The 138,889-nt window shown below is 35.5% G+C and overlaps 1 protein-coding gene and 1 long non-coding RNA gene across 4 annotated transcripts; both read right to left on the bottom strand.

Moving 5' to 3' along the window:
- Nucleotides 1-19,744: 19,744 nt before the first annotated feature.
- SCN7A (sodium voltage-gated channel alpha subunit 7) lies at nucleotides 19,745-77,875 on the bottom strand. Of its 3 annotated transcripts, none has more exons than XM_067741669.1 (20): nucleotides 77,786-77,875; nucleotides 77,288-77,416; nucleotides 75,809-75,900; nucleotides 72,543-72,749; nucleotides 70,271-70,340; nucleotides 67,692-67,833; nucleotides 63,927-64,133; nucleotides 57,987-58,083; nucleotides 56,726-56,964; nucleotides 55,498-55,671; nucleotides 53,372-53,728; nucleotides 49,607-50,044; nucleotides 47,012-47,117; nucleotides 45,316-45,470; nucleotides 42,815-42,988; nucleotides 39,451-39,558; nucleotides 29,565-29,843; nucleotides 28,753-28,806; nucleotides 25,638-25,908; nucleotides 19,745-22,968 (listed from the first exon to the last, which is right to left on the bottom strand). In XM_067741669.1, the coding sequence occupies exons 1-20, from the start codon at nucleotides 77,824-77,826 to the stop codon at nucleotides 21,914-21,916; spliced, it is 4,395 nt and encodes a 1,464-aa protein (XP_067597770.1). In that variant the 5' UTR covers nucleotides 77,827-77,875; the 3' UTR covers nucleotides 19,745-21,913. The 3 variants fall into 3 exon arrangements, with proteins under 3 accessions (XP_067597770.1, XP_067597772.1, XP_067597771.1); XM_067741671.1 differs by having other exon boundaries at nucleotides 49,862-50,044; XM_067741670.1 differs by lacking the exon at nucleotides 39,451-39,558.
- Nucleotides 77,876-84,171: 6,296 nt separating this feature from the next.
- On the bottom strand, nucleotides 84,172-107,207 carry LOC137226571 (uncharacterized). The gene is made up of 2 exons (XR_010944407.1): nucleotides 106,896-107,207; nucleotides 84,172-84,954 (listed from the first exon to the last, which is right to left on the bottom strand). It is a non-coding gene; the product is annotated as an uncharacterized lncRNA (long non-coding RNA).
- Between the last annotated feature and the right edge of the window lie 31,682 nt (nucleotides 107,208-138,889).

Raw genomic sequence — 138,889 nt, 5'->3', positions numbered from 1 at the left:
GGGAAAAATCGAAGGATTAAGACGTTGAGGCAGGGTAGACTTCCGGATCCCGGCCTTATAAAATGGACAGATCACTTAGCTGTATAAATATGAATGATGGGCATTTGCAGCTATAGTGTAATTTGCTTCCACTCCTATTATGGAAATGATACTTAGTGGTAAACACACAGGATACCAAGTCCCAGGGTTTACCTTTCTGGGCCGCTTACTGAGCTTCTGAGATTTGCCCTGGGGCTTTGGACCTTAACATTCTTGATTTGTAAGATGTGCTGTTGAAGGAAGGAAACTGTCAGTTTCTGAGGCTTTCCACTGAAGAGTGAACTGGGTCACTGGGACCTAATTCTCAATGCCATGTCATGGCCAAGTCACTTTCTCTTCCTTCATTGTTTGCAGACATAAGAAGAAGAATTAACTGTACTAGGAGACACAGCCTTTTTTATTACATGCAGTAAAGCCACTGTCTTTTCTTACCACCTTGAAGTGGAGTCTCCCTTCAACTAAATTGTCTGATGCACAGTCACTGAGATGTAAGATGAGCTCAATCAACCCTTTCCCTTACAGCTCTCTCCATTTCATTAGGGAATAATCCATATGACATTCAGAATAATTAGAACCCACAGAATTTCAAATCCATGTTATTTTTTCCTTAAGAAGATAAATTAGAACATTAAGGCTCTAGCTGATTAAGACAAAGAAAAACTGATCAGTGCCTCTGAAATTATAAAATTTATTAATATGATTAACAGAGATTTGATCAAATTCCAAAATACTCAAAGCTTTAAAGAAACAATCAAGAACAAATCAAAGTACCATATTATAAAATACAGTATAGAGTGAGTTTACTGGATTTGTTATTCCTAGAGATGGTGAAAAATGAAGACAAAAATAGAGTCAAGAGGAATTGGAAAATGATGGCGCCATATGGAATGATAGGAAATTAGAGTCACTTCTGGTGGTTAATATCATGTAGGACCACCCAGAAAACTTCACTTGGGATAGTGATGAGATACTAGGCTGGGTGATCCATTGGTTCGATGAAGTGTAGCAGGTTTTCTTAATGACCAAAATTTTTTCCCACCTGTGTGGTAGGAAAGGGATTTGGTATCCCTCTCCCCTTGCCACTAAGAAAATAATAAATAATATATACCATGCTTTGCCACTCTAAAAATCTGTTCAATATACCTAGGTTCTTATTAGGGGTCTTCAAAAATAAAACCTCCTTGGTTTGTCTGAGGGGTCCCTGGTGGGATTTTACCTGTGAATTCATTGGCAAAGCATGGTGTACATTATTCATTATTTTTTCTAATTCTCTTTCATCTCCCAACTATTTATTTACCATCCATCTATTTACTTTATGTACCACTTTCAGTCTTGCAAGAATTTGTAATCTGTTGCCTTTAGTCTATGCTGTCTGTGTTTTTATTGCTATTTTGGCAGTGCTGGGATTTTTTGTCTCTGTTTAAATTCAGAAAAAGACTCTCTGAGTCTCCTATTGAATATTACACTAAATACCCCTAAGAATTCACCAAACACTAAGTGATGGTGTCACATGTAGACATAAGTAGATAGCGCCATTGAGAAAGTTAAAGGGTAGGCTTGAATTATGGGAGGCAGAGAAGAACCCAGTTGAGCCAGCCAACAACCAATAAATTCTTGGACTATTCACAACTGATATTCTATAATTTGGGTAGAAAAAAGTAGGGATGTTTATACTTTGAAATTGACTAATATTATACTTCAAAACCAGAACAAGAATGAAGAATTTTGTTTTACTTGGTAGTAACATGGAAATCCACACATCTATCTTTTCCACAATTGCCACTCCAATTTTCAAAACTACAGAAGTTTCTGGAAAAGAGGTAGATAGGCAGTAATATGAGACAATAAACTAAGCAATACAGTACTGGCAGAGTTTTCTCATTAAATAGGATTAGAAATATCTATTTATCTTCTAACGTCTGCTACATGGCAATGTTCTAATTTGAGGAAAAACAATTACACTGTTGTGAAAATGGAGGAATAGAGCTATAAGTTTTTGTGTATACATAGCTAAAATGTAGGGTTCAGGACTTCCCTGGTGGCACACTGCATAAGACTCCATGCTCCCAATGCAGGGGTCCTGGGTTCGATCCCTGGTCAGGGAACTAGCTCCCACGTGTATGCCACAACTAAGAGTCTGCATGCCACTACTAAGGAGCCCATGTGCTGCAACTAAGGAGCCCTGGAGCCATAACTAAGGAGCCTGTGTGCCTCAACTAAGGAACCCACCTGCCACAACTAAGACTTGGTGCAACCAGATAAATAAGTTTTTTTTTTTAAGTAGGGTTCAGGGACTTTCCTGGTGGTGCAGTGGTTAAGAATCCGCCTGCCAATGCGGGGGACACAGGTTCGAGCCCTGGTCCTGGAAGATCCCACTTGCCGCAGAGCAACTAAGCCCGTGTGTCACAACTACTGAGCCTGCGCTCTACAGCCCGTGAGCCACAACTACTGAGCCCGTGTGCCACAACTACTGAAGCCTGAGCGCCCTACAGCCCGTGCTCCAGCAAGAGAAGCTCTTGCTCCTGCAGCAAGAGAAGCCACCGCAATGAGAAGCCTGTGCACCGCAACAAAGAGCGGCCCCTGATCCCCGCAACTAGAGAAAGCCCGCGTGCAGCAACAAAGACCCAATGCAGCCAAAAATTAATTAATTAATTAATTAATTATTTTAAAGTAGGGTTCAAAAGTAGAGTTTCAAAGTAGGATTAAAAAGAACTAGAGCTATAATTAAAACATGGTGCAATAAACAAGGAAGATTATCAGACATAAGCTGAAGTGATAAGATGGACAAATTATGCATAATGAAACAACAGAAGAAAAGCAGTTTCCTAAAAATGTATCAACATCAGAGTGTTTACTGATCTAATTTGACATGGTCTTGGCCGTTGTGCCAGTAAACTCATGTAAAGAAAAATAAATGTGTTTTGTTTTGCATGTAGTAGATGCTCAGTAAATATATTGATTGATCAATTATTCATGAAGAATTCCTCTCACAAGGTCAAACAGCCCACGGATGGGTCCTTTACTGGAGCAATGCTTTTGTTGATGATGTGCTTTCTTTGGAATTGTTCTTGATCAAAACCACTGTTATCCAAGTCCCCTTCTTGCAGAAGCCTTAAACTAGACAAGGTTACACAATATATGAAACCTTTGCTTTTAGACATTGGGGCAACATGATATGCAAAACTGTGAACCCTGAGAGAAAGGAAATAAACAAGGTGAGTTGGTGATCGTCCCAGTTTACTACATGAAATTGGTTTTCAGACTGAAGCAAAGAAAGAGGAAAACCCCAAAAGAGCTCCACAACCTCCCTGAGTTGAGAAGACAGAAACTAGAGTTTAAGAGGCTGAGGCAGCTGGAATCTGTGGGCTAGAGAACCAGAGAGAAGGGAACTGCATAGAGAGTATGCCAGGGACCTGCAGAGGAGACCCTCACCTTTTCTGGTCGATCCTGATGTGCCATTGTGTGAGAACAGACATACCTAAGGCCAGGGAAAGAACTAATGGCAAACAGCATGTCAAAAAATCCCTGGACCTCACGCAGGGCTAGAAATTGTATTCCCCCCAGCCAAAGTGGAAAGATCTCGTCACATGTGAGATATTGGTAGAATCCTTAAAAGGATATTGTCTTAGTAGTGGGGCTAAATTAACTTTAAAGTTGCTCTGGATTTACAGCAACAAAGCTTAAAAGCAAGACAAAAGAATCCAACCGGTTTCAACTTGCTTAATTGCTAACCAGAATAAAATTCAACATTTCCGAAGAACCTGAAAGCATAAAATTATCACTGATTGGCATCCATTTAAAAAAAATTACCACACTTGCAAAGAAGGAAAATACGAACTATAGCCAGGAGACAAGTCGATTAAAAGTCATTTCTGGGGAAAAAAAAAAAAAAAAAAGTCATTTCTGGGAAGAGACCCAGAAATGGCGAAGACGGTGGAATTAACAGATTAGGACATTAGATTGCATATTATGTGTGTTTTGAATGCCCAAGACAGTAGAGAAAAATCTGAGCACGATGAAGAGAGGGAAATAGAAGATATAAAAAACCCCAAAACTGAACTTCTAGATGTGAAAAATACAACATAAGAAATTGAAAATCCATGGTATTTAAAAGTAATACTCACTTGGAAGAATATTTAAGGAATACATATGCGTAAGGTCGGATCTTAACAAACGGCACCGCCGAGGAAAGCTTCAAGTGAGCTTCAAGTGAGCTTCATTACGGAGCTCTCCCGGGCGAGATTCACTGGTCCGAGAGAAAGGGGCCAGAGAGAGTCGCTCCCGGGCGAGAGTTGGGCAAGATTTTATAGGGGAAGAAGGGAAAGGGGTGTGGTGAATCTGCGAGGGCGCAGGGTATTCCTTATTTGGTGGTCTTTTCGGGTATCCTGGGGGACCGTTAGTCCCGCCCCTCGAAAGGCGGGAAGGCTGGGCTGGGTTCAAAGTCCCCAGGTCAGTTCCTGGAACTGGGTGGTCCGGAATGTCTCCAGGGCAGTTTCTGGAACTGGGTGGCCCGGAGAATTTCGGTCTGATGCAACCTGTGAATCTGAATGTGTTTCCCTGCCTCGGGCCAGTTGGCCTTACAATATGTTTACGCAAAATAGAAAAGTAATGACTCCTGTAATCCTGAATTTCATGTACGAACTGTTTTATTTAAGAGGTTGACCACTGTCTTTCCAGGCTTTTATTTGTCTGTGTAAACAAATATAATATTATTTGAAACAATAAAATAGTAATGCATAATTTTTTGCCGTTATAATAATTCAAAGTTGTGACCATATTTAACTTCGCAATAAGTATTTTAATATATTGGATTTACCTAACATATTATATTTATATTTATTAAGTTCACTCTCAAGGTTTAGAAATTTTTGTCCATTAAAGATATATAAAACAGGCCTTGAAGATAGTTCCAAAAGAAAAATTTAAAAATATTTCAGCAATTATCATTAGTGAAATCAAGATGTAACTTCCCAAGCTGCTACTTTAAAGGTGGTAACAGCTATTTAAATGTATTAACTCCGGTATCTTTACTAAATTGAAACTTCCATTATGCAACATTAAATGGAGTTTACATAAGTGGAGTTTATATAGGCATTTTTTTGGTGGTTGTTTTGATTGTTGTCAGAAGTAGACTGTTGGCAAATTCGAACGTGTAGTCTAGGATGTGGTAATAACTGAATTTTGCCAGAGTACGAGATGTTAAAGCAAAGATGGGATGGGGTATTTGAGAAAGAAGAAACAATGGAATGAATGTTCCCAGTTCATGGATCAGAAGTTCTGAGTGATTTAGAAAGACCTAAGAGAGGGGTCAGCCTGGGGAGGTCTCCAGGAGCCCAGCATTCAAAGGGTCTGAGATACATTTGCAAGGACTTGTTTGCTATTTATAGACCCCCTGTTCTAAGCACTAAGTTTGTTGTTTAAAGATTCCCACACTGCAACTTTTTATCATGTAAATACTAATTAGTTAAGGTTTATCTTTGAAATCACAGATTTTCCATTGATCAGATTATCATTGTAGTGGGGAGTTTTGACAATTAAAAAAAAGGTTTACTTCGTTGTGTTTTAAGCAATTCGGTAAATAGACTCAAAATTTCTAGCAGTGAGGAAAGATCAAAAAAAAAAAAGAAAAAGGAAACCAGATTTTCTTTAAAACCGAATGTATTTGTGTTATGATGACTAGGATATGGTAAATTTTAAATCTGAATCCTGTTTAAGCAATGTCTAAAATAGCTACCTATTCCAAAAATATTTTGGGAGTGCGTCATTATGTGAAATGTAGTGAAGATAGACTGAATGGTAAATAATACTATGTTTTTTAAAATGGTCAGTATATTTTTATAAAAAATTCAGGAAAGTAGTTAGGTTTCACACTTAAAATTATTTTTGTCCTTGCCAGTGAGATTAATAACACTTGTTTACTTTTTAATACGTAGTAGACATTGTTTTTAAAACTCTACTTGTTTAACCCATTTAATCCATACAACAACTCGTGGAAGTAAGCAGTATTATCATCCCCATTTTTGCAGGTAAGAACATTTAAATGTGAGAGGTTAATTAACTTTCCCAAGGTCATCCAGCTAATATGTGGAAGGGCCAAGGTGTCAGCCTAGGTAATCAGGCTCTGGAGTCTGTGCTTAAGCACCAAGAGATACTAATCCCACAGGGAAATGGCTATTCTATGTCTTATAAAGACAGTATACACATTAAGAAACATAAAATTATAATTAAGAAAAATTGGCCAGGATACATTATAATTATGAATTGAAAATAAAGTTGGTAATTGTAATGTAGAAGAACAATATAAACATAAAGTAAATCTCTCAGTAGTTCATTTATTTACAAATAAACATGTTAACTGGAATCAAACAAGTCAGAGAAGTTCAATTGCATTGTATTATAGTGGAGAGAATACAGAAGCCATTTCCTGACCTACCAATTGTGACTGTGTCGTTCATTGCACAAGTCCCCTAATCTCTGTGTATTTCACTTTTCTCCTCTCTAAATAGGAAGGCTTGTACTAATTATTTTTAAGATCCTTTCTTTGCTAACCTTTTAGATTTGTTTCTTTTAAATGAATATGTGTAGTTTTTCTAAGTCAAATTTAAATCGAATATTCTTTCATTGAAACATGTTACCTACTGGGGAATTGTTGTTTGTAAGCAGCATGTATTCAGTATTCATATTTTCTCTATGATGGCTACTTTTGGGAGATGTTATCAAAATGGCTAATTAGCGTCTATTGTTACAAGTTAAGAGAAATAATCAAATGAGGATTAATTGAATAAAAGCCATAGACTCAAATGTGAAGTTATCCTTACAGCACTGGATTATGACTCATTCCTTCAGAGGTACCTCAGTCAAATTCTAGCATGCTGCATACAGTGGACATTCTGTATATACTATTGATTTGCATACACAAACTGTTTCCTCCTCACGCATTCATTTTGATAAATGCTATATCTACTGCCACCTGGTGTTCAAAATATGTCAAGTGTTTTAGAAAGTCATAAAAATCTTTTACACTGTTTTCTTTTTCTTCTATTTTTGTTTTACTTTATTTTTTTAGGGAAGTTCTGGGTTTACAACAAATCTGAAAGGGAGGTACAGAGCTTTCTCATATACCCCCTGCCCCCATGCATGCCCAGCCTTCCACATTATCAACATCACTCACCTGTATGGTTTATTTTTTACCAAGGATGAACCTACATTAATGCATCATAATCGCTCAAAGTCCATAGTTTACCTTAGAGTTCACTCTTAGTGTTGTACATTCTATGGGATATTGGACAATTGTATAATTACATATGTCCGTCATTAAACTATCTTACAGAGTATTTTCACTGCCCTAAATTTTTTCTATGCTCTGCTTCTTCATCTCTTCCCTCTCCCCCTCCGCCCTTGGCAACCATTGATCTTTTTATTGTCTCCATAGTTTTGCCTTTTCCAGAATGTCATATAGTTTGAATCATACAGTATTATGTACCTTTTCAGATTGGTTCTTTCACTTAATGATATGAATTTAAATTTTCTCCATGTTTTTTCATGGCTTGATAGCTCATTTCTTTTCAGCACTGAGTAATATTCCATTGTGTGGATGTACCTTGGTTTATTTATCTATTCATCTGCTGAAAGATATCTTGGTTGCTTCCAAGTTTTGGCAATTATTAGTAAAACTGCTATAATGTCTGTGTGCAGGTTTTTGTGTGAATATAAATTTTCAGCTCTTTTGGGTAATATCAAGGAGGACAATTGCTCAATCATATGCTAAGAGTAAGTGTTGTTTTGTAAGAACCTGCCAAACTGTCTTCCAAAGTGGCTGCACCATTTTGCATTTCCGCCAGCAATGAATGAGAGTTCCTGTTGTTCCACATTCTCATTAGCATTTAGTGTGGTCAATATTACAGATTTTGGCCTTAATAGGTGTGCAGTGATATCTCATTGTTATTTTAATTTGCATTTTCCTGGTGCCATATTATGTAGAGCATCTTTTCATATTCTTATTAGACAGCTGTATATCTTCCTCAGTGAGGTAGCTGTTAAGGTCTTTGGCTCATTTTTAAATAGGGTTGTTTGTTTTCTAACTGTTGCATTTTAAAAGTTCTTTGTACATTTTGGATAACAGTCCTTTATCAGATGATATGTCTTTTGCAAATATTTTCTTCCACTCTGTACTTATCTTCTAATTCTGTTGATATTATCTTTGGCAGAGTAGAAGTTTTTACTTTTAATGAAGTCCAGCTTATCAATTCTTTTTTTTCATGGACTGTGTCTTTGATGTTGTACCCAAAAAGGCATCACCATACCCAAGGTCATCTGGGTTTTCTCCTATGTTATCTTCTAAAAGTTTTATAATTTTGCATTTTACATTTAAGTCTGTAAACAACTTTGAGTTAATTTTTGTGAAGGGTGTAAGGTCTGTGTCTAGATTCATTTTTTTGCCTGTGAATGATCAGTTATTCCAGCATTGTTTATTGAAGAGATTACCTTTTTTTTTTTAAACATCTTTATTATAGTTGCTTTACAACTATGTGTTGTTAGTGTGTTAGTGTGTGTTAGTTTCTGCTTTATAACAAAGTGAATCAGCTATACATATACATATGTTCCCACATCTCCTCCCTCCTGCATCTCCCTCCCTCCCACCCTCCCTATCCCACCCCTCCAGGTGGTCACAAAGCACCAAGCTGATCTCCCTGTGCTATGCGGCTGCCTCCCCCTAGCTAGCTATCTTACGTTTGGTAGTGTATATATGTCCATGCCACTCTCTCGCCTCGTCACAGCTTACCCTTCTCCCTCCCTATATCCTCAAGTCCATTCTCTAGTAGGTCTGTGTCTTTTTTTTTTTTTAACATCTTTATTGGGGTATAATTGCTTTACAATGGTGTGTTAGTTTCTGCTTTATAACAAAGTGAATCAGTTATACATATACATATGTTCCCATATCTCTTCCCTCTTGCGTCTCCCTCCCTCCCACCCTCCCTATCCCACCCCTCCAGGCGGTCACAAAGCACCGAGCCTAGCCGATATCCCTGTGCCATGCGGCTGCTTCCCACTAGCTATCTACCTTACGTTTGGTAGTGTATATATGTGCATGCCTCTCTCTCGCCCTGTCACAGCTCACCCTTCCCCCTCCCCATATCCTCAAGTCCGTTCTCCAGTAGGTCTGTGTCTTTATTCCTGTCTTACCCCTAGGTTCTTCATGACATTTTTTTTCTTAAATTCCATATATATGTGTTAGCATACGGTACCTGTCTCTCTCTTTCTGACTTACTTCACTCTGTATGACAGACTCCAGGTCCATCCACCTCATTACAAATAGCTCAATTTCGTTTCTTTTTATGGCTGAGTAATATTCCATTGTATATATGTGCCACATCTTCTTTATCCATTCATCCGATGATGGACACTTAGGTTGTTTCCATCTCCGGGCTATTGTAAATAGAGCTGCAATGAACATTTTGGTACATGACTCTTTTTGAATTGTGGTTTTCTCAGGGTATATGCCCAGTAGTGGGATTGCTGGGTCATATGGTAGTTCTATTTGTAGTTTTTTAAGGAACCTCCATATTGTGGGTTTGGTAATTTTTAAATTCTATTTGACATGTTTGTCTTTTAAGTGGAGTGTTTAGATCATTTACACTTTATGTAATTATTGATATGGTTGAATTTATATCAATGATATTGCTGTCTTACTATGCTTTCTATTTGTTCCATCTTTTGTTTGTCTGTATTTGTTTTTCAAGTTTTTATTTTTTTAAAAAATTATTTTAGCACTTTGAAAGTTTCCATTTGTCCCCTCTTTTGGCTTATTAACCTTCTCTTTGTTTTATATTTTTAAATGGTTATTCTATAATTTAGAATGTGCTTCTTTAACTTATCGAAGTCTAACTTCAAATAATATACCACTTCATGTATACAGTATAACACCTATTCCAAAATACTTCTATTTCTTTAATCTTGTCCTTTTTGCCATGTTGTTAGGCATTTTTATACATGTTTACAAACAAATTATAAAAAACATACATTATTATCTTGCTTTATACAGTCAACTTAAAAATATTAAAGATGAGAAAATATGTCTTCCATATTTATTCACGTTTACAATTTCTAGTGCTTTTCATTCCATTGTTTAAATCCACATTTCAATCTGATATCATTTGCTTTCCACCTGAAGAACTTCCTTTGACCTTGTAGTGCAGCAACACTGGTGATAAATTTTCTTATCTTTTGTTTGTGTTAAAAAGTATTTATCTGATTCACTTTGTTATAAAGCAGAAACGAACACACCATTGTAAAGCAATTATACTCCAATAAATAAAAAGTATTTATCTTTGTTTTGGCAAGATTACACATATATAAGATTGTTAGATATTGGCCCATAGGTTACTGAGACTCTGTAATTTTTTTTCTATCTAAATTTGCATCGTTTTTATTCCACATTTTCAAGTTCACTGATCTTTTCTACTGCAGTTTCTAATGTGCAGTTAAACCCATCTGGTTTATTTTTCATTTCAGATGATTTTTGTTCATTCCTAGGACTTCTATTAGGATAATTGTTTATAATTTTAATTTCTCTCCTTATTACTTCATGTGTTCCTTTATAACCTTGTCCATGGTTATAATATTCAGAATAGCTATTTTAATATCCTGTTCTGCTTATTTCATAATTAATATCATAACTGAATCTGTTTCTTTTTACTTCTGCTTAAGAGTCACATTTTCCTGCTTATTCCATTTTCTGAAAGTTTTGATTGGTTACTGGACATTGTGAATTTTATAGTACTGAGTGCTGCATTTTACTGTATTCCTTAAGCATGGCATGCACATAAATTCCTTTCAGATTTGTTTAGCCTTTGTGAGGCTTGTGTTAAAGTGTATTTAAGTCAGGTCTGGAGCAGCCTTTGATAAAGGGCAGTGATCCTGAAACTTAGTTGTCTCAGGACCCATTCTGTCAGATTTCATAATCTTGTGCTGACTATTGTTCAATGTCTAAAAATATTTGTTTCCTACATTTTGTCAAGTTTTCTAGTTATTTACAATGAGATGGCAATTCCCACATCAATCTTTTTTAAATATAGGCAGAAGATCCTGACTTTAATTTTAAGTAAACTTAAATAAAGCCCTCTTCCCCAGTGATTGCACCTCATATTAATGACGGCTTAGAATTTGATTTTTTCTCTCCCACATTAGCATATTTAATTTTCATGCATTAAATCAACACAGATATCTTGAAGTAACTAAGATATGGAGAACATAACCATAACAGGGTAATGATATAAACAAAACTTCCTACCACAGTCAGCAACATAGAATCTCCGGACCGCCTAGATGAGTTACTCTACTTTACAATTTCAAAGAGAAAAAGTTAATCATATACAGTTAACCTTATATAGGACTCAACTGATAACATAAGAGCCACTGACATAAAACAATATAAAGCAAAACAAAACATACAGAAATTATTTGAGTGCTGTCTTAAAAATACCTATAAATGCTTACTATAATAATAATAATTTATAGTCTAGTTAGGATAGTGTAACACATTTCCATCTTCTTGTTAAAGAAGATTTGTGTAAAAGAGTAGAGAGGCTTATATTTGTAGTGTATGACTTGGCCGTGGGGGCCATCCTCCCTCCCTCCACCAAGAGCAGCAATCAACTTCAACCAATTGTGTTGATAATTCTGGCAAATTGAGGTGAATGCACAAAGGCTGTTATGTTGTAGGTTTAACACATAGTCTCTGATTGGGAAAAAAAAAAAAAAGTGCCCACTGTTTTTTTCATCTAAAATAATAAAAAAGTAATGTGATCATATTAGAGATTAATGATGGCTGTTCCAGGAAGGTGTTTAGAGCCTCCTGGCATTTCTTGTCATTGGTGTTAAGAAAATGGACTAGAGTGGATTCATATCCTACAAGCTGTTCCATTGGTAGCACATCAACACTTCATGCTGCCTCGCAAGCACTTACCCAGTTATAAGGTGACCTCATGACAAGCTGCTTTTGCTTCTTACATACTCTGCAGTGGGTGAACTGTTCTGGATTTTCATACTTGTGGTTTTAAAATATTTTATATTTCTGTTTAGCACTACAATTCTGATTATTGCTACAATTTGCTTGGGTTTTCAGTAGAAAACAATGCAGGTCAATGAAAGCTAATGCACATGCAATCGATGTCTTGAAAGCTTTTAATCATACTTTCTTCCTGTACAGATCAATCGTTAATGAAGGTATCCAGTTACTTTCCTTGGAGTGTGTTTGGGAATAGAATTAAGTGAAGAGATCTTGATATGGCTACCTGTTTATAACTGTGCATTATTCATGAGACTTTTCCTGTGTGTATCAAATGCTGCAGCAGCAGAGATCCTCAGCAGACCTTGGCTGGTTTTTCTTGGGTTGCACTGCAGTAGAATCTTTGTGTGCACTGGAAGGATGCAGTGCTTTCTTCTGCAGAAAGCAAGGTGAGGACAGCGAAATACGTTTAATAATTTAAGGTTCAGGAGAAAAACAGACATCTTAGAGATGATTCTTAGTCACTCTTTGGGATGTAAAAGAAAATAAATCAACACATCTCCTTTAATCAAACAGATGCTACTACTGCAGAGCCTTGCTTTTCCTAAATATGGCAGTGCTTCTCCTTGATCTAAAAGCTTCGCTCAGTTGAGAGAATGAATACTTTCCTTCACCATAACTGTCAAGCATGGTTGATAGAACAATTCGAAAGAAATAATTATTCAGCAAAAAAAAAAAAAAGATAGCTCTTTCATGTACTGAAACAGTATGATGTACCCAATGATCGAAAAACACTATTTTATGAGTTTATGATAGTTTCCTTCCAATTCACTTGTTTAGGATTATTGGAGAGAATCCTAAGCAAAAAGTGAAAGTCAGTGCAGGGTTGGAAATTACTGCCCGTAATACCCATATGGCTAAAAAAGAGACAATTATAATGGGATATTATATTAGAGTTCTATGCTCTCTACTGCACTACTGTATAACAATTTTTCAGTTTTAAGCTCTAGAGAATATGATTCTGCTATAATGGTGTGATTTTTTTTTTTTTAAAGATTTGGACCTTTGCTCGGAAATTTTGGAAAGAGGTTTGGTTCATCCCTCAGTGTTCATATTTTTCTTCATAGCTTAGGTAAAGGAGACACAATGTGATCTGACTGTTCCCTACTTTAATCATAAAATATGATTATACTTTAATCATAAAGTATGATTATCTGAACCAGACCCTTCTAACATTGCTTAGCATTCATTGATTGTTGGTCTCCCTTGTTTCATAACAGATGCCCTGCCTCTTCATCCATGTTCTGGTCAGTGGAAAGAAAGTTAAAAAGGATAGAATTTAGTTACATGGACAGCCTTAATTGAAAAAAAAAAAGTTATATAGTATTTATTCCAGAAGGCCATGTTATCTAGCTAAGAATCAGGAATGCTATTACCACGTAAGGATGGGAGAACAAGTTTGGGGGAAACAAAGAGTCTTTGTAACATACTAAGAGTCTGCTTAACCATGAGACCTAGTTAGAAAATTAGCCTTTATCTAAATCTTACACTTATTAAAAGGAACTTATTGAACAGTTTTCACTGTCGTGCCTTGAATTTTCTGTAGTTTTCTCATCAGGATGAGAGTATGGTGCCCATTTGGAAAGGAGGCTGCTATCTCTGTTTCTGCTGGATGGACTGGAAGCTTGGAGAGAATTAAGACAGTATTCTTGGTGATGGATTTTCAAGTGCTCAGGCTGGGTTGTGGCAGCAAAGATGTGATTTTCTGAGCAGAACTTCAAGTAATTGGGAGTTGAAGCAAGAGAGGAAGAAGAATTGGGCTGAAACTTGTGAAAATACTGTTTTTCCTAATTGTGTTCATACTGCTAGTGTGTGATCAAAGGCCAGATCAAGTCCTATGGTGATAATCAATTTAGCAGCTGTGGTACATTTACTTCCATTAGTAATCTGAGTTGCAGCATATACCACCTTTAATTTTTTTTTTTTTTTTTTTACGGTACGCGGGCCTCTCACTGTTGTGGCCTCTCCCGTTGCGGAGCACAGGCTCCGGACGCGCAGGCTCAGCGGCCATGGCTCACGGGCCCAGCCGCTCCGCGGCATGTGGGATCTTCCCGGACCGGGGCACGAACCCGTGTCCCCTGCATCAGCAGGCGGACTCTCAGCCACTGCGCCACCAGGGAAGCCCTAATTATTTTTATATCATTTTATTAATGGTCTGTTGCCCCACCTAGATGTCAACTTCTTGAGGTCAGAAAGTCTGTATTTTACTTGGTTTTTGTACCTAAATATACTACTTGGAAACAAGAACAGACTGGTTTTTTGGCATATATGAGACAGTCTATGCTATAAGAATTTTAACACAAAAAGGATTATTCAGCAAAAAAAAGGATAGCTCTTTCATGTACTGAAACAGTATGATGTACCCAATGATAGGAAAGCACTATTTTATGAGTTTATGATAATTTCCTTCCAATTCACTTGTTTAGGATTATTGGAGAGAATCCTAAGCAAAAAGTGAAAGTCAGTGTACGGTTGGAATACACTATTTTGCATATTTTCAGATATTATTTGATATCAGTTCAGATTTTTTTTCACCCTTTTAACCTTTGCTTCTGCCCTCCCTCAATTTCCACACATTTAGGAAGAGAACTGATTTGTTCTTTCTAAACCCAGTCAATTATATGTCAAGGCAGAAAAGACAAATAGCTTCTAAGTACTCTGGACTTTGCTTTTGAAAAGCCTAGATCTTTAGGAAAACTTATAGGTTTTAGGTAATTTTCAGATAGAAACAAAACATCTTGACAAAGCACAGGGGAAAGGTGAATTTCCTTTCTTCAGACTAGAAAAAAACGTTCTCCCAGACGGAAATCAGGAGTGCTTCTTTCAAATCGGGGCCACCAGGGAGGTGAAAAGATCTAAACAATTCACTCTACAAGTCTCACCACACAGGTCACTTCCTCCCACACATTGCTTGCCCAGCTCTTCTATATCCAAGTTGCCTCTCCTACCTCCCATGTTCTCAGAGCCATATAGTTTCTCTGTTGTTCTGAGCAATCAATTCAGCTGTGGTTCCAAGCTTGTTAACACTCAGCAAAATACAAGTATCATAGGATGTACTCTTCCTTCCTTCCTTCTTTTCTTCCTCTCTCTCTCCCTCCCTCCTTTCCTTCTTTTCTTCCTTCCATTTTTCTTGCCTTTACTTTTTCAAAAAAATAAAGTTAAATTTAAAAAATTAAAAAAAAGAGAGAGAATAAGATTTAAGCTTATTTTGAGGTCAATTATTACAGGAGGTAGAATTTGAGTTCTTTCAGTTTCAAGAACTATAAAAGGCCAAAAGTTTAGGTGGTGTATGGATCAGGGATAATTTGTGGAGAGTTGAGCTCATAAAATGTATGGACAAAGTTTAAAGGGAAGTCAAGGGATTTTGCTTCTAGGCCTGAAGGTGTGGTGGGGGTTGGGGATCAGGGTGCAGGAGGCATGGTTACAAGAAGTTCCCTAGAGACTAGATGTAGCTATAACAAAGTGTCAGTTACAGAAGTTGCAGCCATAAAGAGTGAAAATTAAACCCAGTAATCTGGGAGATGCAGAGACTTTCCTTCTCTGCCCAGAGACACCTGAATGGTTGGGAGGAGCCAGCAAGGAGGATGCAGGCACAAGTAGCCTGGTCCAGAAATTCTCCTTGTCCTCATGAGCTGTTAGTAGAGGGATCTTTCCTCATTCCCTGACTCCCTCTGAGAAAAGCCAGGTTGCTTGGCCTATGGAAACCTCTTTCAGTCCAGCAGGGACCAGTGGCAGCCCAAGCCACATCAGATAAACAAGGAAAACCAAAATAACACCTCCAAGGCTCTGAAATTAAACTACTATGAGAAACATAGCCTGCAAAAATAGACCAAGACCTATATGCTAAACCTAAACAGTGTGATTAACTGCTAAAATAAAAGATTTAAGTAGGGTCCAGTATCTCCTAATACAGAAAAAATATCCAGAGTATGATTTTAAAAGAGCAGCCAACATACCAAGAACTAAGAAAAATCACAAGTTGAAGGACAAAAGACAATTTGTTGACACTAATCCTGAGATGAGTCAGATACTGGAATTATCTGAGAAATATTTTTAAAACATCCACTATAACAATGCTTCAACAATGAATTTCAAATTCTCTTGAAACAAATTAAAAACCAGAAAATCAGTGCAAAGAAATAGATTCTATAAGAAAAAAACAGTGGAATTATAGAACTGAAAAATACAATAACAGAAATAAAAAACTCAATAGATGGGTTCAACAGTAGAGTGAAGATGATGAAGGAGAAAATCAGTGAACTTAAGCAGAGAACAATACAATTCACCCAATCTGAACAACAGATAGAAAAAAGATTGTAAAAAAAAAAAAAAAAAATGAACAGAGCCTCAGGTACCTGTGAGACAATAACAAAAGAGTCATCCATCATGTCATTACTATCTCAGAAGGAAAGGAGAAAATAGCGAGGCTGAAAAATTGTTTGAAGAAGTATTGGCTGAAGATGTCATAAATTTGGTGAAAGACACAAATCTACAGTTCCAAGAAGCTGAGTAGATACCAAACAGGATAAACACAAAGAAATCCATGCCAAAGCTGCACCCAATTAAAAAAATTGAAAACTAAAAATTATTGAAAGCAGCTGTAAGGAGATGACATTTTAGCTACAGTGGAATGAATAGCAATGCAAATGACAATGGATTTCTTATATGAGGTTATGGAAGCCAGAAATGGCACAATATTCTTCAGGCAAAAAACTGTCAACCACAAATTCTATATCCTATGAATTTATCCTTCAGGAATGAAAGAGAAATAAAAACATTCTCAATTCTCAGAGGAAGAAAAGCTAGAAGAATTTGTTACTAGCAGACATAGTCTTTCTAAAAATTTAGTAATATATTCTGTTTAACCCAATATATCAAAACACTATCATTTCAACTTGCAATAAATATATATTAAATATAAAAATATTAAAGAGAAATAAACTCTCTTACTTTTAAAGATTGGCGAAGCAAAATTCTTCAAACAGAAAATAATTGATAAAAGAAGGAATGATGGATCATCAGGAAGAAAGAAATAATGCAAAGAGCAGAAATATGGACTCATACAAGGGACTGTCCTTTTCCTTATGAGTTTTAAAACCATATTTGATGACTGGAGCAAAAATTGCAGTGCCTTCTGATTCCCAAGAAAATAATATTTTCAAATAGGGAAGACAAAGAGACAAATGAGAGTGAGGTTTCCATACTTCACTAAAAGTGGTAAAATGCTTTATATTAGACTGTATAATTTGTAGATTGATATATAGATAAGTAGATATAGTAATACTCAGAACAAGCACTACCAAAAATATACAAAGAGATACACTTAAAAGCACTATGAATAAATCCAGATGGAATCCTAAAATATGTTCAAAATTGTGCAGGAAGGTAAGAAAAGAGAACCAGAGAAATGAGACTGGAGGAAACAAATAAAAAACAAATAATAAATGACAACCTTAAATGTTAACATATCAATAATTACCTTAAATGTAATTGATCTAAATATACCAGTAAAAAGTAGATTAAAAAATGTGACCCAACCATATAGTGATTATAAGAAACCCACTTCAAATTCAGTGACATATGTCTATTGGAAGTAAAACAATGAAAACAAGGAAGATTTCCCTCAACAATGGGCAGGCATCATCCAGTTCATTTAAGGTCCAAATAGAACAAAAAGGTGGAGGAAGGATGAATTCTCTCTCTCTGTTCTTGAGCTGGGACATCTATATTCTCCTGCTCTTGGACATTGGAGCTCCTGGTTCCAGGGCCTTTAGATTCAGATTTTAGGACTTACACCAGTGTCCCTCCCAAGTTCTTAGGCCTTTGGCCTTGGCCTGTGAGCTACCCCATGGCTCTCCTGGTTCTCAGGCCTTTGGATGTGGACAGAACTGTACTGCCATCTTTCCTGGTTCTCAAGCTTGCACATGGCATATCTCAGATTCTATAATTGTGTGAGCCAATTCCCATAATAATAAATCTCCTCTTATATATCTCTATGTATCCTATTAGTTCTGTTTCTCTGGAGAACCTTGACTAATACCTTTTTAAGGATAAAGACAACTTTATCTCTAAATTACTGTGCCTAGGAGATGCTCAACAGTTTTTTATGAAAGATAGTAAGAAGAAAAGAAGGGAAGAATGGTGATGAAATTTTGTATGAATGGGGACCCTGAATTTATGGGTCATTTGAAGATGTTACCTTCATGCGGTTTAGACTAGAATCCAGGAGTAGGGGTGTTGTGCCACCTGGATGGTTAATAGAGTAGATAGCTGGAGTTGAGAGAAAATCCTGTGAGCTAATTGGTAATTTTGAAGTCAGTGAAGATAAGAGGTTCACTTGCAGATGAGAAGAGTAAGTGTCTGACCCTGACAGTTTTAGGTTACCTAACATAAAGAGGAAAATCCCCACTGGTAGAGTGAAGCCTCGGTCATTCACCGGGCATGTTATTGAGTGTTAGAGTTGAGCATGTGACCTGGAATTTATTGAAAGGAGCAGTTAAAGGAGGAGAGGGTTCAAGAACCAAAGGGCAAAATAAAGCATGTCTGGGAAGGGATTCAGAGTGCCCAGAGTAATTCTGCTCCAGTTTCTATTCCATCTCTGCTGTGAAAATTTTATCCTATTGTTGATTCCTCTCTCTCTTTATTGTCTAGCTTGAAGAACTAGTAGCTGGAAACCTAGGTCTCATCTCCATGATGAACTCCTCTCCTTAAAAGTGTCTCTGTGTTGAATACAGTTACCTTTTTCTCTAACTGATAAAATCTTTCTTTTTCTTCAGGGGCTCATTTTATTAATATCACCTGTAATTTCTAATGTAGAATCCATCATTCCTTCCTGTATATATATATTACAGGTTATATGAAATAGTATAAAACTTACCATATATTATATATCCAGCTGAATAGTTATGTTTCCCCTGGCAGCCAATAAATTCTTTAGTTTCATATTTATCTTTGTATGTATCTATGTGTATATGTATGTATATCTATCCAGGCTCTGGGTTTATCTCTAGTATCTAGTATTCAATAAATATTGAATGAAAAAAACTTCTATAGTTTCATCCCTTGTGCCTTTCCTTTTTCCAGAAGTGGTCATGACTTTTAAAATTCCTTCCACGGGGGTGGGGTGTGGGCAGTGGTGGTGGGGGGCTGGATGTTGGGGAGAGAAGGAGAGAGGGAGAAAGGGAGAGAGAGAGAGGGAGAGAGAGGGGTGGGGGAGAGGGCGAGAGGAGAGGGAGGGAAAAAGATTCCTTATCTCTGCACAAAAATACAATTTATCTTAAACTTCCTTTGTCTTTACCCAGGTCATTTATTACTAGACAGGTGTCATACAGAGTGGTTTACTATTCAGGCTCTGAAACTAGCCCTGGTTTGCATTCCTGGCCATGTTAATTACAAGTTCTGTGTCATATAAAAGCCCTTATAACCCTTCTAAGCCTGAGTTTTTTCATCTATAAAATGAGAATTATCATTGCTTCATGAGTTGTGAATGCTGAGTTCATGCATGGTAAATACTTAGCACAAGGCTGGGCTTAACAGTCTGCTCAATAAATTGTAGCTATTTCCAACATTTTAAAAACCATATTAAAGTGAATTATATTTATTAAAGAAGCAGAAAGAAAAATTTTAAAGAAGCAGGTATTGATAAATATTAGCATAACAATAAATTTAATTTCAGCATTATCTTCCGTATAGCAACTTCTAAAAATATGGAGATATATCCAGTAAACTTCGGATTTTGCTAAGAGGAGTGCTTTTTACATTTTTCAGTTTGTAAGGATCTCTGGTAAGCTTACTAATATTTATTTTACAAAATTAAGTTAATCCAAACGAAGCAAAAATATTTCCAGTTTCGAACTTTGAACCTGAATGAATAAGCTTTAATGTAAGGCTCATTTTAAAAAAGTTCTTATTACACAAAGTTGCCAACCTAATTTACGAAAGAAAAAGAACCAAAGCTTACCTTGGTTAACAAGTTGTATTTACTATTTTCTTTAGTATCTAAAAAGTAAAATATGTTGTAAGATTTGTTAAAAATAATTCTTTACATAGCTTTCGGAAGGTTAGTGGCAAACACGATTTACAATTAAAAGATATCATTTTCGAACTAAAATCAGTTCATAGTCTTTATGGAATTTACAGAAGCAAGCTTAGATTCAGTTTAAATATTTGAAGCAGTTTCCACATTAAAGCATTTCCAAGAAATAGAAAATTGAGAAGCTTAAATAAAGCACCAGCTGTCACCATGTCACCAAATTAACACTGATTCCTCACTGGTCCCCATCACATGATGGAGAACAGGAGGAGAGAGGGAAGCAACATTTATAGTAAGAAACAGAACTCTGAAATTACACTTGCTTAGGGGATCCCCCAAAGGCATCTTGGTCAGGTTAATACATTTCTGAGGAGCAGAAATAGATTATAATAGTTAAGGCTCAATCAAGATCATGCATTCATAATAAAATACAATTACTGATATTTAAGTGATATTGAATGTCATACAACATATTTAAAGCTTTTCATTAAGTCATCAGTATACATATTTTCCTTCTGAATCCTTTAGGGCTTTGTAGGCACACTGAAATCAATCATCACACAAATAGAATAAATATCTGAATCTCAAACTACAGGGATGCAAGAGACTGCATTTTATGATTACATCAAAACAACAATTTGTGCCTATCTTACTAGTGAAAATTAATGCTTAGGATTTTAAAGTTTTTCAAACATAAAACATTTTACATAGTAATTATGTATGTGATGAAATAAACACAAAACAAAACAGAAAACTTGGAAAGATAAATGTGAAAGTGGAAACTAAGTTGCATACACTGATGTTATAAAACACCACAAACAGCAAACTCACACTTTGATCTCCTAGTTCAGAGTCCACACAGTTTTAGTGATCATTTTCTTTCTGAAAGTTATAAAAATCCATGAAGTGCAGTGAAAAGTACTACAAAGTGGCCACAGTTTCCCAAGGAGAAATGAGAAAAATTAGAAAATGTAGGCTATAACTGTAGCTCCCTTTATGCTGATTGTTCTAGGAACTCATTCTCTTAAAGAGAGAATGGTCCTTAGCTGGAACTAGCCAAAAAGATGAGAAACCAGGAATCCAAGAACAATGAAACAACATTAATTCACAAACCAAAAATAAATAAAACCAAAACAATCAAAAACAAAACCTAGGCTCTAATCAATCGTTTTCAAAAGTGGTTTGAATCAGCCCAAGAGTCTCTTTGATTAATCTCAGAGACACTTTCTAAGAACTGCCTTTCCTCTTCCCCTGATTGGCATCGGCCTAGGCAAGTTTATGATTTAATGGCCTGTAGCATTGTACTATTTTTTAAAATACCATCCCACTTTAAGAAAGTACTTGTTTATTTGTAATTAAGTCCCATTAGTAGTGACTTGAATCCCATCAAGTTAAAGTAGACATAAAATGTATAAGTAAGCTCCTTCGGCTACTAATTTCTGCTACTACCTCCCCCAACCCTCCAGAAGAAGCACACTGCATATAAGCCATATAGAGAAAACAAGTATTGGATTATTAAACAACAGTTTTAACCGGATTTAACTCTGCAGTAATATCAAGGGGTTGTCTTGGTCAGACTGAATATACAGGGGTGAAAGTGAATTGGACGTGGGATCTTGTGAGCACAAGCTTATCTTCCATGGGTTGTAAACAATTGATTTTTAAGTGAAATCTTTAGTTTCTCTGATCTTTGCTTTTATTTCTGATCTAAACTTTTAACATTTGGGGAATATGTAAAGAAGGTGAAAAGGTAGTGAGTGGGATTAGATCTGGCTTTAAATAGTTGACTTTCCCTCAGTTTTGTCAAAATATGAACCTTCTTTGATAGCCTGAACTTCCACATCCCCATCTATCATATGAATATCTGATGTTTTCTTGTCATTTTGCCTCAAACGGTAACTTCTATAAGCACGCTGAATGATGGTTGCTGAGACTGCCTCTTGTTTTCGTTTCAGAGTAGTTGTAATTGGCTCGTATGTGATCTTAAAAGGGTTGGCTAACATAAATCCAGATTCCACCTCTGAAAGAACTTTCTCCATGCTTACATCTTGACTCATAACTCGCTTTGTTAAAGCGAGTAGGATGTCAAGGCAATGAACTCTGTCCCCGACAGCCATGGGAAGATCCATGGCAACGATCTGGCCCTTGTTTGGTTTTGCCATGAAAAGAGGAGGATGAAGAGCAGCTGCAAAGTCTGAAAGCTTGCTAGAGTCTATATACTGGGTTCTATCAGGATCAAACCTCTTCCATACCTGAAAAAATTTCCTAAAATCATCTTCACTCAATGTCTTGGCTTTTTTCTTAGAAGCAATATTTAAAAACTCCATGACAACAACAATGTACATGTTTACAATGATCAGCCATGATATGAGGATGTAACTGACAAAATAAACAATCCCAACAAAGGGGTTACCACAGTCTCCTCTAACCTGAGTCCCAGGGTTAATTTTATCAGGATCACAGTCAGACCATTTACTGTTGAAAATTGCATTGAGCATCCCGTCCCAACCAGCAAATATTGTAACTTGGAAAAGACAGAGCATACTGCTGCCAAAGGTTTCAAAGTTGGACACATCATTAATTCCAGCTTCCTTTTTAACATAGGCAAAATTGTACATTCCAAAGATGGCGTAGACGAACATGATCAGGAAGATGAGGAGACTGATGTTCAACAATGCGGGGAGGGACAGCACCAAAGGAAGCAACAGATCATGGAACACTTTTGGTCCTTTCTCAGGACGCAGGATGTGGATGATCCGTGAGAGAAGTATCAGTTGCACAAGGGAAGGAGGTACAAGGTAATATCCCACCATCAGAGGCAGAAATAGTCCTTGGTGTAGGAAAAGATAAAGCAGGCAATACAATTATTTAGAGGAATATAAATTATTTTACATTTCTTTGGTTTTCTTCTATATGTTAAGGTAATTAATCCCGTATAACATTTAGCACATATTGAAAGTCTGGGTTAGCCAAATACTAATTGTGGCAATGCTCAGAGTGTCTAACAAAATTTGGAAGAGAATTATTTCTACCATCATTTTCAGAGTATTACAGATCAAGCACTTCTGGAGTCACAGATGGCATGAATTCATAATATAGGACAGTAGTCATATTTTTTTTCCTGATTGCAGTTAGATCAAGAAATTTAATTCAACCTAACCTTTATTGGATACCTCATAAAGGTGTCAAGAAAATATGCGGAGATGAGTGACATGACTCCTATCCTCAAAGACCCTATAACCTAGGGAGTAGAGGTAGATATTTAAACTAACTATAATGCAAGGCAGAAAGACCTAGTGGATAAACACAGTTTAAAAAATATTTTGTATTCAGTGATCACAGATTATAATTTGATTTATTGACTTCATAAATAGTATCTGGGACCTTAGGAGCTTTAAATGTGAATTGAATAAATGAGTCTTCGCCAAGAACTTTTCTTTCTGGCAATGGTGGGAGGATGATGGCACTATGAGAGGGAGATATATAACTACAGAGCAAGGTGAAATTATAATTACCATAAAAAACATAAGGGATGCTCTCTGAAAGTACTGGAGAGGGTGTGGTTCATTCTGAGTTGAGAAGGTGGAGAAGGGGAAAATCCCATGAAACTTCTAAATGAGATGGTATGTTTGCTGAATCTGGAAGGATCATGTCTCACATTTCTGTTAATTTGGTCACTGTCAATGATGGCATTCTCTCTGACGTTCTATCTTACATATACCCTCATTTCCACAGTGCTTTAGTGAACTTTCTACTCTGACTCAAATTTTCATTTCTCCTCAATCTCTCAAACGCTTCCATTATGCAGGAGGTTTCCCTACTTAATTATAAACACATTTTTACTTCTTCATCACTAAATTTTCTTCACTTTCTTTCTTATCTAAAAGCTGACTCTATCTTGAGGACACTATTTCCCTTGCAACACTCTCAAGCACAGATAACTCACTCTTTCCCATTCCACATTTCTCAGGGTAGAAAGATGGAACAAGCAAGCATCTTTCCCTCTTTCCAATGTGATTTTCAGATACTTTTCCTTCACATTAATTTTATAAACAAAAAAGAAATTTTTGAGTTTGTGGACCATGACATTCAACTCTACCATCTCCTACCATTCCTTGGTTCTATGATCTATTCATTCTCCCTCACTCATATTCATTGGAGACTTTGGTACATGGCTCACTGTCACCCTTTCCACCCCAGCACCTACCATCAACAACCCATTGAAAGGCTAGCCCTCCAGTATTTGGCTTTCTTAAATTTTAATAATCTCCATCATTTTACTGTAGACACACCCATCTATGGCCACATTCTGCACCCAGGATACCTGACCTTCTGAGATCTCAAATTCAAACATCTTTATCTCGGACTGCAATTTCCTCTCCTTCTAGATGTCTGATTCAGTAACTCTCATTTCAATCTCATGGGGCTCTTTAATTCTGTTTTCCTCTGTTTTCTTCCTATCAGCCCTTTCCTGACTTTACATACTTTTCTAGCAAGCTTCTTGTACTTGTCTATCAATATTAGCTGCACTGCCTCTACTACCAGCTGATGAATGAATTTTCTGGGAGCACAACTGAGCAGTTTATCTACATTTTTCACTACTGACTGCATAGAATAGTACTTGACAATAACATTAAATATTGTTTCTACTCTTATGGAGATAACATTATAGTATGTGTCTTATGGGAGGCAGACAATAAACAAACTTTTCTCTGCCTAAAACACTTTTATCTTAGATTCTTGGCTACCTCCTTATCCAATGGGTCTCTATTTAGATTTTTGCTTCTTCCGTGAAGTTTTCTCTGATCTCTACTTACTGATTAGGTGCTCCTTGCTCTGTTGTGCTGTTGTGGCACCCCATGCTTCTTCCCTTATCATAACCTTAATAGCACAACATTAACATGTACTGTTTAATTATCTGCATCCCTTGATAGATTATAAACTATGTATATACAGGAATTATGCCTACTTTGTTTGTAACTGAATTCTTTGCACACAGCATAACATATATTCAAAAAGAGGGTAATCAAGTATATTTGTTAAATAAAGGACTGGGATCTCCAGAGTAAGAGAAAACTTGTAACAAATTCATTAAACCCTAAAACTCTAGTGTTGTGAAAGTAGCAAACAGTTTTAGAGATTAGAGGAAAGGGAACAATAATGAGTTTGAAAGGTTATATCATGCTAAGACATAAAGGTCCTTCTAGTGTCATCTTAGAAAAATAATGTATGTGATATACTGAAGGGGTAATTAAGCATTTATCTGGTGGTCTGTGAAGTAAAGTCTATGTATTAATTCAGAAAGTATTTTTAATATCTTATATCTGTCAGGCATGTGTACATGTATGAATGTAAAAATGTAAGGTATTCCTGCTGGAAATAAAAAGGATCCCTACCTGTTTTGCTTATTAAGAGACTATATCTCAGGAGATATTTACTCTAAGAGCTTGCCTGAATTAATATTATTACAAATGAAAATTTGACTAAACAAAATCTTACCTGTCATAGAGAAAACAACCACCATAAAATCAAAAATGTTCCATCCATTGGTGAAATAGTTATAACGGAAAACGATGAGCTTTAGTACACATTCTCCAGTGTACAGTGTAACAAAAACTGAGTTAATCCAGTAGACAGCAATGTCAATTTTGGGGTTCTGTTCATCACTTTGTATCATAATGGTTATTGCTTGGAAAAATATAAGAACCATGATGATGATATTAAAAACTTGATTTGTTACCAAGTCAAAGACAAATCCTTGGAACTTGTTCTGTGTGTAAAGAAAAAAGGTGTAATATTTTTATTAATAAGATATTTATACAGACATATTGTCTTTAGATTTACAGCTTCCCTCCCAGCATAAATAGGAAAATAACTGAAGACTAAGTTTTTACCAAGCAATAACTATAGCACAGAGTAAAAGCAAACAGAAAGACCATCAAAAGCTCTTTCAAAGACTATATTTTAAAAATTTTGTCAAAAGCATTTGTTGTTAAGAATTGTAAAAACACATCTTCATTTGTAAGAGAGAATATATAAAGGAAACTTTTTCAGAACTTAAAAAAAAATCTAGGTATTTCCTTACTCCTGGGCGAGGTACTGGTTTTTGAGAGACTTCACACATCAGCTTCTTCAGTGCATGGTATTGTTTCTTCTGTTTTACTGTTATAAAGATATTTGAACCTCCCAGGTAAATAAAGGGAAGAAAAAGATATTAAAATCATATTTAATCCAAATTTCATCTTACATTAATATGCGTTTTCGAAAGCTTGGCAATTATTGATTTAATCCTTTAAAAAAGGCTTAACTGCAATGAACTAAATCATGTTTAAACATGTCTGATCTTCTGCACAAAAATTCATACAAAACACAGAGTATACACTGGAAATGATTGATAAATATCTTTTGATGAACTTTCCTGTGGGTAGTCAACCCTATTTTAACTTTTTAGTTACTGAGGCCGACCTCTTGTTAGAGACAAAGGAGAAACAGCAGAGGATATCTGGAAAGGTGACTAAGAAAAGTTGAACTAAAAAGCTAAAGGTAAAGCTGGTTTATACCTTTTAATAATCAGGAAAAAATATAATTGGTCATATATGTGTTTTTATATGTTCATACGTTACTTAATTTTCCAAATACTATTAGAAGATACTTTTCACTATTATTCAAAAAGCACCAGTGTTTACCTCTTCATTGAACCTTCTAGGGATTATTCATCTTTGTGTTTCTAGTGCTAATTTCAGTATCTTATACAGAATATGCAAAGTGAATAAGAGGTGAACATTTAATGTGTTAATCTAGGAATTAGGAATTGTTACTGCCCATGGCAGGACTTGCTCACTTAAAATTGACAGGGGTCAGTTTGAAGTCCAGAAGCAAATCCTAGGATATCATCCCATTAGGTTGAAATCCCTAGGAAGATGAAGCATCCAATCCAATGAATATTTCATTTGACCACTGATCTTTCTAATCCCATCTAATTAGTGCAGACTCAGAGTGGTTTGTTTACCAGATTCTGCATGTGGTTAAGCTTTGATGACATGGCCAAAGATGGAATTTCAAGATTAAACTCTTCTTTTCTTTGATTTACCATAAGGCATTCCTACACCTAATAGAAAGTAGGGCCCTGAGGTTAAAATAAGTGAACTTATATGACTTTTGAGATATTTGTATTAATAGAAGCCCTGAAGGGAGTCTTTGTGTGGAGATGGCACCAAACATGGGTTGTTCAATTCTGCCTCTGAATTCTCTCTTATTCGTTTCGAGCACTCCTATTTAGGTCATGTAGTTAGGATTTATGACTCTACTTCTAGCAGAAAAAGCTATTTCAACCGACAAAGATGTCTCTGCTGGTTATGACTCTGAAAGCTTTGAGTATATCAGAGAGTAAAAAAGTGTGGTTTATTTTTCTTGAACATCTTCAGATATTTGTGCAGATGCATAACAATGTTATTTTTCAGCATGTCATTATTTACAAACCCATATACAGAAACATTTGTAATTTTTAACTTTTAATCTTGTCTGTCCTTATTTAAATATAGAAAACAATGTAAAAGTGAACATTTCAGCAATATCCATCAATCTGCAGAACATCAATCATTTTTTTAAAGATTAGTACCAAATAAAAACAATATTAAGGTGGATCCAAAACTAATTATTTGAAGCAGAACATTTTTTTCCGCTCAGACATTGATGAACAAAGAATATTTATACTTATCTTTACTTTATGTTTGTTGAAATTAGCAATAATAGCACCAATCAACATACTCAGAGGAAGAAATAATCCAATGATAATGAAGTCAATAAAGTAACAACACATGTAGATGTTGTCTTCAAAATTAGGCTGCATATCTACCTAAAAGTTAAGTTAAAAAATAAGTGAAATAAGGCAGAACATAGAGGATTTTTAGGGCAGTGAAAATACTCTGTATGATATTATAACGAAGGGTATATGTTATTATACATTTGTCCAAACCCATAGAATGTACAACACTGAGTGAACCCTATGAACTATGAACATTGGGTGATTATGATGTGTCAATGTAGGTTCGTCTTTGGTAAAAAATGCAGCACTGTGGTGAGGAATGTCAATAATGGAGAGGTGTGCATGTGTGAGAGCAGGGGTATATGGGAAATCTCTGTACCTCCCTCTCAATTTTGCTGTAGATCTAAAATTTCTCTGAAAAAATTGTTTTTAAAAATAAAATAAAAAGTGAGAAAATAAGCAAAATATTTATACTGACCTTTTAAGACTTAGAAAATAATTTATGACAAAAAAAATACAACAGTGATACTTGAGGCAATATTTCCTCCTTGGTCTTTGGTGAAGAGATATCATGGCTTTTATTTGAATTTTAAAATTTATTGCATTGGTTTAATCATTGTTATGATAATCCTTCAAATGGGTCTGTTTGGCCTCAACCATTGTATATAATCCTGGAAGGAGTTCATTGTTCATGAAATATTCAATCTGAAATGTATTTAATTTCTATCTAGCATAAGCATTTGCTTTTACCATGTTAATTACTCAATTATTGCTTGTGTCCTGTCCTTGAATTGCAAAAATGACTTTGTGTGAACCTTAACAGTGGCTCTAGGATTATATTGTACTTACACCAATAGAATCAACTGCTGAATTCATAATAGTGATCCATCCATTAAATGTGGCCTGTAAAAATGGCATGTATTTAATTTTTATGGAAATCTTATGCTTTGTGGCAAATAAAAATTAAAACTCAATCTGTTATTAATACAGTAAAGCATTTGATTAGTAAGGCTGACCACACTTCAATATACTGTGTAATTGAGATCTTTACCACTTTCATTTTACATTTATACTGTCTATTAACAACTATTTAAAACTACTTAGCTTAATTGTAGTTAATAACTTAAAATATTTTAAGATAGTATTAATAAAAAGAGAGAGAGAGAGCACTGGTTAGATAGATAGATAAATGGTAAATAAATACACGCTGCCCAAGTGTCATAGTTAGTTGTAACTGCTGTATGTGTGCTTCACTATGACAGAGGTAAGACAGGAATTATTCACCACCTTATATCTGCTAGATATTGGGGGACCAAGTAGCCATTCCTCAAAGTACTACGTAGAAACAAAATAGCAGTAATCTGAGTTAGATCAAAAATTGTGAACCTATTATCTCATCAGTGGTGGAGGAAATAGCTTTGGCCAGTACCTGTCATTTCCTCCGTTAGTCCTACCTTTATTTCCACTTCCTTCTCCCAACAGAGCAAGGACTTTTGTCTTTCTAAATGAGCTTAGTATAGTATGTCCCATAACATGTATCTACTAACTAATAATTGCTAAAATAATTTAAAACCAACTTTATTAAGCACCCACATTTTGTCCTTTATGTTCACATACAATATGAATGAACATGTAATTCACAAATTCAAACATGTACTTACTACTTGAAGCAGTGAAAGGAAACTGATTCCAACATTATCAAAGTTCAGTTTTGCATTCTCCCATGGCATGGATTCATTAAACACAAGGCTTTCACATTGACTTCTATTCATGACTTCAGATATAGGAAACCTTTCTCCACTTGTTGGGTCAATGCATTCATAGAATGTGCCAGCAAATAAGTGTACTCCTATGATGCTAAAAGCCAGCCAGATCATAAGGCAGACCAGTAACACATTCCATGTGGGTAAAGTTGTTTTTACCAAAGCTCTCACTACCACCTGGCATAAAAAAAACAAACATGTAAACTTTAGGTAAGAAATGTGAAAGTGTTTTAATTAAATTGGAAATATTTATTAATGTAATGTCATATTGAAATAACAACAAAAAAGACCATCTTTAAAGATTTAATAGATCACATCTGGTATTTGAATAACCTAAAAAACAAATTTCAATTAAAAATATATATTAAAGGCCATGAGCCTGTGCTCTAGTGTCAGCCTCAGTGCACCCCAAGTTACCTCACCACCCACACATGCCCAGACTGTCCTGCTGCCTACTGCCTGAGCAATTTCAGTGCTAATTAGATGATACCAGCCTCAGATTGCTGATCTTTCTGGAAAGTTTTAACTGTGGAGGAGAAAGGAAATGTCTTAGCTTTAGAAGATAGGCCTGCCTTGAGGGAGTGGCAGACAGGTTGAGGGGGCTGGATTTCTAAGAATTAGAGAGAGGCTGGAAGAATATAATAGGTCCTGAGGGCTTCTGAACCCCAACCAGGTCAGCCCAGCACAGCTTCACCCAACACGACCCTTGGAAGGGAAGAAGCGAGGTCCTGGTTTATTAAATGTGAGGAGTAAAATGCCTGCAGTAGAACTAAAACAATCAGAGTGGTTGATGAAAGAAAGAGAGAGAGAGAAGAGAAGAGAAAGGAAGAGAAGAGAAGAAACGAAAAGAAAAGAGAAGAAAAGAAAGATTGAAATGTTCGAGTTTTAACAAGCTGCCACATGATAACCATGTGCTGGTCTTAAGATCACATTTTGAATACAGTGTGGCTGACAGGGTCGTGGTGCTCCGGCTGGGTGTCAGGCCTGAGCATTGGAAGTGGGAGAGCCAAGTTCAGGACAATGGATTACCAGAGACCTCCTGGCCCCACATAATATCAGTTGGTGAGATGTCTCCCAAAGATCTCCATCTCAATGCTAAGACCCAGCTCCACTCAACGAGCAGGAAGCTCCACTGCTGGACACCACATGCCAAACAACTAGCAAGACAGAAACACAACCCCACCAATTAGCAGAGAGGCTGCCTAAAGTCATAATAAGTTCACAGAAACCCCAAAACACAACAACAGATGTGTTTCTGCCCACCAGAAAGACAAGATCCAGCCTCATCCTCCAAAACACAGGCACCAGTTCCCTCCATCAGGAAGCCTACACAATCCACTGAACCAACCTCACCCACTTGGGGTAGACATCAAAAACAACAGGACCTACAAACCTGAACCATGTGAAAAGGAGACCCCAAACACAGTAAGTTAAGCAAAATGAGAAGACAGAGAAATACTCAGCAGATGAAGGAGCAAAGTAAAAACCCACCAGACAAAACAAATGAAGAGGAAATAGGCAGTCTACCTGAAAAAGAATTCAGAGTAAAGATAGTAAAGATGATCCAAAATCTTGGAAATAGAATAGAGAAAATACAAGAAACGTTTAACAAAGACCTAGAAGAACTAAAGAGCAAACAAACAGTGATGAACAACACAATAAATGAAATTACAAATTCTCTAGAAAGAATCAATAGCAGAATCACTGAGACAGAAGAATGGATAAGTAACCTGGAATATAAAATAGTGGAAATAACTACAGAGTAGAATAAAGAAAAAAGAATGAAAAGAATTGAGGACAGTCACAGATACTTCTGGGACAAAATTAAATGCACCAACATTTGAATTATAGGGGTCCTAGAAGAAGAAGAAAAAAAGAAAGGGACTGAGAAAATATTTGAAGAGATTATAGTTGAAAACTTCCCTAATACAGGGAAGGAAATTGTCATTCAAGTCCAGGAAGTGCAGAAAGTACCATACAGGATAAATCCAAGGAGAAACATGCCAAGACACATGTTAATCAAACTATCAAAAATTAAATACAGGGCTTCTCTGGTGGCGCAGTGGTTGAGAGTCCACCTGCTGATGCAGGGGACACAGGTTCGTGCCCCGGTCTGGGAAGATCCCACATGCCGCGGAGTGGCTAGGCCCATGAGCCATGGCCGCTGAGCCTGCGCATCTGGAGCCTGTGCTCTGTGAGAGGCCCGCATACCTCAAAAAAACAAAAAACAAAACAAAAAACAAACAAACACACCCAAAACAATTAAGAAAATGGTAATAAGAACATACATATGAATAATTACCTTAAATGTAAAAGGATTAAATGCTCCAACCAAAAGACATAGGCTGGCTGAATGGATACAAAAACAAGACTGTACATATGCTGTCTACAAGAGATCCACTTCAGACCTAGGGACACATACAGACTGAAAGTGAGGGGATGGAAAAAGATATTCCATGCAAATGGAGATCAAAAGAAAGCTGAAGTAGTAATTCTCATATCAGACAAAATAGACTTTAAAATAAAGACTATTCCAAGAGACAAAGAAGGACACTACCTAATGATCAAGGGATCAATCCAAGAAGAAGATATAACAATTGTAAATATTTATGCATCCAACATAGGAGCACCTCAATACGCAAGGCAAATGCTAACAGCCATAAAAGGGGAAATCGACAATAACACAATCATAGTAGGGGACTATAACACCCCACATTTACCAATGGACAGATCATCCAAAATGAAAATAAGGAAACACAAGCTTTAAATGAGACATTAAACAAGATGGACTTAATTGATATTTATAGGATATTCCATCCAAAAACAATAGAATACACTTTCTTCTCAAGTGCTCATGGAACATTCTCCAGGATAGATCATATCTTGGGTCACAAGTCAAGCCTTGGTAAATTTAAGAAAATTGAAATCGTGTCAAGTATCTTTTCCAACCACAATGCTATGAGACTAGATATCAATTACAGGAAAAAAATACAAACACATGGAGGCTAAAAAATAGAGTACTAAATAACCAAGAGATCAGTGAAGAAATCAAGAGGAAATCAAAAAATACCTATAAACAAATGACAATGAAAACACAACAGCCCAAAACCTATGCGATGCAGCTAAAGCAGTTCTAAGAGGGAAGTTTATAGCAATATAATCCTACCTCAAGAAACAAGAAAAATCTCAAATAAACAACTTAACCTTACAACTAAAGCAATTAGAGAAAGAAGAACAAAAAACCCTCAAAGTTAGCAGAAGGAAAGAAATCATAAAAATCAGCAGAAATAAATGAAAAAGAAATGAAGGACACAATGGCAAAGATCAATAAAACTTAAACCTGGTTCTTTGAGAAGATAAACAAAATTGATAAACCATTAGCCAGACTCACCAAGAAAAAAGGGAAAAGACTCAAATCAGCAGAATTAGAAATGAAAAAGGACAAGTAACAACAGAAATACAAATGATCATAAGAGATTACTACAAGCAACTATATGTCAATAAAATGAACAACCTGGAAGAAATGGACGAATTCTTAGAAAAGCACAACCTTCCAAGACTCAACCAGGAAGAAATAGAAAATATGAACAGACCAATCACAAGCACTGAAATTGAAACTGTGTTTAAAAATCTTCCAATAACCAAAGCCCAGGACCAGACAGTTTCACAGGCAAATTCTATCAAACATTTAGAGAAGAGCTAACAGCTATCCTTCTCAAACTTTTCCAAAATATAACAGAGGGAGGAACACTCCCAAACTCATTCTATGAGGCCACCATCACCCTGATACCAACACCAGACAAAGGAGTCACACACACAAAAAAAACCTACAGGCCAGTATCACTGATGAACATAGATGAAAAATTCCTCAACAAAACACTAGCAAACAGAATCCAACAGCACATTAAAGGGATCATACACCATGATCAAGTGGGGTTTATCCCAGGAATGCAAGGATTCTTCAATATACACAAATCAATCAATGTGACACACGACATTAACAAACTGAAGGAGAAAAACTATGATAATCTCAATGGATGCAGAAAAAATTTTCAACAAAATTCAACACCCATTTATGATGAAAATCCTCCAGAAAGTAGACATAGAGGGAACTTACCTCAACATAATAAAGGCCATTATATGACCAACCCACAGCAAACATTGTTCACAAAGGTGAAAAACTGGAAGCATTTCCTCTAAGTTCAGGAACAAGACAATGTTGCCCACTCTCACCATTATTATTCAATGTTTTGGAAGGTTTAGCCACACCAATCACAGAAGAAAAAGAAATAAAAGGAATCCAAATCGGAAAAGAAGAAGCAAAACTGTCACTGTTTGCAGATGACATGATACTATACATAGAGAATCCTAAAGATGCTACCAGAAAACTTCTAGAGCTAATCAATGAATTTGGTAAAGTAGCAGGATACCAAATTAATGCACAGAAATCTCTTTCATTCCTATACACTAATGATGAAAAATCTGAAAGAGAAATTACAGAAACACTCCCATTTACCATTGCAACAAAAAGATAAAATACCTAGGAATAAACCTACCTAAGGAGACAAAAGACCTGTATGCAGAAAACTACAGATGCCAATGAAAGAAATTAAAGATGGTACAAACAGATGGAGAGATATACTATGTTGTTGGATTGGAAGAATCAAGATTGTGAAAATGACTCCACTACCCAAAGCAATCTACAGATTCGCTGCAAACACTATCAAACTACCATTGGCATTTTTCACAGAATGAGAACAAAAAACTTCACAATTTGTATGGAAACACAAAAGACTCCGAACAGCCAAAGCAATCTTCAGAAAGAAAAATGGAGCTGGAGAAATCAGGCTCCTGGACTTCAGACTATACTACAAAGTTACTGTAATCAAGACAGTATTGTACTGGCTCAAAAACAGAAATATAGATCAATGGGACAGGGTAGAAAGCCCAGAGATAATCCCATGCACATAGGGTCACCTTATCTTTGATAAAGGAGTCAAGAATATACAATGGAGAAAAGACAGCCTCTTCAATAAGTGGTGCTGAGAAAACTGGATAGCTACATGTAAAATAATGAAATTAGAACAGTCCCTAACACCATAAACAAAAATAAACTCAAAACGGATTAAAGACCTAAATGTAAGGCTGGATACTAAAACTCTTAGAGGAAAACATAGGCAGAACACTCTATGAAATAAATCACAGCAAGATCCTTTTTGACCCACCTCCTAGAGAAACGGAAATAAAAACAAAAATAAACAAATGGGACCTAATGAAACAAAGGTTTTTGCACAGCAAAGGAAACCATAAACAAAACAAAAGTCAACCCTCAGAATGGGAGAAAATATTTGCAAGTGAAGCAACTGACAAGGGATTAATCTCCAAAATATACAAGCAGCTCATGCAGCTCAATATCAAAAAAACAAACAACCCAATCCAAAAATGGGCAGAAGATCTAAATAGACATTTCGCAAAGAAGGTACACAAATTGCCAACAAACACATGAAAGGATGCTCAACATCACTAATCATGAGAGAAATGCAAATCAAGACTACAATGAGGTATCACCTCACACCAATCAGAATGGCCACCATCAAAAATCTACAAACAATAAAGGTTGGAGAGGGTGTGGAGAAAAGGGCAACATCTTGCATTGTTGGTGGGAATGTAAATTGATACAGCCACTATGGAGAACAGTATGGAGGTTCCTTAAAAAACTAAAAATAGAACTACCATAGGACCCAGCTATCCCACTACTGGGCATATACCCTGAGAAAACCACAATTCAAAAAAGAGTCATGTACTACAATGTTCATTGCAGCACTATTTACAATAGCCAGGACATGGAAGCAACTGAAGTGTCCATCGACAGATGAATGGATAAAGAAGATGTGGCACATATATACAATGGAATATTACTCAGTCATAAAAAGAAACGAAACTGTGTTATTTGTAGGGTGCTGGATGGACCTAGAGTCTGTCATACAGAGTGATGTAAGTCAGAAAGAGAAAAACAAATACCGTACACTAACACATATATATGGAATCTAAAAAAAAAAAAAAAAAAGGTTCTGATGAACCTAGGGGCAGGACAGGAATAAAGACATAGACGTAGAGAACGGACTTGAGGACACGGGGAGGGGTAAGGGTAAGATGGGACGAAGTGAGACAGTGGCATGGACATATATACACTACCAAATGTAAAATAGATAGCTAATGGGAAGCAGCCGCAGAGCACAGGGAGGTCAGCTCGGTGCTTTGTGACTACCTAGAGGGGTGGGATAGAGAGGGTGGGAGGGAGGTTGGAGAGGGAGGAGATATGGGGGTATATTTATGCATATAGCTGATTCACTTTGTTATAAAGCAGAAACTAACACACCATTGTAAAGCAATTATACTCCAATAAAGATGTTAAAAATATATATATTAAAAATCCAGATATTCTCAAAATTTTTGTACTAAAAATATTAAAAGACAACAGGGCTGATTGGTATAAATACTAGAATACATAATTATTTCACTTATTTAACTCGTTTTTCCATTTTCTCTATTGTGCCAGAAATGGGCAAGACAACTGAACCTGTGTATATGTATGAGATTATTTAGAAAGCATATAAAATGAGAGTGAAATAAGCCTGGATCTAATCTTGGGGATTCTAACTTCAGGGAGGATTAGCCTATAAAGGAGATGGTGAAGAAGTGGAGGGAAAATAAGAGGAAGACCAAGAGATTGTAGAGATTGTAGATTCTTGAAGCCAAGGCAAGAGATTGTGTCAAGAAACACTGAATGTGCAGCTGTGCCTCTCAAAATCATAGATCTCCTCTCTGAACCACTGTCTCTAGTGACCTACTCCAGAGTGGGTCATTTGGGAAATGAATCTACCACCTAAACTTAAATATAACAATAATCTATGATCACTGTCTCCATTTCCTCAGTTCCTTCATTCTTTAAATATTATTGATACATTCAGAATTTTATTCTTATCAGTCCACTAAAGCTGTTATGGTGAATGTAAACCAGTGGCTATACCCAATAAAATATTTTCAATCTTTGCTACCTCTTTATCTTTCCTTTATCATTTATACTTTGACTCCTTTTCCCCAACCTCACTTCTTTCTCTCTCTCTTTTTTTCCCTGAGGGAACCTTCTCTTTTCTACCATTCTAACCTTCCCTTCCCTCAGCCATTACTGGATACGGAGCCTTTTGCCTATACTTTCTTTCTTATATTCCTTAGATTTCTGTCCTTGAATTAATATTTTGATTTTTAATTATGCTTTTAATTACATTTAGTTTTACTTCTAAAACTAAGTCACAGATCCTGTGTTGACATTTAGATATTTTGAAAGGCCCACTGATGCTTCTGATGAAAAAAATGCTATGTCTATTAGAAAATACACACAAATGTAAGAATAAAAGCAATAGATATGGTTGAAACAAATATTTAAATAGTAAGAGCACCTGAAGCTTATTAAATACATAAAACACTAATTTTGTAATCACTTAGCTTCCTTATATACTCAGTTAATTCAGCTACAGAACTTCCAGAGGATGAGATGAAGTTTAAGATCTGGATCTGACCTTGACCTAAACATAATTATTTACCTGACCTCGAATTGTCCATGGCTACTCTCTCATTGCCATTCTAATTAATGAATGGCATCAAATAGTATCAGCACTTGATTTTTGAGAGGCAGCTTCCCTAGCAAATCGCTTCCTACTTTTCTGTGAATCAAGGGCAGAAAACTTGCTGATTTTGATACTTTTTTTTCTCTTTGTATCTAAATTTATTAGGATAAAGAAACGCTGATATTATGCCAGAACGTTTTTTAAAATAAGGAAAAGTAGTCTAGTTACATTCATTATCTAATTTCTGTGTGTTAGTGTATATCTGTACATGTGTTTTGCTTTATTTAGGTATAATTTACAAAAATTGTGTAAATTTAAGATGTACAAGGTGATGTCCTGATATATGTATAAATTGTGAAATGATTCCTACAATCAAGCTAATTAACACATCCATCACTTCACATAATTATCTTTTCGGGTATGTGGTGAGAAACATTTAAGATCTACTCTCTTAGAAAATTTCGAGTATACAATGCAGTATTACTAACTGTAGTCACCATACTGTACACTAGATCCCCAGAACTTATTCATCTTATAAATGAAAGTTTGGACACTTTGATCAACATTTCTCCATTTCCCTTACCCACAGCCCTTATGTTTTAATAGGCCATGTGTAGTTTATAGCCCTAGAATATACTATGAAATTATCTTATCACTAAACTGAATTTATGCTAGAAATTTGGCTGTATTGTCATTCCTGAATCTTACAGATCTTTTCAATCATTTTCTCCTTTTCAGCTTATTTTCCTCCTTGTTTTGGTTTAAAAGCACTGGGGAATATCACCACCTTGTGGACTTCCATAACGTTGTTAATAAAGTGTTTCGTAAGTCATAATGTAAATTACAATTAATATTCAAAATTTTTGTTTTCTAGGTGTATGATAACTGGAATTTTTCTGTATTTGCTACATGATGAAATATTTCTTTCCCAACATTAGCACATCAAATGTATTTGGAGAATAGGTTGACCAGTCACAGATTCATATTAATTACAAAAATATTGTCAATCATGCATTTGCATATATATTAAAATACAATTAACATACTTAAAACATATACACATGTATACACAACTGTGTATCACATAATCATATTATATTGAATCATATAAAGATGGTACTATTAAAATTTTGGAAGTATGTTTTAGGTAAAACACATTTTTTAAATTACTTATATTTCTGTTTAGATATATAATAATCACTCAAAGTTTGAAATAAAAATAAATATCTATTTTTTAGCCAAGTGGAAGGAATTTAAGTATTGAGTTTCTTAATGAATGGCAGTTTAAATGTAACATACAATGTATCAACTATAAAAACAATGCAGCTTAAACATAAATAAGTTTCTTATTGTTTCCACCTACATTGGATATATGATATTCCATAGTATTAGTCAAAGAGGCAGGCTAATGTTAAATAATCCATGTAAATGACAAATGCAAGGAAATATAAATGTATGATTACGAAATAAAAGGTAAAATACTACTCTCCCATTTCTGCATATAATTGATCACTGTATAGCTATATAATTATACTAATTGTGGTGGTCATAGACTCTGCTTTTTCTTCTAGGTTGAGTCATATGGGACTTCCATTATAGGCCCAAAGATTGAACATTGGCCATTTTATATGGTGCAACCTATTAGTTTCCCTCACATTGTTCAGAAGAAGTTTTAACATGGGAGTGAGAGAGAGAAGACTGGCAAGAATTCATAATTTGTGATGTGTGACTTAAAAGTGAATTTATTTTAAAACTCAAGCTGTTATTTCATTTGGTAAATTAATAAGTGTGTATGATGTCCTTATAATTTAAAAAAGTTAGCTAACTGATCAACATTTCATTTTCTATCAGTTATATTTTTAACATGGACATCATTTCATTAATACTTCTATGTATCAGTGGGTTATTACTTTTTTCTCTCTCAACTATTAATTTTTTGCTTATCTTTATTAGTTTTTGTATCTTATGAGCAATAAAAGCCTAAAATGTTAATAAGCATAACTAATAAACCTTTCTTCTGTATTTTTAATTAGTAATATGTAAGACTTTTGTATTAATATTGTTAAAGATACAAATGTGAAGACAACATGATTGTTAATTTATGGAGAGTTATTAATCCTAAATAAAAACCTACAGATTAGAAACTTTTCTCTTACCTTCATTCTTTCAAATTGAGATAGAACTCTGAGTGCTCGAAGGAATTTAATGGAAATAAGTGGTTTTAGTTCTTCCCGAGATTTGCCTATTAAGCTAAGACAAAACACCTGGGTATATCAAAAAAGTGAATAGAATTTAATTTTAACTTTAATCAAAACAATGTGTAAAAAACTTTTATTATGGAAAAGATACAGTCAAAGCCTACTAAGAAATTTATGAAATATTTTAATATACATTTCAATATATCTTAATGATGACCTACAGAAAGATATAAGAAAATCATTCTGTGTTAAAATCACTTAAAGAAAGATAAAACTATTTTCTGGTAATAGGAATATATGCTATCGAGATAAACAAAAGTTTGTATATTTGAGATTCTTTATGGTCAAGGCTTAATATTTATATCCACTTTTTATTTTTAAATTAAATTAAGAATCAGTTACATGATTATTTGCAATATAGTAATAGTACACAATGTATTCATTAAAACAAAATTTGGAATATATTTACATATGAATCTAAATATGAAGATGGTTAAGATGATATAAAAAATAGGATTTCAGAGAAGAGGCATAAAGAAGGAAATGAATACTGTTAAGTCCAAGTACTAATTACCAAAAAATGTAGCAAGATTCTAAGGTGATTTTTTAAACTAAACATATATGTATAAATATGATTCAAATTCTAAAAAATTAACAGAGATTGAGCAAGGTGGTATAGTTATGATTAACTTTTGTTGTATCTTCATATTTTCTGTATTTTCAAGGCAATATAAATGAAAAAAATTACTCTCTTTTACCCCATGCTAAAGAGATTATCTTGAAGTGGACTTTGAAGTAAGGGTATCATTTATATAAGCATGGAGGGATGTGGACTCAAAAGAACAATACCAGGAAACAGGAAGGTGGGTTGCAGGTGTAGTATGGTTTGGTTGAAGTAGAAGGTTAATTGCAAGAATTAATTTAGAAGACAAAGGTCAGATATTGTAAGTCATTATTTAAAGACTGAGAAGCTTCAATCATTGTTTATAGAATAGGGAGACATTTGTGCATTCAAGAAAAATTATTGAGCACCTAATATGTGACATGAATTGTTCTAGGATAACAATTGTATAGGATAAGGAGAGAACCAAACTGAGAAACTATTTTGCCTTAATGGAGCTTATCTTTCAGTAAGCAAAATCAGTGAGTAAATTATATTGGGCTGGCCAAAAGGTTTGTTTGGTTTTTTTCTGTAAGATGGCTCTAGTAGCACTTAGTTGTCTTTAACTTCATTTGAAACAATTTTGTTAGATTGTATTGTGACAGCTGTCATATCTGTGTGCATTTTTTAAAAACTTATCAAAATTGGTGAATTTTTGTGTAACCATTTTAATATTGAAGATGGAAAAAAAGAAGCAACATTTTCAGCATATTATGCTTTCTTATTTCAAGAAAGGTAAAAACGCAACTGAAATGCAAAAAAAGATTTAGCAGTTTTTGAAGAAGGTGCTGTGACTGGTCAAATGTGTCAAAAGTGTTTTGCGTGCTGGAGATTTCTCGCTGGATGATGTTCCATGGTTGGGTAGACCAGATGAAGTTGATAGTGTCAAATTGAGACATTAATTGAGAACAATCAGTGTTATACCATGTGGGAGATAGCTGGCATACTCAAAATATCCAAATCAAACACTGAAAATCATTTGCACCAGCTTGGTTATGTGAATCACTTTGATGTTTGGGTTCCACATAAGTTAAGCGAAAAAAACCTTCTTGACCGTATTTCTGCATGCGATTCTCTACTTAAATGTAATGAAGACATTCTGTTTTTTAAAAAAAATTGTGACAGGCGATGAAAAGTGGCTACTGTACAATAACGTGGAATGGAGGAGATCGTGGGGCAAGTGATGAACCACCGCCAACCACACCAAAGTCCAGTCTTCATCCAAAGAAGGTGATGTTGTGTATATGGTGGGATTGGAAGGGAGTCCTCTATTATGAGCTCCTTCTGGGAAACCAAACGATTAATTCCAACAAGTACTCCTCCCAATTAGACCAACTGAAAGCAGCACTCAGCAAAAAGCATCCGGAATTAGTCAACAAAAAACGCATAATCTTCCATGAGTTTAATGCAAGACCACATGTTTCTTTGATGACCAGACAAAAACTATTATGGTTTGGCTGGGAAGTTCTGATTCATCCGCTATATTCACCAGACACTGCACCTTTGGATTTCCATTTATTTTGGTCTTTACAAAATTCTCTTAATGGAAAATATTTCAGTTCCCTGGAAGACTGTAAAAGGCACCTAGAACAGTTCTTTGCTCAAAAAGATAAAAAGTTTTGGGAAGATGGAATTATGAAGTTGCCTGAAAAATGGCAGAAAGTAGTGGAACAGAAGGGTGAATATGTTGTTCAATAAAGTTCTTGGTGAAAATGAAAAATGTGTCTTTTATTTTTACTTAAAACCGAAGGAACTTTTTGGCCAACCCCATATAATATTAATAGGAAATGAAGAAAGCAGAGAAAGCACAAAGGAGTATTGTAGTGGTTGCAGTTTTAAATATGGTAATGCAGAAAGACCTAACTTCAACACTTTCTTTTCAGCAGACATAAATGAGGCGAGCCAGCAAAAATTTCAGGTGGAAGGAAGAATAAGTGCAAAGGCACTAAGATAGAAGTAATTTTGGCATGGTTTTTGAACTTCAAGAATTCCGGTGCTGGTGGAGCAGTATATAGACCAGGATGGGGGAAAGGGAGAGTAGCAGGACATAAGACTGGATCATGTAGAGACTTGTAGGCCTTTGATTGCAAAGACTGTAGCTTTTACTATGAGTGAGGGGTGTTTATTGGAGGATTTCAAGAAAAGTTACTTGAGCTGAGTTTCATTTTACAACAGTACAACATATGTGGTTGCTATGTGGAGAGTAGAACAAAGGCGTGCAGTGGTGGAAGCAAGGATCTCAGCTTGGAATCTACTGCAGTGATACAAATGGGCAGTTCTGGTAGCTTGGATCAGTGTGGTACTGGTGAAGGTTATGATAAGTAGTCTAATTTTAAATGTATGATTTAAAGGTAGAACCCATCTAAATATTTTAGAATGCTGATATTTTCAAGATATTCTGCAATAAGACTATTCTAATTAGCAGCAGGTTTATAGGCAATGATTAGAAGAATCAGGAGTTAAGTACTGAACTGTTAAAATTTTAGAATGAAAAGAAAAGGATGGATGTGAAGCATTACATATGAAGAAATATGGGATGTTGGTGACTGAAAATGTATATAGAGAGGGAAAAGAAAGACATAAGTAAATGGAAGAGTAAGTCAGAGTAAAGAAGGAAGAGTAAATCAAATAGCCTTTCAATTTTTTCTTTAAAATACGTACAATAACAACCATGAAGTCTAGTTGGTACCAGCCATTAGTGAAATAGGCTTTAAAACCGTATGCCATCCACTTTAGAAGCATTTCCAGAATAAAGATGTAAGTGAAGATCATGTCACCATATTCTAATAAGACTTTAATAGTCTTCCTCTGATCAATATATATATCTTCAAAAGCCTGTGGGTAAAAAATTTAAGGATTAGTGTACATGTAATTTCTATAAGCTCTTTTGGCACAGAGGGGAATGAAATCCCATCTCTAGATGGTGAGCATTGTCATAGGTTGTAGTCTCAAGGGCTTGTTCACTTGGTTTGGATTTATTCACACAATCCACATCTGTTTTCTGATCCCATGCCTGTAGCAGACATTATTCATTGATTCCAGAACCTCCAAATTGTGTTCTAATTAGTGATCTGAAAAGCCTCTCTCAAATCAATTAATCAAACTTAAGAGGTGGAATCTTTAGTCACATCTGACCTGGTTCTTGTCTCTAATTCCACATAGCCATCTCATAGATATATGCTATTGAGATTAAAGGAGCAGAGATAAACAAACAAAGAAACAAAACCCCCCAAACCTGTGTTTTCAGAAATCCATGCTGCTATTACATGAAAAAGTCACAGAGTTTGTCAGATCAACCATTGGAAACACATGAATATGAAATAAAATTATAATGTTTTTCTAAAGTTTCTTGGTTTTAATAGATCAACCTCAATTTTACTGTGAAGGAAGCAAATTCTGATAATGTCATTCAAAGCAATTTCATAGTATTTTTTATCACTGTAAAAAAGGCAATAAAATATCAATAACCTCAGGCAGACTTGTTTCAAAGTGTATTTGAGGTCAAAGATTAAACAAGGATGAAAATAATCTTTGGTAAATAATGGTGTGACTCTTAAAAACCTATTAAATAAAAGTAAATATAAAATAAGAGAATTGCTGACTCAATTGAACGAATTATGGAGTAAAAGTGTTTATAAAAGCAGATTATAAATATCATCCAAAGTTATTTTAAAGGACTTTATTCATTACATGTATTTACTTACTGAATAGGTATATAATGTGAAATAATATAAAAAGATATACAGAAGTCTCTATTTCAATTAAAACATTAAAAAATAGGCAAAACCAATCTGTGGCAGTTGAAGTCCACATACTGGCTATCCACATGGAATGAAGAAGTAACTGTTAGGGTCAGAGTATGGTTCTGGAGCCCTGGTAGCATTCTATTTCTCAAGCCAGGTGATGGTTACATAGGTACATGCACTTGGTGAACATCTTTTATGCTATACACTTAAGATTTTCATGCTTTTCAGTATGTGTGCTAAATGTCAGTATAAAGTTTACTTTAAAAATATTTGCAGTACAAAGTCTGGTTCCCAACCATGACTCTGTTTTGTGCATCTCATGATTAACTATTTCTTGTGTATCATTCTTTGATCTTCTTTAATTAAACACAAGCAAATATCAATATGCATTCTATTTTTCTCCCTTTCTTACATAAAATGTAGCATGCTGTACACTTTATTCTTTCTTTTTTTTCACTTATTACCGTATCTTGGGGAATTGCAATATCAGCATGCAGACAGCTCTTGTATTTTCTAGGTAACTGCACAGTATCCCATTGGATGACTGTACCATAGCATATTTAAACAGTCACCTAATATGGTTTCTTTTTGTTTTTCAATCTTTTGCTATTACAAAAAATTCTTCAGTGCATAGCCTTGTAAATGCATTTAATATGTGTGAAGATTTTAAAATAATTTCCCTGAATTAAGATTCTTGGGTCAATGGGTAAATATATTTGCAGTTCAAAGGTTCTTAAAAGTATGTGCAGGGACTTCCCTGGTGGCACAGTGGTTAAGAATCCTCCTGCCAATGCAGGAGACACGGGTTCGGGCCCTGGTCCAGGAAGATCCCACTTTCCGCGGAGCGACTAAGCCCATGCGTCACAACTGCTGAGCCTGTGCTCTAGAGCCCTCGAGACACAACTCCTGAGCCCATGCGCCTAGAGCCCGCAACAAAGAGAAGCCACCACAATGAGAAGCCCACGCTCCGCAATGAAGGGTAACCCCTGCTCGCCGCAACTAGAGAGAAAGCCCACGTGCAGCAATGAAGACCCAACGCAGCCAAAAATTAATTAATTAATTTTACAAAAAAGTAAATGCAATATTTCTCTTTCCAATAGAACGGGTAACAAAGTACTAGCACAATATGTGCATTTTATTAAACTTTATTAAAATAAGAAAAATTGGGTATTTATTAACATTCTTTTTTCCTGCTATCATTCACATATTTTGAAATTATACTATTTATTTAATATTGAATGAGGCATATACAGACTTTCTGAGAAACTGTAATGTATGTCTTCCAAAACTAAAATCCTAGAATATGAAATTTTGTGCTGTAATAAGTATTCTGGGGAAAATGATTTGGCATGGTGACTTCATGAATGTAGACTCATGATGCATTTTTTTTCCATAAAAATATGAACTCTCACTTACCAGAGCACCTGTGCTGAGCAGAGTGACAAGGCCAATGAAACACTTAAAACAACTGTTTTCTACTATCTTGCAGCAAGTTTTCCTTATGTTCTGCCAAATTTTTCTTTTCCTGGAGTCTCTGCTGATTTGAGCAGATGAAGATCTTCGTCCATAACCTGTCAAGAATGAAACTATTAAGAACAGAAATCTAGAAAACTCATGAAAAAGTAAACATTCCAAATGTTTTGGCAAGTATTTATTTACAGAGTCTAATATAGGTGGTTTCTGACATAAATATTTGATTTTTACCTCTATTGTAGTGACCACTGCAATCACTGAGGAAAAAAAGGAAAAACTTAGCTTGTGAGTTTGGTAACAGTAGGAGGAAAGAAATTGTGAAAGGAAGAGATGACTTAGAACATCCTCTTACCCTGCTGGACAGAGTCTGAAAATAGAACTCACCCCCACTCCTACAAAACACACACATGCATACACACAAGACACACACACATCATCTTCTGATTACTACATTTTTGTATAATGCCTGAAAAGTCATTGTCTGAAGATTCACATGGCATAACAAGCATTTCCATTTAAATATACAAATATTTATGACATGGTAAGAGGTATAATATCAGTTAAGTAAATTAAATTGATCCCAGCTCTTAGGTGGCATGGGAATGGAAATTTTGATTGAGACTCTTTAAGGAGCTAAGCTTGGAGTAATTTGTGGGTAGGGTACTGGTGTATGAGGTTGAATTCTACCTTCTCGTCAAGAGAGTTAGCATAAGGAAAACGTGAGGCTTGAGAAGGGTATGATTAACAGGTAAGAGAATGAAGAATGGAGGTGGGTGGAGTTTAAAGAGACACATTTTAGAATTTTATAAAATTTTACCTAGAGTCAATTTATACATCTTTGGTCAGAAAAATATAGAAAATGTTTCCTCCCTGGTCTTGTATGATACAAGTGCTATAACTCAAGCTACCAAGAGCGGATTCTTATTTTTGAATATAGGAATTTGAACATTTAGCAATTACCATTTTGATGATTTCCAGTGATTTCAAATGTTCAGAACCTACAGTTATTTGTTAATCTTGTTAGGAAACTAATTTGAATTATAAGTCATTGAGGGTTGCATGCTACATATCTATTGAGTTGGTCAACTGACAGAAGCCCCATACATTTCTTAATATTCATGTGGTATATAAAAATACATGACCATCACGTGATTTGTTTTCCTATGAGTATTTTAAATATTGACCCCATTCCACAAGTTATAAAAACATACACACGTACACGAATTTAATCTTTTTAATAATCCCATGAAGTCTTATTATTATTCTCATTTTACATGTTAGGAAATGAGCCAGAGAGAGGGTAAATAAAAGCTAGTAAATGGTGGGCTGGCATACGAACTCAGGCTGTCTGATTTCAGAACCAACACTCTTAACTACTTCATTAGACTCCCTAGGAAGTAGGCCCTTCCTCTCTTTTCCAAATACTGACTTTTTCTTAGATATTTATTATAAGTTTCTATCAGGATTCATATGGGCATGTGTACATGTGCATGCACACAAACATGTTCATGTGTGTGTATTCCTTAGTCAAATTAACAAACTCTTTAAAATTAAAAGTATATTCAATAGTATTATTTAGGTTAAGAGAAATTTAGTCTAATTTCAATACAATTTTCAAAGGAATTAATTTTTTTCTTACCCTTTTTAAGACGCTTTGGCTTTCCACGTTCATAGACCATTTCTTCTTCTTCAGAGATAGAAATATCAACCGTACTGCATTCAGATGAGCTAGATTGCTTTACCTTCTGAAAAGTAAAATCCCACCAAGAAAGTTGTGATTAAACTTTCATCTACTCACTGTAGTTAAAGTTTATTTTATTTTCAGAAAAAAGAAAAAATTATGTACAGAAAGACTACTGTCAGGAGTAAAAGACTTCAGGCCAATTTCATAATTGATATTAAAATGCATACATATCTCTGGGAATTGAAGTTTTAAAAAAATATTTAAAAAATTAACTTAAGATAAAATGATTTTTAGATTAAAATTAACATATAGTTAATAACACTGTTCTCCTAAAAGATGTGCAGGCTATCTCAAATTTCTGAAAGGAAAGATCTAGGTAGAGTATACAAAAAAGAAAATTATAAATATTTTGTTCTACCTCTTTGTCTTTTGCACAGTAAGCATCAAGGAAATAAAATTAGAAGTTTTGTTTGCTTTAAACCATATACGGTCAATTGTAAGACATCATGATGCTCAATTAAAAAAATAAAATATACAGCAGGATATTACTCTTAAATAAGCAAATCTCTTGAAAAATTATTTCATTTCCCTTTGTATTCTCTTTATTATTGATAAAATAAGGGTATAGCAATGCACTGATTTGGGAGTAGACAATAAATAAATTAATATTATATCATGTTTGAGCATTCAATGATTGAAAATTATACATTTTATATTTAAATGCTTTATTAGAGTTTGGAAAACCCTTGCACATAAATTATTTGATGACATTTTCCCAAAACTGTGTGAGTACTTTTATTCTAAATTTATAAATAAATCAATTAAGATTCAAAATTATAAATCATTTTAGTAAAAGATTATTTAATGGCCAATATATATTGCTACATTATGAAAAAACAAGTTTCAAAATCTGATTTAAATTTTATGCTTTTATGAAATTTATATAGTTATATATTTGTAATAAAATATGAAAGCTTAAATACCAAAGAGAGTATGAATCTCTGAATTATCAGATCACATGTAATTTTATATTTCATCTTTGGCTTTTGGTATATCAACATCCTAAGCACTCTTGGGCTACATAATCTGGAAAGTGTTATAAATATATAAATGAATAAATCTTCTTTGAGTAGTTAACCAATCAACAAGACCAAATAATTATGCAGCTTAAATGACAACTTCTGAAACTTCAACATTTACAGTTATATTAATTTCCATCTTTCCTATGTATTTTCGTATCTCCAACTTTCTAATGAGATTGGCAAGAAGTTTCCCATTTCCCCATGATGTGCTATGATAAATAGTAATTTTACTGAGAAATGGATGGTAGTACATGCCTTATAGTGTTGTTATAATTTAAATAAAATCAGCTAGCACTCTATAAATATTCATAAATATTTAAGTGAAGATATAGAAGTGTGCTGGAGAAGAATACTTTTCATTTTCTAATAATGGTATTAATTAAAGGAAAATGAACCTGAGAATATGGGGTGTGACAAGGAGTGAAAATGATTCTCGGAAACAAAGATGCCTGCACTAGAAACTAGAAGGACTTTGAATAATTGAAACTTAATTCCTTTTAGAAGGCCAATTTGATAAGTTATTGCAGAGAGCGGCTGCCAAGCCAGAAGAGGTCTGGGAGATAAGATGGTGTCAGAGACTATGGGGACCTGGAAAAAGATATTCTCTGCCCTTCCCCATGCCAGTGAATGAACTAAAACGATTCTCTAGTGAGGTCCAATGCAAGTGGCTCACAGTGCAGATGTGATCTCTATAGATGTAGCTTTGAATTAAATGATAGCTCCTACTAACACATTATGCTGCTTGCAAATGAAGACAGTAAGACTGTATCCCGTAGGGTATACATTTTAAAAGCTAAGTGAACAGCAGTATCTGCCCTTCTTTGAATATGACCCTTCTCCCCCACCACCCTGTGTTTATAAAGTTGCAAAATGTTCACAATTCAAACTGGTGGCTTTTTCCTTTGTTCTTTTAGTCCAACTCAATTATATATGCTATAATACGTTGCAAAAATGAACTGACAAGAATCTTAAAATTTTAGCAAGCAAGAAAGTAACTTAGCACTCTTTTAGTCCCATCTTATATTTTAAACATGATAAAGTCCAGGAGAGTTTGGTGATTTCTCCAATAACACACATAGATTTTAAAAATGTAGTTTTCTTCAATATGCTTTTCATCACCCCATGCTGCTTGCTTATTAATGGACAGACTATTATAATTATATTATCTGATGTTTACTAAGTGCTTACTATATATGGGCATTATTCTATGCACTATTGAACTATTTTTCTCAATCTTTCTTTTCTATCTCCTCTAAGAAATAGATACAAGTTTATCCTCATTTACAGACGAGGAAATTGAAGCTTAGAAAGTTTAAGAAACTTGATCAGCAGCAGAAAATCAGGAGCAAGGAATGCTATAGCTAGGATTGAATGGGTAATCTAACTCGGGAACTTCAGCACTGCTTCACTTCCTTATCAACAATGCCATCAATCAACAATAAGAAATCATGATATTAAAACAACTTACTTCTTTGCTGCTTCCATCACCTGACTTGCTCTGAATCTCCTTATTGTTCAGATTTTCTATATCAGATTCTTCTGACGCAATCGGTACAGTTTCTGAGACACTGGGACTGGGGATAAGTGACTGACTCCCATTTTCGGTCATTGTGTTTTTCTCTGTGCCACTGTTTTTTTCCTTATCCTTGAGGAAGTCTTGGGTGTTGCTCAATTCAGAGAGAGTATGGTCAGAAATATTCTCTTTAACATATATATCACTTACATTGTCCATTGTTTCCTCTGGAACATTTTGGTTTTTGCATAATATTTTAGAAAGCACATAATTTATTCCTTTTTTAATCCTCGCCATTGCACGCTGGAGATTTTTTGCTTCATCATTCTCTTCAGTTGTTGCAGGCTTGTATGAACTAAATGAGCTGACCAATGCCAGAAACAGGTAAAGTATCTGAATGAGGAAGTAAATGAGGTTAAATGCATCTCATTTTTTTGTTTCCTTTCAAACAACAACGACAAAATAATCTTTTAAAAAAGTGGACCTGAGATTTGAAAACAGCATACACACTACAATGCTATTTAGGCTATTCAGTTTTTGCTCATCTACAGTGGGCCAGGTGCTGTGCTAGTGGTTTGTATAGCCAGAACTCATCTCAAGGTCACAATATTCTATGAAATATCATTTGTTTCTCTTTTACAGATGAAAACACAAAACTTACAGATGCTAAGTATCAAAGATCACACAGGTTGAACATAAGTCTGTCTTATTCCAAAGTTTGTTTTTCTCACTAAGCCAGGCTAACTCTCCCAAAGTGAGAAAATGATTTGCTACTCCAGGTGGCTGACTTCACTTTAGCCCTAACCCAGGAAGATGTGTAATGACATCTTCATGGGTCTGCAAACCCATGAGGAATCTCATGGGGAGAGAGCTATCCCTGGTTCTGAAGCCCACATCTAACTTTCCTTGTGACGTGCAAGCACAGGGATTGGTTAGGTTAATTGATTCTCTGTGATAATAAATTTGGTCAAATAAGAAAGAGATGAGTGATGGAAGAATCATTCCTAATATTTGCAAGTTATTTTGAATTTGAGGATAGTGTGTATTTCGACCTTTACCATCACTGAGAAATAAGATCAAGGCATGTACATTTTCCAGAGAATCAGATTTTTATTTTGTTTGTTGTTGTAGGGTATAGATTATAATTTTAGATTCTAGTGTTGGAGATTTATATTGATTATTCTCTTAGACTTAAAGTAGTAATTTGAGCATTTTGTCTATTCTGGCAGTTTTCTCTCCTCTCTTCAGATATTTGAGTTTTTGAAGATTTAATTTACTTTATGCTTTACCTATTATTTTTAAAGGGAAAGGTTCAAATGTTACACATTATGTGTAATAATATGTATATAACTTACATAACATTTTCCTGCTTGTATTTCTGATTTCTTCATATATTAAGATCTACTTTTAAAAATACTTATACTGAAAATTTATGTGTACATAAAATAAAATAGCTAAGTATATGAAGATCTGCAGCATTCATTTGTTAAAATATCTTTCAGAATTTTGGATCTATGTGAAGAGGTAAATTCTCAAGCACTCTGATAATTACTGTTTCTCATGCACATATACACCTAAAATATTATGAAGTACCCACCAAATCGTGTTCATTTCTAATGAATTACTTTTACTTCTCAATACCCAGATATTTTTTAACACTTAGGAATAGAGAAAGCTCAAATGAGACTCACTCATGGAAAAATCAAAATATTGTTGCAGTTAATAAAGTCATCAAATAAATCATCTTAATCGTAACCATAGTTTTGGTGTAGCAATAAAACAGAGGGTATAAGATGGCTCAGCACTGGAAATTTCTTGCAGGTAAGATCATCTGAACAACTAACATATATTTTCTATAACCTACAATTACAGAATCTCAATGGAAAAAAAAAAACTGAAAAGACAGTAATTGAATGCCAATATCCCCAGAATAGTTTGATTTTCTCCCACTAGTGTCCCATTTTGATATTAAGGCTTACTTACAGATAATCTGGGCAGGGGCTCCATGGCCCTTGTAGGAACTAGACTATTAGCATCTCTATCATTCTCAAAGGACAAAGGGAAAGACCAAGTATAATTTAAGGTAGTTGGTTGTTTTTTTTTCCTTTGTTTGGTTAAGTATTGTCCACAGTGAGAAAAATGAAAAGGGTGTTTAGTAAGAATTTCATGACTATAAGCTTCATATGAGTAGAAACCATGTTTTCTCTTAAATAGACAACCAGCACAATGCTAGGCACAAAGTACATGATAAAAAATATTTGTTGAAAAATTAATTAAGTATGGAATGAATGAAAGAATAGATTTTTGTGTCAGGATTTGGAGAAGGAAAAATTATGCTACAGCAACTGTATATTTAAGAGCTTACAATGTAAGATTTCTTATATCTTAGACACACACACACTTCCCCCTATATATATATATATATATATATATATATATATATATACAGTAAGAGCGTTAAAAGGCTGAAAATCAAGTTCAAAATGCTCTGGAACTGTGATCTAAAGAAAGAACTTTATAACACTGTAAAATGCTACTGCTTTGTTTAAGTGCGCTCTGAATTAAAAATAGCCTAGTCTCCTAAAAGATTAATAGGAGGACTCATGATCCCTTCCTTCATGGAGCCTACAGTTTAATAAGGAAGATAGATAAGTACATGAACAATTAAACATAATGTCAATGTGTGCATATGACAGGAGTATGCCCAGGGTAAACAGAAGCAATGAGGAAATGTGCTGATACAATGGAGTCTAACCTGTGATTTTTTTCCCCACCTTTTGGGAGATGTGCTTGACCTCTATGACTTAGGAATAAAACGTAAATATTGAATCTCTTTTTTTTCCTGTAAGAAGAATTTTGTCTTATAAGCCATTTTTTTCTTGAAGAAGTAAAAGGTAATATCACTCCAATTACTGGAAATTTAAAAGTGAAAGTACTTCCTCTTAGTTAATGCATAACAGTTTTATAGATCAGTGGTTTTCCAACTTTGCTGCACAATTTAATCAAATGAGGATTTAAAAAAAATCGTGATGACCAGGTTATGTCCACATACCAATAAAATCAGAATCTCTGGGAATGAATCCAAGACATTAGTTTATTTTTATTAGTTCCCCTGGTAATTCCAACGTGCAGTCAAATTTGACAACCAGTGCTACATTTAAGTGCTTCTTAAAATTTAATGTGCATACAGATCACTTGGGGATATTGTTAAAATATAGATTCTGATTCCACGGGTCTGGGATGGGATCTGAGAGTCTTCATTAATAACTATCTCCCATAAAACCAAAGCTACTTTGAGTAGCAGGTTATAACCAGTGCTATCCAATGGAGATATGATGCATATCACATATGCAATTTTCCAGTAGGCACACTAAAAGTGTAAACAAAAACAGGTGAAATTAATTTTACTAATATATTTTATTCAACTAAATGTATCAAAATACTATAATTAAAATACATTCGATATAAAAATTATTAATGAAATCATTTACATTCTTTTTTGGGAGGTAAGACTTCAAATTCAGTGGGTATTTTACACTTATGACACATCTCAAAGTGGACCACTCATATTTTAACTGATCAATGGCCACATGTGGCTAGAGGCCACCATATCAGATAGCACGGTTATAGACCACTGGCTTCCATAAGTCCACATTGTGAAAATGCCAGACTACAATACATCAGTTTTTCAAGGAAAATTTTAAAGCATGGATTACTTACCAATAAGTTTCCAACTAAAATCACCATCATGTAAAAAGGAATACAACTGAATTGGCCTGCTACCTTAAAGCAATCCCATAAAGTTTCTATCCACTCTCCACAGAGAATCCGGAATACATTCAGGAAGGAGTGGAGGAAATCATGCATGTGCCAGTGTGGAAGTTGACAGTCTTCATCTATGTTGCAAACGTATATTTTGTAATTTGAACCAAACAGCTTCAGGCCAAGCACAGCAGAAAAGAATATGAATGTGAACAACAGCAGGACCAAGTCTTTCAGGGCCATCACTGAGTTACCAAGAGTCAGCAGCAAAATCTTGAAAGTTGGCCAATATCTCCCCAATTTGAAAATTCGCAACTGATAGAGCAATGTAAAACCCAGAATAAGAAAAAAACAACAAAAAATCTGGTCACTATTCATTACGATGTACATTAAAATTTTTTATCAGCATTATACACATATACATATGTAGTCTTTAATGTAATATTCAGTTTTGAGCATTATTAATACTAAGCACTGAAAATTCAGTTTATGTATAATTCTTAATACATCTTACATATTCTATAGTTTATTACTGTAAATCCATGTATATTTTCTTCTATTGATCTGTCAATTCCCATTCAATATTACACTATTATAATTATTCTAGTTTTATGTTTTAATATCTGGTAAAGGAAGTATCCATTCTTTGTTTTGTTTTTCACAGTGTATTGAATATTTTCCCACATTTTGACATATAGATGATGCTGGAAAAGTCTTCAGCTTCCATTGAATTCCATTGACAGTTCTATTGTGTATTTACCTTTAAAAATAACATGGAAGACCAAACATAACATGCTAGGTTTAGTCTGAATATTTCATTTCTTTTCACCAGATTAAAAAAATTTTATTTATATGGCACTAAATCACCTTAATATTTGGGTCATCTAAAATCCATATATTATTTTTATATGTGCTATACCTTCCTCAACATTTTCTGGTATATAGTTGGCTTTCTGGACTCAGGGGTAGGACTTAACATTTATCCATGTAAAACTTAATCATCTTAGGGCTTCCCTGGTGGCGTAGTGGTTGAGAATCTGCCTGCCAATGCAGGGGACACGGGTTCGAGCCCTGGTCTGAGAAGATCCCACATGCCGCGGAGCAATTAGGCCCATGAGCCACAACTACTGAGCCTGCGCGTCTGGAGCTTGTGCTCCGCAACTAGAGAGGCCGCTATAGAGAAAGGCCCACGCACCGTGATGAAGAGTGGTCCCTGCTTGCCGCAACTAGAGAAAGCCCTCGCACAGAAACGAAGACCCAACACAGCCAAAAAATAAATAAATAAACGTAATCATCTTAGATTCAGTCCATTACTAGTCTTTCAGATATTTTGATACTACCTTTTATTACATTGTCTGTATTTCCCAGTCTTGTTTCATCCATAAATTTGATAAATACAGCTTTTATATTTTTCTCTTACTCATTAGACAAGCCTATGGATAAAGATTTAAGATAGGATTCTGAAGAATTATTTGGATAAGATCAAATCTACTTAATTGTTCTTGATATCTGCTACATTCCTTCAACTTGTTACCAAGAATGAGACAATATATTATTTATCAAATGCCCAACATTTCTATAAATATCATTCTAATAACATTATTTCTTTGCCTAGTTTTCTGATGCTTTTACTACCACCTACATTGCAGGCATATAGTGATTCTGACTTGATAATTTTCTAATAACATTTTATTGGCCTGACCGTTCTTCTTTTACAAAGTTTTCTACCCTACATTTAGAAATACTCACCTGATTCTTTAGTTACACACTGGCATTCAGCTTCTGGGACTCTTTATTATCCTGCTTCTCAAAACTGACCCAGTATTCCTGACCCTGCTTTCTAAAACTGTATCTCAAATTTGCTGTATATATGGCGTATTTCCTTTAATGCCTGAGCCAAACAACAGCATTGGAGACTACTTACTCTTTTCTGGGTTACTTTCTAAGCTTGTTACATATAAATCAGTTCATTTACTACCTCCAGTATACCAAAAGGATAGGTATTACTATTCTTCCCACTTCACGTCTGAGGAAACTGAGATGAATTTTTATAAAATAAAATTTAGGTCTTGGATTCTACTTACCACCCTGAATGATCGTAAAACAGCCAGTCCATGACAATGTGTTACATAAAGTTCTACTAAACCATGGAACACAATTAGGCTATCATAAATGTTCCAGCCTACTTGGAAATACCCATATGGATGCATGGCAATTATTTTAAAAATCATTTCTGCTGTGAAAATTCCAATAAACACCTAAATAAAACAAAACATAGAGATGAGAATATAATTCCAGTAGCTCTGTCAGAACCCTCACACGCAGAAACTGTAAATTTTCACTGCCACCTTTTTCATATTTCCTCTGTCAAGATCTGATTAGTTTCAGAGTCTGTATTACAAGTACAGGCTGATAGCTTTTGTTTGACAATCTAATGTCAAACATCGTGTAATCTTCAATTACTTTAATAAAAGTCATCCTGGAAGAAAACAAAAGAATATTTGAGAGTGAAAATCTTTTCATTTTGAATAGTTCCTTTTGGGCTAAAGAGTACATATTAAGATATTTAATTTTTAAAAGTGTAAAAGAAATTTTTCAAAAGTATATATGATCCAGAAAAAAAGCAAACCCATGGAAATTGTCCTTTGAAAACTACACTGGCAGAACTAACTAAATTACTGTTTTGGTATCAAGTAAATGTATAGTTCAAAATGGTAGCAGTTGGCTGTTTGTGTTAGTATCAAGTAACTAAACAACAATAAAAGCAAACGAAATTAAACAATATATATTTGCTTGAATGTGACTTGTTTTTAAACTCATAGAAATCTTTCTCTTTTGTATTGTATGTGGAAAGAAAAGATGGGCAAATCTCAAAAATACCTTGCCAAAAGGATAAGCTCCAGTCTAAGATTAGGTGCAGTTGTAACAGAATTCAAAATTCAGATGTCAGTGAAGGACTTGTGTCTGTTATTTCACCTCTGCCCTACCTTGATCTAGGGGCTACCATACCAAAAGAGGGGATATTTGAGAAGGGAGAGGAAATAAATAATTTCTACTTAACCTGACTGCCATGCAGCTAGCTAGAAGTATTAAATTTAAACGGACTCTAGCTATAAATCTATTCAATGATAAGAATATTCACAAAGCAGGGCTGGGGGAGGTGAGGTGAGAAAGCATGAACACAGTACTTCATCTCATACTCATATAATGCATTTGCAACATTTTGGAGTTATAAAATAAAATAGCAGGGATAATGATGACTAAAGAAAAGTTGAAATTGCAAAAGAAAATAATGTACAATGAGAGCCTTACCTGGTTTTCAATGTTGAGAATATTGTTCGTTTCTAAACTCATTGGGTAGTGTTCTAAGGCCAAAAATTGTACATTTAGAATTATGCATATGGTAAGGAAAAGATCGGTAAATGGGTCCATTATAATCATATGGACAAACTCTTTCAACTTTAACCAACAAGGAGAACAATTCCAGATCAAGAAAGTTTTAGCAAATCTATACCAACAAAATGGGCATCTCTTCCTGGATTTTCTAAGTTCTGAAATGAAAGAATAGAAAAGTTATGCATTAGCTAATTGTTTATTTAAGCTCTAACTAGTAGAAATTTTTGACTTTTGCATGCAAAGGGAGGTTTGCAACTAGACTTCTGATTTTGTATTAGCAAATAGAAATATTTTGTATTAATAAAAATCTGAGCAAAGTAAATTTCTTCTATTTTGTTCATGCTTTCAAGTTAGACAAATGAAAATGAGACAAATTACGTATTAGAATCAAAACATAGGAGTACCTCTCAAGAAAAACAAATATGGAATATAACTGAGAGTATATTTATAATTTTAGATTTACATGCTTTACAAAATAATGTCTTTCAATATTGTCTATAATAATGATTACTAGTTATATATATTTAAAAAGCAGAGACAAGTATAAAAAGGACCTTAATAGGCTAATGTTATATACACCAAACTGTATTTTTAGTTACAAGGTAATACTTCATGTTGTTTTCAGTGTTAAACAAAGAAAATACCTTGGTACTCTTTGGTTCCTTTTCCAGTGTCTAAAACACTATGCTTATGAAATTTTAAAGTATTGTTTATCCTAATAGTCTCATGTTATTCCTTAAATTTTAGTTACTATCATCTAAAATTCTGAAGAAATTGGAGGATTTCCTTAAAAGTGAGTCATATGGGGACTTCCCTGGTGGCGCAGTGGTTAAGAATCCTCCTGCCAATGCAGGACACACGGGTTTGAGCCCTGGTCTGGGAAGATCCCACATGCCACAGAGCAACTAAGCCCATGTGCCACAACTACTGAGCCTCTGTGCCACAACTACTGAAGGCTGTGCACCTAGAGCCCATGCTCCACAACAAAGAGAAGCCACCACAATGAGAAGCTCACCACAACGAAGAGTAGCCCCCGCTCGCTGCAACTAGAGAAAGCCCGCGGGCAGCAACAAAGAACCAACACAGCCAATAAATAAATAAATAAATAAATAATTTAAAAAAAAAGTGAATCATATGAATGGTACCTTCCATAGTGTCTAAATATTTTTTACTTTACCTTCTTTCTGTCTGATAGTAGCATCATCCAACATATCCAAAGACGTAATCATAGAAGTTGATGATCTTTTCTTCATTTCTATTTCTGTAGTCTTGGTCTAAAAAGAAATTTGATGAGTCTAATACTGGCTTCTCCCCTTTGTATATCTAAGACAATAACTATAAGACGGCTTATAACCTTCTTTAAAATGCTGATTCTTTCTTCCAAAAGCCTTTCTGTGTTCCATAATTTGCCACTCTTTACACTATAGATATTATTAAACTGACTTAGGATTATTTGGAAAATGAATGTGTACTACTTGCAACTCAACAAAATCATTTTATATTATGAGGTCAACTATAAAAGGAGAAAATCAGAGAATGATAGTGGTATTACCCATATTTGACAAAGAATTCAGTGTACAGTTTAGAATTATTGTGGAATATGCAGTTGGCAAACATGCTACTGGACAATAACACCTTACATTTCTCTAACACCTTACATTTTTTACTTGAGGATATGTTAACTATGACTTTGTAAACTCTCTTGATAAAATCAATTATTTGGTGTTGAGATGATGAAACATGTCTCATGTAATATCAGGTAATAGAATGAATTTTAAAGGATATTTTTGTTAGAACATATTTGATACTTCCAAAAACGAATCACTTCTTTCTGTCCCTCATGACTCTTGAGTAACGGTTTTAAGACACCCTCTGTTTTGCTGATGTGGTTACCGAGTTAAAAAGAACCCTTGCATTGGAAAGGCACTCAAAACTCCTCGGCTTCGATGCAGATGTTACAAGTTCTACACATTCATGATTATCACAAGTATGGCCCCAGATGTTTCTAGTGACCATGTATAAACTTTGTATTTGAATTTAAACAGTAAGAAACTGGCAATGGGTAGATGACATTGCACCATAGAGCCCCCAACAGTTTTTACACTTGGCACACACAAAGAATAATAATATTTGTATGCTTGTTAATTTGGTAAATAGGTGAGCCTAATAGGTGAAATAAATAGTAAATAAATTTAAATAGGTGAGGCAGCTTTTGAATAGAGATAACTGGCATGGTCCTGCTGCTGCCCTAACACTGAGGGGATTCATGGTTGAGGCTCACTGATAACCCATACCCAGAACACCCTGGCTGGCAGGTTCTGCTGTGGTCTATCTGAAGTCCCAGAGTAGATATCAAGGGAATCATCACATTCATCTCACTCAGTAGGAGTCAAGTCCTTCTAATTTAAATACTAGAGCTAGAGGAGGTAAAAACCAACTGTACTACATACTGAGTTCCATCAGGAAAATGACAGATTCTTTAGGTCTACAGATCTCTGTTGCCTCACTTTTTTTTTTTTAAACTGAAAAAGTAAGCAAAAGCTCAGGATGTGAAGCTAATTTATTTATTTAAACCAATGCTTATTCCAGAAAGTATTTTCTTTGCTGACTTACAAGGCTACATAAAATATGTGATCATTTATATAACTCCAAATTTCCATGAGTTAAAAACCGACAGAACTATAATTTTTGTTATTAAAGTCTGATAGGAATTTCCCAGGTGTTTCTTCATAAAGATGATACTTTGTCATATCGTGAACAATATCCTCCACTATATTCTTAATACCGAGGAATTACTTCTCATAGAGCTGCTTGTGGTAGTGACGGTGACAATGTTTGATGAATTTACAACAAAGAGCAATCCAGTTAAGATCATCATCTGTGATGGGGGGAGCAGTGGAGCGGGAAGAGTGATAACGTTATTGTTGAGACAGTCAATGCTCATTACTGATTTGGCTTGAACTATGGATATGTTTTAGGATACAAAATGAACAAACCACATATCAGTTTAGTAATTATCTCAATTGAACTTCTCAATAAGTGCCCATACGTTGGCCAATTCCTAAGGATACACCTAGTTTACAATGTAAATTGAAAGGATTATGACTCAAAAATTTTCTTTTTGGAAGTTTAAGAGCTAATGAGGATATATGCCTGAATTTTAGACAATCCAGCATTAAAATTAAACTGGAAGAACGGGCTAGGATTCTTCTCACTGCTGGTTTCAATTTTCTCTGGAGGGGAGATATGAAAAAGGAAGAACCCAGTCATACTCCTGGCATTTAGCAATGAACACCTGAAGTGTTCATCTGGGACCCAGACTTCCTCTCTCTACTGCAACCCCACTGGCCTTTTTAATCCTCTGACTCATCCTGTTCCGTCCCGCCAGAGAGAACGGACTCATTCTTCAGATCTCAGTTCAAGTGCCAAGTCCTCAATAAAAACCTTTTCTGACTCAGAGAAATTCTTTATTACAAGTTTTCAAAGCACTAAGTTTCTCACTTTTATAGCACTTCCCATATTTTCATTTAATTTTTTTAGTGGAGAATAATACTCACCAGGTACCCAATAGGTTGCTTCAACCATTAATGACATTATACTTTCCATTTTTCATGTATTACTCACCCTACTTTTTTCCTGAATTATTTTAAATCAAATTTCAAATATCATAAAATTTCAGAATAAGCTTTTTAAAAAGATAACCACAACACCATTATCACAGTCAGCAAAATTATTAATTCCTTAATATTATCCAAGACCCAGACCATTTTCTTTCATTTCTCAGAAACATTCTATTATAGTTGACTTATTCCAATCAAAATACAAAATGATATACATTTTTTTTGGTTTGCAGTTCTACTGATTATCATGCTTTTAAATTTATTTAGCCTGTGTAATTTGTTAAAGACACTGAATCACTTATATTGTAGAATTTTCCACATTCTTAATTTGGCAGATTATGTCTTTTTAGTTTAATTTAATGCATTCTTCTCTCTCCTATAGTCTCTGGAAAAAGATGGTTAGATCTAGAGGCATATTAGACTTAGCGTGGATTTTGGCAAGAATATATTGTGGTGTTTTATGTTTCTTATTTCATAACATCAGGAAACATAATGTCTGGTGGTCCTAAAGTTACCATTTATTTTTATAGTTTATCTCCCCATTAGACCATTAGCTTCATGATGAGAGACACTGTATTTATATTTATTAATTTTAAAATCTCCAATGCTTAATACAATGCCTAACATACAGAATATTGTCAATAATGTTTAATTATACAGGTGAACTGTAAGGATATCAGTTTAGATGGGCAAAACTTTTTTTAATATTTATATTCCTACAGTTGTATAAATGGGTTCTCTTTCTCAGTGTTGAGAAATCAATTACCAATAAATATAGATCAAACTTTGTAACTGGAACTTCTCAATAAAGATTAAATTTGAGAATTTGTGAAGACACTAATTATGTGTCTGGCACATAGTTGACACTCAATAAACATTATATACTATTATTATCATTATTATTATTATTACTTTAATTATCCCTAAAAGGGGGACATAGTCAAAGACTTAAAGAATTTTATATTGACAAGTATTCTCCATATGGACGACAGTGCCTTCTTGCAGTTGTCTTCTTGTCTTTCCTATAATTAGCCATTACCATTTTTTCAGTTGCTTAGTATATTCTAAGCAGTGCTAAGTGCTTTACAAATGTTTATTTAATTTGAATCTCACAACAACCTATGACACAGATATTATAATACACACCTTACAGATAAAGAAGCTGAAGTTTAGAAAGGTTAACAGGCTTGGCAAATATCATACATCTATTAAGTGGCTAAAATGGACTTAAATCTATATTTATCTGACTGCAAAACTCTAATTTTAGCCAATATGATCTACTGTTTTCTTATAATGTGAGAATATGAAACACATATGTAATTTCCCAGTAATTCCAACATTGGAATTAGAATCTGTCTAGGGTTAAATCAGGTTGGTCATCTAAAGGGTCCTCAGTATGTTCCATTTTAAATTCTTCACTGTCCAGTGTTTTCTTATGTATAAATAAAAAAGGAAAAGAAAGCACATCTTGTGAAAATAACTTTTATTCTCATTTTCCCAGAAAACTTTTGCATGACAAAATGTTCTAGTACTCTTCCAGGAACAGAAACCTTTTATAATTGAAAGAATTTAATTAAAACCAGAAAGGCTTTATGTGATCCAAATAGCCAAAGGAATGGAGATATTGGGAAATTAGGGAATAATCTAAGTTCTTCATAAGCAGAGCTAATAGGGCATCTCATCTGGAATAAGAGAAGTATTGTGCTCTTGAATGCATTTGTGTGTAGCCCTTGAGATTTGAAATGCCACTTCAAAACAAATTACACATTCAACATATCATTCAGACTACAATCATTCAATCTGAAGGACCTCAGACTCATTTCTAGAGACAGAAAGCTTTTGTAATTTGTTCTTCTGTGACTTCCTCATGGGTGATATGATGGCTATATTTGATAGCTTCTTTTTATACATGTTTTCTTCATACCGTCTGTAACTGATTCATTTTTCAACTGTATGCATTGAAACCTCATAGATACACATATCTATCAATAACTTGTCATTTGGTATGATCCTATATCATATCATTCAGACCCCACTTTGTAGTGGAATGACTTTTCTAGAGCTTCTTTACTGATGACAACTTAATGAAAGGGTTATATAACAGGGAAGTTAACATTTTCCTCTTTTTGGCCCAGCAGGGGCCTTTGGTATTAATGAACTTCTTAGCCAGTCATACTACACATGCCGGAGTGAATCTTTTGCCCTTTACTTTTCCTCAGCTCTTTTTATCTTTTTATGTGAGAGGATCCTGGATATAGCCCCTTTCTATCTTTTGTTTGCTCCGTCAATCTGTCCTTTTTACATCTACTAGAAAATATAGTTCGAGTATTTTTCCCGTGTAGACAATCTTTATTAGCAAGTGTTAAGAGTGCAAAAATAAATATTCCAGAAGGATGGAAAAGAAGGCAGGGCATGGCCCCCCTCCCGCAAGTGAGGGTCCTGTAACTAGGCCAGTGGGGTGGGAGCACTGGACTTGCTTGTGATCACTTTGGGCCAAGCACCCTCCAAAGAACAAGCTTCTTGGCAGGGGGACTGCTCACAACACAGAGGAAGGGAGCAACACCTCAGAAGAGGCATGGGTTCCGTCCCCCTTAGGCTGCTTTGGCTTCTGCCCACTGCACACCTTGACAGCTTCTGGGTAGGGATATTAGGAGACTGAGCTAAACCTATCCCTCTCTAAACCTAAGAGGAGGTGTGAGCTAGCTAGGTCCTGTGGAATATAAGAAAGCTACTTCTGGTTGCTTTCCTAGGTCCTGTTCTTCTTTTCTGCACACTTATGGCACAATTTAGATTTTTAAAGATAATTTTCTACAACTTCTTTAATGTTACTTCTGTCAATACTTTTAGATTCGTGGGCAAAATCTTTTGCTATGAGGCTAAACATCTGAAAATATATTCAAACACAACACTAAGGTCATTGAAAATTAGAGTAAAATTGTATTAAATTTTACTGATCATGGATTTAATTATTCCACAGGTAAAATAACTCCTTAGGTCAGGATGCACAGTGCATTTCCTCTTGAACGAGTTAGAAAGTCAATAAAGTAAAATTTTTTCCTCTTTTTACAACTTCAGTACTATACTTCGATCCATGCTTTTAGTACTTTCTGATTTCTAAATTATGGAAGGCACTGTCACTTTTGAGTTGAACACTGAAATTTTCGAAAGCTAATTCTGATGTGCTGTCTGAAGCAAGTTTAAATTAATAAATTATACCTGCATTAAGAGAAGTCAAGTTCAAAAAAATGTATAATATATCCATAGTTTATCAGCAGTAGTAGTATGCATTTTGGAGCAAAAACAAAATCTTAAACATGTTGGTCACTCTTACCACACCACACTCAGGAAAGAATGTTATGTAGCAAAAGTGAGCCCTCCTATTAAAATCACTTACGATCTTATTATGTACCACACACAGATATTGAGCATCTATTAGAAGACAATATGCTCCAAGAAGATAAACTCTGACTCCAAAAAAGCATTTAAAAAATCTGTACCTCTGCTGCTTTATTTCCTTCTTGAAGTTCCGTTAAAGCCTGCTGAAGCTCCGGCTCAATCTTCTTAGCTTTTTCAGCAGCTCTCTGCTTTTCTTCTTCACAGGAGATAGCAAGTATGCCTAAGAACAAACTTGCCATATAAAAGGCAAACCAAAAACTTATCACAACAAAAAATATCATGTAGACCTTCCCAGAAGCATAAAGGATCTAAGGAAAGGTGGAAAACAGGACAGAGAGGAAACGTTATTTGTCTTCCTGCAATCTGTTATTTTAAAATGAAAAATGAAATTTTGTTATGAAAATAATTTAGTTATAAGTGGAATGTAATCACAAGACAGCTTAAGTACTGGCTCTACCTGGAGAAATAAATGAAAGCTCTTCAATTTAGACATATATGTAAGGTACAAAATATATGGTACAAAACCAGGGAAGAATTTAGTAATTTAATTAATTCAGGCTGAACATCTGACTTTTATGTCTTCATTAACAGAGTAAACATGTTGAAAGGAAAAAACTGTCATCTTTCAATAAAGAAAGCTGGACAGTCTAAATATGAAAGATTATTTACTTTGAAGTAGAATCTTTAACTATACGAAGTGTAATAAAGTCAAAGAATGACTGTTTGGAGATTACTTTCCTCTGAACTTTATGGAAACATCACAACGAGGTACAAAATCAGGTCTATTCAAAGGGGTGAGGAACAGGAATATTTCTATATCTGTCGGAATACCTGCTTTGTTGACGAACCTCTAGACAAATCACAAAGGAAAGTTATATCATTCACTTATATGAAGTCATTTGTGGATAGAAAAATACAAAACTGTAGATTTCCAAACTGCACATTGACTAGCTTTTATTTCATAATAATTACCTAAGATATATCAGAAAACTTTTAAATTTATAAGTAGATATGACAAATCTAAAATATAGTCCACTGATTTATCTTCATTGATTAAAAGTATATGAACCAGTTTCAAGAAAACAAATGGGAATAGTTTTAATTTTTAAGTATTCATTTGAATCAATAGACAGGTATTTACAGAAAATAATGTGTTGATATAACAGAGTTAAGAATGTTTACAAATTAATACGACCTTCTAACATTTAGTCAGAAATAATTTCTTATTAATCTATAGTATGTTTTTCTTTAAAGGTATTTTTAATAAACTTGATTATCCCAGTGAGTCAGCTATTTAGGATGTCGTTAAATATTTTTCCTACTAAATGGCTGTCATTTACAGTATATTCAGGAGTTAGTAATAGATATCATGGAGTACACTGCAGGATATGTATATTAATAAATACTTTATGGTTATTATTTTATTAATTCTGGGCAAAACGTTCGTGTGGTATTTACCACATAGAAAAGAGATGAAAATTAGACAGGCAAAGATCTCATAACTGTGGGGGAATGCCTGAATTCAAAACTTTTGCTCTTTCCCCTATATGAAGCTGATGGAGAATAAAAGTATACAATCTTATTAGAATGGAAAAGTATACAAATTCTAGTTCTATTATATTTTAGCAGGAAATAGGGGCTAATTATACCCCTTTGTCATAGATTTGTTATGAAAATCAAATCAAACAATGTATGAGACGATCTTAGCTCATGGCAAGTATGCATTACGTTAACTATTGCTAAACATAACTCCATTCCATGAGGATTGACAATCTGCTTTGTTCATTTCCGTACTGATGCTCTATCAAAGAGTACTTGGGTCAAATAAATATTTGTTGAATGAACGGAGAATGATATCCTCTAAAACATGAGCTGTACTCTTTGGGAATAATTACCAAATTTCCCTAGTCACAGTCAGTTTAGTTCAGTAGAGCAATGCTCAGAGTAAAAACCAAGTCCAAATCAAAGCAAACCTTATCTACACTAGTCAATAAAAATTTAGAGTACAATAATGATGAAGGTCCTGTAAGACTCCAGCACCAGGGCACTCCCAAACTGATTTCTCATTTCACTGGTTGTATGAGAGGATTTCCTTTAGACCAATGTTACCAAGAAAATTAGCCAACACACTTTGAAAGCTGTAAAAAAAAAGGCAAGACATTCACTATTATATAAAGTAACATAACCCATGAATATTTACTTATATTTTTGTTTATTAAAACTTCATCAAACATTTCTATGTGTTAGATGCTGAGAATACAAAAATTAAAATAAGACCAAATACTTCTTCTTAGGTAGTGTATCTCCTAGTGGGAGGAAATGCTGAACAAGCAATTAAAATAAGCACTACCTGAGGCAATTACAGGGTACCATGGAATTCTGATGTAGAATATGTCCAGCTCTAAAAGAAGAGGTTGGGGAAAAGGTCAAAAAAGAAATATAGCTTGGAGGCAAAAATCTGAGGCATGAGACTGAAGGTGGAAGAAACTTGAATTTGTACACACTGAAACAAGAAATTACAGGAAAAGGTCATTTAGGAAACAGCAAATCTTTTTGACTCAAATAAAGCAGAGAGTATATATTGGGATATTTTTGGGAAATGAATCTGGCAACAAATGCTGAGACTAGATTTTAAAGGGCACTATGGACAATGCATATGGACTTTGAACTTCATCTCACAGAAATTTGGAAATCACTGAAGGATTGTTAGAAGGAGAATAACATGATGAGATTATTTTAGAAATAAGAAGTTTACAGTGTTGTGGTGGAGGCATTGATGCTTGTCAAAATTTTGGGAAATAACAATATAACTACTCTTACAAAATTAGAAAAATATAGTTTGCTTAAAGAAAAAAATCACTTGTAATATTTTCATGTACTTTTACTAGAAATATAATTATACTACAAGCATGTTTGGTTTACTTGATTTTCATTTAATAATATATTATGAATCTTTGTGCCAAAAATATATTATATTATCCTTATCATTATTAATGGCCTGTAAACACACATACACACACACCATAATTTATTCAATCATAAAAAGTATGGTGTGTGTGTTTAAAAAGAGTGCTCTTCTTCAACTGTAAATACTTTTGGAATTTAAAGTAATTTACTTATTTTATCTAATATCCTTCGATATTAACTATGCTGCTGAAATGACACTGCATATTCCACTATACTGGAACTTTTCTTAAAAGAAAAATTGAATCTCTATTTTAATGAGCACGTATTATATCCTTCTGAGACACTATGGCACACAAATCATCAGTTATAAAGGAGGACTCAGCATTTTGATTTCAAGTCTCATAACAGCAGGCTTTCTGCTATTACAACTGGAGCCTGATTGAATATTAAAGGAGAATGAGAAGAAATAGAGAATTAAAGAGAAGGAGTACATTGTGGGCATTCAACAAATAATTTCTTAATACATGGTAATCTCATAGGTTCAATTTTTTTGTCTAAAGAATTAGTACTTAGAAATGCTCTTTACTTAGTTAATGTCAAATGTCTGAGACCACAGAGCAGTATAGTGATCTCTGGCAGATACATGTGTTTTAACTTTGGGGAGATTACCTAAATGCTCTGATCTTAGGGTCTTCATAAAAAAGTGCATATACATATTTATATCCTTGTAGGATTGTTTCAAAGATTAAATAAGATATCAATACCATACATAAGAACACAGACTTGGGCTCAGTTTTAAGATAGAGTTTGACATTAGGTTATTCTCGTCCTCTTTTCTTCTGTCCTCAAATTCTTCTTCACATAAAAATTTAATACAGTGTATTATATTTGATCATTATTTCAGAAAGGAGGAGCATGGCACCATTTTTCTGTGCAGTGCAGATTCTCTGTGTTCTTACCTGGTGATAAAGTGCTTCAGGGTAATCCTGCATCATTAACCGAAATAGGGCTAATAAGGTCCAGCCAAAACTGTCAAAATTTGTGTAGCCATAATCAGGATTTACACCAGCTTTTACACACACATATCCTTCAGGACACTGACTAATTAAGACACAGAAAAGAAAAACTGTTTACTCTTAGGTGACTTTCAGATTATGGTCAAATCATAAATACATAACATCTGCCCATGAATAATAAAGGGCTCCCTCTTCCACAGGAAGTAGTCTTCTCCCAAACAGTTCCCTGCGGAAAAAGCTGCATATGAGTTAGATTTTAAGTTGATATAAGTGAACAGTGTTAATTAAACTAAAAGACAACAGGGCCTCACAAATGGTTTTTGCTAAGCCTTTTGTTAAAGATTTCTTTACTACCCAGTATCAAAGTGAAAGTATAACTGACGGAAAATAACACTGATAAAAATAAAACTGTAGTAGTTTAGGGTTTAATTTTTAAATGATATCATCTCAAACCCTTACATCCCATTATTCAAGGGTGAGAAAAATTTTATTATCAATAATTTATAAGCAGAACTGGAAGTTTGGTAGAAAGATGATTAAATATTTATTTCATTTCCTTTCATGGAGTCTTCATACTTTTACCTACTGGGGCTTGGGTGTTGTGGTCCATTATGACAGTAGTGGCCCAATAAATCATGCTTCCTCCATCCACAACTTTCTGTAGTTCCTCCTACATTATTGGAACTTTGGCCATGTGACTTGTTTTGCATACTTGTTAATGGTTAACAATTGTGATGCAAACAGAGGTTTAAAAAGTACTTGTGTGTTGAGGCTTGTTAAATTGCTGACCTACAGAATCTGAACAAATGAATTTTTGTTCTTGTCTTAAAGCACCAACTTTTAGGATAGTTTACCATGCAGCAAAGTATGATGGCTGCAGGTGAAACGCTGTATGACTTTCTCTTCTGGCCTTGACATACTATATCATTGTGATTCTGTCTATCCATGACCAGATATCTCCAACATGCATTTCAGGTCAAATTTAATTTGGAATGTCCATTGAAAGGGTTAGCTTGAGTGGGATGGGGCAGAAACGATGCGATGAAATCACAATCTGGACTTGAAAACAGAAAGGAAGCCCAGAAGTAGGGTGGCAAAAAGAGTTGAGTAAGCAACAATATGTCTAAATCATCTTAATACAACTAAACTACATAACTCATGTTCCCCTCTCCCGTGTGCTTTTTTGTCAATCTGTGCCCAGAGCCTCTAAGAAAGAGCTGAGTTTACAAATGGGTGTCAAGTCATCCCGGCTTAGGGAAGTAACATAAGGAATTGAGTCATAGTACTGCTGTGTACCTTCTTAGTACTGCATAGTACCTTCTTATCTCTTCATCTGAAATTATAGGACAATAAAACTTGAGAGTTTTGTCATCTCACTGAAGAATTATTTATAAGTACTGTTTTTAAGAGCAATCAGCTTGTGATTAATGTAAATTATATTCATTAAAGACATACAAGTCATAAAATAAGTGAAATAACATCATATCTTTAATTTTTTTTTCTTCAAAGTCTTCGGGCTGAAGAACAGATTACATTGTCTTTCTTGATAATTCCTATTAGCTCTGGGGCACACTGAAAACAGAAAATCAGATTCTTATTTAAGTCCCAGCTCTTCCATTTGCTAACTTCTTGACCTTGAATAAACCATTTAGCTAGTCTATCCATTATACTTTTTTCTGTAAAATCAGATTAATAGTATTCCATATTGTACACTTCTCAGCATGGTTTTGATGGTAAAATGAGATTATGTAATCAAATGGGAACCATTAATAAAAGCAATAATCATTAAATAAATACTATTGATCAGGGATACTGAAACGGAGCAGGACCCTATGGTCCTTGCTCTCCCATGTCCTCATCCTGACTTTTGTCTGTGGAAAAACTTTAACCAAAGAATAAGTTTAATCGGAGAAGTGAGAAAAAGTAGAAACAAAGGAAAACAGTCAAAGGAGACCAAATAATAATAGTTTAGTCATTAAACATAGTTAAGGACCTTTAGTTCCTTTTCAAGGGCTACAGATAATATTCTGAGCCATATCCTGTGAGCTGTCTATAGATGATGAAATCCCCACCAGGTGGAAGAAGTTAACTACATGAAGACCAGACTGTAGCCCTGACATGAGCTGCCATAATTCCAAGAACTGGCCTCAAGGAAATGGGAACAAACCGACCCTGGAACTGAAGATTAACTGTACTTAAAACAATCAAAATGATGCTGGTCAGACCACCGATGACCAATATCAAGATGTCTGTCAGAGCTGGCTGCGCTGTTCCTGCCTGTAGCCCCCTCCCTCCATCTATAAAAGCTCTTGCTCCCTGATTGTCAGGGCGGTGGGGTCAGAGTCGGCCATTGGACACAGGCTTCCGCCCTCTCCCCACCCCACTCCCTGCTCACGGTTGCTGGTACCCAAAATAAAGCAAACTTTCCTTTCCACCAACCTGGCCTTTTTACCGGCTTTTGAGCGTTGAACAGCCAGACCTCACTTCTGGTTACAATAGAAGAAAACATTAATACCACTTACCCAGCATCTGTTCTGTTGCCACAAAGAAGAGCATATCTTTCTCCTTCCAAATAATAAAAGTTTTCTGTTTCTGAAAAATAGGAAAGAAATGATATTCCATATCTAATCTTGAGTGGACAGCATATCTGAAACCCAATTAAATCTGTACAGATGAACATACTTCTGTACAGTGAGAAGGAAGGAGCATAGAGCCTGCCTCCCCCGCTTTTCTTTTAAATCTAGGAGGCTGTCCTAGCATCCAGTGTAAAGGCCAAAAGACCTCTGGCAATCCACCTACTCCAGCCAGGTATGACCAGACCCTGAAAGAAAAATTCCCAAGACTAATCTATTTGAAAACTGAGGATTATTCCTTCCAGGATTTATTCCTGATGATCTTCCTGAACAGAAGACCAGAGTTTTCTGTCTCTGGGTTTAATTTCCATTCTCTTCCCACTTTGCAGCTTACTTTTCTACAATGAGTGTCCAGTGCCGCCTAATTACTTGTCCTGATATCACCTAGTTTCAATCATAATCTGAGCTAATCTGAGTCATAGCCCGTAGAATTCATCCAGGTATTTTTATCTGCTATCAATCAAAATGTAAATTGTGTATTTATAGATATCAGTTACCAGGGTTAGGAACATACATGCTTAGTAGCATTGCTTTTTAGGTTCTGAATTCAAATCACACAAATCAAACCCATGAGATCAGTCCTGGTGAGTGTGTGTGTGTGTGTGTGTGTGTGTGTGTGTGTATACAAAATTGAATTACACCAATCTCAGAAAATGTCACTTTAACTTGTCACCTAAAATAATTTTAGAAGAATTTAAAAATCATAGTTAGGAGCCATTAATCAAAACTTTTGAGTGACTGTCAAAAACCAAATGAAATTTGACATTAGAACTGAGCAGTCCCAAGTGCTCTTCTAAATACAAGGACTACGACATGGAAATTAGGTTAAATAATGTTTTGCAAATATATTTCCAGCAATTTCTAACATGCTATTTGAGAAAATGGAATGACTAGAATTGGACAAATATGAAAGTGATAATCTTTAAAATGATTTCATTATAAGATACATACTTTAACAAAGAAAAGAACTTGGACTCTATTTTCTTAGCAATAACCAGTGAAGTAGCAAAATTTTTAGTAATTAGCATATTTTTATTACAACATCAAAGAAGTTAAAGGGGATTTCATTTGGAATCTAAGATTTAACATCCATCTCCTATTGTTCTTATCACTAGAATTAAGACCATGAAATAGACCTACATAATAAGGAAACATTTCACATATATACTAATAATTTTGCATTACTTGCATCATAATCATATTATGGGATAAACCAAAGAGTAAAATTTATTAAGATTTGTTTTAGAACTTATTAAATCCAAAGTATAAATAAAATTAAGGTAGAAGGACTACTTAAGGTTAAACAATATTTTATTTTTATTAGTTGAACAATATGCTTTTGGTTTTTTCTAAATACTGTCAGAAAGGAGCTGATGATTTTAATATGAGGGAAAAATCTAATAAGAGAGTATGGCCTGGTGAAAATGGAATGGGTTTTAAAGCCAGATGGAGCTTGGCTAGAATCCTAGTTTTGCCACCGAGTGGTTATAGTATGCTAGAACATTCACAAAATTTCTCTTTACTTCTGTTTCCCTGTTGGTAACAGGGGTTATTCATGTCTTCTCTGCAGGATTATGGTGAAGATATGTGATCAGGCATGTGAATTACTTATGTATAAGGGCTAAGCAATACTTGTTTGACATTATTTCTGTTAGCCTAAAATATTTTCATTATTCATCAAAGTATAACTCAAAGCATTTAAAATGAGCAGCAGCAATTGAAATACAACAATAGTAAGAATTTCTATATTGTAGGTCATTTTTTGATTTATATGATCACCCCAAAGTTTATAATGTGTACACTTACATTTAAATTTTAAACAACTTTATCGAAGAAAGGTAGTATCATGAGGATTGTACTCTGATAAAATTGCAATTAAGACTTTGGTCATATTTATTTATTTATGAAAGGATAAAACTTGCAAGTTTTAGCAATTCCAAAGTTAGGTTTCCCTGATTTAACTGTCTGAAGATTTGGAACTTTATTATCCTGATAAAGGAAACTGATCCAAATTAGTACTTGAGCATAGTTATGGCATTTATATGAAGGTTGTTCTGAAGTCAAATTTGTTCTGAAATTGAATGTTCAATATTTCTGTGAAGAATGTTTTGCCAGTAAGAAAAGTTTTAATTTTTTTGATATAGATGCAAGGGATTCTTACCTCGAATATAATAAGGGTTTCCAGTTCTGTTGTGCAGTGGTTCAGTTTCATTTTCTTGGGGCCATCGCAAACATTTATGCTTCAGGTTGCCCATGAAGAGCTCCATCCCAATTAGAGAAAATATGCTCAGAAAGAAGAGAGTTAGGATAATGACCCCAGTGAGTTTCTTCAAACAATGGATCAGGATCCCTACAAAAGACTTCAGACCTGAAAAGAGAAAGGTTTGTTTTCGATAAAATAAAATATCTTAGTAAAGCAGGATTAGCAAACTTCTCCCATGGCAAATGCAGATGCCATCGAAATCAATAGCTTTGTGTTTTATAATTTAGTTCACCATTATCTAGGTCCAATGACTAAAATGAATAAAACCCTTAACTTTGAGGTTTCTGTATGATTGCTAATTTATTACACCTGGCAATAATTTAGACATAACTTAGTATTTTTAAATTAGTTATTTGTTTGTTTCTCTTTACTACATAAAGAACAGGCCTTCTCTCTTGGCTATTGCTTTTCATACCAATCACCATTATTTATAAGCATAGGTAAAGGCGTAGAGTTAAAAATCAACATGGGTTGCAAATGTTGAAACAAGAAATAGTTTGAAATAGCGGTATTCTATACATTCTTTCATTAACTTTTTTTTTAAACATCTTTATTGGAGTATAATTGCTTTACAATGGTGTGTTAGTTTCTGCTTTATAACAAAGTGAATCAGTTATACATATACATATATCCCCATATCTCTTCCCTCTTGCATCTCCCTCCCTCCCACCCTCCCTATCCCATCCCTCTAGGTGGTCACAGAGCACCGAGCTGATCTCCCTGTGCTATGCGGTTGCTTCCCACTAGCTATCTATTTTACTTTTGGTAGTGTATATATGTCCATACCACTCTCTCACTTTGTCCCAGCTTACCATTCCCCCTCCCCATATCCTCAAGTCCATTCTCTAGCAGGTCTGTGTCTTTATTCCCATCTTGCCCCTAGGTTCTTCATGACGATTTTTTTTTTCTTAGATTTCATATATATGTGTTAGCATATGGTATTTGTTTTTCTCTTTCTGACTTACTTCACTCTGTATGACAGACTCTAGGTCCATCCACCTCACTACAAATAACTCAATTTCGTTTCTTTTTATGGCTGAGTAATATTCCATTGTATATATGTGCCACATCTTCTTTATCCATTCATCTGTTGATGGACACTTAGGTTACTTCCATGTCCTGGCTATTGTAAATAGAGCTGCAGTGAACATTGTGGTACATGACTCTTTGAATTATGGTTTTCTCAGGGTATATGCCCAGTAGTGGGCTTGCTGGTTCATATGGTAGTTCTATTTTTAGTTTTTTAAGGAACCTCCATACTGTTCTCCATAGTGGCTATCTCATTAACTTTTTAAGAACTCAATTTTTGGAGCTGATTAAGTAAAACATGAAAAACTTTTAATGATTAGAAATGAGAATAACACATAACTGTGATTATATGTGGCTGTATTTATATCAGAATACTTACTAATCGAGAATTCAACTTTAAAGCTAGATTTATTTAAGAACATTCATTTTTCTAATTATTAAATAATACATGCTCAATTTTGAAAACATAGAAAACAAGAAGATGCAACAACAAAAACCCCATAATTAAATTTCATTGATGAAACTACTATAAGCCTTCCTTCCTCCCTTGCTTCCTTCCTTCTTTCCATCCTTCCTTCGTTAGTTCCCTCCTTCCTTCCTTCTCTTTTTCCCTTGCTCCTTTTTTATTTGTTGGTCTGTTTAAATTTATGATCCTAATAGTTACTCAGCTCAACAATGGATGAGAATATACTAGCTCTGTGACGCTGAGCAAGTTATCAACATTTCTATGCTTGTTTTATTATTTTTTAAATGGGTATAGTGATACCTATTTCATATATCATTGTGAGAATTGAAAATCTATTTTTTAAATAACCTCCTCAGATGATTAGATTTCTTGAGTGTAATAGAATAGGGTTGAAATAAAGTTATTCCTGTGGTTAAAGAAATGTGATATCTAGAGTAGATATACAATTTTAATTGCTATCATACCGAAATACATATTTATAGCTACTTTTGCCACCTGGAACAATACTATTAATTTTTTTTGCCATATGCAAGTCTTTTTAAAGTATTACATTAGAAATGGAATTTCTGTATCAAAATATATGACCATATTTAAGTATCGATTCATACGTTCAAATTGTTGAGATGTTGAACCAATGCATAAACCAGAGACTATAAATATATAGTCAGGGCTTCACTAAAGCTAGGACATTTTAAAAAAATCTCATTGCCAATGTATTAGAAGAAAAATAAGAGATATAATTTATAAACCACACAATTCACCTGTTTAATGTGTACTATTTAATCTTTCAGTATATCCACAAGGTTAGGCATCCATTACCATATTTCTCCAATCTTTTTTTGCTGTTTTGCCCAGCCTGTTCTCCAAGTACAGAGTATGCAATATATCTGGCCTTTTTCATGGTGTTCCAGTGGATGAAAGTTGCCTGTAGATCTTATTTTTGGTATTATCACACTTGCCTGTGGGTTTATTCGTTCAACTATTTCATAATACCTCTGACTCATAGAAGCCAAAAAAAAAACTCAGGGTCAAGTTTTCCTAGCTGATTGTTTTTATTTATTCAGAACAACAAATCAGAAGGTATTGGTAGGCTTCTCTAAGACTCTTTCCGGAATGGGAGGTGTAAATTAGTTGTCAGCTTCTTCCATCAATGTGGTCACAGCTCCACTTTATTTAGCAGAACCTTCTTAAACTTTGTGGCATGTGGAATGCATCCTATCCAAGCACTGACAGCAAAAGGAAATTTATCTTATTTTATATTGCTTTGTTCATTTCAACTGGTTTTTAGACACAGTGAGGAAAAGAAGAGGACAGATTAGATATCTGTCTAAACTGCTATCTCTCTCAGAAGTCTAAGGACAATTTTATAAGTTCATATTTAAGACATAAGAATAAGTAAAAAAGAAAAAAATAGAAAAATAATATATTTTGATTGAGCTCTATATTTTATTATCAAAAGCATTGAACCCATTTCAAATTAGTAAAAAATGTGATATTTCTTTCTTGCCGTTCCAGGAGTGACTGAAATAAATTTGAAAATCAGATAATTCATTTATTCCAAATCTGAAACACTGTTCAATTTAACATTTCTTCAAGCAATAATAGGGGCGTTCAGATGAATACACAGAAGTACATGAAACAAAATGAAGAACTCAGTGCCTTTTCTTACCTTGGTTTAAAGGAATAATTTTCAAAATTCTCAAATTTCTTGTAATTCGAAATATTGAAATGAAGTTTGGAGGTGAATATCTTGATATATGCCTGTGGGATTAAATTGGAGTCATTTAGAAGTCATATTGGCTCTTTATACTATTTGAAACTTATTTTTAAAACCATATATCCAAATGTTTCACTTGCTTTCATTATTGCATTTTGCAAACAGTTTTATTATTGATTGGAAGGGAAAGACTGCTATAGTGCAAGGTATCCAAGTAAATATTGATCTACAAACAAATTATGAGAGTTTATAAAAGGTTGACACTCTGAGTAGTCATAATTCCATATCAAATACTCTATATTATGTTCATAAATACTTTGAATCTAATTGGTGAAGAGATAGTTAAAAATAAGGAAATCCACAGTTTTTTAAAGGAATAAAATTTAAGTATTTAAACTTCTGGTGATGATAATGATGGTGATGAGGTGATGATGATGATGAGAATGGTGATGGTGATGACAGCAGAAGTAAAGGTGTATAGTGGTTAAGGATACAGACTCTGTAGCCAGACTGACCATGTAGAAATACAGGCTCCACTATTTAAATTACTTAATCTTTCTTGCCTTAGTTTCCTCAAACGTAAAGTAAGGATAATAATACTTCCTAATTCTGAGGATTTGGGGGGATTAAATAAGTTAATATATGTAAAGTTCATGGCAAAGCATCTGGCACATACTAAGGGCTAAATGTTAGCTGTGTTACCTAAGTGTTAGCTAATAGCAATGGCAAGAGCAGAAATAATAATAGTAATAGTAGAAGTAGTAGTGATAATAATTTCAATGATATTAGCTACTATGTTTTGACTGCTTACAACATGGCAGAAACTAATTATGTTCTTTATAAAGGTTATTTCTTTTTCAAAAAAATTGACCCCAAGTCCACAAATAGAGTATTATTTTAAATTATTTTAACGGAAGTTTGATGCCAGTGACAATTTCTTTAGCCATAAAATAGAGTACACTAAGTAGAAGGATTAAATAAATCAATACACATGTAAATTATTAGAACTTAATGTATCATTCTAGAAAAATGTGTGCATATAAAATATCTTATTCTGATAACTAGAATATTTACTGTTTTTAAGCAATGTAGATTAGAGAAGAATCAAATACGTCAGGATCCTCTCTTAAACTCCCAGGAGATTTTCTGTTCACTGAAAATAATCACTTCAAATGCAAAAATTCAATCTATTGTTTTTGCTTTGGGTAGATTACAGAGATAATATCCCACTCCTTTAATTTTGAATGCATATTCTAAGGATTAGTTCAGTTGGAGCTGCCTGAGGGAGCTCATTATGGCTATGATTTATGAATTATTCTTTACTCACAGAATTTTTGCAGGCAGAAAACTTCATCATCCTCAATGTTTCTTTATGAAAAGCATTTTCTTAGCAAGGTATTAAGATGTTTGCAACTTAAAAGAAATACTCACTCAAACAAAGTTACACTGAAATCGAGCCAGTTCCATGGATCACCAAAGAAATAAAAAGATCCTGCCCAGATGCCTCTTGCAATGAGTTTTACAAGTATTTCAAATGTATAAATTCCAAGCAAAGTATTCCTGCAGAAAAGTTTTCATATAATAACTTCATATTAAAAGTGAGACTAATACATCGTCAACTCTGAAGAACTATGTCGAGGATAATTATCTGGCAACCAAGCAACCAACCAACCAATCAACCAGACGACCATAGGACAGGGCTTTAGTTAGGGCTTCTAGAGTGGGCTATGTCTTACAGCATTAACCATGAAATTTGACTATCAATTAATTGTGGAATGTGTATAAATATTATATTACGTACAATGTAAATTATATATTAAAAATATTAATTTGCTATATTATGTAATATATAATGTACTGTAACACAATGTATTAAATATAAAATATAATCATATATGCAATTATACATAGTAAAATTATATAACTTACTGTAATGCTGGCCCCCATTTTGGCAAATCAGTCATGGACATAAATATGCAGTCAATCAGGATGCTAATTAAAATTAACAGTCGGAAAAAGGTAAGTTATTGTCAAGGAATGATGTTAATAAAAATAATATTGGAAATACATGTTTCTATAATCTGTTTATATGTATTTACACATATGAGATCACATAGTTTCTCAAATGTCAAAAAAATATACTCCTCATATTGAAAACAATGAGGATTACTAAGATTTGTTAACATTTACTACTGTTGTGTGTACTAGAAAAGAAAACTATATATATATATATATATTTTTTTTTTTTTGGCCACGAGGCATGTGGGATCTTAGTTCCCTGACCAGGGATCGAACCCGAGCCCCCTGCAGTGGAAGTGCGGAGTCTTAACTGCTGGACCACCAGGAAAGTCCCTAGAAAATATATTTTAAATGTACTTTCAAATATGGAACACAGTGCAGTTATAATCAAGATTTCAGTATGACCTAAAATGAAAATTAAAAAGAGAAAAAGACTGCAGCAATATCTGAATAGAATAGTTGCATTTGATATTAGTACAGTTTAAAACCAACAGAAAAGGATATGGATGTACCAAAATCTTAATGGCTGTTCTTCTAACTGAATTGAAAGGAGACAATGTACACCAGGTGGCACTGAATCTGAATACTGTTCTCTTTTTATTTAATACTATGAAAGTCTGTAAGAGGAAAAGAAGAACATCAAGTGAAATGAAAATAAAGAACATCAACTGAAATTAGAACTGAGAAATTATGATCTCATCAATTATGAAGCATATTGCCAATGATCATTTGTCATGAAGTCTAACAGTTATACTTCTTACATTTTGATATCCTTTTACAGACTAAATCAAATGGAAAGTTTTCTTTAAACTATTTTTACTTATATTTAGCCTTATCTATCACTTTTTTTTAAACAGTGTTCTACCTAAGAAAACTGTTTGCCACACACCAATCCTCAAGTCTTCCTGCAAAACTAATGTAATAGAAAGAAATCTATATCCAGATGGCTCATGGGTATGCATTTAAGCATACTAAAATTCAATGAATGTAAAATAAGTTAATTTTATTTTGAAGCAAATAAGGTATGGGATTATAGTAGTAAAAGTGACCGAATGCACTCAAACATTACATTAATCATTAGTAATTACCTACGGTATAAAACCCCACTTGTAAATTATCAATGACATAAACATATATATATATATATATATATATATATATTTATTTTTTTTTTTGCGGTACACGGGCCTCTCACTGTTGTGGCCTCTCCCGTTGCAGAGCACAGGCTCTGGACGCGCAGGCTCAGCGGCCATGGCTCACGGGCCCAGCCGCTCCGCGACATGTGGGATCATCCCGAACCGGGGCAAGAACCCGTGTCCCCCGCATCGGCAGGCGAACTCTCAACCACTGCGCCACCAGGGAAGCCCCGACATAAACATATTTAAAACAAGTTTATATCATGTAAAACTAATATGTTGGCATATAGAAATATTAAACCAAAAAAGGGAAAAATCAGAAACATTTTAAAAAGGACTTATGTATATGTGTGTATATGTATATGTGTGTAAAATATGGATACACAGTAAAAGTGTATATGTATGTGTGTATGTCTGTATATATATATACACACGCACATAAGTATATACACACATACATATGTGCACTTTTACTATATATACATGCCCATTTGGAAAATTCATTTGTTGTGGTGTGTGCATAACTATATTACACATAGTAAACATTATATAGAGTATAATGTAACAGTTATGTAACAGTAATGTATAGTGTATAATGCAATGTGATAAAATATATTATAATATACTAAAATATATATTATATTTAATATATAATTATACAGAAGTGTATATGTGACTATACATTGGTATTTCTATTTGTCTATATATACAAATATATATTCATTGATATTTTATGGATACCTATTCTAAATGGAAAACAAACCATGCTCTGATTCTCCTCAATGGAACACTTCTCCAACATACAATTTGTGTGTATTTTGGCCTGATTGTAGTTATTGTCCCTCTTTCCATTTTAAAAGCAAAAAGAAAGTAAAAAGGGCCAAATAAAATAAATCTGATTGTTTAAAATGTGCTTTCCATGTATTTTCCAAAACAATTTCAAACTTCACACAGGATGTAGCCAACCAACTTATGTCTTTGTGAAGGAATGAGTAGATCCAGATAGAATAATTTTCTAGTTAATGTTTAAGTGCTGAAATTGTTCATTTCATTTTAGAATTATTTATTTGTATGCCATCTTTAACAGAGTAAACTAAATATAATTAAAATTTTTAGTATCTTTGTGTTATCACTAATAACAATACTTTTTATACTAAGGTATCCTTACCGTTTTTGGTTTTTTTCAAAATCTTTGATTTTGTCTTCACTAACACACCTAGATTTGTCTGTCACGTCTGTAAACACTACAAAGAACTCAAAACTCTGCTATAATAGAGTTACCTTTAAGGTTACTGTTATATCAACTGTTAATGACTTAAGCATAGCAAAAGTGAAAGCGGAGGTAATTGAGATGAGGACTTACATTTTCACTAAAATGTTCTTAAGGTTTTATAGGTGTTTTATAGCGAATGATGCATAATGCCCATGGAGTCTACCAGAGATACTGGAGTCTTTTGTTAATATATACATTTATACTGTAAATTGTCAATACGCTTCCACCATGCAAAGTATTCAAAAGAGTTGTGATTATACAAAATTCTCACTTTGCCTTCTGTCCAGAAAGTGATTCATTTCCATTTCACCCATTTGGTAAAATCACTGAACACTCTACAAGAATATCAAATTACATTTGTCTACAATGGGACTAATCCTCATCTCTCCCAAATTTGATCTTTCTTTATAGTTACTTCATTTTTGTCAGAAGCACTTCTATTCTTTCAAGCTGGAAACCTTGGCATTATTAATCAGTCTTCAAATCCTGCTATTTCGTCTCGGGTGTGTTACCTCTCTCTCCAAGACACTCCTATAATCCAGACCTCTTGACTTCAGGCCTCAATTGTTTTCTCTCTAATTTCATCTTTCTGACCCTATCTCTTCCATGCAATAGTAATTTAGGAATCTCTAGATTAATCTTACTTAAACACTGCATTCATTACACCAGTATTTTGGCCACCACATTAAAGCCATGTTGCCATCTCTGTTATCTCATCTTATTTCCCACAATCTGCAACACAGCTACAGGGTTCTAGTTCTATCATCAGCCTGTCTCTTCCCTATTCCAGAATTAATATCTGCTATTGACTGACTGTTCATTGAAGAGCTTCCCTTTGCCTTGTAAAAATGTGAAGTGTTCTCCAAGCTATAACTCAAATTCTATTTTCTTAGTAGAGACTCTTCCAGCTTTGTCAGTCTACACAGATCTGTCTTTTCTAAGCATAATTATTTTTATTTTTATCATTTTGTGCTTCTTTTTGGATTGTTCAAAATATTTAGTAAGTTCCTCAAATCATTCTCTGGATAGAGAGGCTGTGACTGTATGAATGAATAAAATTTATGAATGAAATATACATTGGCTTTATTTTCCTAACTACCGAGTAAGCTCATCAAGTTGAACAGTTGAAATTGCTGTACATAGTATGGAAATTTTACATGATAGTTATTTTAAAATCAGTAATCTTAAGTAGCCAATCATTATGCTCACATAAAAGAAATCATTTACATCAAGGCATAACAGTATAGCCTGTTACATACAAAGTAAAGTAACCCTAAACAAACTAACCTACCAGGCAAATATTCGGTTTTGATAAAAATCTCAAATATGTGTGAAATTTCTTATCCAGTTTTCTGTAACTTAAAATTACCTCTTCACTTATTCTTCCATCTTCTTTCATCCTATCTCAATTACATTTTTCACATGTCTGGAAAATGAATAAAAATATAGTTATAATAAGTTTAATTAATCCTTACCATTTTATTCTTGTAGTATGGGTCCACATCTTCCAATGGCTCTGACACCATTGCTCTAGGAAGATTTCCATAAACAAATGGCAGCTCTTTTCCAGCTTCCAAGTCAGTGTTTGGCTTTAAATCTTCTTTGTGTTCCTCACTGTGTTTTTTAGCACTATGCTGTTCCATAACTTCAAGAGACTCTCTGGTGAAGGGGACAAGGCCCTTACGTTCTGGGGAAGCCATTTCCAATTTCGCACCTGAAAAGTATTTTCTTCAGTTCTAGATAAGATTTGTGTATATAAAGAAAAATTTAAAATTTTAAAAGTCTAGGATAGGAATAAAAGAGAAGAGCAAACTGAATAAAAGCATTCAAAGAAAATTCCTGAGCTTTAGAGAAATCTGAGTCATTAAACTTGGTTTTGTTTCAGTTAATATTAGACTTAATTTGTAATTTCACAAATAACTCATTCTATTTCATTTATTCATCCATTGAATCTTCTTTCTTTTACTGAAATCTGCCTTTCAGTTTCTCCCTTGTAATGAAAGAGTTCTAAAGTGGCTAGAGATTGTTGGAAGGCCAAATCCAATTATTTCACTCTCAGCTGTATTTAACTACTGACTAGACTTTCCTTCTCTAAACTCAGTTTTCATTGGCTCTGGGGGCCCCCTCTTCTTTATCTCTTCCTATAGCTCTGATTAATTCCTTTGACTTAGTTTTTCCTCTGAAATTTTAACTTTGATATCCTTTAAAGTTCTGCTTTTCCCCTAGTTATATCCATCTTTTTGGTAAATACATAGGCAAACACAGAATTTTAACTACCGTACATGGGTATTTACCAAGTACATTTCCCCAAACACTCCCTTCCCTCAGTCATCTATGTGGCAATCCACCAATAACAGCAATTTAACAAGTAAAAACAAAGTTTGTTGTTTTTCCCCAAGACTAGAATCACTCTTTTACCTTCTAGCCATTGTAAAAAAAAAAAACACACATATAAACTTAATGCCTTGAAAGTTACTCATGAAATGTTTTTCTTGAAAGTTACTCATGAAATGTTTTTCTTTGTCATTAATTCCTCTGAAAAAAATAATTTTCTTACAATTATTTTCCATTAGGTATTTAAATATTATCCACTGTTCATATACCTACATCAAGATAGTCATCTTTGTAATTCTATCTCTGGATTGCTCTAGTAGTCTTTACAGGTCTCTCTCAATTCTAGTCTTTATCTACTTCAAGCCGTCCTATGGGTCACTCAATTAGTCTTCATTAAATACAATTTCATGCATCAATTCTCCATTTATGAACCTGATTCTTTCCTCTCATAAAATTATGTTCTTTTGCTGATTTTTCCCAGTCCAATTTCTGTCAAAACCTACACTTCAAATGATCCTGCTCAGTGACAACTGACTGATTATTCTTTATACATTCTTCTTAACCCCATTGGTAATTTTATTATTGCAATTAAGGATAAGAAATTTTGTACTTGATACTGTAGCATTTTCTATATGTATATTTTGTCTGTAATAGTGTTGGCCTTAGCTGAATTTCTTCTATAATATTTTCCTAAGACAGAAATCACACACATATGTATACACACATATATGCTAATCCAGAATTTTCCACTACTGGGTAAAATTGAGTTGTTTAATAGTTGAATCCATTACTTGCTATTAATGGAAAGTAAGAAAAAATATGTTCATTAATCATAATGGAGTACCAATCATTGTGAGAATCAGACTCCTAATAGGTTAAATAAGAGGTGTGTGAGAGATATTTAAAATACACAAATGGCAGTCTTGTAGACATCCAAGGAGAGGACACATAGTCCATTTCTGTACCCTGAAAAATAAAAATGGAAAATAATTACTAGGGTAACTCCTTATGCCGTTCATGGCATCACAGTTTTCTCGGCTTTTCTTTTAATTTCTACTGCATTCTATCTAAAGAATGGCTTCCTATGCTTACTTCTAAGAATGCACATAGAACAAAACGCCATCGCCTGCCTCAACTTTGATATTTCAGTTTAAGTTCCCACCATATGCCTATAACCTCTACCTCCAAAAATGTAAATTAAAAGATACTCTAATTGACTAGCCCAGCCTATGGATTTATTTCCTCTTGGTTCAGTTATTTGTGACCAGAGAGAGGGACATTTTCACAATAGCAATGGCAGCTTATGCCCAAGACCCTCAAGAGATGCTGCAAGGATGCGTGTGAAGCAGTTTTAAAGAGAGAAATATGGAATAGGAATGTCAGCATATATCTACTTAGAACTCTCTTTCCAGACTAATAAAAACTAACAATTGCTCATCATAAAATTTACTTATTTTTCAAATATCTTGCTTCAATATCATGCACAAAACTAACACTTATTAAAAGATTATTAAGAATTATTTATATACACCATACACACATACAAATGCATGTATAGGAATACCTCACATATCAAATTTTATTGAGGGGAGTCAAAATGCTTTGAATAAGTACAATTTATGGAGACAAGCTACAGACAACTGAAGTTTGCTCTTACTTACATGTATAATCTTCTTCCCTTAAAATATTTAATGAGCTTTCAAAATTGTACTCCTTACATGGAGTTCCTTGAATAGATTCTTAACAATTCATGGTTATAGACTAGTATAAATGAAATCACAAACTTTGGAATTAGACTTACAATCAAATCCTAAATTCTGTTATTAATATTCTTAGAGGTCTCAGTTAAATTACTTATGTTCTTGAACCTGTCAATCATAAAATTGGGGTTCCTACTCGGGTTAAATAAGGATAAAATAAAATAATGTGAATGAAAATGCCTAGTGTGGTGATTGGCACATAATAGGTTCAAACTACACATAAATTTTAAAAAATTAATTAATTTATTTTAATTTTTTGGCTGTGTTGCGTCTTTGTTGCTGCGCGCGGGCTTTTCTCTAGTAGCGGAGAGCGGGGGCTACTCTTCGTTGCGGTGCGTGGGCTTCTCATTGGGTGGCTTCTCATTGCAGAGCACGGGCTCTAGGCGTGCAGGCTTCAGTAGTTGTGGCACTCGGGCTCAGTAGTTGTGGCTCGTGGGCTCTAGAGCGCAGGCTCAGTAGTTGTGGCGCACAGGCTTAGTTGCTCCGCGGCATGTGGGATCTTCCTGGACCAGGGCTCCAACCCATGTCCCCTGCATTGGCAGGCAGATTCTTAACCACTGCGCCACCAGGGAAGCCCTAAACATAAAATTTTAACTGTGATATGATTTTATATCTTAGAATGGTTGGTCGAATCTAACAGAATAATAGTATAGTAGGAATACATGTAAGGTTTTGAAATTTGGACCAAAACAACCCATCTGCACAAGTGCAGTCAGTACGTTTTTACAGCAGAGAAAACTGCCAAGGGGGTTTACTTAATAGTAAGTGCAATATAAATCAATACTGACTTGTGTCTGCCAAGAAAGCTAATATAACCTTTATTGGTATTGAAGGAAGATGAAGGAGGCAATTTCTCTCTCTTCTGCTGTATTCCATGACCACTCTTAAAAGGCATGCATGTAACTGGAGGGTCTTCAAATGGGATCAGCATATGATAAAACTCAAATCATGCCATCTACAGACCAGTTAAAATAATAGAGGATATATTAGTTGAAGCAGAAGAGACTGAAGTAGAACATTATTGTGTCCAAGTATCTGAATGATTTTATGTAGAAGAGAAATTAGATTTAAGTACTACTTTAAAAAAATAAGATGAACTAGGAGCAATGAGCTGAAGCCAGAATAGATTTGGCTCAAGATAATAAAGCACTTTCTAAATAGCCATTGAAAAATGGAATAAGTTGACTTGGACATTAATCCTTCCCTCTGACTAGCAATGTGGAAGCATGGACTTATTAACAGTTAGAATAATTTAAATGGATCCAAATATGATTGATGGCGACCTTGTACTTTTAGAACTTTGCAATCCTAAAATCTTTGAATATTCACAGAGTATCACATGACCTAAAAGTTTAGGCTAAATATTAGCTAAACTAAACCTATATGCAGCACTGAATTAACAATAATTGAGTTAACAAAATCAAAAGCATTTTTTAACATATATCTCTTCATATTACAGCAAAAGTGCTTTTTTATATTTTTAGTGATCCATTCTAACTGCTAAAAATCATTATTAAGTTTATGTGTGTAAAAAATAGTGTCCTTAAAAGTAGATACAAAGGGAGGTTGCAACCTTATTGCAAAGATGCCACCATTAATGAAAATATTTTTGAACACCATCCATTGAAACGTCAAAATTTAATTTGCCAGCCAGTCTTGTTACTGTATAGTCCAAATATAATCTTCTTTTCCTTTCTGTTATCACTTCACAGCACAACAGTCTTTGATTACTCAGTCTGCCACCTACTAGCTATGAGATCTTAATAACATAGCCTGGGTAAATTTTGGAACCCCTCATATATCACACTGGGTCACAAACATTAAACCAGACCATATACAGAAAGCCTGCTACACAGTACTGACTTTATCAGTGCTAATTCTCTCTCCCAATCCAGTCAGTTCTCCCCAAAGACTTCTTTAGTCATGATTTTGATGTTGAATGAAACTACTCCAGTTGTTGACTAGGTGAATAAATGGATAGTGGGCCTTGTCTTCTGTGGTATGACAAAGAAATGCAAGCACTTAATCAGATAAAACTGGCTTGCATCTGACTTTTAGATGGCTGAGTGCAGATTGTAAATTATTAATCATTAAATCATAATTCAGTAAAAGCATTTCTGTGGGGAATTTATGAAATATGGTGCAGGCCCTACGTTTTCTGGTGAATGATCTTAATATAGCACTAATGCCTGAAAAATATAGAAAGATTAATAGTTAATCCAGCCATTAGACCACCTTTCTAAAAAACTGAATAGCTGAAGTAAGATTTTGGCAAAAATTGTATCAAAGTCAACTCAGGTTTGGACTCTAACAAGTGCCAAGTGTAATAATATTTTATATTGTTGATTAAAGTGCAAGCCATTTCTCTTGGTCATTAGATGAAAGGAGCAGTACCAGCATCAGTATGGAGAAAAGATCTTTTTTTTTTTAACAGCTTTATTGGAGTATAATTGCTTTACATTGTTGTGTTAGTTTCTGCTGTATAACAAAGTGAATCAGCTATACATATATCCCCATATCCCCTTCCTCTTGCATCTCCCTCCACCCTCCCTAACCCACCCCTCTAGGTGGTCACAAAGCACCGAGCTGATCTCCCTGTGCTATGCGGCTGCTTCCCACTAGCTATCTATTTTATGGTTGGTAGTGTACATATGTCAGTGCCACACTCTCACATCTTCCCAGCTTATCCTTCCCTCTCGCTGTGTCCTCAACTCCATTCTCTACATATGTGTCTTTATTCCTGTCCTGCCCCTATGTTCTTCAGAAACACTTTTATTTTGATTCCATATATATGTTAGCATATGGTATTTGCTTTTCTCTTTCTGACTTACTTCACTCTGTATGACAGATTCTAGGTCCATCCACCTCATGACAAATAACTCAATTTCATTTCTTTTTATGGCTGAGTAATATTCCATTGTATATATGTGCCACATCTTCTTTATCCATTCATCTGTCGATGGACACTTAGGTTGTTTCCATGTCCTGGTTATTGTAAATAATGCTGCAGTGAACATTGTGGTACATGACTCTTTTTGAATTATGCTTTTCTCAGGCTATATGCCCAGTAGTGGGATTACTGGGTCCTATGGTAGTCCTATTTTCAGTTTCTTAAGGAACCACCATACTATTCTCCATAGTGGCTGTATCAATTTACATGCCCACCAACAGTGCACGAGAGTTCCCTTTTCTCCACACCCTCTCCAGCATTTATCGTTTCTAGATTTTTTGATGATGGCCATTCTGATCGGTGTGAGGTGATACTTCACTGTTTTGATTTGCATTTCTCTCATGATTAGTGAGGTTGAGCACCCTTTCATGTGTTTGTTGGCAATCTGTATATCTTCTTTGGAGAAATGTCTATTTAGATCTTCTGTCCTTTTTTGGATTGCGTTGTTTCCTTTTTCATATTGAGCTGCATGAGCTGCTTGTATATTTTGGAGATTAATCCTTTGTCAGTTGCTTCATTTGCAAATATTTTCTCCCATTCTGAGGGTTGTTTTTTCATCTTGTTTATGGTTTATTTTGCTGTGCAAAAGCTTTTAAGTTTCATTAGGTCCCATTTGTTTATTTTTATTTCCATTTCCCTAGGAGGTGGATCAAAAAGGATCTTGCTGTGATTTATGTCATAGAGTGCTCTGCCTAAGTTTTCCTCTAAGAGTTTAATAGTGTCTGGTCTTACATTTAGGTTTTTAATCCATTTGCAGTTTATTTCTGTATATGGTGTTAGGGAGTGTTCTAATTTCATTCTTTTACAGGTAGATGTCCACTTTTCTTAGCACCACTTATTGAAGCGGCTGTCTTTTCTCCATTGTATAGTCTTGCCTCCTTTATCAAAGGTAAGGTGACCCTATGTGCATGGGTTTATCTCTGTGCTTTCTATCCTGTTCCATTGATCTATATTTCTGTTTTTGTGCCAGTACCATACTGTCTTGATTACTGTAGCTTTGTAGTATACTCTGAAGTCTGGGAGCCTGATTCCTGCAGCTCCTTTTTTTTTCTCAAGATTGCTTTGGCTATTCAGGGTATTTTGTATTTCCATACAAATTGTGAATTTTTTTATTCTAGTTCTGTGAAAAATGCCATTGGTAGTTTGATAGGGATTGCATTGAATCTGTTGATTGCTTGGGGTAGTACAGTCCTTTTCACAATGTTGATTCTTCCAATCCAAGAACATGGTATATCTCTCCATCTGTTTGTATCATGTTTAGTTTCTTTCATCAGTGTCTTATAGTTTTCTGCATACAGGTTTTTAGTCTCCTTAAGTAGGTTTATACCTAGGTATTTTATTCTTTTTGTTGCAATGGTAAATAGGAGTGTTTCCTTAATTTCACTTTCAGATTTTTCACCATTAGTGTATAGGAATGAAAGAGATTTCTATGCATTAATTTGGTATTCTGCTACTTTACCAGATTCATTGATTAGCTCTCATAGTTTTCTGGTAGCATCTTTAGGATTCTCTGTGTATAGCATCATGTCATCTGCAAACAGTGACAGTATTACTTCTTCTTTTCCGATTTGGATTCCTTTAATTTATTTTTCTTCTCTGAATGCTGTGGCTAAAACTTCCAATATTATGTTGAATAATAGTTGTGAGAGTGGGCAACCTTGTCTTGTTCCTGATCTTAATGGAAATTGTTTCAGTTTTTAACCATTGAGAACGATGTTAGCTGTGGGTTTGTCATATATGGCCTTTATTCTTTTGAGGTAAGTTCCCTCTATGCCTATTTTCTGGAAAGGTTTTATCATAAATGGGTGTTGAATTTTGTGAAAAGCTTTTTCTGCATCTATTGAGATGTTCATATGGTTTTTATCCTTCAATTTTTTATTATGGTGTATCACAATGATTGATTTGCCTATATTGAAGAATCCTTGCATTCCTGGGATAAAAGGAATACACTTGATCATGGTGTATGATCCTTTTAATGTGCTACTGGATTCTGTTTGCTAGTATTTTATTGAGGATTTTCACATCTATGTTCATCAGTGGTATTGGCCTGTAGTATTCTTTTTTTGTGACATCTTTGTCTGGTTTTGGTATCAGGGTGATGGTGGCTTATAGAATGAGTTTGGGAGTGCTCCTCCCTCTGCTATATTTTGGAAGTGTTTGAGAAGGATAGGTGTGAGCTCTTCTCTAAATGTTTGATAGAATTCGCCTGTGAAGCCATCTGGTCCTGGGCTTTTGTTTGTTGGAAGATTTTTAATCACAGTCTCAATTTCAGTGCTTGTGATTTGTCTGTTTATATTTTCTATTTCTTCCTGGTTCAGTCTCAGAAGGTTGTGCTTTTCTCAGTATTTGTCCATTTCTTCCAGGTTGTCCATTTTATTAGCATAGAGTTGTTTGTAGTAATCTCTCATGATCCTTTGTATTTCTGCAGTGTCAGTTGTTACTTCTCCTTTTTCATTTCTAATTCTGTTTATTTGAGAGTTTTCATTTTTTTTCTTAGAGTCTGGCTAATGGCTTATCAATTTTGTTTATCTTCTCAAAGAACCAGCTTTAAGTTGTATTGATATTTGTTATTGTTTTCTTCATTTCTTTTTCATTTATTTCTGCTCTAACTTTATGTTTTCTTTCCTTCTGCTAACTTTGGGGTATTTTTTGGTCTTCTTTCTTCAATTGCTTTAGGTGTATGGTTAGGTTGTTTATTTGAGATTTTTCTTGTTGTTAGAGGTAGGATTGTATTGCTATAAACTTCCCTCTTAGAGCTGTTTTGCTGCATCCCATAGGTTTTGCGCTGTCATGTTTTCATTGTAATTTTTTCTAGGTATTTTTTGATTTCCTCTTTGATGTCTTCAGTGATCTCTTGGTTATTTAGTAGCGTATTGTTTAGCCTTCATGTGTTTGTATTTTTTACAGTTTTTTTCCTATAATTGATATCTAGTCTCATAGCACTGCGGTTGGAAAAGATGCTTGATACGATTTCAATTTTCTTAAATTTACCAAGGCTTGATTTGTGACCCAAGATATGATCTATCCTGGAGAATGTTCCATGAGCACTTGAGAAGAAAGTGTATTCTGTTGTTTTTGGATGGAATGTCCTATAAATATCAATTAAGTCCATGTTGTTTAACCTGTCATTTAAAGCTTGTGTTTCCTTATTTAGTTTCATTTTGGTTGATCTGTCCATTGATGAAAGTGGGGTATTAAAGTCCCCTACTATGTTTGTGTAACTGTCAATTTCCCCTTTTATGGCTGTTAGCATTTGCCTTGCGTATTGAGGTGCTCCTATGTTGGATGCATAAATATTTACAATTGTTATATCTTCTTCTTGGAATGATCCCTTGATCATTATGTAGTGTCCTTCTTGGTCTCTTGTAATAGTCTTTACTTTAAATCTATTTTGTCTGATATAAGAATTGCTACTCCAGCTTCCTTTTGATTTCTATTTGCATGGAATATTTTTTTCCATCCCTTCACTTTCAGTCTGTATGTATCCCTAGGTCTGCAGTGGGTCTCTTGTAGACAGTATATATACAGGTCTTGTTTCTGTAACCATTCAGCTAGTCTATGTCTTTTGGTTGGAGCATTTAATCCATTTACATTTAAGGTAGTTATTGATATGTGTGTTCCTATTACCATTTTCTTAATTTTGAGGGGTTTGTTATTGTAGGTCTTTTCCTTCTCTTGTGTTTCCTGCCTAGAGAAGTTCCTTTAGCATTTGTTGTAAAACTGGTTTCATGGTGCTGAATCTCTTTAGCTTTTGCTTCTCTGTAAAGGCTTCAATTTCTCCATCAAATCTGAATGAGATCCTTTCTAGTAGAGTAATCTTGGTTGTAGGTTTTTCCTTTTAATCATGTCCTTTTAATCACTTTAAACATGTCCTGCCACTCCCTTCTGGCTTGCAGAGTTTCTGCTGAAAGATCTGCTGTTAACCTTATGGGGATTCCCTTGTATGTTATTTGCTTTTAATATTTTTTCTTTGTATTTAATTTTTGATAGTTTGATTAATATGTGTCTTGGCATGTTTCTCCTTGGATTTATCCTCTATGGGACTCTCTGCACTCCTGGACTTGATTTACTATTTCCTTTCCCATGCTAGGGAAGTTTTCAACTATAATCTGTTCAAATATTTTCTCAGCCCCTTTCTTATTCTCTTCTTCTTCTGGGATCCCTAGAATTCGGATGTTGGTGCATTTAATGTTGTCCCAGTGGTCTCTGAGACTGTCCTCAATTCTTTTCATTCTTTTTTCTTTATTCTTCTCTGCAGTAGTTATTTCCACTATTTTATCTTCCAGGTCACTTATCCTTTCTTCTGCCTCAGTTATTCTGCTATTGATTCCTTCTAGAGAATTTTAAATTTCATTTATTGTGTTGTTCATCATTGTTTGTTTGCTCTTTAGTTCTTCTAGGTCCTTGTTAAACATTTCTTTTATTTTCTCCATTCTATTTCAAAGATTTTGGATCATCTTTACTATCATTGTTCTGAATTCTTTTTTAGGTAGACTGCTATTTCCTCTTCATTTGTTTGGTCTGGTGGGTTTTTACCTTGCTCCTTCATCTGCTGCCTATTCCTGTTACTTCTTATTTTGCTTAACTTACTGTGTTTGGGGTCTCCTTTTTGCAGGCTTCAGGTTTGTAATTCCTGCTGTTTTTGGTGTCTTCCCCCAGTGGGTAGGGTTGGTTCAGTGGCTTGTGTAGGCTTCCTGGTGGAGGGGACTGGTGCCTGCGTTCTGGTGGATGAGGCTGGATCTTATCTTTCTGGTGGGCAGGACTGAGCCCAGTGGTGTGTTTTGGGGTGTTTGTGAACTTATTATGATTTTAGGCAGCCTCTCTGCTAATGGGTGTGGTTATGTTCCTGTCTTGCTAGTTGTTTGGCATGGGGTGTCATTGAGTGGAGCTGGGTCTTAGCGTTGAGACAGAGATCTCTGGGAGAGCTCTCACTGATTGATATTACATGGGTTGGGAGGTCTCTGGTGGTCCAATATCCTGAACTCAGCTCTCCCACCTCCAAGGCTCAGGCCTGACATCTGGCCAGAGCACCAAGACCTTATCAACCACATGGCTCTCACCAGACAGAATTCTTCAGTCTTCCTCTCTGAAGCATTCAGAAGTGCTATTAAGAGGTGCATTCTTAGAAAAAAAAATATTCTCCTTAAAACAGACTTTAAGCAATTGAGTATGAGCCAATATTTACTGTAATAAATATGGCAATTTTAGTTATAGTAACACTTGCTGAGTGAGTATCATTTCAAGGCACTCGACTAGATGTTTCTAACTCTATTACATCATATTTTCATGTATTACCCTTGTGATCACCATTTTACAAATGAGGAGAGAGAGATTGATGAGTTTCATGACTTTATCATTGTACAGCTAGATAGGTAGTGAAGATAGATGCTAGCGCAGTTGTGTCTAAATCTAAATTTGGGTACCTCTAAACTATACCACAAAAGTGCTTACAAGCTGTAAAATTTTAAGACAAGTGTAAGCAATTGGTACCTCTGTATGGCTACTTTAGAGATATCCAAAAACCAATGGGCTTACTAGGATAACTTGCTTCGCTGAGTAACTAACAGGTTGATGTCAGATGGGATTGTCTAGAAATTTTCTTTGTTTAAGTGTTGTCAAAATCAAATATTTTGTAAAATTTTGTAAAATAGAAGGTGAGTAAGCATAGTGGACATTAATTTGGAAGGAGGAGGTGCTGCCTAGCATGGTGACCCTGTACATAGATTTAGGGAATTTGTTACTGTATGAATCATGGTGGGAGACCTCCTGCAATACAAGTGAAAAGGACCAGATAATGACTTTTCCAGGATCTTATGGATCTAGGAAGTGACCACATGACCTTGGCTGAGCCAATCAAAGACATTAACTCAAGATTTCTAATATGAATTTAATGACACAAAATAAGAGAGGCAGTGGAGAATCCCTATTTGCAAGAGAGTCAGAAGCTTCAACTTTTCAGCAGTTGAGGGAGCAATAGTAGCAATGGAGTCAGTAGCAGAGACTAGAGCTATATTTTTGATGGTTTTAGCTGAGGTATTATTAATGTCAGCTGGACTGGTTCTGTCATATGATATTGGCTTTGATCTTGGCTGTGACATAGTTCGCCCCCCCATTACCCCTCCCCCATTTTTTCTGTGGACGCCCAGATTTAAGATTATTAAGAGTTGAGTTTTAATCTATCACGTGATTTCATTCCCCGAGACTGATTTTGTTACTGTCATTAAGTATAATTTGAAGCATTAGTATAATATAGAATCTACATAAAAACTGTAGTTTCAGATCAGAATGGGAAAATAGAGGTTATTAAATAGCTTATACAAGGAAATATGTGGAAATGCTTTTTTCCCCAGCATCTTCACAATTAGGGGGAGTATTCTCTTTCTGTCAGTCATTTAAAATAAAATTGATACCCAATTTTCTATAAAGACTTGGAGTATGACAGAGAGAGTGCAAATTAATTTGGTTTTACTTTTCCTTTACAGGAATTTTGAAGTTTGGGCATTCTCTGCCTTCTAGTTATGCTGATGGTGCAGGTTTTGTGCAGTTTTATTTGTTTTTCTTTTTTTGGACTGTATTCCTTGTGTAGTATATATATGAAGGATCAGAATTAGGCAGTTCCCATTATCCTTGCCTCCATCCACTTATATCCAGATAAAAGTTAGATGGCTCAATGATTCAAATCAAAATAAAATTTATAAAAACACCAAACTATGAAACTTATAAAAGAAATCATAAGTAAACATGTTTATAATAATTTAAAATGGAAGCCCTAGTTTAATAAAGCAAAGTCCTGCCTAGGATGTGAGGAAATAAAGCACTCTAATAAACTTTTTTGGTAGAGTTAAATTCGTACACATTTCTTAGAAGCTAATCTGATACTAGTTCTCTAAATTAAAATGTATATACCTTACCCCTGCAATTTGAGCAACAGGAACTTACTTCATGGGTACATCTCAAACCAATTCACATGCACAAGATTGTTCAGAGTAGTATTTTGATAGCTAAGAATAGAAGCAGCTAACATGTATTTCAAGTACAGCTGCTAAAATATATATATTTTAAAGTATACGCATATAGAATTATTTTGAAAATAGAGACAAGTGTTAACTAGAAAATGATGTGATTCTTAATATCTTTATAAATTAAAAAAATAATAGTTGATTTCTAACTATGTGCATAGATCACAGGTTCTGACAGTGAGGTCTATAACATCTGGATTTTATGATTGACTACCATATCATATAGAGAATATGGAATATGGAGAAGTACCAGTTTAGAGATTATAGGAGGGAGAGATAATGTTTTGTATTTTGGGGATTTGAGGTCCATCTGAAATATCCAGAAGTAAAAATTCAGAGATTAATTGGAAATTTGGATCTGGAGCTTAATAAAGAAAATTAAACTGTATATGTTTGTATATGTTTTATATATACACTTAAATATATGTGTATATATGAATGTGTGTATATATACATACTATATATGGTTATATAGTTATATGATATATAAATAGCTGAAAAGAATAAAAACGATTATGTGCATTTGCAAAATGTGTGGAATTCTTTATAGACTGATTTCAATGACAGCCTATTGAAAAGGATCTACCTAAAACTTAACCTTTTTGATGGAAAAAAATAGTTTAGAAAGCAAATTATTTTATATATCACTACTAATTAATGTTTTAAATCATATCAGTTAAATATTAACAAGGGATATTATGGTCAAAATAGTAAAAGCACTTTAAAAAATAATATATTATATATTAGGAAACAATGGTAACAATAATCACTGTTCTTCTAGTCTTAAAAGAACAGAAGACAATGTAACAATCTTTAAACTGTTGAAAGAAAAAAAAATGTAAGGCTGGGATTACACATACACCAAAATTACCCTTCAAGAATGAAGGCAAAATATATTTTCAAATGTTTCAGATGGAAATTTAGATCTCTAGGAAGGAATGAAGAGAAAGAGAAATGATAAACATGTAGGAGAGTATAAAAAATATAAAGCATAATTACCCAAAATTGGAAGCAGCCCAGTTGTCCATCCATAGACTAGATAGAAAAATAAAAACTGTGGTATATTTATACAACAGAACACAATCCTGTGATAAAAATGAATGAACTACTGATGCACATAAAAATGAGAGTCCAAAAACATTATGCCAAGTGAAAGAAGCCTTACACCAAAGATTACAAACTACATGATCCATTTCATATGAAATGCTAGAACAGACAAAATTAATTTCTAGGAGTGAAGTAGGAACTGACTGGGAGATTGGAGGAATGATGGAACTTTCTCAGGTGACAGTAATGTTCAACATCCTGAGGGTTTGGAGCACACAGGTATATATGTTTGTCAAAACTGATAAAATGATACCTTTAAGTTTTGTGGATTTTACTTGGCTTTACCTTTAAAAAGCCCATAAACAAATACTGAATTCTAGTTAACTATATGAACTATTAAGTGTTTATGGGTGAGGCCTAATGGTATTTGCAACTTATTTTGAAAGGCATCAAAAAATAAGAAGAATTAATTGATGGTTTGAGTAATGCATAGACAGACATGTGATAAAGTAAATATTATAAAATTACAAGTGAAGATTCTAGGTGTTGAATGTATGGGTGTCTATTGTACAGTTCTGTCAATTTTTCTACATGTTTGAAATATTTTATAATAAATATTTGAAAAAAAAGTTTGGTTTTGGAGCTCTTGTCTGGATTCAAATCTGGGCTTTAGAACTTTGTAACTGTGACCTTGAGCAAGGCACTTAACCTCTCCATGCCTCATTTTCCTCAACTGTAAAATGGGAATAATAAGAGTACTTACTTCATAGGGTAATATGAGCACTGAATGAGTTAATAAATATAAAGCACCTAGAACAGTGCTTGCCAGGTATTACACACTCAGTAAGTACTAGTTGTTATTTTTAATCCTTTAAAGCATAATACATTTTTGTTTAACAATCTTTTTAATTAAAATTACTGCCTTATTTCTCCGAATTTATAACGAGAATATGCAAGATATAATTTAATTTCTTACTGATAGATCAAAGTAATAGTAGTATTCAATTACAATAATCAGCTGCAATACTGTGACATACTTAAATAATTTTTTTTTTTTTTTTTTTTTTTTGCGGTACGCGGGCCTCTCACTGTTGTAGCCTCCCCCAGACACGCAGGCCCCGGATGCGCAGGCTCAGAGGCCATGGCTCAAGGGCCCAGCCGCTCCGCAGCATGTGGGATCTTCCCGGACCGGAGTGTGAACCCGTGTCCCCTGCATCTGCAGGCGGACTCAACCACTGCGCCACCAGGGAAGCCCCTTAAATAATTTTTAAAACTCAAAGAGTTCTGCTTTTTACATTTTCTTCTGCTTTATTTATTTGTGTCTCATTTATCATCAGACTTTTGTTTTTGTTTTTTTGCGGTACGCGGGCCTCTCACTGTTGTGGCCTCTCCCGTTGCGGAGCACAGGCTCCGGACGCGCAGGCTCAGCGGTCATGGCTCACGGGCCCAGCCGCTCCGCGTCATGTGGGGTCTTCCCGGACCGGGGCACGAACCCGTGTCCCCTGCATCGGCAGGCGGACTCTCAACCACTGCGCCACCAGGGAAGCCCCAGACTTTTATTTATTTATTTATTTTCCACTATCTAAAACAGGATAGTTTATTGAAATTGAATAATATTAAAATCATTACTGCAATAATTACAGTGAAACCCACCTTTGCATTGCCTCAATTTTGTCCCACACATCCACCTTGATTCCCAGGAAAAAAAAAATTTTACATGTACCCAGTATATTGATTCCTTATAATTTACAATGTCATATCAGAGATACTTGGTAAGGACTGCAGTGATTGCCATGAAACTTGCTGAGAAGAGCATGCAGAGGCCTGATGCTTTGAGAAAATGCCTGGCATAGTTTTCTCATGGGCACAGGAGTCCTGGACAGGCATTGCAGGACCCAGGGACCTTCTGAGCCAAAGTGCAAGTTCATTCCACAAAGGGATCTATAAGGAGTTCCCCCCTTGAGAAGCTTTTGTTGATTGTCACATTTGTAAAATGTCCATGGTATCATCAGATTTTTAGATTTTATTTTTACTGCTTTCAAGTTTCTTGCTTCTATCTGCTTCTTATTCTAACAACTGCCTCTAACTTGCTAAGTGTAAACACCATAATAATAGGCCATGAGTGGCAGTCCAAGACCTTCAATGAAAAAAAATAATCAACCATTATTTTCTTGTCCTGAGATATATCTTAAAGGGTTGAGATTGATGAATAATGACTCCCGGGTTAATAGGCAGAATGTACTTCTCTTAGATTCCAAGATTCCTGTCAGGTTTAGAAGAAGCTGATGATATTTCTTTATATTATAAGTATAATCCAAAACAAGTCACATTTATCACCTGACCATTTAAAGTCCCACAGGTAGAAATATTTCTACGTGGGAGGATTGATTGAAAGGCAGCTGTAGGGACAGATCAAACATCTGATGAAAATAGCCATCGTACTCCTGTGGGTATATAAGTTCTAGCCTCCAAAAACTGGCTCAGGCTTCACTCCATTTACTACATAACTAATATATATTCTTGGATTCTTCTTGTATTTGCATCTCTTTACTCCAGTGTGCTAACATTTTCTTTATTCCAACTCTTTTTCTTGCCCCTGAGATTGCTTTACTCTTTCTGACTTAAATGACTTTTGATTTTGGGCTCTTGTCTTTACATTTTCTGCAATTGTATTCTGCCCAGGGTTTAGCCAGTTTTGGCTAACGCTCCTCACTATGTGTGACTAACTTAGGATTGACCTACTTCGGGTCCCAGTTCTGGACTTTCTGGTGGCTTCAGATTTCCTGATTGCTCAACTCTATCCTTCCTGAGATGTCCTAACCCATCTGAGACCCCTTGGAACACATTACTGGAATATGCTATCTTGCAGAAAGTGGTTATAAAATAAGTGAGTTTCTCAAAAATATATTTATAATCATATACACTTATTTTTATTTATAATTCTATATTTTAGCATTTTAATTTCAGATATATTTTTAAAATATATATAAATATTGCAGTTTGATATATAATATAGGGCAATAAGTTTAACCATGGTTTTTGCTTTTGACATTCATTTATTTAGCAATCATTTGTGGAGCATATATTAAGTGTCAAGCACTGTGCTAGGTATCAGTGCTGGAAATAGTAATAAAACATAGTCACTGGATTTAAGGACAATGGGAGACAGACTTGTAAACAAATAAGAACCAAGTTATCTTGGTCATCTCTGAAAATTATTAAGTTTCAAGATCAACAGAGACTGAAATTAAAATCATTTCCAACACTGGTGGGCCTGGATTCTACAGTGTTAGATTTTCCCTCCTCTTCTTGAGGGAGGGAGCAGTCAGGACATTAAGATTCAGAATGACACGGTCAACATACACAATAGGATTAGAAGATCATAACCAGTGTCAGATAACAGAGTCTATCTGCATCTGATTGCAAATTTTCTAAGAACAATGAACAGGAAGCTTAGTGGCAGTTGAAATATTAGGAAGGGATGCAGATCACTGGGGATAGGATCCCAATGAGGGTCTCCCACCTGACTAACAAATGCCGCTATGACAGTGATAAAGACAGTAGAAAGCCAGGTTGCCAGGAACACAAAAGGTAAAGCTGATTCTGCCTTAAATAGTCCTACTTGAATCTTCTAAGACAACAAATATGTTGATTCCCTACTGGTGAGTCTGGGAAAGTGGTCTAACTCAACATTCCAAACCTCTCAATGTTCCCAGTTTCTCTAGATGTTCTCAAAACTTCTACTGCTTTGTGAAATTGGCCTCTAGGATTTCTGAATTATCCCTGTTACTCTGAAAAAAATGAACAAGTTTTAAAGGAGCCAGGATCTTCCTAGAATTGTATTTCTCATGAACCCAAGAATCTGTCAGATCTTTGGCCAAAAATTTCTGGCCAGTGGCCTCATTTTGGGTTAACAAGTGAAAGAAAAGTACTCTTTGCTACTTCCCATAGGAATGCAAAGGGGCTCTGTCACGCAACGAGATTCTACAAGTTATCTTCAGTCCTAATGTCCTTGATGCAACTGGTTCCCCTGAGATGTAAGACCTGATCTCAACATCTGTTTAAAAAATCCAGAACTGGAACTATACCTTGGAGCTCTTGGGGACCATTCACAAAGAGGTGACCTCCTTAAGCATCCTCTTAATCTGCAGAGAGACTGTGAGTTTTCTCAGACCTTCACTGTTGCCCAGCTTCTGAGCAGTGGAGCTAAGCTCATAGAACCACAAACCATTTCCTAAATCTTCAGTCAGATGGAAGAGCTCTGAACCAGTTGTCATAAAAGACCAACCATTAGCACCTACTCTGGCTCTGGGTTAGCTTGAGATGGGCACAAAACCTTCGACATTGTACTAGACCTTGGGCAGCTGACTAGATGTGATAGCGTCAAATCTGCAGTTTATGAATCCTGGGGCCTCTGAGAGGAGGGAGAAGGGAAGAGGGTGTGGCCCCCTGATCAATATCCTGGTACTGAGAGTTGTAGGGAAAGACAACCCTCTCAGTACACCTGATTTGAATTATACCAGCTCTTGACTGCATATTAGAAATCTCCTGGCACTAATGTTGAATATCTAGGAGTCAGCAGCCCAACCCAGACAGACAATTTCAGAGTATCTTGGGCTGGGGTCCCTTGGGATAAATCTAATGCAGCCTGCTAGACAGAAAGATTCCTTTGGCTGATAGCCATGTTTCATTCAACCACCTTCAAAAAGCAAGCAGAGACATCATTACATTTTCTTTCGTTGTTTCTCTTATCTGATATCCTAAGTATGAGAGACGAAGCTTATACCAGAATTGCAAATACTCGCTTTAGAATATCACTTCTCCAAAAGATCACATTCTTTTCACCTCTCTGGGCACCTTATCTCCCTCAGCTCTACAATTTTCCTTATTCCGTGGGTGCCTTGACCTTACCAGATGTTGCCATTCTGCCACAGATGTTCTGGTGCAAAACAGGTCTAAAGTTTGAAATGAAAAATGCAACTGGGATATCCACCTTATCCTGTTGCTCCCAGTTCCCTCAAGATAATGAATCTAGCTTTTTCCTTCCACTCTTTCCTTTTCTTTCCAACCCACTCAATCTCATAGTTAAGTAGCATGACCATAAGTCACAGCATTCTGGGGGACAGTTTGGGTTTATGCCTGTTGCTGAGAATTAATTATTAACGGCATTCTCTTTCCTTTTCAAAAACCTCTGTGTTAGATGATGAATGACAGCCACTCAATCAGTGGGCCAGTGCTCGGCCTCTCTGTAGTTTAGTTTCTGGGAAGAGGCTGTGTGTATAGATAGCATTCTCTATCAGCAACTGCAGCTGTATTTCTTAGAGATGACGAAGGTCAGGGAAGAAAGGGGATGCCGGAAGTCGATGTTTTTCCTCTCCCTCTTTCTCCCATTCCTTATTGCTTCCCTTGCCCCTCAGTTTGATTCCCAGAGCACAGCCTGCCAGTAATGCAGTCAAACTGTGCAGATAGATTCTGCACATGTAGGAGGTGACTGCCCAGAGCAGTCACCACCTTCTCACTTTCATTTTTCGCACCTTAGGGAATTAAAACTACAGCATCTAAATAATCAACCTATATGCATTCTGGGAAGCTGGAGTTGATCTTAGATGTGAGAAACAGATGCTAGTGTAGCTTTGCCAAAGAGAATTATGAAATGTTCACTTATTATAACAGATAATAAATATTTATTCTCTTAATACATTTACCAAAAGGTTTGGGGTAGTATACAAAGGTGTAGGCCATAAAGCAAGATAATATAAGTTAAGAAAAATGAAGCAAAAATTAGGACAGTAGATCCATAGAGTAAGGATAACTTATCAAATGTCAATTTCACTCTGACAGGAAATAGGAAATAAAGGGTAAAATGACTTCTTACTTAGTTTCCAAGCTATTTTGAAACAATTATGCTCTCTATCGGACATGGACAATGCAACAAGCCTCTTGTACCAATTACATTCAGATAATTGCAAAAAAAAAAAAAAGTAATGATAGTAATAACAAGGCTGATAAACATTTGGAGACTAGAAGGTACTGGATGCATAACTGACAGAGACAGAGCTAATGTGATGATTAACTGGAATCTATATTGTTGAGAATGTAGGAACCATACTGCTTTAGTGAAGTAACTAATTTAGATTATATTTTTGTTCATTGGAGCCTCTTGACTGCACTACATAGATATATTATGGCTTATATTTCATCTTATCCAATTCTGTAACGACTCACAGCTAAATTCTCTGATGCAAAGCCTTTTCACCAAGAGTTCTCTATAATTTTTTCTTCTCCAGGGTTTAGAACTCAAATGATATTTGATGTATTGCTTTTTTCTTATGAAGGATACAAAAATATTATCATTTTCTTTTAGGACGCATAAGGAAAGATGTCTCATGAAATTTTGAAAGATATAAATAAGATTAAAACAACCAATAATCTTAACAGTAAATCTCTAGAGACATACTTCAGACTCTTCTCAATGGATGCAGTCTTTGGCAGGCTAGGATATGGAAGTAATGGGCCCTCTCTCATAGTTCAGGAAAGAGTGTAAATAAGTGCATTTTTTCTGAAGGACTGCTTGGCAATACTTCCTAAAATAAAGTTGCATGAACTCTTTCACCCTGCAATTAAACTGCCCTATGAATATTTTGCTAAAGTTTGAGTTCTGTGTTCATATGGAATGATTCTCCAAATAAATTATTTAGTGAAAAACAAAATGTTGAGAACAGCTTGCATTGCATTCAAAGAGCGGCTTTGAATAAAATGTTTTATGAGGATTATACACACAGTGGCCTATATGCTAGCACATGCATGGCGTTTTCCCTCTGAAAGGAAGTAAACTGCTATATCTAGACAGAGGGACTGAAAAGGTGTCAGAGGACTCTGTTGCTTTCTGGTTAGTATTTCTATACTACTTGAACATAATTTACCATGTATCTGTATTACTAAAATCCAAAAATAGAAAATTTACATACTGAAGGCTTGGGAATAAAGGACAGATTGACCAGAATAATGCCAATCCACCTGGAATTTTGCAGTGTCTGTTCCCCTTGACTTCAACCTACCTGGTTTTCTGCTTCTGGATTATTTTTTCACTTCAACTGCTTACTTCCTGTTTAGCTTTGATTATCTGACTCCTACACTTTTACTTCTCTCTGGTATACAGTTTATCTCACCTGGCTTAATTGACTTTTTCTCCTTTGTCCCTGGACCTGGATTCTGCCTGCAGCTGTGTTCTGCAACCAGGTCAGCCAATTTTGGCTTCTATATATCCACTTAATTCTGGACTCAACTCCCTCACTGTGACAATTTCAGGCAACATGTTCCTAGAATATGTCATTCTGCAGAAGAAAACTGTAAATTAATAATTTTCTCAAAAACATAAGTATGCATTGCCATTTTACTTTGATTTTATTCCTTAATAATTTTTTTATTCCAGGCATTCTTCTATATTCAAAAACTCAGAAAGTAGCCTTCGAAATAAACAAGTATCAGCAAAAATCCAAAGGGACAGGTGCTATCTCTCCCCAAGTAAAAAGTTATCCTTTGAGAACTGAACTCCCCCCAAATCTGGTAAACTCAAATTCTAGTGATGGTTCATTAACATAATCAGGATCTGAGGTCTTTGTGTCATATTTCTAGGGGGGAGGAGTTCATGTCACACATTCAGAGTAGTACGACTTATACTGAGGAGAAGAAATCTGGACAAGAGTGTCACGTGACAAAGTCTTAACACCTGGTCTCTTTTCACATTCATTTCGAAGAATGAGCCCAAGGAAAGGTCAGTTCATGTTTGAATGCTTTGACAAGATGCAGGATGGTAAGTGTCTATGGGAGATGGAGTCTCACTAGGGTGAACCATTATGACTGGCAATGGAGGCAGAGAAGGCTTCTAGAACATGAAGGAAAGTTGCCTGGGTTTTAAGTATGCCCACTTGAGCTTCCCTATGGCAACCTCATGGTTCACAAATAGGGTCCCTTGTTTCTATGGATATGATAATAACTTCCAAGCTGTGCCTGTCCAGCCCACCAAAATAAGCATGTTGGGGAAAGGCCAGAATCTTTCCAGAACTAACTATTCTTGTGACCCAAGTCAGTCAGACCCTTGACCAGAGGAATCTGGCCAGGAGCCATTTAAGAGCTCAAGACGGAGGAATGTATTCTTGCCTCTGCTAGAGTAACACAAAAGGGAGCTTGTTATGCATGTAACTTCTATACTCATCAGCAATCCTGAGACCTTCTGGCCTATGGCTTTAGACGACACTGAATCTGTGGAATGCTAAATTTAAAAAAAATTCCGGGACTGGCATATTCACTGGAACCCTAGACGCCTCTCAGAATTGGCTATTTACCTCTGCTCCCGATCATCTAAACAGTTGGTCTGTTTTTCCAGGATCTACTTGTACCACCCCCAAAACTACTCTAGCTTTTCAAATGTGGAACTAAATACACAGACACCAGGTTTTTCTCAAATTGGAGAGTAAGAGCAACTAGAGAGGAGCCTTTAAACATATTAGGGTGAGGCAGGATATGGACCAGTGCCAAAATTATAGCCTATAATTAGGTTCTTAGACCATGCAGCCTCTGGGAGAACTCAGAGAATGAGAAGCTGGTGGATGGGAAGCCTCACTCTGGCATTTAAAGCAGAAGGGAAGGAATATTCCATTCAACTATATATTCAACCAGGGACTATGGCCCTCAAATCAGCATCCTTTTACGTTCCAGTTTAAAACCAAGTGCCCTGGACTAATCTTTGACTTTTAAAATCAGAATTTCCTTGGGTGGGGCTTCAACATTTTCATCAAGCTCCTGTTTGATGCTGATACAGTCAGTCTGGCACCTGGCTGTCACCACAATCAAAACTGTCAACAAAGTTGGCTATCCTCAGTCAGCAAAAGCTGAGTCAATCCAGTCAGAAGTGCTGTGTATACAACAGGGATATCTGTTAGCCAGACACGGGGGTTCCCCTATCAGCATAGCGCATGACCAGAATAAGCCTGGTTTATAAATAACAATAAATGAACAAACACATGGAAATCATGATCCCAGCTGGGCAAAGAGATACAGACGAGCTAAAGAAACATCCCTAGAAGCTCTCCAATGAAAACTTTCTCTTCAGCCTTAAAGGTTTCCTTTTTCAGTGTTGCAGAGGTGAGACCTTGCTTGCATGGCCTTGGTTAGCCCACATTAATAGAAGAGAAGGGGACCAACTCAGGGAAAAATGAGATCTGTCCATACAAGTTAGTGTCATATGATGGTGGGTGACTGTGCATTGCTGATAGCTAGTCAGGGTGGGCAGAGTTTACAGATGTCCTCTTACAATGGACCAGTCACAATATGGGTTAGTAGAAATAATGGGACCAGACTTCCAGGTATCAAGACTGTCTCTTTTATGCTAATGCCTCTACCATAAGCTTTCAAGAAAGAGTCTATGGTGGTAAGTTTAGGGTTGTGGGTCAGTCTCTGAATACCCCAGTTGTGTTACAGATACTGTCATAATGAGATCTAGGCCTGGGGCATATTGGGATACTTCTTCCCTAAGTGAGGGATTGAGCACAATACTGTTGTTTCCATTTTCAGTGTGCTTTAGACCTGTATTCATCCTACCTGTGCAAAATTAGTGGGAGTGTAAATCAACTACCCTCCCAGAGCCTTTCCCACAGGAGGCTGTGAGACAGAATGCCCAGTTCCTAGGTGCTTAGCTCTTCGGCCCCCTCTGCAGTAGAGACTGACACACAGCAACATGTGTATCATGTCCTTTGGAATCTGTTGGTTCCTTTTCCTGAGCCTACATCCAATTTTAGGTTCTTCTCTTATTGCTTTATATACATTAATGGTAAAAAGGGAGCTCACAGTACCTGTCCTCTCAGTGCAGAATTTTAATAAATCCCAGAAGACAAGAGTAGCATATTTATGCCTAAACTTTGATTTCTCCTATGTTAATTAGTGGATCAAATAAATTCAGCAATATCCAATATACTGATGGTTTCATCCCAAGGAAGTAAGAGCATATACCTAAAACAAAATTTAAAACTAAAAAGAGAAAGAGAGTAAAGTATATTTTGAGAATATTCAAAAGGCTTAAATATGAATTGTTAACCAAAGTACACAATTTTGTGAGGATGGAGGCTCACAGGTTAGAATATATTTTAAATTGTACTGGTGGCAGTAGATCATGACATGGATTTGAATTTCACTTCCTCTAGTGCGTTCTAGTGAGGTCTGTCAAGACCTCTTTTATTCTTATAATGAAGTGGACTTTAAATGAGAGCTAGAGAGTGAAGTGGATAAAAATACAGAACAATTCCTTATATAAGCAATAGTTACACATGGTATTACCTTTACAAAATCCTTCATGTAATCTCTGTCATTTGGTCCTTGTCAGGATCTGTAAGTTTTTTATGTCATTTACAGATAAGAAAAATAAAGCTTAATCAAAAGTTCAATAACTGCAATTTCACAAAAACAGAAATCATTTTATCATATAAAATTCAAAGTTTTCTTCATTGGAATTCCAGCTCATCATTGATTAGCCAGGTACCATCATCAAATTATTCCTCGTGGGCCTTATCTTCTTTACTTGTAAAACTAGAGGCTGGATTATAGAAACTTTAATTAGGGCTGGTTATAGCAGGTATGGTGCTCAGGACTCTGTTTATCATAGGGCCCAGCTTCCTTATATCTTGCTATAGAGTACCCAATAGCCAGGAAAAAAATATCCACAAAAAGCACCACCCAAACTCCTCCTCATTTCAAGAAATTTTTCTGGCCAGTATCCAAACTTGACTCCATCATTTCCATTAATGAAAGGAACCCATCAGTGTGTCATTCCACATGTGTTCATCATTTGTCCTTCTTAGACCGATATCCTAAGTATTGGAAGCAACATAAAACTACAGTCACAATGATCACATCATCATCACTTTTAAAAGAAAACCTTCAGAAGGTATGCATATTACAGAACTAAACAATGGAAAAACAAAAACAAAAACCTGTTGATCCAAACAATACCAAAATGCCCAACTGTTTAAACTGGCACACCATTTCCCATCACATCTGTGCCGCTAATTTTATTTGTTGATTCTTACATGAAAAGCATCAATCTTGAAATCACTAAGTTACTTGGCGTAGAAGATAAGATTCCTTAGAAGAAGTATACTCCATCTTGCATAAGCTTTTATTCCTTCTGTTCTATCATTGTGTCATGTAACCTAAAAGTCATTGCCATATAGAGTTTTTAGAAATTTTACACTAACAGAGCATCTTGCTTTCATAAGCTTACCTGGTGGGATGAGAAAACTGACCACACATACATGCAGTGCAGAGCAAACATTCACAGACAGTTGCTGCTCTTGAAGTAGCTCTCTTAATTCAAGTCCAGAATCTCCTACTGGGGACCCTAAGGGTGTGTATGGGGTGAGGCAGGCAGGGTGGGTGGGAAAGGCTGGCAGCAGGTGACAGCTATCACCATCCCAGGACTGCGCACTCAGCAAGAAAAAGGCACTTACTTGCTACCATGTGACGGGTCTCCACCAGCACCTAAAGGGAAGCTGGGCTTCCTTGCAGCCCCTTTCTCCTCCTGGGCTTCTCTTTCCTCCAGGATCTCTGGTCTCCTGAGCTCTGGTTGCTCAGCAGGTGTTGCTAGGCTGGCGTCGGCCCTCACCAGCGGATGCCACCCAGGCCACGACAGCTCAGCAGTAAACGGACCCCACCGAATTGTCGGCTGGAAAGAGTTTCTGGGGCGGCTGCTCAGCCGCTGACCCAAACACCCCTCCTGCCCAGGTGCGCAGTGGAGCTCCGCCCGCCGCCTGGAAGCTATTTCTGAGTCCTTCTCACTCCTCCCTCCCCTCTCCCAGCCACGCCACCCTGTCCCCCGCCCTCCTCCCCAGGATGGTGCGCGACTTCGGCCTCCAGACCGGGCGTGGGCGGGGTGATGTTGACAGAGACAGCGGCGGCTGCGGTGTCCCCTCTACTAGCTGCCTGGGAAGGGAGGGGGCGAGAGGAGCGGGATGGGGGAGGAGGGGAGCGGGGAGAAGACTGCAGGAGCGGGAAGGAATGGAGAATAGAGGAAGAGCGGGGATGCAGATGGGATGCAGCTGGGGGTGGGGGAAGAGTCGTAAACAGGAGGGACAGGAGCGGGAGAGGAAGAGAAGAAGGCAGCAAACTCAGGTCTTTAGGTCTAGGAGCTCGCTCTCCCTCCTTGCCTAGTTGCCCCCATGGAGGCCGTGAGAGGCAATTATTAGCCTGCAGCATTCAAATCTGGACAGTGCTGTAGGTGCGTGTGTGTGGTGTGTGGGTGTGTGTGTGGGGGTGCAGATGTTTAGGAAAGAATGGATTGGAGCCACTATACCTTCTCCCTCGGGATTTCTTTCCCACTCTGGCGATTTGAGACACAAAGACAGAGGAACAGTTATGCATATCTTGGAAAACTAGTGCACGACAGGGTGGTTTGGGAGTGAAAGAAGGAAGTGTTTGACCTTCTTTCCCAAAGGGAGTTTGGAAAATTTTGTTACATCATAGAACATTCATTTTATAACCCGATTCTGTTCAGAAATAAGGATCCCTGGGCTTCCCTGATGGCGCAGTGGTTGAGAGTCCGCCTGCCGATGCAGGGGACACGGACGGGTTCGTGCCCCGGTCCGGGAAGATCCCACATGCCGCGGAGCGGCTGGGCCCGTGAGCCATGGCCGCTGAGCCTGCGCGTCCAGAGCCTGTGCTCCGCAACGGGAGAGACCACAACAGTGAGAGGCCCGCGCACCGCAAAAAAAAAAAAAAAAAAAAAAGGATCCCTACAACACATGTCAGAAAGACAATAAAAATGAGGAAAAGGGAAAAGAAATCATGTATATTTATAAAAGGCTCAAATTTTACATTCCAAGGCATCGGACAGAAGAATAAAGTAGAACTAAGCTAACATTAGTTCTGTGCAAACCATGTCAGAAACAGCATGTTTCATCCATGATTCACAGAAAAGGTCGTTACATGTATTTTGTTTGTTTGTTTAAATCATAACATTTGTTATGAAAAATTTCAAATATATACAAAAATACAAAGAAACTATAATAAACTCCTATGTACTCATCACTCAGCCTCAACTATTGTCAACATGTAGCCAATTTTATTTTGTCTATACCCACCCTCTCACCTTGGGTTAATTTAAAACTAGTTCAGATATATCATTTTATCCAAAAAAAAAAAAAAATCAGCATATATGTCTCTGAATGATAAGAACTTCTAAAAAATACAACCCAATTCAATTATCATACCTAAAAATTAATAATCGTTATTTTGTAGTCAAACATCCGCTTGATCTATTTTTTTAATAAATTTATTTATTTATTTATATTTTTGGCTGTGCTGTGTCTTCACTGCTGTGCGCGCGCTTTCTCTAGTTGCGGCGAGCGGGGGCTACTCTTTGTTGTGGTTCACGGGCTTCTCATTGTGGTGGCTTCTCTTTGTTGCAGAGCATGGGCTCTAGGCGCACAGGCTTCAGTAGCTGTGGCACGCAGGCTCAGTAGTTGTGGCTCACAGGCTCTAGAGAGCAGGCTCAGTAGCTGTGGTGCACGGGCTTAGTTACTCCGCAGCATGTGGGATCTTCCTAGACCAGGGCTCGAACCTGTGTCCCCTGCATTGGCAAGCAGACTCTTAACTACTGCGCTACCAGAGAAGCCCCTCCTTGATCTATTTTTAATAGACAGTGTGTGGATTTCCAGCTTCTCTTGCTCACACTTTGAGGTAACCCTACAAGTGGATTGTCTATTGCATTGGACTTTTCTTGGAGCATTCCTTCATACCCAGTAAAATTCTATGCATCTTTCTGTACAAACATAATAGAAATAACATAATATAAAGTTAACAAACTTAAAAATATCAAATATTTTAAAGTTTAAATAAGATATCTGACATAAATAAAGAGAAATTCTGCTTTGTATAATGAACAAATATAACAGGCAACTAATCCCAAGACATTGTGCAAACCAAAAATAGAAACAAGTGGTAAATGGAAGGGAAACCAATGATATTGGATTTACCTTCTGAGTTGGACAATAATTTTTTGTTGTTTTTATTCTGGAGCAAATATTTTGTCACTACTATTAGATAATATTACTAAATTAATCTGACAAATTTTAGCAATTATTATGATCCTAATAAGAGCGTATGAGACCCTTTTGGGTTGCCCGGCTGGGGAAGTGTGTGGGTAGGAGGGGTCACTTGCTGTTTGTTTTCCATGCTTCTGCCTTAAGAACCTTATAATCATATATTTTAAGCTGTGTTTCCTAAGTATGTACCCAGGAGGCAGAAGCTCTAGACCTGCTTGCTCTACCTCATCAAGAGAAACCTTTTCTATCACACTACACTTGAACCAGATAAGCCCCTGGAGGAATTATTTCCCTTGCAGCCTGCTTAAGTAGAGGTTGTTTATTTCTAACCTCAAATATATCAGTGTCAGGTGTGTGGACGGGTCTGGTGTTTTGATTCTGACTCCATATCACCACATCAGAGGTCAGTAAAACCTTAAAACAAGTCTCCCAAAATACAAACAAATCAAAACATACCTTCTTTGAACATATGTCCACTAGCTGTATCATCCTTTCCTTCTACTGGTCTAGCATTCATCTTCTGACTTTATAAATATTCTTATTTATTAAGGATTTATTTTCTGGTCGACAGTCTTCCCTTCCATCTGGACTCTTACAACTTTCTACTTTCTACTCTTAACAACTTTCTCATCCATTTGGATACTGATAAGCATTTCAGTAGCCTAGTTTCTACTTTCCTCCCTAACAGATGATTTTTTTCCACTCTACCTCAGCTGCTAATTCCCACACTCACATTTTGAATCTTGTCATAGCTAGCAACTGCTTGTTTTTCTCTGTAATGTTTACCTGACCTGCTAAACGTCAGTTGTTCTTTTTTTTTTTTCTGTCTTGTACCACCAGAATGCATGCTACATGACAAGGGAGACTTGTTTATCCCCTGTTATAAGGTGCTTAGAACAGAGGTTGTAATATAGTAGGTACCCAGTAAATTTGTTAAAGGAATGAACACCAAGCATGCCCCCAGTCCACTGTGTGCTTCTTGGAAGAATGTGGTGATTCACCATAGAAACAGATCATAGGGGGCTTCCCTGGTAGCGCAGTGGTTGAGAATCTGCCTGTTAATGCAGGGGACACGGGTTCGAGCCCTGGTCTGGGAGGATCTCACATGCCGCGGAGCAACTAGGCCCGTGAGCCACAACTACTGAGCCTGCGCGTCTGGAGCCTGTGCTCCACAACAAGAGAGGCCGCAATAGTGAGGCTCGCGCACTGCGATGAAGAGTGGACCCCGCTTGCCACAACTAGACAAAGCCCTTGCACAGAAACGAAGACCCAACACAGCAAAAATAAATAAATTAATTAATTAACTCCTACCCCCAACATCTTCTAAAAAAAAAAAGAAACAGATCATAGGGCACATGTAATATGAAGAACATGAAAATTGTTTGTTGATCTGCTTTTATTCTGCTTCATCTATGATACTTATATACTTTAATGCTTCTGTATACACAGATGTGAAAATTTCCTCTGGCTGCAGAATCTTGATACAAAGCACAGGTCTGTCTGAAAAGAAGTGGTACAAATAAGAAAGTCCAATTTTGTCTATGGGGAATGCCAAGGCACTCAGCGAAATAAAACACTCAGCATTAAAACAAAACAAGAAATAAAAAAACTATAACCTTATTCTACAATACTAAGAAATAGACATTGGTGTGGGATCGTTGTCAAAATCCAGGCCTAGATATTTTTAAGGATGAATATAAAATAAAATGTATTGTAGAAACATGTTTCTGAATCACTTGAATTTTATGATTTTTAAGACTTCATATTGGGACGTCCCTGGTGGTGGAGTGGTTGAGAATCCACCTGCTAATGCAGGGGACACAGGTTCGAGCCCTGGTCCAGGAAGATACCACATGCTGTGGAGGAACTAAGCCCGTGTGCCACAACTACTGAGCCTGCGCTCTGGAGCCTGCAAGCCACAACTACTGAGCCCGCGTGCCACAACTACTGAAGCCCGTGCACCTAGAGCCCACGTTCTGCAACAAGAGAAGCCACTGCAGTGAAAAGTCCGCGCAACGCAACAAAGAGTAGCCCCTGCTCGCTCCAACTAGAGAAAGCCCATGCACAGCAACGAAGACCCAACACAGCCAAAACTAAATAAATAAATAAATTTAAAAAAAGAGTAAATCCTAAGAGTTCTCATCACAAGGAAAAAAAATTTTTTTTAAAGACCATATCTTCTTTAGCAGATGCTAGTTAACTTTCCACATGTCATGTATAATATCACAGGCAAATGCTTATGATCCTTTTTGTCTTAGTCAGTTAGGGCTGCTAACTGGTGGCTTATAAATAACTGAAACTTGGTGGTTTATAAATAACAGAAAATTATTTCTCACAATTTTGGCGGCTGGAAGGTGACAGCATAGTCAGGTTGTGGTGAGAGCCCTCTTCTGGATTGCAGATTGCAGGGTTATCGTTGTATCTTCCCATGGTGAAGAACTGAGAGAAGAAGAAAAGTCTCTTATGATTCTTATAAAGTCACTAAACCCATTCATGAGGGCTCCACCCTTATGACCTCATCTAATCCTAATCGCTTCCCAAAGGCCCTGTCTCCTAATGCTATCACATTGGGGAGTAGGGTTTCAACATATGATTTTTTTTTTTTTTTGGAGGAGGACACGAACATTCCATCAATAATACTTTCTTTTCAGTTTTTATCATCCTCACCTACCTACATCAAAACAGTACTTCAGGGACTTCCCTGGTGGCGCAGTGGTTAAGAACCTGCCTGCCAATGCAGGGGACACGGGTTTGATCCCTGGTCTGGGAAGATCCCACATGCCATGGAGCAACTAAGCCTGTGCTCCACAACTACTGAGCCTGTGATCTAGAGCCCGTGAGCCACAACTACTGAGCTGCACAACACAACTACTGAAGCCCACATGCCCTAGAGCCCACGTGCTGTAACTACTGAGCCCGTGTGCTGCAACTACTGAAGCCTGTGAGCCTAGAGCCCGTGCTCTGCAACAAGAAAAGCCACCGCAATGAGAATCCTGTGCACTGCAAAGAAGAGAAGCCCCCACTCGCCGAACTAGAGAAAGCCCATGAGCAGCAACGAAGACCAATGCAGCCAGAAAAAAAAAGACAGTGCTGCAAAGCCAATATCAGTTTCTTATCATTATTTTTATTTGTATAGTATTCTACTTATGGTTCTGACTATATGTTTGAATTACCTAGAACTGTTCCAAGAAAACCTTGCCACAGTCTTCAATTCTGTCCCAAGTTCCAGAACTATAAGAATTTGGACAGTGAATAAAACTGTAAAAAGTTGTTTAAACAGTTGCAGAGGAACCAAATAAATGTCTTGATTCTTAAGGATTCTCAGAATTGAAGGAACAGGCCATACATGGTAAGAGTCAATTGCGGTCCTCTATAAAAAAGTGGACAAAAATTCTTTTAGAGCTTTAATTATCAGTTGATAAATTACTAAACCAGTTCCAATTTCTCAGATTCCCTGGAATATATGCATATGTACATAATGTCCCAGTTTGACTCTTCCCCAAAATATTCCAAAGGTAGGCATAGTCAACAAAGACTATCAGTGAAAAGCCAAATTAAATATAGGAAATCAGCAAGGAAACATACATCAAACTTCTCATTTGGAAAACACATTCATATAGTATAAGGTGGACCCTTTTGTGCCTATATTTATTTCATAGTTTTCTGTGGTACCAAGAATCAGTTTAGACAAATCATAGACACATCTGGAGTTTGTGTTCAAAATGTTCCTGATCACAATGCATTGCATTTTGCAATTTTGAATCCAACATTCATCTATCAAGTAATTTCTAACCAGTCTTGGCAGAAATCCAGAATATTTTCAAGTGAAATAATAAAACACAAAACAGAGAAAAATACAAAATCACAATTTGTTGTCATTTATCTGAATGTTCCATTATAATTTGTGTGCCCACATGTGAAACAGTTGAACATATGCATGCCATATGTAAAAGTAGGATTTGACTGCTGTAACAAAAAGCTAAAAAAATTGTAGCTTAAGCATGGTAGAAATTTATTTCTCTCAAACCTAATAACCTAGGCATAAGGAGTTCAGGGCTACAAAATATCACCAAATCAGGCTCTTTCAATTTTGTTGATCTGCCATCTCTACTGTATTATACAATTGTTTGCATGATTCAAGATGGCTCACCAACACATTTGTAGTCCAGGTAGCAGTAAAAGGGAATAGAGAAAATGGAGTTCATGCCCATTCCATAAAGGTTACAATCCAAAAGTTTTACTTTACACATTCTTGAGTTCATATCGTGTTGGCCAAAACTTAACCCCATAGACACAACTGGCTGCAAGGAAGGCTGGGGAATGTCGAGTTTATTCTGATGTCTATTCTGTGAGCCAAAAGTTGAGGTTTCTACTAATGTAGAAAAGTAAGAATGAATATTGGGGGATGATCAGCAACTTCTGCCATGCCCTGTCTGCATCTGCAATTGACATTCTAATTAGACTGGATGCCCTCACCACACAGCAAATTAGAAGAAAAATGTGTAACTTCTAAAGATTTAAGAACTTACAAAAGCAAAACTAAATTTATCAATAAACATTTCTCCCCACCTAAATTAGAATTACCAGGCAAGAAATTCAGATTGAAGAACAACCATTTGAACAGTTACAGTATTAGATTCTAATTTGTTTCCTCAAATGCATTAGATTTCTTGCCTGTCAAGAGTAATACTGGTGAAAGTCGAGATAATCATCTCTTCAGGCAGCTAGGAAAATCTCAGGAATTAGGGAGACCTGGTTATCTTGCAACTGGGCTAGGTTGTGTGCTGAAAACAGGAAGTTGTTTGATAATCTGTAGGCCACCAGAGGTCTAAATCTAGCCCACCCTGCTAACTGCCCCTTCCTCAACTCGTGGTAGGAAATACATTCTCTAGAAAATTTGGATTGTAAAGTCTTGAAATCTGGAATATTAAACACAGAGAAGAATACAGAGAGGTGCTAGACTGAAAAGAAGACCTTTAATAAAAGTTTGTATTCTAAATGATGAGACTCTCTCCCCTTTGCTCCAGGTAATTTCCCTTAATCAACACCCAGTATTCTGGTAGTCAGATTTTATATTTCAGAAGGGAGATTCTAGGATCTGCTCCTGGAAAATCTCACCTATCCCAGGACAGACCCATTGATACTGGTATATTCATGTCTTGAACAAAATAGTTAACTGATTACTGGATCATCCTAGAATAAAGTCTTCTAGTCCACAAGATTTACTTCCCCAACCCTCAAACACATGTATAAATGTATAGTGTATCTGGTTATTTACTTAGTGATCACTAAACAAGAATCACTGGACATTTGAGGAATGATTTCATCATGGGAGAGAGGAACTGAAACAAGTCTATTGAACAGAGTAACTTTGTGAAGGTAGAGACAGAGTAAGGCACAGAAGAAAATTCAAAGAAAATATAATTAACGTGGGAAATAAGAGTGAGTGATATATCCATGGAACAAAGATAGGATGTACTCTTTTAAAGGAACAATATATGAAAGAGCTCTTGGAATCTTAACCTATGATAGATGATGATGATGATGATGACGATGATGATGGAAGAGTCTGTATAATAACATTGTGGAAATGACCAAGTATACACAAAGAAAGAGTCAACAGCATATTAAAGACAAAATAAGAGACTAAATTCCAAAGGTCCAACCTTCAGTTTCCAGAAAGAGAGAATAGAGAGCAAGTGAGAGTAAATCATCAAATAAATAATACAAGAAAATTTCTCAGAATTGAAGGACCCAAGTCTCCCAAGTGAATGGGCCCAGAAAGGGCCAAGCAGTTTAAGTGGAAATAGGTCCTTGACAAAGAAAATCACCATGAAATATTAGAATTTTTAGATAAAGGTAAGATTTTAAAGCTCCCAGACTGAAGAAAATTGAGTTACATACCTTTTGCCCAAATCTTGGGTGTGATATCATTCTCCAATAATATCAACCAGGATTCCTTTGAGAGATGGTTGATTGTAGGCCTGAGGCAGGAAAAATATAAGATGAGTCTGGAGCATCTTGCAGTGCCAGAAAGTAAGAAAGCTCAAAAAAACTTCACAGTAATGGGGCATGTCAAAACAAAGGGACATGAGAGCCAACTGAAAGCTAATAATGACCGAAGCTGGAACAATTTGAGCAACAAAATAAGTAAAGTAGTGCTGGATTATAACCCAAAGTATAAAACATCCATGAGTCCATACTCATGATGATTCAATAAATTAATAAATGTGGGAGAAGAGACAAATCTCCCATGCAGAAGAATTTTAAGTAATTTATATAGATTCTCCATACTGAAGGAGAGGGAGCATTATTCCTTACCCCTTAAGTATGGGTTACACATAGATTCTTCCTTTCAAAGTGCACAGTATGGAAAAGGGGAAAAAGAGTAACTTTACAGTGTAGAAACCTGACAATCCTACCTCAGCCAGGTGATCAAGGTCAACATCAACCGTCATAAATCATGCTGATAGTAGGCACTCTTGAAATGACTTGATGGAAATAGCACTTTATCTCTGTGATCTTCCTCCCAAATCTCATACCTGCAGACTAAGAGGAAAACATCAGACAAATTCCAATAGAGGAACAACCTACAATTTACCTGACCAGTACTCCTCAAAACTGTTTAGGACATCAAAACAAGGAAAAGTCTAAGAAACTGTCACATCCAAAAGAAGCCTAAGGATATGACAACTAAACATAAATATGGTAAGTTGGATGAGATCCTGGAACAGAAAAAAAGGACATTAAGTTAAAAACTAAAGACATTTGAATTAACTATGGACTTTAGTTAATAATTATATCAACATTGGTTCATTAATGGTAACAAATGTGCCATACTAATGTAAGATGTAAATAGTAGGGGCAACTGTGTGTGTGTGTATGTTTGTGGGGCTGGGGGGAGGTATATAGGACTCTCTGTATTATCTTTTCAAAAAATTGTTTATAAATCCCCAAGTGCTGTATAAGAAATAAAGTATTATTATAATGAGAAACAGGATATTCCCATATTCTCAAAGAATCTAGTCACAAAATAGGCATTAATTACAAAAGAAAAACTAGCAACTTTACAGTGGAGTATCCTGACAGAGGCCAATATAATGAAATGATCAAAATTAACATCACCAATAATAAGACATGCAATATTTTGCCCCCGAATTCATAAATTCAATTTAGTCAGGAGAACACACAAAACTCAAATAGAGGGGTAATCTACAAGATAACTGGTCCATACTAATCAAAGGTGTCAAAGTCCCTAAAGGCAAAGAAAGACCAAGGGATTGTCATAGAATATAGAGACCAAGGAGGCTTGACAAGTATGTATAATGTGGAATTCTGGATTGTATCCTGAATCAGAAATGTGACATTGGTGGAAAAACTAGTGAAATTCTAATAAAATCTGTAGATTAAAACTACAACACAACAAAGAATTGGGCTATAAATTATATAGGATTTATCAGTTGCTGCATTGGAATTCAGAAGGCAATGGGTGGTAAGTTTCAAATGTCTAGACAAGAATGAACTCCAATCTAGTATTTTAGACACAGCTAAGCCATCAGTAAATATAAGAAACTATATAAATAATTTTCAGACATGGGAGTTCTCAAAACTTTATTTTCCATGTACTTTTCCATCTATATATTCTTACTTAAGAAATTATTGGAAAATGTGATTTTTCCAAGGAGAGAACAATACAAAAATGTTCCTGGGATCTAATAAACAGGGTTTCAAAATAGAACAAAGTGCCAGAATGAGAGATACACTGCAGGCCCCAAGAGGACCAGTTCAGACTGGAGGTGGAGGTACATGTGGTAGTTTACAGAAATTTTGAAGAGTACGAGAACATTTAGTCAACAGTTAAAAAAATAAGAAAATTTAAAAGTTATTTAAATATTAACCCAAGAAAAAACAAAATCACATATATATAAGGAAATACGATCATGGTACTCTCCTTGACTTAGCAGAATCTTATTATCAAAGCAACCAATGTGGGTCTAATCAATGTCATATAGCAACATTGGCAGGATGTTTGCATGGGCAGGGCGTGAAAGAGAGGGAAAATGCTAATTTCCCATAGTAGAAATGTGATACATAATATCTAAAATTGATGAATCAAAAAAAAAAAGCAGTATCCACATACTATTTGTAAATTTGGAAGAAGATTATAGATGAAACAGCTAAAACGATTTAAAGGGTTGCCTGCCTAAAGTCAAGAAAATGAGAGAGTTTTGATACATGCCTTTTAGGAATATTTAACTTTTTAATCCATGTTTATGTTTTACTTTAATAAAACACAAAATTAATTGAAAATAAAGTTAATACATAATTTCCCAGGAAGTCATCATACCAATATGAAGATATAAATAATGTCCCACCTCTCCCCCTGACTGCTGCTTTATCCCTTTATCCCATCTGAAGAAAAGACAGACTTGGAGCGAGAGATTTCACAAAACAACTATTCAAGAGATGACTCTGCAAAGAGATGGCTGGCATCCCTATCTTTTCACATCACCTGAAATGAGAGAAATTTCCACATAGTCACCCAATATTCAATTGGCTCTTCTCTTAAGTGAATACTGCATTTATAGCGATAGTCTGAGAAATTCACCTACACATCCTTCCAAACTCCATTCTCATATTCAAGGAAGTCTACCTGCAGGCTCCATCTTGTAAACCCCTGTAAACAAAGAAAAACAAAGTGTGTTGTTCACCACCAGGTTCTACAAGGATTAAGTTGTTAGCCACTGCAGTCTCTGACCAACAACACACCCTGAGAGGAATTCAGGGTGAAAACCAGGATGAGGCACTCTGTGCTTTGGGTAAACAGGTCCCACAGGTAGTTAGATGTATATCTCAGGAAGAATTTTAATGAACCCAGATTCTTGCATCTTCCCATACATCAAAAAGCCCTAAAATCATTAACTTGAGATATCTGTTCTTTGTGACTAGCAGTAATCTTTTACCAAAATGTGTGCTTGACTGCATGTATTCCCTAGCCAAAAATCATATGTAAACTGGCTTCTTCTCTACCTCTTGGGAGCAATTTCCTCAGAGCTACTGAGTAGTTGTCTCCTGGGCTATCGTCCTCCCTAAGATCCCTGAATAAAACTTAAACTCACAACTCTTAAGTTGTGTGTTTTACTTTGAGTCAACATCCCCTCTGCTGGCAACTCTCTTCCAGAAGTAACTGCATCCCTTCCAGAAACAGAATGTAATTGTCCTTCAGGACCCCGACCTCCCCATGCCCCCAGTATTACAGGTGATGGAGGAAGCAAATCTTGAATGAACCAATAGTACAGGAGGGTTCATATCTTGCCAACACCATCTCTTCTAATGCATAACAAACATCAGCTAAGGTAAATACCTAATCATCTAAATGCAACATTCTGAAATGTTCATGAATGGCAAATAAATTAACTTTTTTTTCCTTCAACCATGTTATAGAAAACTGAAAGAATTAACTATTGTTTCATTCTTCTTTCTGAGTCAGATTCTTCTCCAGTGTTTGTCAAGCCATTTTGCCTCTTGCTTTATTTTCCCTTCAATGGTTTATCCCTCATTTTAAAAATCCTTAGGAAACCCTCTGCTGCCTTCTACCAGATCAAGTTAATTACCCCAGCTATGGGGTTCTAATTTAGTGATTAATTATGTCACTACTTGTTTAATTTATATCTTCTTCTCAGAATGTAACACCCAAGGGGTCAGTGAATGTATTGTTCTTACCCCAGTGTCTCAGTATGAGCTCTGGAGATTCAAGAACTGTCCTATATGTTATCTGTAAAACAAAATAATAATGTACCAATGTCTAAAGTCATTGGGGTGATTAAATGATACAATGTATATAAAGCTCATTGACTTACAGTTACTACTTAATAAATGTTATGTTTTATTGTTATTAGATTTTTTATTACAGATTATTAAGGAACAATCAGAACAATAACAAGAATGCAATTTCCAGACACCTACTTTAGAATAGAATAAATATAGAGAGGTTAAAGGAAATAGTATGACATTGTAAGTAGACAGGCTTCCTAGGAACTGTGGCTACTTAATGTAAAGTATAATGAGGATTTTGGACACGCTAGAGAAAGGCAGAAAACAAATTATGCAAGATGAGTAGGAAAGAAAGGTAAGATTCCCAAGTGTACTAAATATATAAATTATTAAAGTCATACTGCATGTGGTCTTTCTTTGCATAGTTCTGGCCTTGGTACAAGTAAACATATGTAAGAAATTAAAACATAGTACTGAGTGTAATCAGCTTATATTAAGTGCTTAATTAGTATTTGTTGATAAATTAGTTTACAATTAGTGTTTTTAGACATTTGCCATGAAATGTAATACATTGTTTAACAGAAACATTTCTCTATGTAGAGGCAAAAATATTTGGAGAACCCCTAGGTGAAACCAAGAAGAAATTTAAAGCTCTGTAAACAGTTTTGCAGGACTTCTCAATATGATTATTCAAGACTGTCTCTGCATATACAGCCTTTCTTCCCTAAGATGACCAAATTGAGACTTTTTACTCTTCCTTAAGATCTACTTTTCCCCTCTCTTCCTGATTCCTTTTGTTACCTCCTTCCTCAGGGGCTTTGCTCAGTTTTCTGCTTTTTCTTTATCCTCAAATTCTCTCATTAGACTAAACAGTAGATACGCTACACACTCCATTTACAGAAAAAAGTACATATGCATAAACCTAGAAAGTTTTGCACTTAGTTTCATAAGACTTGTGAACCAGTCTGAACGTCATTTGTTAATCTTAAAGTAGACAGTGCAGGGAAACAAACTCCTGGTCTTCCATAGGCTACCGTTCTTTCTTTCTTTTCTCTATCACCTTAAAAGAACAGGTTCTACGTGATGTCTCACTTCCTCTCCGTTCGTTTTTTCATTCTACTCTGGAATTTCCCACTGACATACTCTTGTCAGAGTCACTATTAGAGTTTCTTATATGAATAAAGTACTGTGCAAAGGACACACAGGCTGTGGTGGCTGTCCCCATGAGTTGCTCTATTAGTTTACCTTTCTTTCAGTGTATATTTTCACAAGCATTTTGCAAAGTTTACACTACAAAAATTAAAATTGTATGTTTCAAGGCCGATTAACTGAAATTATGTATTATCATGTCTTATAATTCAGTAATTTCATTTTGTTACAATTGTCTTCCCTCTCTGGAAAATCATGTTATGTTAGGATTCTGGGAAGTTAGCAGGCACTGTATAAAACTGTGAAAAATGATTTGCTAAATGTCAGAATTAATGGACCCTTTTCAGTTTCCATCTGCCTAACACCTCTGCTGTATTATTTCCTTCTGGAAGCTATAGTTTTCTTTGTGTTTGCTCACCCCACACTTTTCTAATTCAATTTCTCTGGCCCATCATCTCAAGAGACCTGGTTTTATTCCAGCTCTTTCTGTAATCCAGGGCTCTCCAAAAGGATTCTCTGCAGTGATAGAAATGTTCCATATCTGCCTAATACATAGTCATCAGCTATATGGAGCTATTGAGCATTTGAAATACGGCTGGTGAAATTGAGGAATGGCTTTACAAATTTTTATTCTCTTAAAATTGATTTAAACTCAAAAAATGATGCGTGGCTAGTGGCTACCACACCGGGCAGTACAGTGCTAGAAAACAGTATGATCTTGGAGAAGACATTTTTCTTCTCAGTTGCTTCATTTGAAAAAAAGGGGGTCAGAACAGCTGGTTTCAATGATTCTTTCTACTTCCAGGTCTAAATTTTGATTGTTCTCCTCCACATGAAAAAGATCATGATTTCCTGAAAACATAAACCTCAAAGATTTTCCTTTTTATGATTTGAAGCAGAAGCAGTTTGAATACTGGAGAAGAAAATTAGCCCTTAGTTATTGGCATTTATTCAGAGAGCATTTGCACAAAGAAAGTAGAATGTCACTTAAGGAATTATAGTTTAGTTGCTAAGAGAGTAGATCATGAAAGTTCTCATGAAGAAAAAGAATTGTAACTGTGTGTGGTGATGGATGTTAACTAGATTTATTGTGGTAAACATTTCACAATATATACATATATTGAATCATTGTTGTACACCTGGAACTAACATAATATTATATGTCAATGATATCTCAATTTAAAAAAAAGAAATTATGGATTGCTGCTATAAGAGGAATTCATATTGGTTTAAATTGAATTAGGAGTCATTGACTTAAATGAGGTAACATAGAACTGATGATGGATTTAATAATTATTCCAATTTAAATGCCTATGAACTGTGTACATTATTTCTTAAGGAATTTCCTCAACATATTTTTCAAGGGTCTGCACACAGTGGGCATTGAATAAAAGTGACTGATTGAAAAACAATTTTAAATTAAGTTTTTCCTTTAGATACATTATATTTTAAATAAGAAAATACCCTGTTGCCCCCTGGTGGTCAAATTAAGCCTTATACGCTACACAGCCTACCTCCTACCCAACTTTCCCATTGTTTTATTCAAGCTTTTTTTTTTTTTTTATCAGAGGTAGGGTGTTGGTTCAGATCTATTTTCATTTCAGCTGTGATTTTTGTGAGATTAATAATTATACCTGGCATGTCTGATCTGATTCAATTGCTATATATGAAATAATTCCTGCCCCAAATCTAAATTTCAAAGTCTGTGTCTGCTCTCTCTTCTCCTTGCTTCCCCTGCTCCTTTCCTCCTCCCTTCCTCTCATTAATAATACATCCATGCACATTTGCAAGGCTGCACATTCATTTAGCTTGCCTTTGCCCCTCCTGTTCAAATTAACTGTAAGGAACAGAAAAATTATTATTAGACATTCAGAGCTGACAATGATCTCTAGTTCAAATCTCTCATTGTAGAAGTTAAGATGTATTTCACAAGGTACATTTAAGATAACAGTGTAAATAATGATGTTAAATGTCCTGCCCACCACTCAGGACTTTTCCTTCTGTTTCCTTCTTAGTTTCCTTCTCAATTGCCTTAAAGTCAAGCAGACAGGGATGGCATTATTAATTTCATACACAAATATTGGTAAATTTTGTGCCAGATTTTGTGCTAAGCGCAAGGCAGACCCTTCTTTCCCTTATGAAAATTATAGCCTAATAGAGACTACAGATAAATAGTTAGGATTTACAGTACAATGTGATACAACTGCATTCAAAGAACAAATACAAGGTACTATGGAGGATCAAGAAAAATTGTTCCGAATCTAGATGGCAAGGATCAAAAACACTTCCCATCAGAAGTGGTGGCTAAGCTTTGACCAATGTTGCAATTCCAATAACCCCATAGTAGTCACTTTGTCAATTTCTATAAGAAATTTGGCCATGAGGTATAAGAGCAAGGAGCTTATCTTTCTACAGGCTAAGTTTGTTCAGAAATAGGGATTGATTTACAAAGAGAAAACAAAAACAAACTCAGAACCCATTCTCTTCCTGATTAAATACCTGAGTCTCCCGTAACCCAGGCAAAGGGAAAGGTAAGGAAAGAAGAGAGAGAAACAAGTAAGCTGGCAGGAAGGCCATTAGAAGATTTTACAATCAGTTCAGTAAAACATAATAGCACCAAAGTGCTTCAGAAGAGAACCACATTTGAAATTCTAGGTAGACCGTAGGGAGTTTATATGAAATCAGTGTTCAAACTTTATTTTAATAAGATAATTTGTTTCAAGGACTCAGAATGCAAGGAAATTTTTGCTACATTTTGGGGGAGGGTAGCTGCTAAAAGGTGACCATTTACATTGGGATCTAGGAAAAAAGAACAACGTTTTGAGGGCCAGAATTAGTTGCAAGTTCCAGATCTTGTTTTAGAAAAACATTTGTTTTAGGAAATTATTTGTATTTTAATGATCATTGAGAATTTGTCTTTTGAGACATCCACAATTACGGATTTTAGAATTTACACAAATACCATAATTGTGACTAAAAGAACTTTCTGTGTATAATCTATTGCAATTGCTTTTTGGCTTCCACCCTTGTAGTCATTAAGAATAAATGTCAGTATTTGTAATGGCACAAAAATTAGTTTTGCTGCAATGGTAATGATTTCCAATAGTCCAAGAGCAGGGAAGGAAAACAAAATGCATTTACAGTGTGAAGATAAGTAAGAAATATATTACTGCTTAGGCATTTCTTGGAGTTTTGGGGACCTTGAGACTAAGAATATTGTGATTATCTGAGAACTCACAATTGCATCTAAAACACCATGGTTTCATTTTACTTTAAATCAGTTAAAATCATTTAGAGTTGAAAATTTTATTGAGAACATTATATACAATACATTCTTCAGCTCAGACTGAAACTTATGGTAGGTATTCATTTTATGGAGGGTCAATTATTTATTGAAGTCAGAGGCATAATGGAGTTTGTGAAAAATGTAGTATATCGTACTCTCCAATAATTTGTTTGCTTGAAAATAGCCCAGATTCTCTTTTTAGTAGGGCTCCTCATTCCTCACCCAGTTTCCTTCCACCTCAGTTACTCTTCACTTGTTTTGAAACTTCAAAGAATCCTGAATTGCTTACTGAGTCCCAGTTATTTGGGGACAACTCAGTCTGTGTTCCACTGACATTTAACAGAGCTGAACAATGATGTTTCTATTTAAGTAATTCTATGCTTTCCCATGTGTAGAGATGTAACTAGACTGTAATAAATAGGCCCTTGACTGCAGAAAAATGCAGAATACTAATTTTTTTTTCAGTTAAAAACACTCCCAATTCTGCAGGCTTGAAATCCATTTAAAATGGTCATTCAGGGTATTATTAAAGTGGAAACAAATTTATTAAAAGGTAACACACAAGGAGCAAAGGCACTGACAGTATGGAGCTATGCTTTGACAATTGTCGTTACAGCCAGCATCATTCAGCACACATTATATGCTGAGCTAAAGGCTCATAAAGGAAGTAAGATTATCATTTCAACATACATAATGAGTCCAGGTAGACTTAATCCAGCGTCCATGTTCTTAACCCCTAGGGGATAACCTCTTAACCTCTATATTCTAAGCCAATTTATAGTCCCCAAACTTTGGTTTACATGAAAAAAAAAATAGCTTAAAGAAATTATTGCAAATTTAATAGATATGGAGTGAGGTCTAGGGATCAACATTTTAACTGCAGCCCAGATGACAAGTGTAGCTACACTAAAGTAGTGGGATATACTAGTTTGGCAGGGATCATGAATATAAAAATGGAGTTATTTTGTACATGTGAGCATCAGGTATTTGGTTTGTAAAAGTTGGAGGAGCCAGCTTCTTTACTCAGTACCCTTCACTCACCATCAGCTGCCCGCACACATCACTGCCCAGCACCAGGCAAGCTCCCTTCTAGGGGTGCTCTGTTTACCCAAGAAAAGTGGCCCTGTCTTCTTTCAGACATTCACTTTTCCTAATGTAACTGTTTTGGCTAAGCATTGGCATCTTCTTAGAATAGTATGCCAAGCGCTGGAAAAACAGAATACTCTTCACAGGCCCACTGGGACTGCTACATGGAAAGTGTTAAAAAGCAACTCTTTCCCAGCTTTACTAAGAGCCATCAGTGACAAGTTAAATTCTAATCCATTTTCTAAACACAGTTAATGGAGATGCTAAAAGGAACAGAAGTAGCCATCTCTTATGTAATAACATAATTTCCAGTTCCATTGTAACTTGTCTGTAAAAGAGAAGCGTTAAACAACATGAAAACCAACTAGCATATTGGTCATTTTTATTCCTTACTTCTAACTACCCATTCTCTGCTTCCACTCTTTTTTAAAGGTATTTCATTTTACAGAGACTATTATTTATAATCATATAAACTTTATCCAGTTTTAGTCACCACACCAAGTTTTATAGTGTCTGAGAAGTGCATAGGGCACTCAAGATAGGTTAACACAACTAGCCAGTGTACTCTAAGAAGTGCTATAAAATATGAAACAAAATGTGTTGGGGTAGAATTTCTGGTTTTGATAAATCTTGCTATTAGCATTGGTCTTATTAATATATTCTGAATTTCAATGTGTGATTTATTTTTTGAATGATAAATTACTTGGGGATATTAACTTGAAGGTGCGCTGCTAGGAGGTATGTCCCAGATTTTAAAAATGTAGTAGGATGGAATAGGCAAAAAACCAGAGAGTCTATCTAACAGTGTTTTTGAGCATCAAATTATAGACCAGCAAATAATTTTGTCCATTAGAAAGGCAACACTGGAAGCATGGAATGTACTTCTGGAGTTTAACAGGCAGAGACAGGCTATATGCATATATGGGGCACCGCTTACTGTCACCACAGATCTCAAGCTCACCTACAGTTCCTAGACCAATTCCTTGGTCCCAGCTACTGTAAATCCACTGACTTTAGGTGGACCTTGTCCCAACTATAGCAGAACAATCTAATGCTAAATTTTGTGATGCTTAATCATCCCACTACCTCTGACTCAAAAAAAAGTTCCATGCAACAGGTGGAGGAATTTGGCTTCCTGATGGGAGCTGAGACACTCAGGTGAGACACCTAGAAGTGAAGGCAAATTAATCCCCCATGGGGAAAACTTTGACCAATGAGAGATAAGGGGTCAGAGGGAACCAGAATAAACTTTCTCTCAATGTCCTCCTGGTTTGGACTATTTGAGATGCAGCAGCTCCATACTGCTTCCATGAAAACATCCAGCAAACCAAAACAAAAACTTACCCTTGTTACAAAGCTGGGGCTGCCTCACTCCTGTATATCTGTTCTCCCCCTTTAAAAACTCAGAACCTGAAGCAAAAGCTATTTGCTTATGCTTTTTTAAAAAAAATTTTTATCGGAGTATAGTTGCTTTAGGGTGACTGTGGTCCCTCAGACCTCAGCTCCTGTGGTGTTGCAATCACCAGTAAAAAGCAGGCACATAAGCTTTTACTTCAGATTCTGTTTTCTATGTAAACCTACTGAAGACAATGTAGCTGGCTGGGCAGTGTTTATAACATAATTTCAGTCCTAATGCAAGTTTCAAAAGGTTTATGAGTTTGTTCAGCTCCAGTTGGAGGGAACATAGGAAGCCATACAGAAATATACTTCACTAGAACAGGCTGAGTTAGGGAACTCAGAAATTGCTCCAACAGGGAGAGTTGTATGCCCGAAACTGTTTACTCAAGGCTGCCTGAGTATTCCTAAAGGAGATTTGGAATTGTGGTTGGTAGGCACAGTTACAGACTTTAAGATTAAGAAGACTTCTGAAAGGCAAGGGAAAGGAAATATGATAATATAAAAAAAGGAAATTGGAAAAATCAAGAAGCAAAAGGGGCAAATCATTCAGAATTCAGCTGAGGAGGAGCCCTGGCTTGGAAAAGGGAGTCTAGAATAAAATGCTTTACTAATGTCCCACCAGCTTTCCATTCTTGAAGATATATCAGTATGATCATGGTATATTATCCTTTTTACTTATTATTGGATTTGATACGCTAATATTTTGTTTAGGGTTTTTGCATCTATGATCATGAGAGACATTAGTATACAACTTGTCCTTCTTATAATATCCTTGTCAGATATTGGATCCATGGTTATGCTGACCTTATACCAGCAATCACTTTTCTATTTTCTGAAAGAGTTTATGTATACGTCTAGAAAAGTTCACATGAGAAACCATGGCTTTAAAGCCTTATTCAAATTTTTAAATAAGTATAGAATTATTCACATTTTCCATTTCTTCCCAAGACAAATTTGGAAAATTACATTTTTAAGAAATTTGTCTACTTCATCTAAATGTTTAACTTACTGGAACAGAGTTGTCCATTATACTCGCTCTTATCTTTGTATACTAGAATATGTAATGATGTTCCATTTTTAAAATTCTTGATTTGGTAATTTCATTTTTTCTTGATCAGTTTTGTTATTTAAAAAGATTTTTTTTCTTAGTCTTTTTAAAGAACTTAATTTAGTTCTGTTGAGTCCTCTATTGTTAATTCGTTTTCTATTTCATTGTTTGTGCATCTTATCTTTATTTTCTTCTCTTGTATTTTGGTTTGATTTGCTGTTATTTCCTAGCTTCTTCAGATGGATTCTCCAATTCTTTTTTTCTTTTTTTTTTGCCATAGTGGAGGCCTCTCACTGCTGTGGCCTCTCCCGCTGCGGAGCACAGGCTCCAGATGCGCAGGCTCAGCAGCCATGGCTCACGGGCCCAGCCGCTCCGTGGCATGTGGGATACTCCCGGACCGGGGCACGAACCCGTGTCCCCTGCATCAGCAGGCGGACTCTCAACCACTGTGCCACCAGGGAAGCCCTCTCCAATTCTTAATGTTTAGCCTTTCTTCTTTCCACAATATGCATTTAAGTCTATAAATTTCACATAGCACCACTTTAGCTGCATTCTATAAATTTCTTTTTGTTTTCTTTTCATTTTCATTTAGCTCAAAATATTGCCTGATTTTCTTCACAATTTGTCCAATGGGCTATTTAGAAGTGTGTTATTTAATCACTAAAGTTAGAGATCTCTTTTTGTTGTTGTGTTGTTGTTATTTTTTATTTTCTACTTGCTTAATTTCATTGTGGTCAGATAAATATTCTGTATGATATTTAAACCTTGGGCTTTATGATTCAAGACATGGTCTATTTTGTTAAATGCTTCATGTGCGCTTGGGGGGAAACTGTATTCTGTTGTTAATAGGTAGAATGTTCTATATGTCAGTCATTTTTGTTAACAGTGTTGTTCAAATATATTATATGCTTCCTGATTTTTGTGGCTTTCTTATATGAGCTAGTGAAAGAGGTATGGCAAAATATCCTATTATGATTGTGGATTTGTGTATTTTTCATATGATGTTGTCAATATTTGCTCTCTATATTTTAAAGCTATATTTTGGGTATACAAAGATATAATATTGTGATATCTCCTCAGTATGTTCAACCTTTTATCATTATGAAATATCATCTTGATTTCTAGTGATGCTTTTTGCTTTAAAGTATTCTTGTATTACCTTAGTAAAACTACACATTCTTTCTTTTGGTTGATATTGCATGGCATAATCTTTTATATCATTTTACTTTCAACCTTTCTTACATTTAAAGTATGTTTATTATAATCAGAAAATAGTTAGATCTATTTTGATCCAGAATGAACATCTTCATCTTTTAATGGTATCACTGGTATATTTGGATCTAGATCTATCAGCTTACTTTTTTCCATTTTTCCCTTTTGCTCATTTCCTTTTTCTTCTTTCTTGACTTGTTATGAATTAATCAAATGCATTTTTAATATTTCTATTTTCCCTTTTATTAACTATAGATTGTGTTATTATTTTGGGAGGAGGAAGAATGAATTTCCCAGAGATTACACAGTGGATCCTTGATTTATTGAGTCTCTACCTTAAATTAATACTTTATCAAGGTAGTACAAATGGATACATATTATGGTATATTCCAATCACTGCTGTATACAGCAATTTGGATGAAATCTCAAAATCATAATATTCAGCTAAAGATGATATATACAAAAGAGTACATGCTTTAGGATTCTATTGCTATAAAACACTGCAATCTGCCAAAATAATTTATGGTGATAAAAGTCAGGATAATGGTTTCTTTGGGGGAAAGTGGCAGAGATGGGGCACAGAGGGAACTTCTTGGGTGCTGGTATTTTCTATATTTTTATCTATGTGTTGATTGTATGGTCGTACTATAACCATGTTATGAAAATTCACTGAGGTATACACTTACATATGTACTCTTCTATAGATATATTAATATATGTGCAATATTAATATATATATTAACCTTTAATAAATATAAAATAAAAAATCTAGTTTTAAAAACACTCCTTGGAGAAATTGGAATCCTTTTGCACTGTCGGTGAGATTGTAAAGTGGTTCAACTGCTATGGAAAACAGTATGGTGGTTTCTCAAAAAATTAAAAATACAACTGCCATATGATCCAGCAATCCCATTTCTTGGTATGTATCCAAAAGAATCGAAAGCAGGATCTTAAAAAGATATTTGCACTCCTGTGTTCACTGCAGCGCTATTCACAATAGCCAAGAAGTGGAAGCAACCCAAACGTTCATCAACAGATAAAAGGATAAACCAAATGTTGTACATATATACTATGGAATACTATTCAGCCTTAAAAAGGAAGGAAATCCTTAAGCATGCTACAACATGGATGAATCCTAAGGACATTATGCTAAGTGAAATAAGCCAGTCACAAAAAGACAGATACTGTATGATTCCATTTACATGAGTACCTAAAGTAATTAAATTCATAAAAACAGAAAGTAGAATGGTGGTTGCCAGGGGCTGAGGGAAGGGGGAAATGGAGAGTTGTTGTTTAATGAGTTATAGAGCTTGAGTTTTGCAAGATGAAAATGTTCCAGAGATCTGTTTGTGCAACAATGTGAATATACTTAACACTATTGACCTATACACTTAAAAATTAAGATAGTAAATTTTATGTTTTTTACCACAATTAAATTTTTTTTAATTTAAAATTTAAAAAAAATTAAAAATTTTGTGGTTTTTTTACCACAATTAAAGTTTTTTTTTTTTAAAGTTAGCCTTGGGGCTAACTTGTATAAGTTGTCCAGACAGGGTGAATCACTCCTTTGTGCTCATAACACATTACTCATATGTTTTTGAACACTCACATAGCTACCAAATTGAAATGTGCAAGTGTACTCAGCAGATTAATAATAAAATCGTTCATTTTTCAAGGAGGGTTCTGGGAAATGTAAGGGCATGGGTCTTTAAGTGGTCATAGTAATCCATTTTGTAATCAACCTTGATTTCAGAAACAAATATTGTAAGTAATGTTTTCTTCAGCTCTGCCTTAGGCTTGCTCTGGTGATCTTAGAGGGGATTGGCAAAATAGCCCATGAGGGGCTTGGGATGTCTTTCTTCAAGAAGTTAAGGTTCACCTGCATGACATCTAGTTCCTCAAATCTGCCTGCTTCTTTTTTCTAAGTCCTAGAATCCTGCCACAATTATCTTCCTTCTTCTCTTTGCTCTTCACTGACTTTACCAAGTAATCAAGACGTGTGCTAAGTGTGTGATTAAGACAGACCTCTTCTTGAAGAAAGATTCCTTCACATCTTGTTCAACTTGTAGCGATCTTCCAAATACTGGCTCCTTGACTTGTCACTCAGAGTAGAACTTCTTCTCTTTAAACCCATAGGCAGATTATTTCTACCCTTCTTGTTAAAAGAGTTGTTATAAATTCTGCATATGAATCCAAGTTACTGCACTACCTCTAGTGTAATGAGGTCATCCTCTGCTGAACTATTGTCTACTAGTGCCTGACCCTTCACACAATTGACAGCATTTTTGTGTTTCTTCAATGGTTTCCATCTCTCATCTGTAACAAGAGAATATTGTTCTTTTAAACAAAGCCATATTCTCCTCTTCTTTGCACAGAACTTCTTCAGTTTCTGGTAGAAAACAACCCTTACTATTTTCAAATTTTATAGCAGTAGCCAAAGTCTTCAGCCTCAGCCAGAAAGGCAGTGCAAGGGATTTAAATTCATTCAGGCATGTATAATAATGACCATCACCTTCCAGCCAAGAAGAGTCCTACTGTTTAGAAATTGGGTTTTCATGCAGGTTGGGTTGAAAATATTGTTTAGTTTGCAATCTTACAGAGAAGTTTCCCTGGATTTCTCTGTGAAATGAAAACAAACAAACCAAAAAAAAAAAGAAAAAAACCATTGTGAAGAATATTTTATATCTTCTGATTGGATAAACAACTTTTTCCTCCAAATCACAACTCTACTCTGGTCAACTTGCATGCCTTTCAACAGTAAATTTCAATATCATATGTTCGTAGTTAACCAGTACTCTTGACTCATCTCTAGGGTGATGATTTTAATTCTAGATAAACTCTGCTTTCATTTTGAGGAGAGAGTTTTCAATGAGTCAAAAATAAATCTTACACAGTTTCTAGTCCCCTCCAGTCTTCCCAGGAAACAGCTGCTGTCTGTCCAACTAGTTACTCAAGCCAGAAATTAGGAGTCATCCGTGGCACTTTCTTATTGATCCTCCACCCACTCCTTCATTATTAGTGAAACCTATTGATACACTTTTAAACAGCTTTTAAATCCATATACTCTCCACATTTATGACATCACTATGCTGTTCCTAGCCACTATCAGCTCTCACCAGTACTAATGCAATAGCCACCTACTGGCCCATTCATATATCCTCTTCTATTCCAAGCAGTCTCTGAAGAAAAACCCTCTCACAATGTAAAAGTGATTATATCAACCCATTTCTCCTAAAGACAAGATCAAAATCATTATTAAGATCCTCAGGACCCCACATGGTCTGACATTTTTCTACCCATTCAGTCTCCTTTCACTCCAAGCACCACCTCACTGAATGTACCTCAGCTGCACTTCTTCCTTTAGTTCCTAGAAAAGGCTATACTACTTCACTTACTCATCCTTCAGATTCCAGGGAAAGCTTCGTTGACAATCCTGAGTATATTAAGCTGCTCTACTTTTACAATTGTAGCAATTACAACATTAATAATTTAACATCTGCATGTCTGATTATTCAATGTTTGTCATCCTGCTTCTACAAAAACTAAATGCAGACAGAAACCTAGTTTGTTTTTTCTCTTCATGACTATCATGACCATCTAGCACAGGATATGACACATAGTGTTGGCTCATTAATAATTTGTTGAATGGAAATGAATGAAAAAATGATCTGGCAACTTTAAATAAAAGCAATTTTAGTCTCTACTATATTCTCTTAAAAATTCTCAAATCTCAGTATCTTACTAAGGCATGTTCTTAAAAATCATTTCCCCATTTTTTTTCACTTTCAATATTTCTTATACCTCCTAGTCATCTCTGTTTCTTTTCTCTTTCCTGTTTTCTCTCCCAAGAGAAATCCTGTGTTTTAGCCAAAGCAAATCCCACTAGCCTCTCTTCTTCTCCAGCTTTTCCTTTTACTCACTATTAGGATAAGTATGGGGATCTCTGGTTAGTAGGAAATCCTTAAAGAAATAAGTGAGGGCTGGGAAATATTAATGGTTAACATCTACTAAGGGCTTCTTAATGTGTCAGGTGCTGATTTCAGTACTTTACATGGATTGGCTCAAACTTCAAAAACCCCACTATGTAAAGGCTAAAACAATTCTCATTTTATTGAGAAAAGATATGAGGCACAAAGGAGTTAGTAATCTATCAAGATCAGAGGGATGATAAATGGTTGAGCCCTGTCTGAACTTAGAAAATCTGAGTCCACTGTCTATCAGTAAGCAGTAGGCTACTGTCTCCCTCAAGTAACAAAATAATTCTCAGTGGTGGTGAGCTTGGAAAAGGCTGTAAAAACTCACACATTTATATTGTTTTGTGCTTGTCACACACACACACACCCATCCAGTGTCTAGCATAAACTCTAGAAAATGGCCAATAAAATATCAGTAGAATGAACTAATGAATGAAAGAATGATTAACCAATGAATCAGTCTGTCAAGTGGTATGACTTAAGGTGTTGAAGCAACAAAATGATGTACAAGCAGCTTGTGTTAAGAAGAATAATCTGTAGGATAGATTGTAGGAAACAGCCTTGAAGAAACACCAGTAACTAGACACTTATAATAATTTACATAGGAAATGGTAGAACTTGGACTAGAATATAATCATGAAGCTGGTCAGATAGATACTTTTTATAAAATTTCTTGAATGTGAAGGTTTTTTTCTATTTTTTTCTCTGACTTCCATTTACATATCTGCAGAAGGACAGATAAGGCAGATAATGGGGAAATAATCTATAAATTGTTTAAATACATTACGGTCCAAATTTTAAAAATTACTCTCCAAAAAAAGACCAGCTTCTGCCTTAACAGAACTTATTTCCTATTTAATATCCCATAGGGATTATATTAACCTCTTTCATTGTATTATAGTTTTAGTGATAAGGAAGGAACTTAAACTGTTTCCAAAGAGGTCTTTTTCTTTTTTCATCTGTATTACTTTCTTTCTCTTCCCTAGACCACATTAAATTTAGACTCAGGTTTGTAAATGCTACTGAAGCAGACAGAACACTATCTTCCTCCTCTCCTGCCAAAGATGTCCATATCCCAGTCCTCAGAATATCAATGTTAACTTGCCTGGCAAAAGAGACTTTGAAAATGTGATTAAGTTAAGGATCCTCTGACTAGGGAGACTATCCTGGATTACCTGAGTGGGTCCAATGTAATCACAAGGGTCCTTATAAGAGGGCGGCAGGGATATCAGAGTCAGAGATAGTTTTGAAGATGGAATGAGGGGCCATGAGCCAAAGAGTGCAGGAGGGCTCTAGAAGCTGGAAAAGGCAAGGAAACAGATTCCTCTCTATAGCCTCCAGAAAACATGTAGCCCCTATGACACCTGGATTTTAAGGTTTCTGACCTTCCATACTATAAGGTAATGAGTTTTGTTTTAAGCCACTATGTTTGTGATAATTTGCTACAACAGCAATAGGAATGTAATACCCCTACAGTATACCCATAACTTATTATTTTTTTTATTTCAAGGTTGGCAAAGGAGCAAAAGGACTGTACTGATTCACCTCAAAGAGTCAATTATTTTGCTATTGCTGAGGACAGAGACAATTAAATTAATTCTTGGAAATTTATAAAGTTAACGTCATTCAGTTTTGTTTTGTTTTCAGAGATGCTTTAAGTGGCTTCAATATAGTACCTTAGTTTTTCAAAACTGGATTACCCCTTGAGGAGTAAAAGATTGATAGTGAGAGAAGGGAGAGAGGCAATGTAGATGTAAAAACATGTTATGTGCTTAATCTATAAAGTACCAATTTTTTTATTCCATTGTTTAAGATTATCAGAGGAAAAAAAAAATAGCTCCTGAGAACTAATGATATAAATCCAAGCATATATCATTTATATATATAAACTTTATTACATAAAAGGCATCCTGGAATTATATTGTTTGAAACAAACTTTTCTAGAAGCAATGTTTACATTTTCCTCTGTGTTAATTACTCCCTTCATCCATATCCTAAACTATAACTTACATTTCAAGTAGTATATTTTCCACTATAGTACAGTCTTTCATTAATTTACCCATAATCCAAAACTCAATTTCTTCATTGTTTCCAATTAATATGTTTATCTTTTCCCATTTGTTGTATATCTATGCTATCTATCTGCTGGTCAGAAGCTTTCTGAGGCTGATTGGATTTATATTTAAATAACAGTGGAAAGAATTCATATCTTGGTATAATCTTATACTCAAACACAACAGACTGGGGAAAAAAAACCTATATTCTTTCTATATTATTACTGATGCTATGTAGATAAACCAGGAATAATTCCAAAGTATCTTCTGACTGTGCTTCTTAAATGATGTGTGATTAACGAGTTTTAGTCCTCAAAGTAATTTAAGAAAAAACTTTCTACCTGCCAGACATCCCTCTCTCCTCAGTTACACTTACTCAGGGAGAATTCTCACAACCCAAACAAAGTTTTGCTTTCCCAGTAGGTGCAGAGTGCAAACTGACAGGCTGTGATCTCACTAAATGATGCCAAGAGAATCTGTTATTTCTGTTTGATTGCATGAAAGCATAGTTCTGATGAGTGTCCTGAGTCATAGGCTTAGGTAATATCTCTAGAATCTAGAATCTAAAAGAAGAAGCCATTTAAAATGTCATAGACAAATGAGTTTTTTCCTCAGCTCAGTAACTTATTGGCCTTGCCACCATTTTTTCAGTTAAAGGCTTTATCTTTGGGCCTGAATTAAATTCTTCTTACATTAAGGATGAACATTAAAACTCCATGAAAACAGAGGCTGCTGACTATCCTTCCTCTTACATACTTGTTCTTGCATCAATCATCACTTCACAGTTGAACTTCATCATGTCAAACAGTTCATCTATGTAATGATGACCACTGACCCTTGTAATTCATTCCACAGTCTTTTGCAATTTCATATTGTCTCATTAGGTTCAGTTCTAGCCCATTTCATGATCAGGCTGTAATTTGTTCGTTTTCCATTAACTTCATTATAGGCAATTATTTAAGAAACTTTCTTAAAGAGTTGTCAAATGGAGAGAAAATCAGCAGATTTTAGAGTTACTCTGCCTTTGGGTACACTCTAGGTAGATGACAACATTCCAGAAACAATCCGGACTTGTTCTTAAGTAGCCTCAGACATGTATTGTAATCTCTATGGTTCCTATTGTCAAGAGGTTTGAGGGAGCCTAATTAATCACTCTTCCCATCTTTGGGAACTTAACCAATTTAAGTCAGACAAAAAGCAAGTAAGTATTAAAATAGGCTCAGAATTTTTACCAGTAAAGCTGGAGTGAAGAGTATAGCAGGGTCTTTCTACCATTATTTTGATCCTAGGACTTGAGACCCTCAGGTCACTGACCTGTCTGTCTCATTGCAGGTGGATGAGCTGGGCCTAAAAGAAGCCCTGCTTCTTTTGCATACTCCATGGAATTTACAAGAGCAAGCATTAGCTTTTCCTAGACACAGTTCTCTCCCAAAAGACAAGAGATAATTGGGTTCATGCTGCCTAAATCATAATGCCTGGGTCCTAACCTCATGATTATGTGATTCAGGGAAGGGCAGACTCAATCAGAATGCTCACTTCTTCTACCATGGGGAGAGCTCAATACTGGAATAAGGTGGGAAAGGAGGATGTGATGAAGTGTCCCTTCCTGAGAAATGGAGTGAAAGTTCCTTCACAGAAAAATGAACATGGAGAAATAGCTCCCTGCACCCAGGAAAAATACCCTGACTTGTCAGGTATATGACACCCTGACTTCCAAGTATTTCTGTTGGAGCTGTTTAGAACTTGGACTCAGCAGAGATGACTTTAAATCCCAAACTACTACCTTTCAACTAGAACATTAGATAAATATATTAAGTGTCTAGACCCCTATTTCTTCCTCTGCCATAGGGCAATGATATCAGTACCTACTTCACAGGTTGATGTGGCTATTAAGTGAGAAATTACACGTAAAACACTATATAAAGTGCCTGACCTATAGAAAGGCCCCACCAGAATGATAAATATAACAGTAATTATAATTATTATTATCACTATTATTATTCTCAACTGAATATCTTCTTCTTTGTGAATTGAACTTGCTTATATATTCACATGCATATAAATGGTTCCTGTTCACTTACTGAAATCAGTAACTCTAACCCGGAGTCAGCAAACACAGCCCATAGGCCAAATTCATCCCCAAATCCCTCTTTTTTTTCTTATAAACAAATTTGTATTGGAAAACAGCCACATTTTTTTCATGTATATATTGATTATGGCTGCTTTTGAGCAACAATGGCAGGTTGAGTGGTTGAGACAGATGCCAGACACCACCAGCTCACAAAGCCAAAGATATTTACTTTGGGGCCCTATACAAAAAATGTTTGGCAATCACTCCTAACCTCTATGCAGGAATATGTGAAACATCAAAATGGGCCCAACTTGGGTGGTAAGAAACACTTATGGCAATTCAAAATTAGAGCATCGATACATTTTGATAAAGGTAATGATTAAAAATGTGAAAATGCCTCTGATTTGGGTTTATGAGGCAGTCAGACTTTGAAAACTTTGCTGCGATGACTTTGAAATAATACTGTGTTTGGCCACTCCAACCAGACACAAATAGGCATGTTTTTGTTTTATATTATTTTTTCTTAATAAAATGTTTTTAAGCAAATTAGTCCTTTTCACCTTTACTAATTCTCTTCCTTATTTGAGATTGTCATTCTTTTTCTAATAGCTTAAGGTAAATACCAACTCCTCTATTTTTCATTTTTTTTAATAATAAAAAAGTATTGTGAGGGTACAATTTTTCCTCAATCTTGCTTTTTCTGTAACCCCTAGGTTCAGTTATAAAGTATTCTCCTTTTCATTGATTTTTAGTTTATAATTTTATTTTTCTGTTTCCTTTGATTCAAGAGATGGGTGTGCTGCTTAACTCTCCAATAACTATGATATTAAAATTCTTTCTAGTTTTATTATATTATGAGAATATGATATATAAACATTTTACTTTTTGGATTTAAGATATTCATTTTAGCTAAGTGCATGATTTTTTTTAATTTCCAAAAGATTATTCTCAATTTGGTGAATTTAAGACCCCTCACATATATAGCCATAGTTATGTAATCAGATATACCAATTGCACTATTTATAGCCTGTATGGCTTTACCTGTTTTTTGTGTACTATCTCAATCCAACTCCAATATGGGTGTATTGAAATCTTCCACTTGCACTAAAAGAAAGAAAAAAAACCACACAATATGACCTCATTCGTGTATAGGTAAAATTACCCTTAGATGTGTGTGAACTTTCTTATTCCCAGGTGTTACTGCCATCCTGACTGCCGTCACCATCCATTCTTATTTCTATCAAATCAGGATTTCTATCATCTCAAACCTTCCTATTTTTTAAAGTTGATATATCAGTGAGTACTTCTATAGACTGGCCCTGTAAATATTTGGTAAATTCCTTAGATCTAAGAATAGCTTCTTTAGCATGGTTGTTTTTCGGGATAGTAATGAAGAAACACCAAGAAACATCCCTTTGACTGTACCTGCTTTGAGTCAGTGCCCAGCCTCATGCTAGCTGCCTAGTCTTTGAGTCTTGCCCATGACATATAAGATTTTATTTCCAAGATGTGATTCCATGTTTAGGACAGTAGGTGGGACTAAAACCTCAATGCTTCTCATAAGGAACACTGATCTGGGTTTTCTCCCAGATAAACTCTAATTTAGATTGTTTCTTACTGAGCCACTTTCTTGATCCTCATATACAGACCGCAATCCAGAGTATTTGGTTTTTGTACACAGTCTTTAATATTTCTTTAAAAAAATTAGAAAAGAAAGAAATGCAAGGCATTTAAATGTGTTGACTACATTATAGCATCTGTTGTATATAAACCAAAAGATTAAAAAAAAAAAAAAGACTGTGTGCCTATAGAGAAAACAATGTTAAAGGAACGACAAATTTCATTGTCACAGAAAGCACTAGCCCAAAAGCCGGTTTCTCAATGTTTCTCAGAAGATAGAATGTAAACCAGAACAACTGCTTTGTTCAGATTGGTTGTAAAACCAAGCAAAATAAATCTGACACTTCAAAATGTATCACACAAAATCAAACATGGAAGAAACAAAACCTTTAAAATTCAATTTAAGTATCTAGATATATGGAAAGTCCAAGTGTTTTGACAAATACAACAGGTTTTATGTTGGTGAAATGAAGTTGGTTATTTTTTCTAAGCTGCTTCTTTAAGGTAGATTAATCCAATTGTTCTCTGAGGGAAGAAGTTAGGAGTTACAATTGCAATAGCTGTAAAAAATACTCTACTGGACCCTAATATTGTAATCTAGTAACTCATATCTTTTGAAGTTTTGGTAGGTTTAGATGTCTAGTTCAAAATAACTTTTAAAAGATGGTCAGTGGTCTATGCTCTGACCAATAAAAATATTAGTGAGCAAAATTAGGAAGTGACACGCTCC

This window comes from Pseudorca crassidens, chromosome 6, assembly GCF_039906515.1.
Source record: "Pseudorca crassidens isolate mPseCra1 chromosome 6, mPseCra1.hap1, whole genome shotgun sequence".
Classification (NCBI taxonomy): Eukaryota; Metazoa; Chordata; class Mammalia; order Artiodactyla; family Delphinidae; genus Pseudorca; species Pseudorca crassidens.
Note: the sequence above shows the minus strand (reverse complement) of the source record. Positions and strands in the feature narration are given on the sequence as shown.

Bases quoted from the DNA above. Each gene is read 5' to 3' on its own strand.
- SCN7A (XM_067741669.1), bottom strand. From the start codon at position 77,826: ATGTCCATGACTGATTTGCCAAAATGGGGGCCAGCATTACA. The intron at 42,989-45,315 runs GTAAGTGAGAGT...TTTTACCCACAG, and splicing joins TGCTCAGCACAGGTGCTCTG to GCTTTTGAAGATATATATAT. The intron at 29,844-39,450 runs GTAAGAGAAAAG...TTTTTATGCCAG, and splicing joins CTCAATTTGAAAGAATGAAG to GTGGTAGTGAGAGCTTTGGT.